Raw genomic sequence first — 122,910 nt, 5'->3', positions numbered from 1 at the left:
TCGAACCCGTGTCCCCTGCACTGGCAGGAGGATTCTTAACCACTCCGGCCACCAGGGAAGTCCCCCCACCAAGGGATTCTTATTCAGAACCGAGACCTGGGTCCTCATCAACTCACTGTGTGACTTAAGGCAAGTTCCTTACCCTCTTTAAGCCTTTGTTTTCTTACTTGTAAAGGAGCACCATTACTACCACCTCACAGGTTGTCATGAGGCTATGGGCTTTGAGAGTGCTTTTTATCCTAAAACAAAACAAAACAAAAACAAACAAAACAAACAAAAAAACCTGTACAAATGTATAGCACCCTGCACACAGTAAGAGCTCAATAAATGCTTACAGCATATAGCATGAATTGTGGGTGCCATTATGCTTGAGTCTCCTCTGCCCCTCCCAGTACCAGACTTCTTTTAACCTTCCTCCTCCCACAGTACCCCTCCAACCTTTCCTTCCTGTCCCTTCCTCCCTGAGTACCATACCCACCTAGCCTCCTCTGGGAAGGCTTTCTAGACTAAACCCTGGCAATGAACAACATCTCTCCAGCCCAACCCCTCATTGACCTCCCCCCACTGTACCATTACTTATAAGGAAACTCTTCTCTTTACCCCCCAGCATCCTCCACCCCCTCGTCCTTGGCTGCCTTCTCCCTCCTTCCTCCCAGCCTTTCCTTTCTGCCTGGCACGGGCTTTCCCACAGGATCTCCTGGCTCAGAAACCAGCTGGGACAAAGCCCCTGTCTCTGCCAGTCTGGCCTCCATCCAGCCTCTCCCTTCCTCCACCCCAGCCCCAGGCTGGGGGGTGGGCTAAGGGGTGTGTGTGAGAATAAATGAAAGGGACCATTTCCCTCCTGCCCTTGGCTATCAGAAGCTCTGAGAGCTTGAACTATTCTTCTGAAGATCTCAAAGCTCTTACACTCTCATAATGGAGGGATGGGGGTGGGACATTGAGAAATGGGCCCAGAGAGGGATTGAACCTGAGTCCCCAGTGAAACCAAGTCAGGCACCAGGCCAGTGTGCCCCCAGGAAGGAAGGCTGCAGAGCCAACGTCATCTTTAATGGTTGGCTTAGACTCAAATGAGCATGGAGAGCCAAGGCTGCCATGGAATAGGCCAATGATACAGCAAGAGAGATGAAGGTTAGACTGCAGGCAAGGCTTCCTAGACATCAGGCTTATTCCTACTGCCTTCTCATTCCCACTTCAGGCCCATTGTTCCACTTCTATCTGCCCCGACCACTCAGGCTCTGCCTTCGTACATGTCCGCCCTTTTCTGAGCCTGAGCTGATGGGAAATTTCCCTCTTCTCCCAGATCCTCTGAAGGATCCCAGATCCTCCTAAGGATGCCTCCCCACCACGGTAACATCCATTTCCCCCATTGTGGCTGGGCATCAAGGGCTCTGTGGCTCTGTGGCTCTGACCTCAAGGTCAGAGGTGGGGGAGGAATGGCAGAAGCCAGATGCCCAGGGCCTCTCTTCGACCTTTGAGAGGGAGGAGGTTCTTGATGGGGCCCAATCAGAGGGTGTGAGACCAACTCTGGGCATGGGGGCACTTGAGAGGACTGCTTTCTGGGGTTGGAGTGGGGACCATTTGGTATGAACAGCCAGTGCCTGCCGGGTGCTTGGGAGACTGTTTGCCATGCATTTGAACTGTGCCAGGTCCTAAGCCGGACTCCTTTCTGGCGCCTTCCCTCCCCTCACCCTGGGCTGGAGCTGGAGCTACTCACAGCTCTCTGATGGGCGGCCCAGAAACCCATATAGTTGGAGCCACTCTGGGACCAACACCCTAGACCCCGCCTTTCACCTCTGTTATGTAAGTGGGGGAACGAAGGGAGAAAGTCTGAGTCTGATGAGGACCTGGATGCCCTGAATCATAGAGGGTATCCCACCCTCACCTCCAAGATTTGGAGTCACTGACCAGAGGGGCCAAGAGAGTGGCCCTGATTGTGTGGTTCTCAGTCAGAGAGTTCTGCGCACCTCCCAACCCCACACCAGTCACACTAAGCTTGGGCCTTCCTGGTATAGCTAGGAGTCCTGAGAAAACTTAGGCATCCCCTCCTCTGGTACCAGACTCAGACTCAAGGATCCAAGGCTTGGTCTCCATAGCACACACCCACCCACCTCCACTACATCTTCTCGTCCTCCAGAGCAGGACACACCACCACTTCATCTCTATCCTCAAGAGCTCAGCAGTCTTCCTGTCCCTTTCCCTGATGCCACACCATCCCTCTGCTACAGCCTCTGGATTTCTCCCCTTGTCCTGAGTTTTCCCAGCTGTTCAGGAAACTTCCCTCTTGTTACATTAACATTCCTGTCTGACCATGGATGTTTATCCCCTCACAGCCTTCAAAAACCCAGTGCACAGAGAATCAAGACCAAGCTGTGTGTGTGTGTGCGTGTGTGTGCGCGCACGCATGCATGTGCGTGCACTTATGCACACATACCCAATGCCCACCATCTCTCTGCTGAATGCCCACCAGCTGGCGGTTCAAGGTCTGCCCCATGGGAACTGAGCTCCAGCACTCAGCAGGGTGAGCAGGGATGCACAAGAGGCCAGAGCTTCAGTCACAGCAGGAGGGAAGCTTTCAGCTACCCCCTTACTGGCTGTGTGAGGGGCAACAGGAACCTACACAATATCAGTGAGGCCTTAGCAGGGCCTGCAGGAGTAATTGCGGTAACCATATAAATAGTCCTATTTATTGGAAGCACAACTAACAATATGACTAGCAACATCGTCAGCTGATCTATTGTAACTCCTCCTAGTATAAAATCTGAAATGTGGATGATGCTGTTATCAACAGCAAAGTTTAGCATGACAACACAGGCACTGGTAATACTGGGAGTGGGTCTACGGGTTAGGTCGTTGTCCCTTGATCTCACTGGTATTATCTGGAATAGAAGTAATGCAGATATGAATAGTGCTAACAAAACTAATGGCAAATCTTGGTCCTGTTAGAACCAAGTGGGCAGAGCTATTCTGATAGGAAGGGGATATGGAAGTACCTGGGGGGAGAGGGGTTCCCGGCCCAACAGCAGTGCTAGGAAGGAAAGCAGGAGTGGTAACTGGAATTCCAGCTGACAGTTCCTGACCGTCTACTTGAGCCAGGCCTCTTACTAAATGCTTCCCATGTATAACCTCAACTTTGAGAAAAATACAGATTAGGCATTACATCGATGAGGAATCCGAGGTTCAGGGAGGAGAACTAACTTGCCCAAGGTCACACAGCAAGTAAGCGGCAGAGTTGGGATTCCAGCTCCAGTCGGCGCCAGCACCACCCACAACAGCGGCTCCTGTTTGCTGTCCTGCGGGCTCCGGGAAGGTACCCTAGGGTGGCCGGCCGCGGCTCTTCCCGCGGTGCTGCCTGCACCGTGGGTACAGAGTCGGGGGCTGACTCGAACCGCTGCCGCCCTGACCAGGACAAGGTCGCAAATCTCGGGCGGTGGTGCTGGGACTGGAGCCCGCAGCAGGGAAGACGCAAGGACCCAGAGGGGCGTTTCCATTAGCCCGCGGACTCAAGGGGGCTGCGGGTCAGGCTGCAAACAGCAATGGGGGTGCCAGCGGCAGAGCTGGGAGGCAGAGCTGGAGATGGCAGGACGGCAGCAGGGGCCGTAGGCGCTCCGGGCTGGCCGACAGCGGACCTCGCCGAGGTGTCAGGGGTCGGCGGGTTGGGTGTGCCGGAGCCACGCGAGGCAAGGCCTGAGGGGTCGGGGACGCGGACCACAGGGCAGCCGGGGGTCGCTCCTTTCTCTCTCCCTCCCAGGTCTGGGCGGCTGGGATGCGGTCGCACTCACCTACCGGCGGGAGGCGGAGGACAGGGGTGGGGGTGCGGCACCGCGAAGTTTGCTGCTTCCTCCGGGGGTCTCCTCCGCGTCCACGGCTCGGTCCCGCAGCTGCAGCCGAGACTGCGGCGGGGACTGCGCGGGCGCGAGCAGAGGCTGGGCCCGCAGGACGCTCGAAAGAGGGCGCCGGGCGGCCGGGCGCCGCACAAAACCCCCTTTCTTTCCCCCCCGCCCCCGCCCCGCCCTTCCTCGAGTCTGCCCCCGCCCTCGGGCTGGGAACGCGGGGGGCTCGGGAAGATCACGGGACCCGCTGCCTTCTCTGCGTCGGTTCCCGGCGGCGGCAGCCGCGAGAGCAAGGACGAGAGAAGTAGGACAGCGTCCTGGGGATAAGAAGCCGACGACTTGGAGTAGGGAGGGAGGGAGGGCAGAAGGGGCGGGCAGGGAGCGCTCGCCGAGCTAGAGGATGATGTTGCAGCCGGAGGGATGGAAGTTAGACAGTCGGAAGGACTTCCCGTTGGTCAAGAGGAGAGGAGGAGGGACTCAGACAGTAGGGAAAAGGATGAAGGGAGAATGGGAGGGAGGCTTTGCTCCTGGAGAGACATCACACGCACGTATAAATGGGGGAGGGAGTCTCTTTTTTGGAGGCAGGATCAGGTGCAAATGACCTTAGCCACCTCCCTGGAGGAAGCTCTGATTGGGTTTTGTCTTCTGTGGTGCTCCCACTCCCTGCACAGAGGAGGAGCTGACTTTGCAGCTGGAGGGATGGAGGTTAGGCAGCAGATTCATGGGTTAAGCAAAGCAAGGAACTCTCTAGACATGGAGGGGGGAATGTGGCACTGTGAACGGTCATTACTGGTCATGCAAACCAATGTGCAAAATGCAGGCGTTGCTGGGAGCCCAGAGGGCCCACTGGCCAGAGCTGTCGCTGATGAATGCACAACCTGGTGCCAGGGGGTGGGCCTTGAGCGCTGCCCAGCCGCTGGGGACTCCTCAGAGCCCAGAATACCAATGACACCCCCCTCCACAGCTCCAGGGCCTCTGCTTGCCTCTTCTTTCCCAGGCTCTCTTTCCCTCTCCCTCCTCCCTCCTGGGATTTCAGGCAAAGGCCATGGCAGACTGTGGGCAGGACAGCCAGACGCCTGGATTCTCTCCCCTGGATACCAGTGATAGCATCAAGGATAGCTTGTCAGGGGCTTTGATCTACACAATCTCTAACAGCACCTCCAAAATATCCCAAGTAAAGTGGGGTGCCTGCAATGCAAATGCAGCCTCAAGGCAGGTCCACGTCCATCCATCTAGACTTACCCAAGTCCGTCTTGTATGGAAATTCTGGACTACCCTCCAGTGGATGTCCCAACTGCCCCACTCACCACTGCCTAGGCTTCCACCGCCTGGGCTTCCACCGCCTGGGCTTCCACTCACAGTGCTGTGAACTTGGTTCCGAAGGACTGGAGAAGTTCACACACACAAAAAATACAAACCAACCCTCTCCCCCAAACAAAAACCCTCCTCCCCAAATTCTTGAGGACCTAAAGGTAGAATTCTCCACACAGACCCATCTATTGGAGAGACGGGACAAGAAGATCTGGGGGAAGTGGGTGGTAAGGTCCCTCAGTAAGAGACATGCCCCAGGCAGGGATGCAAGACTGAAGGGGACAGGACAAGATGTCTGGGGAGTTTGGGGAGAAAGAGACCTCAGTTTATTCATTTCATTAAACAAATACTAACTGAATGTCCGCTATGGATCAGGCACTATTTTAGGCCTTGGGAATGCTGTCCCACGTTCCTTAGTGGGGGTGAGGGATCTGAGAATGCCTCTGGGGACAGATCTAGGCAACGCCTGGGCAGACCTAGGACCTCCCTTTGCTCTCCTCAGACCTTGCATCCCCAAGCTGAGAGACAGTCTCAGCATCGGTGCCTGAATCCATCCTAACCCCCACTTAGGCTTGTCTCGACATGGGCTCGATGGGGCTTGAGCCCAGCCAGGCAGAGCCATGCAACTGAGCGGCTGAAATTCAGTCCCAGCGGTGGCTCACATGTAACGACAATTCTTGCCTTGGGGAAACCTGGCTGTGACCAGAAAAGACAAGAGAAAGTGACTTTCCTCGCCACCTACCCATGTGACTAGAAATGTGGGCACACATTTTGGTGCCCTGGAGGAATCCATCCTCCAGCAGCACTTGCGTCTGGTCAAGGGCTGGTACCAGACAGTCTGTTCCAAGAGGCAGACCCCCGGTGGGAAACCAGACCTGGCGACAGAACAGTGAGCTGCTGCTGTGAAGATCTTGATGAGAACAGGACTCTGGAGTCATGCGCACTGAGGTCAAACTCCCGTTCTGCCATTTGTAGTGGCAAAACCTTGGGAAGGTCTTTGTTTCTCTGGAACGGTTTCTTCTGTACAACAGGCTGAAGAGTATCTGCTGCACTGGGTAACATGTACCGCACTTGGGCTGGGTAGGGGAGGCACGTGGCCCATGGCTTAGGCTCAGTCAAATCTAATTCTTTTTTTTTTTTTTTGCGGTACGCGGGCCTCTCACTGTCGCGGCCTCCCCCGCCGCGGAGCACAGGCTCCGGACGCGCAGGCTCAGCGGCCATGGCTCACGGGCCCAGCCGCTCCGCGGCATGTGGGATCTTCCCAGACCGGGGCACGAACCCGCGTCCCCTGCATCAGCAGGCGGACTCTCAACCACTGCGCCACCAGGGAAGCCCTAATTATTTTTTATTTTCTTTTTTTTTAAAATTGAAGTAAAGTTGATTTACAATATTGTGTTAGTTTCAGGTGTACAGCAACAAAATCTAATTCTTTTCCTTTAGTAGTCGTACACACACACCCTAACCTGCGCCAGATCTCTTGGCCAGGAGGTCAGTGGGCCACTCCCCTGTGAATGGGATAGAGTGCTCATTATTTGAGAGAAGAGTCCTTTCCCAAGGATTTCCCAGGGGAGGAAATGAGCACCTCCCCAAGACTTTCCAGTATTTCCAGCTGTGAAAATTCATACTGAAGTCTAACCTGCACTTGATCTGCCAATTTCTGATCAGGGACTTTCGTTACTTGCATCTTGACCCATGGCCATGTGACAATCTCCCCCACTCCCCATTTCTATCCTCTTTTTGAGAAGAGATGAGATCTAAGGCCTTCCCCTCTAGGATTCAGAAAGAGATCCTCAGGGACTGGCTGAAAGCAAACAGGATCAATGGAAGCAGGAAGAATGAAAGTCAGATTTTAAGTAGAACTTCCTGCCCCAGTAACAGGAGGAGAATGTCTCAGGTAACCTTAGGTATCTTCTGGACGAGGAAACTGAGACCCAAGTGGTGAAGTGACCATCTAGGGTCACCTGGCATGTAACTGACATGACCAAAACCCAGGTCTCCCAACTCCCAGGCCCGGGTTCTTGCCGGGGCCCACAGCTGTCTCTCTCAGGGGAGAGAAAATGGGAGAGGTGGAAAGAAGAGAGAAGGAAGGAGGTGGGTCCAGCTCTCCTCCCCCTTCCATGTGCAACCCAGCTGGCTGTCTCCCAGCCTCCTGGGCCCTGGAGAATTTTCCAGTCTCTCCAGATGAGAACAATCTCCAACCCACTGCCCACCCCCAATATCCTCCAACCAAGACAAAGCTGAGGTCATGACCTAAGTTCAGGAAACAGGATCAACCCTCCAAGTTCTAGCATCCCAACCCACCCTCCCACTGGACTCCCAATCGCAGTGGCCACTGGGAGAGCCTGTCTTTCCAGCTTCTTGAACACCTGTCTCCACTTTCCCAGACTTGGGGGTGGGCGCCCAAGCAGCTTGATTGCTCTCTGAGGCCATGCACATCACACAGGCACCTGGATCCTATGCCACGGGGACGTGAGAGTGGGACTGAAGAGGGGGGATGGACATGGCGCTGAAGGCTGGCCCAGCTGTGTTTGGAGAATAGGGGCTTTGATAGCTTCTGAAAGGGGCCAGGAAGCTTGGGACCCCAGCCCAGGGGAGGGAGGGCCCAGGAATTGCTGGGTGTAGCTCTGAGGGCTCCTGCAGCTGACCATGGGCTGGGGGTGGGAGGGGCGTAGGGTGGTGGAGGGACAGTGGGGGGACCTACAGACTGACCAACATTGTGGGAGAGCCTCTGCTGCATGAGGAGCCAACTGTCCCCCCTGACCTGACAGACCCTCGCTTTGAGGGCTGCAAACTCATGTGTTCAGAGAAGACCACCAGCCTGTTCCACAAAGAACAGCTGAAGGGACTGCTTCTAGTCGCATCAGTACTCAACCCTGAGTACATCCAAGTCTACTTCTTGAGAAAAAGTCTGTCCCATCTGCAGACTCCCTGCAGCCCTTCTCCCGCCCCCTGATGGGGAAAGACCGCTCACTTTTCTGTGATGCTGGGGCAGGTGCTCTCTGAGTCCCAGTTTCTTCACCAGTAAAATGGTAATAACACTTTATTTTATGGTTTTGATGTTGGAATCATATAATTAAAACAAAAAATTAAACTGGAAGGAATTAATTTTAGATGAATTTAAACAGAGGAAAAGTGATGCAATCCCTAAAATTTTAAAACAAAATGAAACTCCTGCACCTAATTATATATAAAGTTGGAGGCAAAGCCACATAGAAGAATTTTCTTTCAAGTGATTATAAAACTCAGCATTTTGACTATAGAACCCTAAGAACAAAGAGAACCATGGAGATATGTTACTGCTGGCATTATTATTTTGGAAAGGGCTATTTATGGTGATAAAGCAAATAAGTAATTATAGTAATGGTGTTAGGAACTAAGATTTTCAGTGTAAGAAAACGAAAGTTAAGCAAAAGCTGCTAATCTTAAATCTGCATTGGAATTAGCAGCGTGAACTCAAGATTTGCATATTTATCTTCTGTCTCCTGAAAAGGCTTAGAAGCAATGACAAACCAATAACAGTGAATACCCCTTGTATCCAGATTGAGGTCTCTAAATAGTACTTTTCACTAAATGGAACTCTTTGGAGAGATTCCAGGTCTGGGGCAGGATAGTTTGTCATACTTGAGAATAAGGAAGTTATGAGACTTAGGTCAGGTTCATGTCAAAAGGACCCAGTAGCCAACTTGAGAAGACTCCCACTGGCCAAAGATGAGACATCAGCATTAAGATGAATAATGACTGGAAGAGATTGAAACACGTCAAATGGATAAAACGTCCATGGTTTCATAATGATACTAAAAAATAAGATCAATGGTCACCTCTGGACGTTGACAGGACATCAACTCACAATTTTGAGAATGAATGGGGTATATAGCAGATCGTGTTGGTGTCCCTGTCCCTTGATAAGGATTCATTTCTGATGTGGAGGTACACTTGGCCTAAGTGCATGGCAAGTCAGAATGCCCCTGGAAACCGCCCTCAATCAGTGGCAGAATGGGACTTGATAGCCTAAAACCCCAGCCCCTCGCCTCTCAGGAGGGAACACTGAGGCAAGCTCCGCTCAGAGCTCCCAGCAGCTTTGAGCTCCAGCTGCCCAGAGCCATCACCTGCCCAATTATTTGGATTATTTGCTTAATTACTTATTGGATTCCTTTCCTTCCCTGTTTCCCTTTCCTATCAAGATCCGGGAATTTTCAGACCTGCTAAGTCATGAGCACACGTGGGTGAGCACAGTGGCAATCCACAGTGGTATATTTGTGACTGGGTGTGAACACATACAGAGGCATGAGTAAACCACGTGAGCAGTGGGCCCAGATTCCCACATTACCTATCTCTGCTGCACCCTTGCCTCTCTCCCAGCTCACCCTGTAGCCTTGTGGGGCTTGTCTGTGATTAGGATTCGGAGGAGGACAAAGCCCACACCTGGTCCATAGATGAATCACCGCGACATGTTGATGTGAGCTAAACATGGGCTGTTACCACACTGCAGCCCCCAAAGGGGTGGCCCTGAAAGTCGGTGGTGAGGGAAGATCCTCCCAGGAGGATGTTTCAAGCAGTACACAGCTCATCTACTTTGCAGTGAGAGAGGTGACTTGAAGGAAGTATGTACGTGGACTCTTGAGCAGTGACAAGTGGCTTGGTTGGTCAGGCCAGAAAGGGCACAACTGGAAGGCTGGAGATAAGAAGTCTAGGGAAGAGCTATATGGATGGACTTATAGGAGTGGACATTGTGTCTGATGGCAGTACCGTTTGAGAGCATTCACTGCAGAGGAGACATTGAACAGCTAGGGGAACAGAAGGACTCCAGTGGATAACAGCCAGCCTTTGTCCTCCGCGATGCCAGGGCTTGCACAATGTGCCCATGAATGGAGTAGTTGTGGCAGTGAATATGGAGACTACATAAGGGCTCACCAGCATGGGCTCCCTCTCACCAAGGCTGATGGAGCTACTGCCAATGCTGGATGTTCAGCCTGTCAACAGCAGAGACAGATGCTAAAGCCTCAACATGGTACCCTCCCTCAAAGAGATCAACCAGCCACTGGGAAGCCTGTTGATTACAATGTACCTCTTTCAGTTTGGAGGGGGGAGCAGTAACTCCTTACTGGGATTAATGCATATTCTGGATATAGATTTCCCTTTCCTGCCCAAGTGCTTTGGCCATCACCAATATCTATATCCAAGGACATAACGGAAATGGTTTATCCTTATGAGATCCCATATAGTATCACCTCTAACCAAGGAGGTCAACTTTATAGTGAAGGAAATGTGACAGTGGGCACAGGACCACAGGATCCATTGGCCCTACAATGCACCATATCTCCTTGAAACTGCCAACCTGATAGTACGTTAGTATGGCCTCTTTACACCACATCTAAATACCAGCTTGGGGAAAACATCCTCTAGGATTGAGGTACTGGCCTTCAAAACACAGTATATATATATATATTTGAACCAATGGCCATTCCATGGTGCTGTATCCCACGGGTAAAAATCATGGGTACAGGAACCAGGATATGGAAGAAGCAATACCCCTCTCACCAGTGACCCACTTCGGGAATTTGTGCTTCCTGTACCTATAAATTTAGGCTCTGCAGGATTAGAAGCCATAGTTCCTGGAGTGGGAGATGCATCTACCAGGTGTCACAGTAAGGGTATCACTAAACCTAAGGCTATAGCAACTTCTGGGTCATTTGGGCACCTCATGCCAACTGACCAGTAAACAAAGAAAAGAATTATACTGGCCAAGATGTTTGATCTTGATTATCCCATGTCCAGTGGTAATCATGAACAGGCAGATACAGCAATGTTGGCCTGTTAAGGGCATGGTAATGAAAGGCTGAGGCCTTCAGGGATGAAGGTCAGCGTTTTTCCATTGTGAAAGACTCATAGACCAACAGAGTGAATTGTAGAGGAGGGAGATGTTGAATATTGATTACGGCCTTGGAACCAACTGCAGCAACTGCTTGTTCCACTAACCTTCTTGTTATAAGATGCTTTTTTTTGGCTGCACCATGGAGCTTGTGGGATCTTAGTTCCCTGACCAGGAATTGAACCCGGGCCCTAGGCAGTGAAATCACGGAGTCCTAACCACTGGACAGCCAGGGAATTCCCAAGACTTCTTTTTGTTTGTTTGTTTGTTTTTGTTTTTGTTTTTTTCAGTACACGGGCCTCTCACCGCTGTGGCCTCTCCCGTCGTCGCGGAGCACAGGCTCCGGACGTGCAGGCTCAGTGGCCATGGCTCACGGGCCTAGCCGCTCCGCGGCATGGGGGATCTTCCCGGACCGGGGCACTAACCTGTGTCCCCTGCATCGGCAGGCAGACTCTCAACCACTGCGCCACCAGGGAAGCCTCCCAAGACTTTCTTTTTAATGAATTAGAAATTGCGACCAGCCATGACCTTGAAGAATCGGCGAGGGGACAAAGTGATCTTATCATGGAGACACAAATGGATGAGCAGTGCAAAGGGTTTAGCATAGCTGCGACCCCTATCCTTTGCATTCACCTCTGCAAGGGGAAGGCCTCTGGGAGAACATCTGTGACTCTGCCTGGGGACATTTTTTTCTGGCTGTGGGAGCATATTTGTGCTCAGGACTAGCCAGGAATGATGGTAGAGGGTTAATGCTTCCAGATGCAGCCCTCAACTTTCAGACAGGAACTTGACCAATAATACTTTAGTTTCTTTGCCCCTCAGGTGGGATTTCCTGAGACAGGTTCTACATTGCCTTCTAGAATTCCCCAGCAGGATTGAGCCCCAGTTGCTCCGCCTCCTCTATCACAACGTTTCATTAGCTTCCTCCCCTTTCCTGTCTCACTTCTCCACTTCTATACCAGTGCTCCTTAGCATGACCTCCCAGATAAACTCCTTGCACTCAAAGTCTTGACTCACATCTGCTTTTAGGGAACCCTGTTGTCTTAGTCAGTTTAGGCTGCTATAACAAATTACCATAGTCAGGGTGACTTAAACAACTTTTATTTCTCACAGTACTGGAGGCCAGCAGATCTGGTGTCTGGTGAGGGCCCACTTCCTGGTTCTCAGATGTCTTCTCGTTGTATTCTCACATGGTGGAGGGCAGAGAGAGAAAGTACGCTCTCTGAAGTCTCTTCTTATAAGGGCACTAATCTCATCATGAGGGCTCCACCCTTGTGACCTCATTACCTCCCAAAGACCCCACCTCCAAATACCAGCACATTAGGGATTAAGGTTTTAACATATGAATTTCGAGGAGTGGGGGGACACAAACATTCACTCCATAGCACCTATCTAAGACAAACGGAAGAGAATCAAACATTAATCCTACCTTCCCGAATGGGTTATATGTCAGGGTAACAAAATAGTGGATAAAGAGAAATTTTTCCTCATAGACAATTCACAGCTAATAAATGAAGGAGAAATGACAAAATTAGAACATCTCCATTTTGCACTTCTAATGAAATAATGGATCTAGACAGTGATCATCAGTAGCCATTAGATTAAAAAGTTGATGCGTGTAGTGAGTTGAGAGTTGGCCACAGATATATCCACGTCCTAATCCCTAAAATCTGCAAGTGTTAACTTGCTTGGAAAAGGGTCTTTGTGGATGTCATTTATTACATGAATTCATTCCTGGAATTCAGTTAATGATTTTGAGATGAGATCATCCTGGATTAGCCAGGTGAGGCAAACCCAGTGACAAGTGTCCTTATGAGAGACGGAAGAAAAGACACAGGCACATGAAAAGGAGGAGGTGGAGATTGCAGTGATGCAGCCAAAGGAGCCCAAGAACACCACCAGACACCAGAAGTTATAAGAGGCAAGAAACAATTCTCCTCAGAGTCTCCAGAGGGAGTGTGACACTGCCGACACCTTGAGTTTGGACTTCTGGCCTCCAGAGCTGTAAGAGAATAAATTTCTGTTGTCTTAAGCCACCAAGTTTGTGGCAGTTTGTTACAGCAGCCATAGGAAACTAATACAGTGAAGAACTTTATAACGAGTGGATCAGACTTACACTACCTGAATGTACTGTTCAACCTTAGCATCACTACTTTAGCCCAATATTCAGACACCATGTGCCTTCTGATGTGATGAAGGAGGAAGTATGCAGCATCACTTACTAAATACTCCTGGGGGAAAGAGAAGTGAATGTTAATTTAATCAAACTTGTAAATATAATTACAGGGGTTGGAGGAATATATTAAATGACGCTTTGAGGATACACTCAGCCAAATCAAGACTGTGGGAAACCTGATAGGAAAAAGACCGAGTTACATAAACAAACAAGATGGCATAGATAAAATGAAGGAGGAAGTATTATGGCTTAAAAGATACTTAAAGGGGCTTCCCTGGTGGCACAGTGGTTAGGAGTCTGCCTGCCAATGCGGGGGACACGGGTTCGAGCCCTGGTCTGGGAAGATCCCACATGCTGCTGAGCAACTAAGCCCGTGCACCACAACTACTGAGCGTGGGCTCTAGAGTCCGCAAGCCACAACTACCGAGCCCACGCACTGCAACTACTGAAGCCCATGCACCTAGAGCCCGTGCTCCACAACAAGAGAAGCCACCACAATGAGACGCCATGCGCCACAATGAAGAGCAGCCCCTGCTCGCGGCAACTCGAAGAAAGCCTGTGCGCAGCAACAAAGACCCAATGCAGCCAAAAAAAAAAAAAAAAAAAAACTTAAATTAACCCAAAACAGCTAATCAAATGCAATGTGTAGACCTTAGTTGGATCCTGATTTGAGCAAATAAACTTATTATAAAATTATATTTTTAGACATTCAGGAGAAATTGATCATGAACTAAATGTTAGATAACATTAATTTTGTTGGAGGAGTGTGATAGTAAATTATGCTTGTTTGTTTAAAAAAAAATTTTTTTTTTGCCACACTGGGTGGCTTGTTACCACAAATTCCCCAACTAGGGATTGAACCTGGGCCCTTGGCAGAGAGAGCGTGGAGTCCTAACCACTGAACGGCCAGGGAATTCCCAGAATTATGGTTATTTTTAAGTCACTATATATTAGAAATACATACTGAGTATTTACAGGTGAAATGATAGGCTATTTGAGATTTGTTTTAAAATATTCCAGCAAAAAACAAACACAAATGAGAGGATTCAAGAAACAAGGATAATTTTGAAATCGTCAAGCTGGAGGATGGAGTGATTTGTTATTCTGTTCCCTCTATTTTTTGTGTACCTATTAAATTCTCTATAACGAAAAAATAATAGTAATAGCAATATGAAGAGTAGTTGTAAGAATTTGTGGTCATATGTTTCTATGGGCAAAGAAACAAAGCTTTGCAGCAAATGAAAAGCTCCTCCCATGACCGTTTCTCATATGGTCTCTTGACAAATGCAGAAGGCATTATACTGAAGACATGCCATCTTCCTACGGGCTGAGCTGCAAGGCCTTAGACCTTGGCTTCCTGGGGTTCTGACTCCATAATAGGAGTTGGGGGACACAAACATTCACTCCATAGCACCTGTCTAAGACAAATGGAAGAGAATCGAACATTAATCAAACATTAAGAGAATCAAACATTAGAAAACCCAGAAGATTGGGGGAGTGGGTGACTACCAATATGTCCAATGTGTCCCAGAATTTAGACTGCCCTCCTTGCTGTTGGTGGTCAACATTTGTGCTGGTGCTGTTCACCAAATAGTTCCAATTCTACTTCTAGGTCAAAGTAAGATTGCTCTTTGCTGCCCCCTTCTGGTTCAGTGGGGTCATGTAATTAGTTTTGGAGAATTGAGTTGTGGACAAGACAGGTGTCCCTGGGGGCTGTAGCTATTAACTGCTTGTATAAGACCCTCCAGAGCTCTTTTTATTTTTTCCTTCTGGCGTGGTGATTGATGGCATATGAGATGGTGGCTGCTCTGTCACCCGGGGTCCCTGAATAACTAAAATGAGAAGAGCCCCATTATTGACCACAATACATGTAGCTAGAGTGAGAAATAAACCTTTATGTTTTAAGCCACTGAGATTTGGGGGGTTTTTGTTATCACAGCATAATTTAGCTTATCCTGACTAATCAGTGCCATACAACAACGGATACTACAGGCTACCTAGTAAGAACCTGAATAGGAATGATTATTTTTGTTCTGTTACTATCATTATTACTCATTAATTATTATAGGTACCGCTTACTGAGTGCCTCTTATGTGTACCAGGCATGTACTATGCAGTCGATGCATTGTCTCAATTACTGTTCACAGCAAACTTGGGAGGCAGATCTTATTATCCCATGACCGAGATGAAAAAAACCAAAGCTTAAGCACTGGAACAAATATTTCATTTGCTATATGAGGATTATTGAAGATGATGTTCATTCAGTCATCCTCTGTCCCTTATATAAAGTCCCATGGGATGAATTCATTTGACAATGATTGCAAGAATCCTCTTGGAAGGCAATTTTACAACATGTATGAAGTGCTATTAGGAAGTTCATACCCTTTGCTCCAGTCATGACTATTCTCTAGCCCAGGCTTTCTGTGGTGTAGTTAGATTGCTTGAACAGTAATAAACAAACAAACATACAAATAAAATGTATAGAATATAATATATATTAAGGAAAATGAATTAATGACATTGGAGTTTGTCTCTTGAGTTACTGGTATGTTTCTTTTAGCCAGTTGTTAAGAATGCCCCTGGCCCAGTTGCCCCTTTTGCCCTGGCAGTCGTGATGGTGGTGAACGCTAAACCCAATGCACATAACCACCCTGCAGTATCAGCCCTGCGAGAACCTTATTGTGTCCGTTAACCTCCTCCTCCTTCTGAGGGCTTAATTTCCCATCAGCTGTTAACAGCGGAATGACTTTCCTTCCTTTAATAGCAATCATGTAAACCCTTCGGGGAGACTGGCAGGATACAAACACATTTTGAAATATGTTCAGGTCCACCTTGTATTTGTTCTGTGGTGCCCAGGGGCTAGGCCTCGGGGGTTGGAGCGCTCCTGGCAGATTTGAACTAGAGTAATCTTAAGTGAGTGTGTGGCGCCCCCTCGTGGTGCCTGGTACAACACCACCCTGGATTCATTTGCTCCTATCCGTGACCAGGCCGTCCACGGTGAATCCAACTCTCTTTCGGCCTTTTGGTGCCCTCTCCTCGCAATCCCTACTCTCTTGCAGGTTCACCCCTCAGGGGCAGTAGCCTCTGCTCTTACTCTGTCTTACTAGGCGCGCTGTCAGCACGCTGGGTCCAAGGCCATCCCCCTCATCCCCCCACGCCTCGCCGCCGCGCTTACAGCTTCACCCAACACAAAAAGTCCTCGAGTTATTTTATTGCTGTATATAGAAGTCAGTTAATGCCCCTGGACTCCCCTTCCGTCACCTAGCAGTGGCTGCCTCGTCTGCCGGGGCGCGCGAACCACCGCGGGTCCGAGGGTCGTAGCCGCGCACCGCCACCGGGTGCGCCACCACTTCCCCTCCCCGACGCCGGGACAGCCGGGATCCTCGGCCTGCAGCCCTCGGCCGAGAAGGCGGGTCAGGAGGGACTGCTCCTCGTCTGATGGAAGGGGAGGCTCGCGGGAAAGGGGCGGCGAGAGACCCCTGACACGACTCCCAGGCTTTGTCGCGAGCGCTGGAGGGGGCGCTGTGGGCCCCTATTCGGAGTAGCAGTAGGTCCCGTAGGCCGCCTGCTGGGGTCTGGGGAAGCCGAAGCTGCGCACTCCGGGATCCGGGAGGCCCCCGCAGCGCGGCCGAGGCGTGGTGATGGGGAAGCGCACGCTGCCATCCGCCAGCCAGCCGCCGTCGCATTGGTCCAGCCCGGAGAACTTCCAGGCTGCATAGAGGTGCCCGACCTTGGCCACCACGGCCCCGCGCCGCCGGCACGCCGCGTGGGCTTCAGACAGCGTCAGCCGCCCCGGCACGAAGAACACTTGGCCTGGGGACCGAAGCGGGTCACCGACTGATCCAGAGAAGGGCCAGCCGGGGCGCAGCGGGATTCAGACTCCCAGGGAGCAGAGTCGGGGGGTCAGGTGTGGTCGGGTGGGTCCGAGCTTGGGTAGGAGGAGTGGGAGTAACGAGACTCGGGGTGCGGGTGAGGTTGCGGGAGACAGGCTGGAGCCTGGGTGGGCGGAGTGACGGAGGGGCGAGGCCTTCAAGAGACCACGGAGCTGGCCCGGGATCTCAAGCCACTTGCCTTTTACCTTCCCGGCCCCATCCTTCAGGTCCGGGTCCTGGCCCCGCTCGCCCCGCCCCGCCTCGCCTCATTCACAGGCTGAATCCTCCTCCTTCGCAGCCGGTCAGGCCACGCCCCCTCCGGTGCTGAGGCTGGCTAGCCCCGCCCCCTTACCTGACAGCTCAGAGGTAAAGCAGAAGGCGTCATAGCGGTCGCGCTTCCGGTCGCGGGGCCCGTAGCTGCGGATCCCGGGCCGACCTGGGCCACCGCACGGAGCGCGCGCCGTGAGCACCGGGTAGCGCACGGAACCCTCGAGCAGCCAGCCCGCGTTACACCAGTCCAGACCCTCGGTCCACGCTGGGGGGAGATGGCGGGGGGTGGGGGTTGTGTAGGGCGATTAGAGGCGTCACAAGCGGGAGCAGACCCGGAGTTCGCCTCCACTGGGGTCCACGTGACAGCCCGGAGGGTGCCTGGGCGGTGCCGGGGTTCGGCCGCTCACCCTGGTACAGCTGGGCGTAGGTAGCCAGGCGTCCGTCTTGCTCCTCGCACGCCTGCTTCGCCTCGTAGTAATTGAACTGGTACCTACCCCGGCTGGGCTGGTACGGAAACACCACACCTGGGGGGTGGCAGACAGCCTGGGGAGGGCAGGCAAAAGGAGAGGGGGAAGGAAGGGCCGTGCAGCCTAGGAAAAAGGGCTAGGGGGACCCCGGGGGCAGGCGGGGGAGAGGCTGGGGAGGAGCCCTGGGAGGCCTGAGATGAGACAGCCGAGCCACCCCTGGAGAGGAGCGGGGCAGTAACCGAAGGGCCTCACCCTCCAGGCGAAGGGTCAGCGCCACACTCTCGTCCTCGATGCCATTGATGAGCTCACAGCGGTACCGGCCCTCGTCCTCCAGGCGCACGCCCGCGATGACCAGGGAGGCGTCTAGCCGATGCCCCCTTCGCATCCTGGCACGCCCCCCCAGGGGCCCGTAGCCCCGGGCGTGCAGTCCGTTGGTGATGAGAATGGGCGTTTCCTGGAGTTCCCCCGGCTCCACTTTGCTCCAGCGCACCTTGTAGCTGGGAGGCGGGGCGCCCAGGACGCAGGGCAGCGTGGTCGTGGCCCCACGACGAGAGTGAATGACCTCGTGGATGGGGGGCAGGAGGTAGTGGGGGCCAGGGTGGGGCGCTGAGCAGAGGGGGCCACAGTGGCAGGAACCCCCGACCCTCAATGCCCCAAGTGCCTACCCAGATCCCCTTACCCCAGGCTCCCCCAACCCCCTCCTCCATTGCGCACTCAGCAATGACTGTCAGCCCCAGAGTATCCCCAACAGCTGCCCTTTCCACTTTCCCCACCACTGTTCCCCAGATTCTGGGCAGAGCTAAGGTCTTACCTGAGTCCCCCAGGGCTCTGTGGAAGGTGGTGAAGGCCCAAGGGAGAAGGAAGTGGCAGAGAGTGGGGAGACTGATCCTGCCTTGCATGATGGGGAGTCAGCCCAGCACAGTCTGCAGGGCACAAAGGGTGAGCGTTCCTTAGGACTAAGGGCATGGGGTGGAGGGAACAGGGTAGATCTCCCATCAGGGATTCCTGAGAGGGGACTGTCCAGCTGGAAGCCATGAGGGCAGAAAAAGGGGCTGAAGTTGTTCGCAAAAGGAAGGTAATGGGGGAGGGGCAGTAACTAACTCCACTCCCTGCCAGGCCTCCTGAGCCCATCCCTCCTCCTCTCTCACATCCCTGCAGTCAGCAAGTCCTAATTTAGCACCTCCTCTACCTATCCATTCTCAGCACCAGTTGTACTTCCCAAGTCTCGCCTTCTGGATGGCCAGCTGTGGTCTCTGTCCTCTCCCAATACCCATTCTTCATCTGAAGCCAGAGTAAATATGGTCTTGTCACTCTCCTGCTGAAAACAGTGACTCCCCATTGCCGTGAGGATCAAATCCAATGTCCAAACCCAACTTCCAAGGCTCTCTGTGATCCAGCTTCTCCCAGCACCTCCAGCGTTGCCCCCCCACCCCCCCACCCCTCACTACCTGTGCCCTCTGTGCTGTGCTCCAGACATGTTCTGGCTCCAACACAGTCCAAGTTCACCCTCACCTTCTTCTTACAGACAATCAGTTTGGGCCTCACCTTCTTCTTACAGACAATCAGTTTGGGCCTCACCTCCTCTGGGAAACCTTTCCCCTCCCCTCCACTTCATCACGCTGTAGTGCACTGTGATCTACTCCTCTGGTTCCCCTACTGCCTTGGACTGGGGACTTTTTTTTCTTAGAAGTAGTTCTATTAACAGCTAAATTAGCAGTGTGGATCTGAAACTAATACATATGCATATGTAGACTATGTCAGTGAGCTTTCCAGTAATTATCAAGTATAAAATTATAAGGCTATTAAAAATGATTTCAGGGCTTCCCTGGTGGCACAGTGGTTGAGAGTCCGCCTGCCGATGCAGGGGACACGGGTTTGTGCCCCAGTCCGGGAAGATCCCACATGCCGCGGAGCGGCTGGGCCCGTGAGCCATGGCCGCTGAGCCTGAGCGTCCAGAGCCTGTGCTCCGCAGCGGGAGAGGCCACAACAGTGAGAGGCCCGCGTACCGCAAAAAAAAAAAAAAAAAGATTTCAAACACAATTGTCTATTTCAGTAGTTGATTTTCCCCCCTTCTTTATTCTATTCTTTATTCTTTATCACCTTGGCCATTTTTTTTAAATTAGACTAAAGACCCCTTAACCTAGTTTTATTCCATTTTGAGATCTGATTCCTCCACTTCCTAATCGCATGACTTTGAACAAGTTGCTTAACCTCTCTCTGCCTCAATGTCCTCATCAGTAAAATGTGGTGAATAGTAGCACACCTACCTCACTGAGCAGTTGTGGGGATTAGAAGAATGTATGTAAAATGCTTCAGTAGGTCCTGATATCTAATAAGGGCTATGTATATGTTAGCTGTTATCTGCAGCTCCCGGCATAGTTTCTGGCACACAGTAGGTGCTAGATAAATATGTGTGTTAATGAATGAGCTCACATTAAGGACTTCTGGGAAGGAGAGCAGAGACACGGCAAGAGGAAGGCAAGACTGAGGAGGAGTCGGAAAGCTAAGGAGCTGGACTCCATCTTCTTGCAGATGAAGGCCAGAGCTGAGCATGCAGCAGAAGAGACAGGGTTTAGGTGCAGAAAGGACTTCCCAATGGTTAAAAAGGAAAGCACCTGGGACAGGGACCTGAGCGAGAGAACACATCTCCTGTACAGGAGAACCTGGTAAGCACAGTGATAGTGGGAACTGAGACCGATTGAGGGACCCATAGTAATGACAGCCAGCACCAACATGTTTAAAGTTTAACGTGCCTGAAACTGCTCTAGGCGCTTTACACGTACACTTTTATATCTACTCCCCTTAGCAATCCTATGAGGTAGGAACAACTATGGATCCCATTTTTATATGCTCAAAGGTGCTCACATATCAGGATACTTGAGTGAGGTCACACAGCTAGTAAGAGGAGGGGTTTGCTGGGACTTGAATCCAGACTTGACATGAGGTTCAAGCTCTTAGTCACTGATCTTTCTGTTTCTCAAAGCAGGCGCACACATATCTTCTTCATACCCTTTACAGAGAATGAGAGCGCAGCTAACAGCTCCAGTGCCTCCCCCCACCTTTTTTTTTTCCACTTATAAAGTTTTATTTAAGCTAAATATTCATAATTTTTATGAGACACTTTTAGGTATAGAATAAAATTATTTCACTGATAATTATTTTATGAACATTCTGATCAACAGTACTGTGTAAGATATTTTGACACTGACCTGTTAGAAGTGGGCCTCTTCACAGAGATGGAGGGAGCAGTGACTGGAAGCTTTTTGTCCTGCTGGAGGAAGAGACTCCAGGTGAAGGAGTTGCCTGGGCCCCTGGGAGGTCCAAGCATCTAAGAGCCCCAGGACTTGGACCCCTGATCATCGCACTCTCTCCTTTCACACCTTTGAGGAAAGGCTTCTGCCCTGAGTTCAGAGAAATCAAGGTACCAAAAACTCCCCCACTCATCACTCCAACTAAGCCAGGCTAAGTGACTAGGGTCCAGCTCTGTGGCCGGGCACTGTGTCTGTGGCACTCACTGTCCTGGGCTCAGGGGAAGACACGGCTTAGGAAGAGGCATGGGAACCCATGAAGAGGGATGGAGTAAAGGAGGCAACCCAGGAATAATTACCTGGAATATTGTGGAGAATGAGATGCCTCATTTCTTCTAGATGCTCTTAGACCAGAGAAAGGATGGATTAATGGGTGGGTATAAGGATGTTGGACTGATGGGCATGGAGTGAACTACAAATGAGGCTCAAAGATCCATAGGTGTCAAGTTCCAGCTGCCTCCGCTTTTCCATACGGGCCTACTCTGCGTAGCACCACTCCACCTCCCCCAACAAAGCCCTCACCTCTGCCCTCCGGTGCCTGGGTGCGCATTGCCTATGGGAAGAGGCTCTCAAGGTGGGAATCAGACTTCCAGGACCTCCAGTTGCTTCAAAAAACCTGACCCCTTCTGTCCAGCTCCCCTGTCTGTCATCTGTCTGTCCTTTCCTTCTCTGTCTCCACCCCATCGGAAGCACAATTTCCCATTGTCTCCTTCTTTTCCCCTATTGTTGAATAACAGGGGCCCTTTCTTTATCCTGTGGGTAATGGCAACGAAATGTCAACAGCTGGGGATGTGGGATGCAGGACCGGCTGGCACATGCCACCGGAAAAAGGGCCTGGGTGGAGGCGGGCTCAGAACAGGAACTGACATCCCCAAGGAGGAGAAACTGGGGAGAGGGAGAGAGAAGTTTTGTGAGAAGGTTGAAATGAGGTCTCCCTCAATATTCAAGCTTCACGGCTCTAAAGAGATTTTGTGTAAGGCCGGGGAAATGGCTGAACTCCACGGGGAGCAGAGTGAGAAGTCAGCATTGCACGGGGAGAAATGGAAATTAGATAGCACAGAGGATTTTGCTGTCTCTGGGAAGGACATGGGAATTTCTGAGGATGGAAGGATTTTGGAAAGTTCTCCGAGAGAAGGCATCATATTTGTTCCCTAGTTCTCCATCGCCTCCTTCAGCAGATGGATAATCTTAAAGTTCTCAAGAGAAAGGAGATCCTTAACCTCCCTGAGTGAAGCTTCACTTCTCTAAAAATCCCTCTTATTAGGAAGTTCTTTTGGAAGTCTAAACTCCTACTGGAGTTTAAGCTCATTTTTTATTTATTTTTTAAAATTTTATTTATTTATAAGAGGTATGTGGGCCTCTCACTGTTGTGGCCTCTCCCGTTGCGGAGCACAGGCTCCGGACGCGCAAGCTCAGCGGCCATGGCTCACGGGCCCAGCCGCCCCGCGGCATGTGGGATCTTTCCGGACTGGGGCACGAACCCGTATCCCCTGCATCGGCAGGCGGACTCCCAACCACTGCGCCACCAGGGAAGTCCTAAGCTCATTCTTTAAACCTTTCTATTGAGGTATAATTTACATACAACAAAGCGCAGATCGTAAGGGTACAGCTCAATAAATTTTGACATGTGTACACACCCTGTAACTACCCAGCCCCAGATTAAGATATAGAAGGTTTCCAACACCCAGAATAAGTGCATTTCTTTTTTGTTTGCTGTCAATGCAAAGGGAGCACTCCCTCCATAAATAGCCATTTAGAAATGTTTTGAGCTTCAAATCGCCTCTTGCCCTTCTTTTCTCTCTGCAACCCAACATCAGTGGCTTCACGTTACTAAATCCTACACTTTCAGGATCCTTAGCTTCCTCATTTATCAGAGGGAAGGGAAAGTGACTTGTCCAAGACCACACAGAATGCAGTTGTTGAGTCAAGCCTAGAACGTTCTGCTTTTCCGGCTAATCCCTCTTCCACTCCTCTCCTCGACCCTCCGAGTCAGCCCCGGAGCTGCAGGGTCTTCACTGGGGCCATATTTGACAGCATGCAGCCCACCCCGACGGTGCTCTTTAAGGATTGGATTGATTTTTTCCTGTCTGCTCCATCCTTTCCTAAACCCTTCCCTCTTCCTCCCAGAGAGAAGGACAAATGAGAACAGACAAATAGCCGCCTGTCTCCTCTGCCAGGACACCCTGATCCCGCGCATCTGATTGGCTTCCGCCCAATACAAACAGCCTTACGCGGAGGGGGAGGTATAAAGCCTCCATGGCCTGACCGGTCGCACCCTGATTCCCAGGCTCACCCCTCGCTGCTCCTTTCTCCCCAGACCACTTCTGAGTTGCGGTTTGGAAGTCTCTGGTGTATAAATCCGTAAAAGGCTGAGTTTGGCAGGGAGGAAGGCCTAGAACTATGCGATAGATGCAAAGAGAACCCCTTGAGGATGGAATGAGAAAGGAACAGACCAAGAATAAATACAGCGTGAATAACCAAACTGTTCAGTCTGCTCAGGTCACGTTCATTCTCAGTTCTTCCCGAAGACACTACGAGACAGGAATGAGGTAAGACTGCTCAAGCTTGAGTTGGCATCTTTTCTGGCACCTTCTGAGGAGAGGCCTTTGCCACTCCTGCTGCCTACCAACCAGGGTGAGGTGGAATCATCTAAGAGGAGCATGGAGTCCTGACACCTCTTTCCCTGACACCCCAGACTCAGCCTCCACCCTCCAGGCATGTTCAGCAGACTAATTTTCTGGATCTTTGGTGACGGCAAGCATGGGCCCAGTTTACTACGGGATTGTTGCATGAAGGACTGGAAAAGTCAGCAAAATGGTACTTTAGGGCGCATAGCAGGGAAGGGACAGGTGTGCCGGGGTTGGGGGGGTGGAGGGGGCTTCCCTCTCCTTCCAGTGAAATTTGCGTTCACCCCCACCTGCCTCGGCCGGCCGCCGCAGAGTCTCCAGCAGACGCTGCAGGGCCCTCTCTCGCTCCTCCTCTGCTGGGTCTCACCTTTCTCCTCCTCCCTGGGAGCCCCCAGGTTTCCTCTTGCTTCTAACCCAGGCTCAGGCCTTTTGTGGGGCTGCATCCTGGCTGCACTGCAGGACCACGTGTGGGGTGAGCCTGGGGGAGTCAGCCTTGTGGAAAGACATGTTTTCCGCTCAGGAAGCCTCACTACCCTGAACAGCCTTTGTCCTGTAGACAGAGTCAAGGGTGGGAAGGAAGGGGAAGATGTGGCCCATGCCCTTGGGTGGGGGGTGGGCTGCCAGTCTGGAGGGGGCATGAGGCCACATGGGCTAATGGGAAGAACACTGGACCATGAATCAGGAATCCCGTTCCAGCCAGATGCTGACTTCCTATGAGACTATACCAACCTCCTGGAGCTTCAGTCTCTCTAATTATCGAATGGGCACCACACCTGCCCAATGGGACTGGCTGGTGTGAGGGTGATGGAGCAGTCTTCTACCCAGTGAAAAGCACGCTGTGAATGAGGTTCATTGTTATAATGGTTGGTTCCAATTGGAAAACTGCTAAAGAAGGGGAGAATGAGGTGGGAAAGAGCTGAGATCCGTTAGACCCCCTCATCCTTGAACATCCTTGAACTAGCCACACCCTCCAAGAACAGTGGGGGCCCTTCATGGGGCTGGGGTCTCTTTCTAAACAGTGAGGGTGTCCCTCTCTGTGTTTCCATCTCTGTGGAGAACAGGGGGATGTCACCACCCATGCCTAAGATGCCACGTGGAGCCCTGACCATGCCCCATCTCAAGCTGCCCCGCCCAGCCCAGGAGTCCTGACAGAACTCAGTTCCCTGGTCATCACTCCAGCCCCTTGATCTGGGGCTCTTGAGAAGTGGGACCCACAGTGCCCACTTCAGTACTGATCAGAACCTAGAAACTAGAAGCAAAGAAGTCCAGAGGCATCCTCTATGGGCAGCCTCTTCCTGGCTCTGAAAGGTCTTGAAAGACAACAGTGGGGATATCTGGTTGTCCTCATCTCAACCTGGCAAATGTTCAGGTTCCTCAACCACCTCTATCCTGAGGGCATGGTGGCTGAGGGGTGCGGCCAGGGTAGTGCTTTTTCTGAATTCCCCCTTTTCTGAAGGGCCTCAGGGTGTAGAGAACTGTGTGAGCAAACGCAGTAAATGAACTTAGGAAGGTCTTGACCTTATGAAGTGCTCAGGCTAGTGGGATAACACCTGTCCTATCGCAGAGGTAGATGAGGGTAAAATAAAATGTTGGAAAGTGCAGAGAACAGTAAAAGACAAATGTCTAGAAGTTGTTTTCATGGTTACTAAGATTTAACAATTATATTTTACATATTACTAATCATGCCTCTGTTTGTCACAGTCAGTTCATGGCTATATTCAAGTGGGCCATTTAAATTGCACTTTTGGGGTGCAGCTACTGTGGAAAACAGGATGGACGTTCCTCAAAAAACTAAAAATAGAGTTGCCATATGATCCAGCAATCCCACTTCTGGGCACATATCTGGAGGAAACTATAATTCGAAAAGATACCTGCACTCCTATGTTCATAACAGCACCATTCACAATAGCCAAGACAAAGAAGCAACCTAAATGTCCATTTACAGATGAATGGATAAATAACATGTGGTACATGTATACAATGGAATACTACTCAGCCATAAAAAAGAATGAAATAATGCCATTTGCAGCAACATGGATGGACCTAGAGATTATCATACTAAGTGAAGTAAGTCAGACAGAGAAAGACAAATACCATATGATATCACTTATATGTGGAATCTAAAACATGACACAAATGAACTTATCTATGAAACAGAAACAGACTCACAGACATAGAAAACAGACTTGTGATTGCCAAGGTGGAGGACGGTTGGGGAGAGAAGGATTGGGAGTTTAGGATTAGCAGATGCAAACTATTATATATAGGATGGATAAACAGCAAGGTCCTACTGTATAGCACAGGGAACTATATTCAATATCCTGTGATAAACCATATAAAAATATGAAAAAGAATGCATATATATGTATAACTGAATCACTTTGCTGTACAGCAGAAACTAACACAGCACAGCAAATCAACTATACTTCAATAAAATCAATTTTAAAAGATAAAATTGTGTTTTTGTTCATCTACCTCTGCAAATACCTTGAGATTCCCGAGTCCTCATTTTATCAGCCTTTCTCACACTCCCAGGCCTCAAGGCTTGCTCTCTCAAATCCCTGCTTCTGTTCTCGTTCAAGGCAGTCTAAGTTGGATCTGACTTTACTTCGTACAGACTCTCACTCCCAGTGTCACGTTAGTCAAACTTAAGCCCAGAAATAAGAAGATTTGCAAGTATTAATCAACCATTCTCAGGCCAGAATGTGAATAATTTTAAAAAGTGAGCCCTAACTTATAGCTCTACATTCTCTCACATGGGAAACATAAATACTCTCACAGTATTAGCATTCCCATTTTATGGACAAAGAAACTGATGTCTAGAGAAAGTTAATTGTTAGTGAGTAACCCAGGGAGCTCATCTCCGAAGCTAGATGAGTTCTTCCCTTCTGTGGAAGAATAATTCCTCCAAACTTAGAAAAGGTAAAATGAGAATTGCTTTTTTTTGTTGGTTGTTGGGCGTTTTGTTTTGGTGGGCGTTGGTTTGGTTTGGTTTGGTGTCGCTCTAGAACATTGTCTAAAAGCTTGCTTGACACTCAACTGACTCTCCTGGAGAATGTAACTTTGTTGTTATAGTATATTTGATAAATAATCTACAACCAAAAAAAGATGAAACATTTACAGTCTGTATGGTTAGTGGTTAACTTGGAGAAGTTGATAAAATGATAGGGTTTTATTGCCCAACAGAGAAGTTAACCACAAAGGTGTTTTGGTTTTATTGTCCTGGAAACTTGACCAGTCATATCTAAATTAGCAATCTTATTTCGGCATTCCTTTTTTTACTGACTATATAAATCCCTGTTTCTCAAATGCTCTTCAAAGCAGCTCCTTTGTCTTTCTCCTAGTTCTGCCATTAATGAGTTAAATAAATCTTTGACGTGAGTTAAAAAATAACTTTGAGAATTGTTTTTCCACTTCTCAACTTCCCTATATTGAAAGCAACATCCTAGTGCTTTCTGCTTCCCTGGAATAGCAGATCCACTTGTGGAACTAACATATGAGTGCCCTGAGAGACTGAACCTCCTTGAGGGGAGGATTCTTTGTATCTCCAGCCCGCAGAGGACCAGCAATGGCACTAGGAGGAAGTGGCCATTCTCAGCAAGAGTCCTCTACAGTGCCTTCTTGTAGTTAAGGCTACCAAGGCTGCTGCTCCAATGGGCCACCACTGTTACAGCAACTCAATTTCATTAGCTACATCAGAGACTTTAAATTGCATCCATTGTTCTTCCTCAAGGAAGCCTCCCAAGAAACAATTTAACAGTTTTCTCACCTGGCATATACTAGCATTCAGAAAATGTCTACTGAAAAAATAAATAAATAAATTTGACGTTTTCTTTCTTTCTTTAATTTCTGCAAGCTTAACCAAAGGGCAGGGCATAATGGCTAAGTTCCACAGGCTCTGGAATTTGAGCGTCTGGAGATAAATCTCAGGCAACCTACTAACTGGATAACATTAGCCTTCTCTTTACTTCATTGTTTTCCTCTGAAAATGAGGATAATGACATCAGTAATTAGAACTGTGCCTGACTCATAGAATGCACTCAATATATTTTAGCCCTTACTGTTGGTGAGGGGAAGAAGTGTCAAAGGGAACAGAATCAATCAAAACACAGATACTGACTGATTGATCCTAAGGGATCACGTGATTTTTAAAAACGATAAACACATACAAATCAATGTCCCACTTATTTTTATTTATCACAAAACATAACAAAATTAATACATGAACATAATGAAAAAGAATTAAACCACTAATAAAGGGATAAAATGAAAAGTAAAATCCTTCCTTTCTTTCTTCCTTCCTTCTTCTTACTTCCTCCTGGAACAATTAAACCATTGTTAAGCTTCTTCTGTATGTGCCCACAGAGGTTTTAAGAATCTACAAGAATTCACATAAATAGAAACATACATCATGCATATATTCTATTTTTTAATCTAATTAGGATCATATACAAACTGCTCCCTACTTTTTTATTTAACCTAATAATATGTTGTGAACATCAGTCCTATCAGCACATGACATAAAGTTTCTTCATTCTTTTCCATGTCTGCATAGTATTCCAGTGGGTGGCTGTAGCATAATTTATTTAACGAGATGTCTACTGTTGGAGACTGCTAGAGGTTGGACAACCAGTTAGCCATCTTGGGAAAAAAATATGATCCATAATTCATTCCTTAAACTAAATAAATTCCTGGAAGCTCAAACATTTAAATGTAAAAATGAAGCCAGAATGAGTCATAGAATAATAATTTTTAAATTGGAGGGCAACTTTTATTGCTTTCTTAAAAACTGATTCCACAATGATGCATTTAATTGTAGACAGTTTAACAAACATAAAAACATTAAAAAATGAAAATCGCAGGACTTCCCTGGTGGCTCAGTGGTTAAGGCTCCACGCTCTCAATGAAAGGAGCCCGGGTTTGATCCCTGGTCAGGGAACGAGATCCCACATGCATGCCGCAACTAAGAGTTTACCTGCCGCAACTAAGGAGCCCAAGAGCCGCAGCTAAAGACCCAGCGCAACCAAATAAATAAGCAAGTATTTTTTAAAAATGAAACTTAATCCTGCCACACAGAGAAAATAACTTTTAACATTTTGTTGTCTGTCCTTCCAAACTTTCAAGGCATTTATGTATTTATTATGTGTATGAATTTTTTCATGATTTAATATGCAATACATCTGATAGCCAGCAGGTGGCTCAAGAAGGCGGCGTTACCGGCGCTGACGGGCCCTGCAGAGTGCTGGGCTCCGCATACAGCTCGAGTCCTGGGCACTGCTGGAGGATCACCGCTTGTTTACTGAGGACGATGTTCAGAGATGGGAATGCTATAGCAGAGACCTGAAAGTTTTGGGCGCGTCCTCCAGACTCAGAGCGCCCTTCAGACTCGCTTTGACAAGGCTGAGCTAAGCTTCAGTTCAGAGGGAGAGAGTCCCAATATCTCAAAGCGTTTTCCTTCGTATTTGTGGCAGCAGTGCCAAGAGAAAGAATGAGGTGGGATACCCTGCTGCTTTTCTTTCCAGCAGGGTCCTTTTTCCCACCTCTACTTCCACTCATATTGGTGTCTTTCATACTGCCCCCGTTCAGAAATTTTTCCATGGCATTTTTACTGATGTATCTGGAAATATTTCATTAAAAAAATATTGATTGATCGATTGGCTGCACGAGGTCTTATTTGCGGCACGCGGGATCTTTGTTGTCAGCATACCGACTTCTTTTTTTTTTTTTTTAAATTAAACTTTTAAAAAATGTTTGAGGTAATTTTTGTTTGTTTGTTTTGTTTTTTTTTAAACATACCAACTTCTTAGTTGCGGCGTACATGTGGGATCTAGTTCCCTGACCAGGGTTCGAACTCAGGCCCCCTGCATTGGGAGTACAGAGTCTTAGCCATTGGACCACCAGGGAACTCCCCAAAACCCACTATTTTTAAATAGCAAAGCACTCTGCACAAGGGATTGTAATATTTTTGTTGTTATGAACTTAAATAGTTAATGAAGTAGGAAAATTACAAACTGCCCAGGCCTGAGGATTAAGAAATAATATCAGTCTAAGAAAAAACCCTAAGACACATAGGCGCACCTTTTTTTTTTTTTTCCCAACAGAAAGAAAACTAACGTTATATTAGGTAAACATTGCCAATATTTGTGATATAAGCTTTCAAAAATCCCAACATTTGGTACTTCCCTGGTGGTCCAGTGGTTAAGATTCCATGCTTCCACTGCAGGGGACATGGGATGGATCCCTGGTCAGGGAACTAAGATCCCGCATGCCACATGGTGTGGCAAAAAAAAAAAAAAAAGTTGCAGCCACAAGCTCTTTTCTCTTCCCTCATTCTCAGATTTCAGTAATAGAATAAATACATGAACAAACAACTGAGAAGAGGTGGAGGAAAATGTTACACAAGTTTATGCACCAGAGGGATTTGTTAGCGTAGTATGATTTTTATGATACTGTGTGTGGACTTAGAGTAGATAGAAAGATAACCCAGTACCTAATTTTTAGGATTTCGTTCTGCTCCAGAAATTTAGAAAGGAATTCAAGAGTTGGTCATCTCGGACTTCCCTGGTGGTGCAGTGGTTAAGAATCCGCCTGCCAATGCAGGGGACATGGGTTTGAGCCTTGGTGTGGGAAGATCCCACATGCTGCAGAGCAACTAAGCCCGTGTGCCACAAGTACAGAGCCTGAGATCTAGAGCCCACAAGCCACAACTACTGAGCCCCTATGCCACAACTACTGAAGCCAGCGCGCCTAGAGCCCGTGCTCCACAACAAGAGAAGCCACCACAATGAGAAGACCGAGCACTGCAACGAACAGTAGCCCCCACTTGCCGCAACTAGAGAAAGCCCGTGCACAGCAACAAAGACCCAACGCAGCCAAAAATAAATAACAAATAAATGTATTAAAAACAAAGTTAAAAAAAAAAAAGAGTTGGTCATCTTAGTGCCACATTCACCTCCTCCTGAAGGTCTCCCTATTGCCAATCATATTTCTCCTCATTTTTGCACCAAGTTCCTCAGCACTGAGGAACTCTGATTTGTATTCATTTGCTGTTTTAAAGTTATTTTTCCTGACAAAGTATGTTAATTGTAGAAAAAACTAAAATTCAGAGAAAATGTATAAAGAAGGGTATGCACTTACTCATAATTCCTTCATCTCGGAATGACTGCCTGTAACATGTTAGTGTTCTCTTGTTCTTTTACTGTGCCTGTGGTTTTTTGTTCTTTTGGTTTTTTTGAGATATAATTCACCTACCATAAAATTCACCCTTTTAAAGTGTACAATTCAGTGGGTATTAGTATGTTCACAAGTTTAATCAACACCACTGATTCCAGAACATGTCATCAACTCAAAAAGAAACCCTCCACCCACCCATTAGTAGCCACTCTCCATTTTCCTCTTCCCAACTGAACTATGTCAATGGATTTGCCTTCTCTGGACATTGCACGTAAATAGAATCATACAGTATGTGGCCTTTTGTGTCTGGTTTCTTTCATTTAACATATTTTCAAAGTTTATCCATGTTGTAGAATGTATCAATACCACATTTCCTCTGATGACCTAATCATATTCCATTGTGGATCTACCATGTTTTGTTTATCCATTCATTAGCTGATGGACACTTGGATTGTTTCCACTTTTTAGCTATTACTATACATAGTGCTTCTATGAAATTTTGTGTACAAGTTTTTGTATAGACATATATTTTCAATTCTCTTGGGTATATACCTAGGAGTGGAATTGTTGGTTCATATAGTAATTCTATGCTTAACTTTCTGAGGAATTTTTCATACTGTTTTCCAAGGCAGCCGCACTATTTTACCTTCCCACCAGCAATGTATGAGGGTTCTCATTTCTCCACATCCTCACCAACACTTGTTATTGCTCATTTTTTAAATCATAGTTATCCTAGAAGGTGTGAAATGATATTGTATTGTGGTTTTCACTTGCATTTCCCTGATGACTAATGACGTTGGGCATCTTTTCACGTGCTTATTAGCCATTTGTATATCTTCTTTGGAGAAATGTCAATCCAAATCTTTTACCGATTTTAAAATTGTTTTGTCTTTTTTTTTTTTTTTTTTTTTTTTTTTTGCGGTACGCGGGCCTATCACTGTTGTGGCCTCTCCCGTTGCGGAGCACAGGCTCGGGTCGCGCAGGCTCAGCGGCCATGGCCCACGGGCCCAGCCGCTCCGTGGCATGTGGGATCTTCCTGGACCGGGGCACGAACCCGTGTCCCCTGCATCGGCAGGCGGACTCCCAACCACTGCGCCACCAGGGAAGCCCTGTGTTGTCTTTTTATTATTGAGTTGTAAGTGTTCTTTTTTAAAATTTTATTTATTTATTTATATTTGGCTGCATTGGGTCTTTGTTGCTGCGCAAGGGCTTTCTCTAGCTGCGGTGAACGGGGGCTACTCTTCGTTGCGGTGCGTGGGCTTCTCATTGTGGTGGCTTTTGCTGTGGAGCACGGGCTCTAGGTGCGCAGGCTTCAGTAGTTGTGGCACGCGGGTTCAGTAGTTGTGGCTCACGGGCTCTAGAGCGCAGGTTCAGCAGGTGTGGCACATGGGCTTAGTTGCTCGGTGGATTCTTTTTTTTTTTTTTTTTGCAGTATGCGGGCCTCTCACTGTTGTGGCCTCTCCCGTTGCTCCGCAGTCATGGCTCATGGGCCCAGCCGCTGCGCGGCATGTGGGATCTTCCCGGACCGGGGCACGAACCCGTGTCCCCTGCATCGGCAGGCGGACTCTCAACCACTGCGCCACCAAGGAAGCCCTGGCAGGCGGATTCTTAACCACTGCACCACCAGGGAAGTCCCTGTAAGAGTTCTTCATGTATTTTTTGGATATTAGAACCTTACCAGAAATATGATTGCAAATATTTTCTTCCATTCTGTAATTGTCTTTTTACTTCTTTTTTTTTTTAAATAAATTTATTTATCTTTGGCTGCGTTGAGTCTTTGTTGCTGCACACAGGCTTTCTCTAGTTGCGGCGAGCGGGGGCTACTCTTCGTTGCGGTGCGCGAGCTTCTCATTGCAGTGGCTTTTCTTTGTTTCGGTGCACGGGCTCTAGGCACGCGGGCTTCAGTAGTTGTGGCGCTTGGGCTCTAGAGCGCAGGCTCAGTAGTTGTGGCGCACAGTCTTAGTTGCTCTGTGTCATGTGGGATCCTCCCAGACCAGGGCTCGAACCCATGTCTTCTGCATTGGCAGGCAGACTCCTAAGCACTGTGCCACCGGAGAAGTCCCTCTTTTTACTTCTTGATGGTGTCCTTTGGAGCACAAACGTTTTAATTTTGATGAAGCCCAATTTATGTTTTTTTCCTTTGGTTGCTTGTACATTTGGACTCATAGCTAATAAACTATTGTTTAATCCAAGGTTATGAAAGTTTACATCTATGTTTTCTTTAAAAAGCTTTAGCTCTTACATTTAGGTTTTTGATTCATCTTGAGTTAATTTTTGCATATGATGCGAGGTAGGGGTCCAACTTCATTTTTTTTTTTTTTTTTTTTTGGCATGTGGCTATCCAGTTGTCTTAGCATAATGTGTTGAAAAGACTATTCTCTCCTCACTGCATTGTCTTGGCATTCTTGTTGAAAATTAATTGCCCATAAATGTCTGGGTTTATTTCTGGACTCTCATTTCTATTCTATTGATTTTATATCTAGCCTATGCCAGAACCACAGTCTTGATTACTATAGCTTTGTGGTAAGTTTGGAAATTGAGAAGTGTTAGTCGTTCAACTTTGTTCTTTTTCGAGAAAAAGGACTCCTTGCATTACCATTTGAATTTCCAAATCAGCTTGTCAACTTATGCAAAAAAAGCCAGCTAGAATTTTGATAGAGATTGCGTTGAATCTGTAGACCAATTTGGAGATTATTGTGATCTTCTTAAGTCTTCCAACCCATGAACACATGTATCTTTCCATTTATGTAGCTCTTCTTTGGTTTCTTTCAATGACATTTTGTAATTTTCAGTGTACAACTCTTGCTCTTCTTCTGTTATATTGTGTTAAATTCCTAAGAGCTTTATTCCTTTTGAGGAATTCCATTGCCTATGAATTTTTTTTTTTTTTTTTTTTTTGCGGTATGCAGGCCTCTCACTGTTGTGGCCTCTCCCGCCGCGGAGCACAGGCCCCGGACGTGCAGGCTCAGCGGCCATGGCTCACGGGCCCAGCCGCTCCACGGCATGTGGGATCTTCCCGGACCGGGGCACGAACCCGTGTCCTCTGCATCGGCAGGTGGACTCTCAACCACTGCGCCACCAGGGAAGCCCTGCCTGTGTATTTTTAACATAGATGGGCTCTTACTATGCAGGAACCAGTTTGTACCTGCTTTTTTCATTTCAATCATATCCTAGACATTTCCCCCAAGTTATTAAGACTCCTTTTAAAGCTACATATTAGTGCATTGTACGGTTACACTATAATTTATTTAGCAATTCTCCTGTTGTGGGATATTTAGGTCCTTTACAATTTTTCCATTTTATAAATATTCCTGTAATAAATATTTCTATTGATCTTGCTATGTCTGCATTTGAGATTATTTCCTTATAAGTAGTCATGGCCCCTTCCCCCACGAGAGAACACAGCAGGAAAGTGCCGGATATGAATCAGGAAGAGGGACCTCACCAGAAGGTGATCGTCCCAGTCCCTTGATCTTGGACTTCCCAGCATGCAGAACTGAGAGCAGCCAAGATGGCGGCGTAGAAAGACCCTCAGCTCACTTTATAATAGCCATGTATTCTTGTTCTTACAATGGATTTTATTTCTCACAACTCTTGTGAGGAGTGTGAGACCCCATGAAACTTGGAACTCCTGGAGGCCCATTTCTTCTTTTGCAGTCCCACATAGCCCCCAGGGACAGGCTTACAGGCTGGGAGAGACTCCTTCAGGAAGCCCTCAGGGACCCTGGCTTCTCCTCTTACCCCTGTGGCACTGTGTCCTGACCTTGCCACAGCTCTCATCACTCACTCATATAAATGCCTGGTAACTTGTTACACTCCCACAAGATGGTGAGGTCCAACAGGACAAGGGCGGGACCCCTAGCCCTTGGCCTACAGAATACCCTTAATAAATGTTTATCAAATGAGTGAGTCAGGCAGAACAGGAGTTCAAGATCCTAGGCCAGAGGAAGAATCTTGAGTCAAGGAATTATGGCCATTAGGTTTTTGGAGTGGCTGGCAAAGTATGCCACACAGAAGTTGTAGGCTGGAAAGGGCCCTTGAGGTTGCCCTATTCAGGAGTTTTCAAACCTCTTTTATGCCCACAGTATAATATATTAGATAGATAGGTAGATAGATAGGGGAGATGGAGTGGGAAAATGGTGGAAACTGAAGACCTATCTATGGAATTTTCTCTCTCTCTCTTTTTTTTTTTTTTTTTTGGTGTTACGGGGGCCTCTCACTGCCGTGGCCTCTCCCGTTGCGGAGCACAGGCTCCGGACGCGCAGGTTCAGCGGCCATGGCTCACGGGCCCAGCCGCTCCGTGGCATGTGGGATCTTCCCAGACCGGGGCACGAACCCACGTCCTCTGCATCGGCAGGCGGACTCCCAACCACTGCGCCACCAGGGAAGCCCTCTCTCTCTTTTTTTTTTTTTTGCCACACTGCTCTGGCTTGCTGCATCTTAGTTCCCCGATCAGGGATCGAACCGGATCCCTGGCAATGAAAGCGCGGAGTCCTAACCACTGGACCGCCAGGGAATTCCCCCTTTATTTTTCCTTCCCAGGTAGCATATTGTAAAAGTAAAATTAATTTTATGTAAAAAAAGAAATCATATGGGGATGAGGGAGTATGACATACTGAGCAATTATGACAAAACTTTACTATGAAACAGCAGTTTTTCTTTTTGAAGTTCCTTGGGGGTGGGGGTGGGGGTGGGTTGGCCTCTAAGTTACCGTAAATCCTGATACAGGGACGCAAACAAGGGATTTTTTTTTTTTTTCAGGTTTTAGTTCTTGGGTGGCTCAGTGAAGCCTAGGAACAGTTTGTGGGGATGAGAGCACGTGCAACCTCTCTTGTTGATTTGTTTGCAATATGTTCTTTCCCTCCCCTGCTCAATGGACCTAATACTTAAAAGGCAAGTCCAAACTCCTCAACCTGGCATGGATTGTGGGATCCTCCCTCTCTCTCCAGTCCCACTCGAGGTCCCGATTTTCCCTGGGCTAGACTAGGTGCACCCCGAAGTCAGGGCTCTCTCTTATGCATCTTTGTATCACTAGTACCAGAAGGGGCAGGTCTTGGCACAGCGTGGTGAGTCAAAAATGTTTGATGGGCTTCCCTGGTGGCGCAGTGGTTGAGAGTCCGCCTGCCAATGCAGGGGACACGGGTTCGTGCCCCGGTCCGGGAGGATCCCACATGCCGCGGAGCGGCTGGGCCCGTGAGCCATGGCCGCTGAGCCTGCGCGTCCGGGGCCTGTTCTCCGCGGCGGGAGAGGCCACAACAGTGAGAGGCCCGCGTACCGCAAAAAAAAGAAAAAAAAGAAAAAGTGATGAACCTACTGAAACCTCTCATCTCTAGGATTTTATAAATAACTGTCCCTGCAGGCTGAGTATTCATCCCCGCAAATCACCTCAGAGGTGCTACCTCCTTCTCTGCCTCCACGAATCTCTCAGGCCACTCTCGATGGTTTCCCCTAAAGTTTTCCTTCCTCATATTTGTGCCTGGAACTAGTCAGTGTCGGACCCTTAGCTGTTCTCGGCATCCCAATAGAGCCGGATAGGACTGAAGTCCCACGGCCGTTCAGATCGGCACGGAGGAAGAAAATAGAACACTTTCCGGATCTTCTGAAACGTGCACAACACAGTTCCTCCGGGGACAACCGAGAGTTCGGTTCCGGCGTGCCTCTCTATGGTTTCGACAGCCTAGAACGACCTAAACGGCACTTCCGGGAAGATGGCGGCGCACAGATCATGTCTGGCACATGTTTCTGCGGAGAGGACCTTACACTAACGGTAAGAGCCTACAGTCCCCCGAACGGTGGCTGTCAGAGCCCGGGCTCAGGAGCAAATGTGAGAGCAGGAGAGTAGTTTTACCCAAGTGAAACTGCGGGAGGAGGGCTGGAGTTTAGACCTCAAGAGGAAGGAGGCCTAGGGAAAGGGTTGCCGGTTCTTTGGAATCGCTGTAAGAAAGGTGGCCCAGGGCCCCTTCTCCAGAAAACTCAGGTTGACTGGAAAGAAAACAGTTCCTGAAAGTGTGCTATAAGTTTACAAAGACTGCGGCGCACAGCCTGGGATCTAGTTGCTTCTGTCCAGTTATCCATTCTAGGTCGGTTAAAGCAATTACCATCTATGTCACTCAGTTCAACGAATGACGACTGAACGCATTCTCGATTCTTGGAGTTGCATTAAATACACCGGGGTTGGGTAATAAAACCAGGGCGTATAGTTTCGAATTACTGCGACAAGGGACAGGCAGTGGTAGGTTTTACAGCGTAAAGTACAAACGTCTATGAGATTGAGCAATGTAGTGATTAAGAACAGCAGTTCTGGAATGCCTGAGATCCTGGATCCGCTACTTGCCAGCTGTTTGATTTGGACAAGTAACTAAACTTTTCAGGGCCATTTGTCAATTACCAAAAAAAAAAAAAAAAACAACAAAAAACCCAACAACTCCTAATAGGGTTGTTGGGAGGATTAAATGAGATAATGTGTGTGCAGCAATTAGCAGCAGGCTGGCATTGAGTAAATGCATGTGTTGGTTGTTGTTGTTATTGAAATCTGGGGGCTAGTAGATTAGAAATAACTTGTGAGAAGAAGCAGAGGTTTGAGGTGGCCTCAAAGGCCTCAGTGTTTGAATTTTACTTCTGTTGCATTATCAAGAAGCAAGATAGGGCCATATCTTCACTCAGTGCTTTTCTGTTGGGACTCTCAAGGTGTCAGTTAGGTTTTCAAATAATCATCCTTCACAGTAGAAATGTGAACAGAAGTGTGATTCATCCTAAATTTGCTACTCTTCATACCTAACCAGACTGGTCATCATTGTTAAACCTAATATGTAATGTTTAGGAGGGGTGACTTGATGTGTCTGACTTTTTTTTTTTTATTAGCATACTCACTAGACATTCTTAAACACAACTGAAAGTTATAGCCTTTGGAGTTGTCACTTGGGGAGGCCAGAGGATCACTCCAGGAGTGCCATTAATCAGCTTTTAAAATGGTCTGCAATGCCTGTAATAAATGATCTTAGTACAAGTTAACTTTAGTGACTCAAGTCAGCAGTGATAGTCTTAGCTTTGAATGTCTTGTGTAATAAGCCATCTTAACCGTTTCAGAGGCAAATTTGGTATATACGTTGGACAGTGCCATTGTGGAGTCCAAAATGAGGAACACCTGAACAACTCTAAACAAATGCAACTACAGCTGTGACAAACAACACAGATTTGAACTGCATGGGTCCACTTCCATGTGGATTTTTTTCAATAAATATTACAGTACTACATAATCAGTGGTTAGTTGAATCCTGGGATGTGGAAGGCTAAGTATGGGACTTGAGCATCCATGGGTTTTGCTATCCACAGCAGGTCCTGGAACAAATCCCCCGCTGATACTGAGGGACGACTGTAGTTGGGAATGTGATAGAAAGTGGGCCACTGTGGAGTCAGGCAACCTGAGCTCATATTCCAGCTCCATCTCTTAACAGCTGTGTAACCCCAGGCAAGAAACCCTTTGTAAAATAAGGATAAGGTGTATCTCACAGGACTGTCAGGATTAAATGAGACAGTATAGCAATATGTGTAACCCCTCTGTTACGCTTTAAATGCTCAATAAGAGCGCCCTTCCTAAGCTGGACAGTTTCAAAAGGGGTGCTCCAACAAGACTGAAAGACAGTGGGGAAGAGGCATTGTAGCCTTCACATTGAGAGGACAGTGTAAATGCTGGGGCACAGGTATAGGATATGGGCTCTGTTAAGTACTGTTGTCTTATAACTCAGGTTAACAAGCACCTCCTTGCTTTGTTTTTACGTGGTAATAAATCGTGGGAGATGTTATCAGGTAGTGGTAAAGAGTGGAGACTCTGCAGACAAGCTGCCTGGGTTTGAGTTCAACATGTATCAGCTGTGTGACCTTGAGCAAGTCACCTAACCTCTTTAGGCTTTAGTTTCCTCATTTGTAAAACAGGGATATAATACTTTCCTGAATGTAAAGTTCAGGAAATCTTCCCGGGCTGGGAAGAGTACGCAAAATGATCCGTGTAAAATCTTAGCACAGCCTGGCATGTAGGGAGTTCTCCATACATTTATTATTAATACCAGGTTTCCTTGGCCTTCAACATGTTGACATTGACCTCTCAGTGGTCGGACAGGGAGCTCCCCAAGCACCAGGCCTCTTTCCTCTGTCTCTGCTCCAGCTTCAGGAAAGAATTCTTACAAGAGCAGTCAGGATGGATTTGATGGATGATTTGGGCACTTCCTTTTTTTTCCTCTTAAAGGGAAGATAGTGACCCCTTCTCTTCTCTGGTGAGGGCCTGAGGACAGTGACTCTTCTCACCATGAGCATCACCCCAGAGGTCAAGAGTCGTGGGATGAAGTTTGCTGAGGAGCAGCTGCTAAAGCATGGATGGACTCGAGGTGATTCCCATGGGGCCCTTTTCACATCCCCCCAACTCCCTCACTACCCTCTGCCCAGGGAAGAGGCATCATCCTGGATTAACCTCTATGTAGTCCATTCAACTGAAGGAGGAAAGTTAGTTTAAAGGGAAATTTGCAGAAGAAAATTGCTGACATTTCCAGAAAAGGGAAGAAATATGATGGTGGATAGTGAGAAAGAAGTGGTTCGGAGGACTGGGAGGGGGAGGAAGAGACACGACTTCTGTCCTGAGAGAATTATGAAGGAAAGATAGTTTGGGCTCAAAGATGGGAGGACTGCATGGAGAGGTGCTAGAAAGAGTGCAACTGGGAGGGCTTCCAAGATGGACGGAGCATGCCCAAAGTTAGGTATGTGGAATGGCAAGGAGTGGCATGTGCTGGGTGTGCCTTGTGAGGGCTTGGGGCAGGAGTGGAATAAGCCAAATCATTCACTGTGTTTGCAGGCAAAGGCCTGGGCCGGAAGGAGAATGGCATCACCCAGGCCCTCAGGGTAACGCTGAAGCAGGACACTCATGGGGTAAGACTGGGCAGGCTGAGGGAGGTCAGTGTGGATGGGAAAGGGGGGCCTTGAGGATAGGGGGAGGAAGGGGAATGATGGGTCCCGAGTTCACACTTCTTCCTCTGGCAGGTGGGACACGACCCTGCCAAAGAGTTCACAAACTACTGGTGGAATGATCTCTTCAACAAGACTGCGGCCAGCTTGGTAGTGAAAACTGGGCAGGTATAAGCTCTAATAGTAGGCACATGAACCATGAGGGCCTGGGACATGTGGGGGTGAGGGAGACATGGCATGTCACCCACTCACGGATACTCCCCCACAGGATGGCGTACAGATAAGGTGCCTGTCTAAGGAGACCACCCGTCATGATCCTCCCAAGCCCAACTTGCTGTATCAGAAGTTTGTGAAGGTATTAGAGGCTGGGGGTGAGAGGGCCCATCCTTTTTTCCTTCCCTGGTCTCCCCTGGGGCCTGAACGATTGCCTTGTATGCCCTACCTATTCTCAGGACTGTCCTAACAGTGGGATCCTGTGACCAACCTTGCTGTTGCTTACCTAGACTGCCCAGACCCTCAGCAAGAATTGAAATCTTCAGGTTGAATGGATTCCTGCCATCTGCTGAGGGGGCAGCAAGGGGGAGTGGGGGGTGGGACACAGTCAGGAGCTGTCAGAGCAGGGCAGGGATGGGGATGTCTAATTCAGAGGACTTAAAAGTCAGAGGAGACCTGCGGGATCATCTGACCCATTATCCTTATTTTGCAGATGTGGCCAAAAGGGGGGAAAGTGGCTCGCTGAAGAGCCCACAGTTGGCTAGTAACGGCAGACAGGACTAGAACCCAGGTGTTCAGACTCCCCTTTTCTAGCCCGCCAATAGAAGGGAGCTAACATTTAACGATCCTCTATTATGTCCTTAAGGGCTCTATGTATTATCTAACAAATCCTTCCCATTCATCTCTGTGGCCATCTTCTGCCCCAGTTCAGACCGTCATCCTCTCCTGCCTCATTTCTTTCACAGCCTCATAACTAGACTCCTCACTCTAGTCTCAATCCCCACCACGATTAGTTCATCCTCCACAAAGGATCCAGTGTTCTCTGAAAAACACAGATTTCATTCTGTTACTGGCTCCTCCTTGACCTCGGATGACACAGTCCAGATGTGTCAGACTGGCTCACATGGCCCTTCATGCCTTGTCCCTGCCTTCTTTCTTAGCCTGTCTCTCGCCACCTCTCAGGACCTCTACACTTTAGCCAGATGGAATCTGAATCTTTTCAAGGTACCATGTTTTTTCACTTTCAAGTTTGTGCACATGCTATTCCCTCTGCCTGGGACATTCTGCTTCCTTTGCCCCTTTACCTGCAGACCTTTTTCTTGTCTTCCAGGGCTCAGCTCCTTGTAGAAACTATTCCCCAAACCCTGAAGCCTGAGTAGGGTACCCTTCCTCTAGCACAGACAACACTTTCATCATCATTTTCTATGTTCTGCCATACTCCTTTACCCCTCAACCATGTAGATTCCATCTGGGCTGGAACCATCTCGTCCTTATTCCACTCTATCCCCAACCTCTTAGCCCAAAGTAGGTTCTTAACCTGGTTAAAGTACTGTGCATAGGTATAGGGGGAGGGGGCATGAAAAGTAGCATCTTTATTGTACATTACTGGCACCATGGGATGACCGCCAGGGAGCACTTGTCCCACTGTGAAGACCTGATGACCCAGAGCACTTCTTCCTCCCTTCCTGTTCTGCCCACTAGTTGGCTGTGAGCCAGGGAGGCCAGGACTGCCCCCACCCCACCCGCCCCCAACTGCAGCCCACCTCCTGCCCAAGTTGATGTATGCAGTTTGGCACATCTCGTGTGGGGCTGCAAGGAGCGATGTTGGGGGCTGACAGATTTGTGCCAGTGGCTGTTCAGGGTGGCAGTGGCACCACTGCTCTTCCCTTTCCAGGAGGGAAGAGCAATGGTGGTGGTGCTGAGTGGGCCTTATCCACCCCCATGATTCCTCCTTCTAGATGGCCACACTGACTTCAAGTGGGGAGAAGCCAGACAAGGACTTGGAAAGCTGCAGTGATGACAACAGCCAGGGGTCCAAGCCTCCAAAGATGTGAGACTTCTTTTTAGTGCCAGGGGCATGTGGGAGGAGATGCCTTCGAATCTCAGAAGAAAGGACCAAGTGTAATGCTTGACTGTGGGCTTCATCAGGGTGGAAATGTGTTGTACTCATCTTTGTATCCCCTACACCTAGAAAAGTGCCAGGTCCTGAATAGGAACTCAGTGCTGAAGGAATGTTTTAGAGGGGAGGAGAGGTCAAGCCTTTCCACCAGATCTGTTTGTAACTCCTGATTCCTGCCCTTCCCCAACAGTCTGACTGATGAGATGATGCTCCAAGCCTGTGAGGGGCGAACAGCACACAAGTAAGTAGCGGTTAGCTTCTTGGGCTCCCTTCTTTTCTCCCCATCACAAGCCCACCCCTGTGCCACTCTTTTCACCCCAGAGAAAGTGATTCCTATTCTCTGCCCATTTCTGAAGCTGCCTGAAGACAAGCAGCTCCTCCCTTATGAACTTTCCCTGCAGTCTCAGAGATTAGGCCTATTTTCCCCAATACCCTCCCTCTGACTTGGGCCCCATCTATTTCAGGGCTGCCCGTCTTGGGATCACGATGAAGGCTAAGCTTGCTCGGTTAGAGGCCCAGGAGCAGGCCTTCCTGGCTTGTCTCAAAGGCCAGGACCCTGGGGTCCCTCAACTGCAGTCTGAGAGCAAGCCCCCACAAAAAAAGAAAAAGAAAAGGAAGCGGAAAGAGGAGGAAGAGGCCACGGCAACTGAAAGGAATGCAGAAGAGTACCCAGAACACACTGACCAGAGTGTCAGGAAAAGCAAGAAGAAGAAAAGGCGGCATCAAGAAGAAAGTGTCACAGATGAGAGAGAGGGAACAGCTGTAAGGCATGAGGAAGAAGCGACCACAGGAACAAGTGGGCTTGGGGAATTGAAAAACAGAGAACAAACTGATCAGTCCCTCAGGAAAAGGAAGAAGAAGAGGAGGCAGCGTGAGGAAGAAGACTTGAACATGGAGGAGGCTGTTGTAGATGGTGGGACCAGAGAAGCAGAAAGCAGATCATGCAGTGATCGGAAAAGTAGGAGAAGCAAGAAGAAAAGACAGCGGCATCAGGAGGAGGAGGACGTCTTGCATGTAGGGGATGAAGGAGAGGAGGAAGGTGGCAGGGCTAGGATAGCAGAGAGCAAGGCATACACGGGCTCAAGTGGCAAAGGTAAGAAGAGGCAGAAGCAACCAGAGGAGGAAAGACCTGGAGTCCACACTGACCAGAGAGCAAAAAAGAAGAAACAGAAGAAGAGAAACTGAAGGCCAGGTCAAGATGCAGCCCGATCGATTCCTCTTCAGGAGTTGAAGCCTCAGGGACCTGAGTTGGTGCAGGTCTTGTGTACCCTCTCAGTGAGGAGTCCCTCCCAAGGAGGAAACAGCTCTGGAACAGTAGTCCGCTGAGAGGAGAGCGGTAGTGCCGTGTCTGACTTGAGGGAGCAGGCACATTCCCCCTTACAGCATCTAACCCAGAGATGCTGAACCTGCACCTGCAAGGCCCGGGCAGCTAAGGGACAAGGATGCTGGGGGCTGTGGGAACGGGAATGCAGACAGCCTCTGAAGGGCCATCTTGGCTAAAAGAAGTTGAAAGTGTAGACTTATGGGAAATGTACTGGTTTTTTAATTTTGTGAAGGCGAAGAAAGACATGCAAATTCAGCCCATAGGTTGCCAGTTTCTAACTATACCAAATTGAATAAACATCAGCTTGGTCTCCAAGCCTATATATAAGTCCTGACCATCATCTCCATTCTCAGCCTGAGAAGGTCCTGAATACAAGTTAGTTTCCTTGGAGGCCTCTGAAGAAATTCCTTCTGTTAACTTCCTGTAGTCTTGCCGTGCTGTTAAGTGGAAGGAGAAAGTTCAGAGAACCTCACCCAGCTCCCTGTCTGCATCCCCGATAAGAATTGTGTGTGTGTAAAGGACAGCACACCTCACTTGGGAGCCTTTTTTAGCATCTGAAAGTGAATTGTCATTGCCCCCAAATGTCATAGCAACCCCTCTTGCATACTGTTCCCCCAGAGAGAGGGCACCACATCTCCAGTGTTGCTCTCTGGCTCCTGCCATCTCTTAACCTTTATTGCCAGAAGAGCTCCCAGGACTCCACAGTTCTGGGAGAGAGGAACTAAATCTATTGGGAAGAATGCCCGCCCGCCTTCCCTCACTGCAGACGATAGACACACTCGGTGTCAGGGTAGGGTGGCAGGTTCAGCTGGTACTTCTTTTCCAGAGCAGGAGGCACGAAACGACCCCCCAGGTAGTGGTAGCGACCAGTAAACTGGCTTGCAGACTTTTTGGGTGCCGTCAGGGAGATAAGCAAGTCTGGCTGGATCCCTCCAGAGTTTCCCTTCTCCACATCCCATCCTGAAAAGAAGGTGGTATTCAGAAAGAGCGGAAAAGACCAGATGTCCAGTCCCCTTCCACACCTTGCTCTACTCTAGTCCTAAAAGAGTGGGAAGCCCCCTGGGTCCCCACCTGAGGAAATCGTGTCCATGTACTCCTGGGCTGTGGTCTCTGACAGTCACTGTAAAGGGCATTCCTGAACTTTGCTCCCCAGCCCTACTCTGGCTGTGGTATGCGCCTCTACACTTGGTCTGAACCTTGAGTCAAGAACCAGGACTCCTAGTACCTACCTCAAGGCAGGGCAGGGCCCCAATCCCCCCCAACCTCCTTGGACCCAGCACCTGAGGGAATGTCGATGCTGGCAATGGGCACAGTGAGTCCATTCAGGACACTCAGGATGCTGCGGAATGGCTCCCGAACATCACCCTTGAAGCTGAAGCCAAAGATGGCATCCACCACCAGCTCGTATAGTTCATCAATCAGTGTGGGCTGTGGTAGAGCAGAAAAAGGAAAGGATGTCAGAGCCGGCAGCTGCACAAAGAACCCTTAACAGGAGAGGGCTGTCCTTTGTACCCACAGACCATTCACATAGGCACAAATATAATTTTATCTCGTTCAGATGGCATTCTGAAGCCTAGAGTTAAGTGCAAGTGGGTCACTGATTGAGGCCAAGCTGAGTCCAGTCACATTTTCTGTTCTGAGTGCCTGCCAACCATTGGGGAGGCTACAGTGTAGGACAGCCTGAGACTTGGAGTATGGAGGGACAGGTTCTGGTCTTGGCTCTGCCATGATCTGGTTCTGTGACTTTGCACAAATCACTTCCCTTCTCTTGCATCTCGGTCTCTTCATCTGTAAAATGTGTTAAGGAATTTTAAAAAGTTCTCAAGTCTTCCACTCCTAAATCCAAGATCTGAAGCGTCTGAAGAAAGGGTTTAGGATGAGGCAGTCACCTCAGCTCCCAAGAGACGCAGATGATGTGTTTACTGCAAGCTAGGCGAAGAGGAACTGGCTGCAGAGTTACAGGAGTGGGGCTTCCCTGGTGGCGCAGTGGTTAAGAATCCGCTTGCCAATGCAGGGGACACGGGTTCGAGCCCTGGTCCGGGAAGATCCCACATGCCGTGGAGCATCTAAGCCCGTGCCCCACAACTACTGAGCCTGCGCTCTAGAGTCCACGAGCCACAACTACTGAAGCCCGCGCGCCTAGAACCCGTGCTCTGCAACGAGAAGCCCGCGCACTGCAACACAGAGTAGCCCCCGCTCGCCGCAACTAGAGAAAGCCTGCGCACAGCAACGAAGACCCAACGCAGCCAAAAATAAATGAATGAATTAATTAATTTAAAAAAAAGGTGATAAGGGGAAATGAAGCTGAAGAGAAGGTAGTGTTGGGAACTCATGGAGCACGCCTTATGGAGAAGGCTCTTACACCACTTCCATTCAGATAGCATGCTTTAGGCGTCTTCTGTGTCAGGCACTATCCCTGCCCTCTAAGAGTTAATCCTCTAGAGAGGAAGATAAGCAAATGAGCTCAGTCTGGAAAGGTGAGGGAAGAGCAGAACACAGGCAGCAGTACTGAGGAGGGCAGTGAACCGGAACCACCTACCTCTGGGGGCATTTCACCAAGGAAAGGGATGTCCATTTTCTGGCACTGGGTCACCAGTGCAGTGAAGAGTGGCTTGTTAGGCCTTTTAGGATAATAGATGGTTGGCTGGTAGCCCTATGAGGAAAGGAAAGGGGTGATTCAAGCCCAGGTCCTGGAAACCTCATACTCTCCCCGACAGCCCTTCCCCACATACTCACAAAGAGTTTGAGGTGTCGAGCACAGACCAGGCCATCTCCTCCATTATTCCCGGGGCCACAGATGACCAGGACAGTAGGGGGGCTCCTGGACAAGGACGTGGGAGGATATGCCTGAAGGCAGAGTCAAAGGGGATTCAGAAGGGCTTCGGGCAGTGACAGCCCAGTCTCGGCCTGTCCGTCCCTCCCACTTCATCGTGCCTAGGCCAGGTGGCTTGCGCAGTGACTGCCCCTTAGGTGGAGAGTTGTGCCACTGACCTTGGCAATGGCTGTGGCACAGCTCAGCCCGGCCAGCTCCATAAGTTGGTCCACGCTGAACTGGTACTCGTTAAACAGCTCCTGGTCCACGGCCTGGGCCTCCTCCTGGCTGAGGAAACCCACAGCCTGAGTCCCCTTCCCTCAGGTGTTCCGTCGCGCAGGCGGCGCGGCCCAGGTCCCGCCCCTGGGTGGGGGGGGTGGGCTTCCACCCAAGTCCCGCTCCCAGCGTGCCCGCCCAGAGAGCACGTGCCCGTCCAACCTCAGGTACTTCACTGCTGAGCTCGCCATGACCTCTGAGTCCCCGCGGCCACCCGAGATCAGCCGCTGCGGCCCCCACCAGGTGGCTCCCGCGCGACAGGCGCCTGCCTGGACTCTGAGGAGCGATAGGCGCGGGCCCGCAACCAGCAGCCCGAGCCCCAGGAGCGCCCGCAGCCCGGACATTCAGCTCTCAGAGCGCGCGGCCCCGCTCCGCCGCGCCTGGCGCATGCGCGGCCCCTCGTCCCGCCCCCGAGAGGCCGGGGCCGCGCGCGCCCCTGAAGGAGGTGGTCCTGGGGCTGGCGGGACCGGTAGTGGGACTCCACCGCTCCTCCGTGTGTTGGTATGCGCGACAGCGCCCTCCCGCCCCGGCCCCACCTCGTCCGGGCGCCTTGTCTAGATGCCAGCCCTTCGCGGGAGCATTTTCATATTGCCTCACAGATGACCCGAAGTGCTTTGCTTCCAACCGCCCTTTGATAATAATTCTTGTTTTTCGTAGCTCTTTCAGGAAGCTGTATAGCATAGCAGTTAGCCCGGGTTCCTCCCCGACCACTTAGTGGCTGAGTGAACTTGGCTCTCCAGGTTTCAGTCTCCTATCTATAAAATGGGGATACGAGTACATACTTCATCTGGTGGTAATCCAGGCAAAGTCGTCGACAGCGCCTGGTACATAGGGCTGAATAAATTAATGTTCTTATTCACACTGCTAAGCATTTCATATAACTTAGTACCCCTCTCCCCACCAAATTAGCTTCCCCTATCTCTGTTTACCAGGAGAGCACGCTGTACTTCCCTGATCATACATAATACTTATTCCTCTTCATCGGGTAATAGCTGTGGAAATAGAAAATTATAAACCTTAAATAGGTTGAGTATGCCAAGATTAAAAATGTAGTTGAAACCCTAGACTCCAGGTCACGGTAATATTTCAAGAAAAACCTGGAGAGGAAGACTAAACTTGTAACCCAAGAGCTTTTAAGAATGCAGGCACACTCCTGCCGGGTTAAGAGAGAAGTATGGGAAATAACAGACCAGTTACATTAAGGCATTAAGATAAAGATAATTATCCAGGTGGAATGAAGGTCTTGGGTTTTTGTGTTTGTTTGTTTTTTCCGTTTTCCTTTATGGTTTATTACAGGATTGAAGGTCTTGTTTTTATGCTAGTATATTCTTTTTCTGTATCGTGAATTCCATTCCCGGCTAGTTCACTGAGAAAACAAGAACCCCTCCTGCTTTTAACTACTCCTCTGATAGTCTCCTTTTTAATTATAAGAGGTTTAACATCTCCTATGGGTTGTACCCTTGGCCTTCATCTATGTTTGTTTTACATGTTTGTTGTGGGAAATTGAATGTATCAGACTGTGATTGCGGTGGAAAATTGTTTTTGTCAGACTTTGTTTGTGGTTTACTCATAGAGTTTACTCATCTAAATTGAAATGTAGGGTTTACATTACAATTGGATAATCTTATTCAAGACCTCATTAACTTTGTTTTATAACTTCACTGGTATATAAGTAGTTTCACTTTTATATACTAGTCAAGACTCCCTACAGGCCTACTTGAGAAAATTAATTTGGTAATTCTGAAGATTCGTTTCTAAAACACAATGTGAAGCATGCTTCTTTGACATAGATAACATTTTGAGTTTATGTGCCCAGTGCTGACATGAATCATCTCATTTCATCCTCACAACTCTGTTATTATCCCGATTTTACAGATGAGAAAACTGAGGCTCAAAGATGTTGAATGACATGTCCAATGATACAGTGATAGCTGTCAGTGGAGCTAGGATCCAAGCAGCTTGACCTAGAGTATGTAGTCTTTTTTTTTTAAAGGGCTGCTGTGTATGCAGTGCTTTTCAGTGTTTTTATTTTTATTTATTTTTTAAGTTAATGAACTTATTTATTTTTGTCTGTGTTGGGTCTTCGTTGCTGTGCATGGGCTTTCTCTAGTTGCGGCGCGCGGGGACTACTCTTCGTTGCGGTGCACGGGCTTCTCATTGCATTGGCTTCTCTTGTTGCAGAGCATGGGCTCTAGGTGCACAGGCTTCAGTAGTTGTGGCGCCTGGGCTCAGTAGTTGTGGCTCGTGGGCTCTAGAGCACAGGCTCAGTAGTTGTGACGTACAGGCTTAGTTGTTCCGCGGCAGGCATGTGGGATCTTCCCGGACCAGGGCTCGAACCCGTGTCCCCTGCATTGGCAGGCGGATTCTTAACCACTGCACCACCAGGGAAGCCCCTAGGGTATGTAGTCTTAAGCATTATTCTATGCTGAAATGCCTCTCCAAATGCAGAACTATGTAACTAAAGGGTTGTCAATTGCTGACTTCATTCTGATGAGACATAACTATAAAATTATGACACACACACTCACAATTTATGAAACAGCCAAATGAGAGCTATCCTCAGGAAGGCAGTGCCCAAGTTCCCTAGTCCACCTTGCTGCCTTTCAGATTCTGGAGTTTGCTTTGGGAAATACCTTCAAAACCAGTTCAAGAAGGGCATGTGGATTGAGCACCTACTGAGTTCCAGATGCTTTACACATATTATCTAATTTAATCCTGTCCATCCTATGATGTATTTTTATCCTCATGTTAGAGATGAGAAATTGAGTAGCAGAGAGGAGTCAAGTAATTTTCCTAAGATAATATAGCTATGAAATGGTAGAACCAATGATGGTTGATATTGGGTTGGCCTGACCCAGTAGCAATACTCTCGTGTGACAGATGCTGCTACTTGTCCCTCAAAATCCATTCTTCTCTATTTAAAGGCAATGTTATATTGGTTTTTGTTACAGTCAGTGAATCTGCATCCCAGTCAAGACATCTTGAATGCCTGACAAGATAATAAGCTCCATTTAGATAAGGAAGATTAACAGCTGTGTCCCCTGCACCTAGTTCTGTGCCTGGAACATAGTAGGTCCTCTACAAATATTTTAATGCATCCTCAAAATTTCATTGTGAAGTAATTCACAGTACAGTACATGCTCTTATCTGACATGACTGGGAGTAGATGATCTTATTTCAACTTAAAACAAAAAATACAGGGAATTCACCAGCGGTCCAGTGGTTAGGACTCCACGCTTTCCCTGCCGAAGGCCAGGGTTCAATCCCTGGTGGGGGAACTAAGATCCCACAAGCCGCATGGCACGGCCAAAAAAACCCATTCATTTGCCATCTGTCAAAGTGTGACCAGGGTCTTGTCTCTGAGGATAGGGCCAAAGATTGTAGTTCTCCATCTTCTTTATCTCATAAACTTCACCACTTACATATCACCTGCAATTTGCAGTCTGTGTCCTTAAGGTGGAAAAAAATTTATTGTATATTTGAAGCAAACTGAGTGCAAAATTCATCTAGATTTTTATGATTTTTATGATTTTCCCCCAATTTGTAATAGTCTCTCTGCTTATATCTAATTCAACAGCAGTTTTTTTTTTTTTTTTAAACATCTTTATTGGGGTATAATTGCTTTACAATGGTGTGTTAGTTTCTGCTTTATAACAAAGTGAATCAGCTATACATACACACATGTTCCCATATGTCTTCCCTCTTGCGTCTCCCTCCCTCCCACTCTCCCCATCCCACCCTTCCAGGCTGTCACAAAGCACCGAGCTAATATCCCTGTGCCTTGCGGCTGCTTCCCCCCAGCTATCTACCTTACTACGTTTGTTAGTGTGTATATGTCCATGACTCTCTCTCGCCCTGTCAAAACTCACCCCTCCCCCTCCCCATACCCTCAAGTCCGTTCTCCAGTAGGTCTGTGTCTTTATTCCTATCTTACCCCTAGGTTCTTCATGACATTTTTTTCCCTTAAATTCCATATATATGTGTTAGCATACGGTATTTGTCTTTTTCTTTCTGACTTACTTCACTCTGTATGACAGACTCTAGGTCTATCCATCTCATTACAAATAGCTCAATTTCATTTCTTTTTAAGGCTGAGTAATATTCCATTGTGTATATGTGCCACATCTTCTTTATCCATTCATCCGATGATGGGCGCTTAGGTTGTTTCCATGTCCTGGCTATTGTAAATAGAGCTGCAATGAACATTTTGGTACATGACTCTTTTTGAATTTTGGTTTTCTCAGGGTATATGCCAAGTAGTGGGATTGCTGGGTCATATGGTAATTCTATTTGTAGTTTTTTAAGGAACCTCCATACTGTTCTCCACAGTGGCTGAACCAATTCACATTCCCACCAGCAGTGCAAGAGTGTCCCCTTTTCTCCACACCCTCTCCAGCATTTATTGTTTCTAGATTTTTTGATGATGGCCATTCTGACTGGTGTGAGATGATATCTCATTGTAGTTTTGATTTGCATTTCTCTAATGATTAATGATTCAACAGCAGTTTTTAAGGTGAGTCACCTGAATCACGTCTTCTAAGGATTCAATTTAGTTTTCATAGAAACTGCTTGTTTTCACACTCTTAGTTTATCAATTTAATTAAATTACATATTACAATAACACAACTGGAATAAACACATTTGGTATCAAACACAACCAACTCGGTAAGCAATGGCTTAACTGGGGGAGTAGAACTGACTGCACAGCATTCTAGAAGCTTCTCACTGCCTAGGTTTGAATCGCAGCTTCACTTACTAGTTGTGTGACCTGGGTGGCAAACCAGTTAACTTTTGTGCCTTGTTTTCCTCATCTGTGACAGGGGATTCATCTGCTGTGAGGATTAAAGGAGAAGACACCTGTGAAGCACTTAGAACAGTGTGTGGCATGTGCTAAGTGATCAGTGTTACATAATACTGTTGTTGCAGCTGCTGGTAGCAGTTTTGCTACAGGCCTGAGGGGCCTGTATCCAGGATCTGCTATGTTTCTTGGAGGAAGAGGAATGCATCCATTGGTTGGTTAAGGCGTATCTTCTGTAGCATTAGATCGCCATTTCTCATGTGAGAAAATGGAGTCAGTGACTCCAAGGCCTCTTAACCAAGATGTCATGGTTTTAAGAACTGGCAGGGGCCTTAGCAGTTGTGAGGTTTGAATCCAGAAGGAAAGGGGGGAAATTCACCAACCGTTTTCCATTTTTCTTTTGCTTATTGAGTCCAAAACTCCCAACGAGGAGCACACAGACTGCCTCAGTGCTGAGACTGCAAAGCCTTTGTCCAGCCTGCTCCGGATCCCACTTTCTGACATTGTATTCTGTGTCCATACAGTGCTCACTGGGAATGACTGGGAAGGGGCTCAGCCCCAGAAGCCCCTGAAGTGTGTATGTTGAGGAGGTACTGCAGGGGCCATGCTGTGGCCAGCAGGGGAGGGTCACATGATCATGCAGAAGCCAGACTCAGTGGATCTCCTCTGAGGGTTCCTGCTGGGGGGTTCCCTGGGCTGTTTGGATGACCTGAAGGAGGCAGAGAGGGGCTTGCCAATGGGAGTGACTAGGGAGCAAACAGAAGGCAGCTTGCCCTGGCTCCCGTTTCTGTTACGCTCTCTGACCCTTACCTCTGCTCGCAGGCTCCAGGGCAGGAGGGAGTAGGCTTAAGCCGCCTGTCCCCCAGTTCAGCAGAACTCTCCCTTTCGCTGAGGGCTACACTCAGGCTGTGCAGGAGGCAGGGGACACCCTGGGCCTCCAGAGCCGGGTGAGGGTTCTTCAGATTGCTAAAGGGCAAAGACAAAGAGGCTCAAAGCACCATATCCCTAAGCACCAGACCACATCTTCCCCCAACTTCATGTTCCATTAAAGTCATCCAAAGCCACACCCTCTCCTACTTCTTTTATCCATTCTCCAGGCCTCTTCCCTTCCCGCAGGGACCCACCTCTTGCTGTGGGGGCCGTTGGTGACCGGAAGGCCAGGATTCTCCATTCTGAGGGGGCCTTGGCCTCCAAGTGAGAGATTGGCCCTGGGTCTTGGACCTGAATGGAGAGGACCAAACACATTCATCACAGGCCTCTCTGTACCAAGAACCATCATGGTGGGAACGAGACATCTTTGGGAGAAGAACAAGGAGGGTGGGTATCAGGGGATGTACTGGTCACTGTACACAGAGGAGACACCTGTACAGGGCAGGTGCTTGGCAAACCTGGGCCGACTAAAGTTGGGGATGATTCACCAGTGTCACTGATGCCTGGAAGAAAACACGCTGAAAAGAAGACATCAGTGAATTCAAGTCACCAAGTAGCAAGGAACTCTGTCCTCAGAGTGCCAAGCCCTTGGGGAAGAGATTAGTAAACAGCAAGTTAAGGTAAGAAAAGCATCCAGTGCCTGACATGTAGTAGGTGTGAAAGCCTTGGTGCCCTAAGATACAAAGTTCTAGATGTTAGGAAAGCCTCGGAAGCAGGGAGGAAGAGGCGATTCAGGAGAGGGTTTAGGGGAAATGGGCCAGTGCCTTGAGAGACAAGCAGAAAGTGGGGAGGGCTGGTCCTGGGGTTGGGAATATAATGTGTGTGGGGTGCAGCCTCAGTATCAGACCTGAGGCAGGGAAGTGACAGAGTGGGGCATGGGGATAAAGGAAATGAGAGTCTCCCATTTGGGGGAAGGCGATGCACAGCTGGAAACAGCCTACTTAGACTCACGCTCCAGTCTTGGTGTCCAAGACGTCGTGAGAACATTCGCCGACTCTTCCTCTTTCCCCTCGTGGCCCTCCTCTAACTCATCTTCCCACCTATCGGAAGATCTGTAGGGGCAGGGAACAGGGGGCAGAGTGGCACTCCGGCCAGATCCCCCCCTCCCCAGATCCCACCGGCCACTGCCAGGCTATGACACCTCCCAACACCCTCCAGAGGCCATACCCACACCTGAAGCTCTGTTCCTGCCTGCCCTACTCACTCACCTGTACCGCACTCCTGCTGTACCTTTTCCCACCCTGGCTGGGGTCCCCACCACGGGGCAGGCCCCACCTGGAGCCTGGGGCCCCCCTGGAGCTGAGGTCTGGGAATGAAGGGGAGTAAAGGGAATCAGTTTGAGAAAAATGGCCACCCCAGCAGTGGTTGTGGTGTGCATGTATGTTCTCTCCACACACAATGGCCCCAGAGGGACAGAGAAGTGCTAGAGACAGCTGGGCTGTGCCTTGTGTCTGAGGATGAAATTACAGAGCAAGGCCCTTTGTTGTGTTAAGGTCCCTGCTAGTAACTCTCAAGTTAGAACTCGGGGCTCATGGACTGTCAGAACTGGCCAGAGCTTAATGACCACCTCATCCTGCCTGGGGCCTCCGGGACAAAGTCACACAAAGTCGGTGGCCAACTTCAGATGGAACCCAGGTCTTCTGACCCCCAATCCAGTCCTCTGCTTATACCAGGCTCATTTAATTTTACTTGCAAATTATAAATATGGTGTCCTAGTCTTTCAAATAAGACAGAACATAAAACCTAGTAAATAAATATTACAAATAGTAAAGTATAATTTCAATTCCTGGCGTAGGAGGTTGCCTGAGAAATCTCAGAGTGTGAGGGAGGAGGCAGCTGGAGAGACGCTGACCTGTTGAGAGAGGCTGGGAGGTAGTGAGAGGGGGAGGAGGGGTCAGAGAAGGAGGGGCACGGCTAGAAACCCACAGAGAAATGCCCCCCAGCGAAGGAGGGAGGGGAGAGAGGAACGTCCTTGGAGCACTACTGCCATCCTGTGGCCCTTTGGGGAACTGCAGCCAAGGACAAACCTTTCCACCTGCTCACAGATTTTTTGCTCAGTATCTTTGAAGACACCCCTTGGCTTTCACCCGCTGAGCTACTTACCACTCAGCCAAGGCCCTGGCACAGCGCTAGTGTTGGAGACGTGCCACAATCCCCCACCCACCTCCCCATCCCCAGGTGGCCTCTGGAAAGTGATATATGTCCCATATGCAGGCCCCAGGGCCGATGAACACAGGTGAGCAGTCAAGGGCAGCAGCAGCCCTGAGGACATCAGCTCTGCTCACCACCACCCCTTTCTCTGGGTAACCTCTCCCCACCCCCCGCTCCTTGTTTCAGGTGTCATCTCACCAGGGTGTGGGTTGGGAGCAGCCCACCCCGGGCCAAGTGGGTCCTTATGGCGTCTGTCAGCTTGGCCACCAGCCGCTCTCGCACAGAATCTGGCTCCTTCTGGGGAGAGAGTGGATAATGGAGTAATGGAGGAAGCCTGGGCTTTGTGGTCCTCTGGGGATTGGGGAAGAAAGAAACAGGGAAGGGGGAGGAAAGGGGGAGGGAAGGGGACTTTGTCTCCCCTCTTTTCTAGCCCATCCCCATGCCTTTGCCAGGGTCCTGCCACCACCTGCCCAGAATTGTGGACAGAGATGGACTCTTCCTCTCAAGAGTGTCCCAGGACCTAGCACACAATGTGCTCAATGCACGTTGGACGAGGGAATGAATATCAGCCAGAGAAAGGATAGCAGGAGAGCAGCTGGAGGGATACTGGGGAAGAGTTAGATTCTGGGATGGAGGGTCTCACCTGACACCGGGCCAGCGCTTCCTTATAGTACTTCAAAGCCTGGTCATGCTGCCCCAGTCTGGCTGCAGCAGCCCCCAGACCCTCACAGGCCTGCCATTGCCCCTTCACGTCCCCTGGGGAAGACAGCCTGAGAGGTCCTCCCACAGCTCCCTACCCCTCCAGAGGTACTCCCCACCCCCAGTCCCCCTATCTGCCTCCCCACCAGCCCCAAGGATTCTCAGCCTTTGTCCCACCCCAAGCCACCTGCAAACCCCCCTCACCCTCACCAGTGTCCCGGGCAGCCTGCAGAGCATGTAGATAGTTGTCTCTGGCAGCCTTGTGGTCTCCCAGCTGGCTCAGTGCAAATGCCAGGCTTCCAAAGCTCCGGCCCTGCTCCCACCGCTGCCCCACAGAGCCTGGTGATAGAGCCCGCCCCATATTAAGAGAGGACTTTGGCTGCTGGGGCATCAGGACCCTACCCCCAAAGACAAAGGGAGGGTTGCCAGGAGTCCTTGTTCTCAACCCTGGCACACCTCCAGATGCACCACAAAGGCCTGAACGCTTGAAACCCAGCCTCTCCTCAGTCCTGAGCTTTGGCCTGAATGCCTCCCCTATGCTAGTTTGAGCCACGTATAAATCCAGGGCGTCAGGCAAGGCACGTATTAATAGCTCCATTTTTATACATGTAGAAGCTGAAGCTCAGAAAGCAAAAATGACTCGCTAAATGTCACACAATCATTTAGAGCAAGCACTGGCTCCACTTCAGGCCTCCTCTACCAGCCAGGGCTCTTCCCTCTGCCCATTGTTGCCTTCCCAACCCCAGGCCTCAGCCTCTGGGCCCATAACCCTCTGTCCTGTCTGGCTATCCCATCTCCTGCATCCCCTGCACCCCCTCACTCCCCTGTCCTGGACTTCCCAGTCCCATAATTAGTTCTAAACGTCCATCTACTCTTCAGCCTCTGGGCCCCAGCTGGAACCCCTTCTTAGTCCCTTGGCCCCAATCCCATTCCCCAGCCCCTGGTACCCACCGTGTGTGTCGGCAGCCTTCTGGTGAAACTCCCGGGCTTCCTGATAGTTGCCGAGGGCATTGTGGGCCATCCCAAGGTTTCTTAGCACCGTGGCCTCCTCTCCTGGCCCCCGGCACAGGGGCAGGGCTTGCTGGAAGGCCTCTGCTGCTAGCGGGAACAGCTGGAGCTGGGAATAGCCCACGCCTAGGTCGTTATAGAGTTGCCCTAGAGGGCATGGCCAAGGTCAGTGGTAGCCAGGTCAGATGCAGCTGAAGCTGTACTGCTGCAGCCTCTGCCCCACTCTCCCAGGGTTCCCCCAGTCCTCAGAATTGCCTCTGCTTCCACCCCACTTCTCAGAGTATCACCAAGCCTTAATCTCCCCAGATCCCGCACCTTCTCTGCCCAAAGGCCTCACCCAGCAGTCCTCGCTCAGTGCTCCTCTCAGCAAGCCTCCGGCTCTCCTCCAGCACCTGCACCACATCACCCACCCCATGCTGCCCACTCTTCAGCATACAGCCCGCTGCAGCCCCCAGGGTCAGGGCTGCAGCCCTGGGTTGCCCTGCTTGGGCGTAGGCCCGGCTCGCTTCCTGCAGGCAGTGGGCTGCTAGCTCAGGCTGTCCCAGAGCCTGGTAGCAGGCTCCCATTTTTGCCTGGGCTTGCCCCTGGTCACCTAGTGGCTGGTAGTGGCCCAGGGCCTTGTGATACCAGGCCAAAGCCTGAGGCAGGTCGCCCAGGGCGTGGTAAGCCAAAGCCACGTTGAAACACTGGTCGCCATGACACCCGCCCTGGGCTGTCTCTTGAGGTTGAGCTCGTAGGAGCAGCTCAAGCCCTCTGGCTGGGTCCCCAGTCTCCACGTAGGCAGCCCCCAGATTGAAGGCACAGGCCCGGAGAACAGGGGTGTCCCTGGTTTGTGGTGACTTGGAAGCCAGGAGGAAGGCCCTCTGGAAGCTGGTCAAGGCCTCATAATTCTGACCAGCCAATAGGGCCCTGTGGCCAGCCCCGGTGAGGGCTTGGATTCTGGCCTCTTGCCGTGGCCACTTTCTTTTCTTCTTTTTCTTCTTGGAGCTTGAAGGCGAGGGCGAGGACTCTTGCACGGTATCCTCAGTGTTGAGGGAAGACATAGTGCTGACGATAGGGAGCAGAGGGGTCAGTATGTCATCCTTGGCTTCCTCTGAAACACTATCCCTCTAGGCAATTCAGCTCTGCCTCTGCCCTGGTGTGACCCTCAGGGTGTCAAGGATTTCTCTCTGACATCTCACTTTGCTTCATCTAACCCGTTGAACACCATATTAACTCTCACTCTAATGTCCAGACTAGTTTTTCGTCCTCCAAGACTCACTTCAAGCTTCCTTCAGAAAGCCCCTCCCCTCAACCAACTGGGTCCCTCTTCTGTACCCCCATAGCACCTTATGTCCTTTACGGCATTTATCACACCGGGTTTAGGGTTATTGACTTTCTTGTCTATCTCCCCTACTAGATTTGGAGCAACTTGAAGGGTCTGGCACATAGATTCTCAATATATGCTTATTGAATGAGATGAAAAAGTTTTATAGATCATTACATTATTATTACATATATAGATTTTACCACAATAAAAATGGTTTATTGAATGAATAAATGAATGGATGAACAAACAGAGCACATACATGGCCTCTTCTCCACCATCTCCTTCACCCTGTGCCTCCAAAGACACCCACTCATATCTAGGTTCTCCTGCTGTCTAATCTCAAGGTATAGTTCAAGTCCGCTCACCAAACAGTGAGCTCCTGCTGCGTGCTGGGAGGGAGCCACACAAGGCACTGGTGGCACAAAGCTGCATAGGCCATGGAATTGGCAAGGAGCCAACTTCCAGGGGCAGGGCTACTGTCTCTCCATTTACTGCTTACTCCCTATCTCCAGGGGAACCTCTTTCTCCCCTACCTCCTTGGCTTTCTGTCTGCTTGCTAGTTTCAGTCCCCCAACATCCTGCTCTGGTCTCCAGGGCACTCTTAAACCCAAATACATTTCTCTCATCAGCATGTGTTTCCCATTAGTATCTCTCCCCCAGAAAGGCAAAGCCTTTTCATGAACTCTCCTCCCAAGAGACAGGAAAAGGAGTGGAAAAGATCCAGTAGCTGAGCTCTCAGCCCCTCCCATTTGCTTCTTCTTCTCCCCTTTTTTTTTCTTTAGGAGAAGCAGGCAGAGGTGATACATTTTCCTTTTAAAGAAACTCCCCCTGCTCCTAAGAACAGCCAGGAATCCTGTCTCTTTGAGACCCGCATTCCCGAGGCATTCCCGGCTGCCCCCACAAGGTCTTGGGGCCCCAGACACAAAACGCCTTACCTCCCTCGATCTCCTCTGTAGCTGGCTTTCTGGAATGGTCCCTCAGGCTAGGGTTACCTCCCTTATCTCTTAGCTCAGAGCCCCTGGGGTTCCTAGACAACCAGGTACCTCCCTCCACTCCTAGGGAATTCTTTGATTGACAGCTCAAATGCCCTATCTTAGTGCTGAACCCTGCTGGTGCTTGGGCACAGATACCTGGATTCCATTGCCCTTCCTGCCCCACCTCTCCCCACCCTTGCAGACACACGCATCAATCCTTCACTTCAGGCAAGAATCAAAGCATCAAGGGCTTGTTACTAGTCACAGCTTCAAAGATCGTCTATCCCATTCCCTCATTTCACAGAGGAAGGGACCTCAGAAGAGCAGATGTAACTTGCCTGAGGTCACAGAGCACTCATGTAGCTAGGATTAGAGCCCAGATTTTCTGATTCTGGGCTAATTAGCCTAAGGTCCCTTCCACTAACCGTAATTGCGAGCTTTAATGAGGCTTGGGTTGTCCCAGAAGTGAACCCTTTCACACATACACACACGAACACACACACTTATACACTGTGCTTCTGTGTGGTAGTTTCACATTTGGAAACAGGGTGAAAGGTTGATGGTCAGGAAGGGCCTGGAGATCAGAAGAGCCTCTCTGGCCCCGGAACTCCTTTTTCCAGCTCCACTGATCTGCAACCTCCAGGTTCTGCTTAATGAGAGGACAGCAGGCCCCAGGACAACAGGCACCTACTGCCCTAACTCACCAAGGGTGGCCTGCATCAGAAAGCAAATGTCCTCATTTATCTGGGAGAAAGGCCTCTTTTAAGTAGAGGCCATGGCCAGAAACAAAATTATAAGGAAGTACTTGGGCTCACCTGCATTTGCCAGGTAGCCTCTGCTGAGTGCCTGCTGCGTGCAGGCCTGGTGCTGTGTGCCACAGATGGTGCCCATGCCCGAGGCTGGCTCTCCTAGCAGCCTGCGGCTTCTGCCCATGGGCTGGGCCTTCAGGATGCTACCACAGCATAGCCAGAGCCAAATATGCAGCTCAGTCTGTTGTTCACTGAGTAGCCTCTCTTAAGGGGAGAGGAGGATTTGGGGAGGGAGCAGGGACTGAAACCGTTCTCACCAAGGTTCCAATGACCTCTCAATGATCTAGTGATCATTTCTGAATCATTTTTCTTGTTTGATTCCCTGCTGTATCTGATATATCCTTGCAACTCTCTCCTCACTTGGTTCCACGACCCACTGTGTCCTGGCTGTCCTCCTGTGCTGACAACTCCTTCTCCATCTCCTTTGCTTGCCCTCTGTCCACCTCTTAAATGCTAGTGTTCCCCAACACTCTGCCCCTTTGCTCATTTCTTATTTTACATGCTCTTCCTCAAAAATTTCATCCAGTCTTTTGAATTTTTTTTAATTGAGTATCGTTGATTTACAATATTGTGTTAGTTTCAGGTGTACAGCATAGTGATGCAGTGCTTTTGCAGATTATATCCTATTACAGGTTATTACAAGATATTGGATATAATTCCCTGTGCTATACAGTAAATCCTCATTGCTTCTCTATTTTATGTAGTTTGTTCATCTCATACCCCTAATTTGTCCCTCTCTGCCTCCCTCTCCCCTTTGGTAACCACAAGTTTGTTTTCTATGTCTGTGAGTCTTTTTCTGTTTTGTATATACATTCAGTTGTATTATTTTTTAGATTCCATGTATAAGTGATACCATGTAGTATTTGCCTTTCTCTGTCTGGTTTCACTAAACATAATATTCTCTAGGTCCATCCACATTGCTACAAATGGCAATATTTTATTCCTTTTTATGGCTAATATTCCATTTTATATATATATATATATATATATATATATATATATATATATATATATATATATATATATATATATATATATAGTAGGCCCTCAAGTTAAAGGGACCAAAGAACACTATAGGAAGTGTGTGTGGGGGGGTTAATGGGAATACCAGGGAAAAATGATAGAGGCAGGGGTGGGCGCAGGGGCTACTTCAAATAAGACGGTTTAACAGCGAAGGAGCCCTGGAGAAACAGCGACCCAAAATACCACAGGAACGGGAGCTCCCCTCCGGGAGCGCCCCTCCGCGTCTTGGACGGTACCCTTCGTCCCATCTGGCGGCGCACCTCCCAAGCCTGGAACTACAAATCCCAGAGGCCCCTGCGGCACAGACAGGAAGTGTCCTGTCTGCCTGTGGCTACGATGAGGGGCGGTGGCCGGGCGGCGGGAGATTCAAACCTGGAAGAAGGAGAAACATGGAGGGGAGAGGAACGGGCCCGTCCCGGGCGACCTGTGAGTGTCAGAAGGGGCCGAGAAGGGTCCGGCAGTGATGCCACTGGTCGGGGACTCGGCGGTCCTGGGAGAGGTTGGGGCTGGGGTTGGGCGCAGGGCCAACCAAGCAAGGGGCGGCCGAACTGTGCTCAGTGGGGAGGGAGCACTCAGTCCGGACTCCTGCGGGCGGGAGTAAACCTGTGAGCTGCGAAACGCTCCGACTTCTGTGTCGCGCTTCAAAGCTTACAAACAGTTTTCTCACTTATTCCCAAATTCTGGGCTGGGAGAATGTAGGTGGTCTGGATGGCCCCTTAAAAATTCGGCAGTTACTCTTGGCTACCATACTTGCCAAGCGCTACCAGGGGACGGGACGCCTAAAAAGGCCTGCGGGGGCTTCCTTGACTTTTTGATGCTTCTTTGAGACAATGCCTCTCAAACTTTACGGTGTCGGAATTACCCGGGGAGCTAATTTAAAATGCAGATTCCTGAATCCTATCCCAGAGCTTTAGCAACTATAGGTCTCGACTTGGGCCCATAATCTGCATTTACAACAAGCACCGCTGTGCTTCTTCCGTCACCCCACATAATTGTGATGCGGGTAGTCCAAGTACCACACTTTCAAAAACACTGCTTTACAAAGAGAGACTGGGGTCCGAAAAATGGGACCGCGGAAAGGTTTCCATCTGACCTTCTGAAAGAAAAGCAAAATCTACTCCTTTCCCTTGCTCTCCATTAGGATTCAAAAAGCGAAGTCCACGTCCACCTATCTGTTGAAGGAAAGCTAGTTCCAGATCTGAAAAGGACAGGAAAACTGATTTTTTTTTTTTAAGACTCTGTGTGTATGTACAAAGTCCCGCCCATCTCTCACAGTCCTCAATTCATAACTCTGAAGTGATGTCACTCACTTACTGGTTTATTTTCCATGCTTAGCAACCAAAACTTGTTTCTTGTACACCCCCCTCAGAAGAACTGATGGATTTCCTGCGATTGGCCAGTGCTTTCCAATTTGAACATGGAGGGGTGTGTGTGTGTTTGTGTGTGTGTTTTAACTTGCTTAACTGACAATTCAAAGAAGCCCTGCCCCTGCCCCAATCATATTGCAGGATATGCAACATAATGAAAAGAGAGAAGGAGTTGGAACAACATTAAGTGCTGAGTCAAAGACATTTGCTAAGCTCTGTCTCTGTTTTCAAGCTCTCTGACTTTATTTTCTTGGTGTATGTGTGTAGCTTTCTCTCATTTTGTCAGCTTTTGTATTGTCTTCCCTAAGGAGACTAGAGAGATAGGGGAGAAGAGGGGGGAAAAGGATTAAAGGAGGCTGTGGCTAAGGCAGAATATGAATGCTGTCTCATTTCAGGGATTTCCTGTTCTTGAGTTTGGGAGTCAGAGATTGTCTGCATTTTATTTAGCTTGGAGACTGTTTTACTCCTCAGGTGACCTATACCAAAAGGGAGAGTAAATACACCTTTGTGATCTTTTAAAATTCTCTGTCCTTCCACTTAAACCCAAGTGAGTGGCTTTTTTTCACATGGTTCCCTCTGTTGAACTGCCTTTTCTCCCTTTCTGCCTGTTCATTCTTTAAGATTCTACTCACAGGTAGAATCCTTTGCTTCCTCTGCTGCTTCCATAGACTATTTTTATTTATTTATTGGAGTATAATTGCTTTACAGTGTTGTGTTAGTTTCTGCTGTACGATGAAATGAATCAGCTATATGTATACCTATATCCCCTCCCTCTTGGACCTCCCCCCACCCCCCGCCCCCCCCACCCCCCGCCGACATCCCACCCATCTAGGTCATCACAGAGCACCGAGCTGAGCTTCCTGTGCTTTATACCTTGTCCCCACTAGCTATCTATTTTACACATGGTAGTGTATATATGTCCATCGTACTCTCCCAGTTTGTCCCACCTTCCCCTTCCCGCCCTGTGTCCACATGTCCGTTCTCTTTATCTATGTCCATAGACTATTCATGAACTATGATCGCACTTCTCACATCAGGTTGAAGTTTTTTACTTACATGTTTTTCTCTTCTAATAGTAATCTTTGTACTTCTTGAGAGTAGGGGTCCACTAGTCCAGTGCCTGACATATAGGAGGTATTGAATGAATGAATGGCTGCTGAATGATGAGTTCTAGTTAGTCCTGTTAACCTAGCCTCTGGGAGAGTATCTGAGGAGGATGACACAAGTACAGTTCTTGGAGAACTCAGAATCTAATTAGGGATAAAATGAGGAGCTAAGTTCCCAGCCAAGGAGGGATCTGGACATTCCTACTAGGAGGTACTGAGGGAAGCGCAGTGAAGTAGGTTTTGGAAGGGGGAGGTCAGGAAGATGGCTAGAGGGGAAAGGGAAGGAATGCCTCCAATACAGGAAGGATCCCCTCTTAAAGGGTGGGGAGGCCTCCCTTTAACAGGATGCTGACTAGGAAAGCTTTACTGGATGGGAGAGAAGATTGGAGCCAGTGTCCTGGGACTAGGGGGACAGACATGTGGGAGATGCCTCCGGTTTCCGAGCAGAGTTGCCTTGGAAAGTCTGTTAAGAAGAAGCTTGCTACAGCCCTCTGTCTAATGCTCCCCTCCTTGGTTCCTCAGATGAACGCCTCACAGCTGAGGAAATGGATGAGCAGAGGCGGCAGAACGTCGCCTATGAGTACCTGTGCCGGCTGGAGGAAGCCAAGCGGTGAGCAGAGCGACCGCCTCTTTCTGGTCTCCCTTTCCCACCCTTCCCACCCCAGCCACCTGCCCCCAAAGCAAATACAAAAAGACAAGAGTCCATTCTATGGGAAAGGGAAAGTTGAAATAGCATCTTTTTTTTTTTTTTCTTTCAGACTATTTTTTAAGAGCAGTTTTAGATTCGCAGCAAAATTAAGAGAAAGATACAGGGATTTTCCGCATGCTTCCTCCCCACAAGCATACATAGCCTCCCCCATTATTAACAGCCCCCACAAGAGTGGTATGTTTGTTACAATTGGTGAACCTACTTGGACACATAATCCTCCAAAATCCATAGTTTGCCTTAGAGTTCACGCTCCACGTTGTACACTGTAGTCTATGAGTCTGGACAAATGTATAATGACATAGCCATCCATCATTATAGTATCATAGAGTAGTTTCACTACCCTAAAAAGTCTCTGTTTCATTTATTCATTCCCTCTGCCGCACCCCCACCCCCACCCCCAACTCCTGGCAACCACTCATCTTTTTACTGTCTCCATAGTTTTGCCTTTTCCAGAATTTCACATACCTGGAATAATACAATATGTAGGCTTTTCAGATGGGCTTCTTTTACTTAGTAATATGCATTTAAATTTTCTCCATGTCTTTTCATTGCTTCCTAGCTCATTTTTTACTAGTGCTGAATAATATTCCATTGTCTATATGTACCACAGTTTATTAATCCATTCACCTATTGAGGATCATCTTGGTTGCTTCCAAGTTTGGGCAGTTATGAATAGAGCTGCTATAAACATCCTTGTGCAGGTTTTTATGTAGATGTACGTTTTCGACTCCTTTGGCTAAATACCAAAGAGCACAACTGCTGGATCATATGGTAAGAGTATGTTCAGTTTTGTAAGAAACCACCAAACGGCTTTCCAAAGTGGCTGTACAATTTTGTATTCCCACCAGCAACGAATGAGAATTCCTGTTGCTCCACATCCTCAGCAGCATTTGGTGTTATCGGTGTTCCAGATTTTGACAATTCTAATAGGTGTATATTGGTATCTCACCATTGTTTTAATTCACATTTCCCTGATGACATATGATGTGAAACATCTCTTCAGATGCTTATTTGCCATCTGTATATCTTCTTTGTATATCTTTCTTTGGTGAGGTGTCTGTTAAGGTCTTTGTCCCATTTTTTAATCAGACTCTTTGTTTTCTTACTGTTGAGTTTTAAGAGTTCTTTGGATATCTTGGGTAACAATCTTTTATCAGATGTGTCTATTTTTTTTTTGCGGTACGCGGGCCTCTCACTCTTGTGGCCTCTCCCGTTGTGGAGCACAGGCTCTGGACGCGCAGGCTCAGCGGCCATGGCTCACGGGCCCAGCCGCTCCGCGGCATGTGGGATCTTCCCGGACCAGGGCACGAACCCGTGTCCCCTGCGTCGGCAGGCGGACTCTCGACCACTGCGCCACCAGGGAAGCCCAGATGTGTCTTTTTTTAAATAATTATTTTATTTTATTTTATTTATTTATTTTTGGCCATGCCATGTGGCTTGCGGGATCTTAGTTCTCTGACCAGGGATTGAACCTGGTCCCTGGCAGTGAAAGTGCCGAGTCCTAACCACTGGACCACCAGGGAATTCCCTCAGATGTGTCTTTTGCAAATATTTTCGCCCAGTCTGTGGCTTGTCTTATTATTTTCTTGACATTGCCTTTTGTAGAACAGAAGATTTAATTTTAGTGAAATCTAGCTTATTAATTATTTCTTTCAAGGAATGTGCCTTTGGTGTTGTATCTAAAAAGTCATTGCCATACCCAAGGTCATCTTGGTTTCCCCGTTGCCTTCTAGGAGTTTTACAGTTTTGCATTTTACTTGGAAGTTGATGCTCCATTTTGAGTTGATTTTTATGAAGGGTGTAAGGTCTAGGTCTAGGTTCATTTTTTGCATGTGGATGTCTAGTTATCCCAGCACCGTTTGTTGAGGAGACTATCTTTGCTCCATTGTACTGCCTTTGCTCCTTTGTCAAAGATCAATTGACTATATTTATATGGGTCTCTGTTCTGTTCCACTGATCTATTTGCCTATTCTTTCACCAGTACCACACTGTCTTGATTACTGTGGCTAAGTCAGGTAGTGTTAGTGTACCAGCTTTGCTCTTCTCCTTCAATATCATGTTGGCTATTCTGGGTATTTTGTCTCTCCATGTAAATTTTAAGAGTCTCATGCTCCACCGACTGAGTTAGCTGGGTGTGCCTCCATGTAAACTTTATTTTTATTATTATTTTTTTAAATTTATTTTTGGCTGAGTTGGGTTTTCGTTGCTCTGCGCAGGCTGTCATTAGTTGCCGCGAGCGGGAGCCACTCTTCACCGTGGTGCGCGGGCTTCTCATTGCGGTGGCCTCCCCTGTTGCAGAGCACAGGCTCCAGGTGCAAGGTCTTCAGTAGTTGTGGATCGCGGACTCCAGAGCGCAGGCTCAGCAGCTGTGGCGCACAGGCCTAGCTGCTCCGCGGCATGTGGGATCCTCCCGGACCAGAGCCCGAATCTGTGTCTTCTGCATTGGCAGGCAGATTCCCAACCACTGCGCCACCAGGGAAGCCCCCATGTAAACTTTAGAATCAGTGTGTGGAGATCCACAAAACAACTTGCTGGGGTTTTTTTTTTTTTTTTTTTTTTTTTGCGGTATGCGGGCCTCTCACTGTTGTGGCCTCTCCCGTTGCGGGGCACAGGCTCCGGACGCGCAGGCCCAGCGGCCATGGCTCACGGGCCCAGCCGCTCCGCGGCATGTGGGATCCTCCCGGTCCGGGGCACGAACCCGCGTCCCCTGCATCAGCAGGCGGACTCTCAACCACTGCGCCACCAGGGAAGCCCCTTGCTGGGGTTTTGATTAGGACTGCATTGAATCTATAGCTCAGGTTGGGAAGAACTAACATCTTGACAATATTGAGTCTTCCTATCCATGAGTATGGACTATCTCTCCATTTATTTAGTTCTTTGATTTCATTCATCAGAGTTTTGTAGCTTTCCTCATGTAGATCTTGTACATATTTTGTTAGATTTATACCTAAGTATTTCATTTTGGGGAGTGCTAATGTAAATGGTATTGTGTTTTTAATTCAAATTCCACTTGTTTGTTGCTGGTGAATTGGAAAGCAGCTGACTTTTATTTTATTTGTTTATTTATTTATTAAACATCTTTATTGGAGTATAATTGCTTTACAATGGTATGTTAGTTTCTGCTATATAATATTTTATTTTATTATTTTTATATTTATTTTATTTATTTATTTGGTGGCACCAGGTCTTAGTTGCAGCAGGTGGGCTCCTTAGTTGCAGCTTGCAGGCTTCCTAGCTGCAGCTTGCCATCTTCTTAGTTGTAGCACATGTGCTCCTTAGTCGTGGCTGGCGGGCTCCTTAGTTGTAGCTGGTGGGCTTCGTAGTTGTGGCTCGTGGGCTTCTTAGTTGTGGCATGCATGTGGGATCTAGTTCCCTGACCAGGGATCAAACCCAGGCCCCCTGCATTGGGAGCACAGAGTCTTAACCACTGCACCACCAGGGAAGTCCCACAATTGACTTTTATATATTAACCTTGTCTTTTGCAACCTTGCTATAATCACTTATTAACGCCACAAGTTTTCTGGTATCATGCTTTCAGATTTTCTACAAAGACAGTCATGCCATCTGTGAACAAAGACAACATCACGTCCTTTTATCCCCTTACATACTTTTTTTTTTTTTTTAATTTATTTATTTATGGCTGCGTTGGGTTTTCGTTGCTGCGCGTGGGCTTTCTTTAGTTGTGGCCTTACGGGCTTAGTTGCTCCGTGGCATGTGGGATCTTCCCCGACCAGGGCTCAAACCCGTGTCCCCTGCATTGGCAGGCAGATTCTCAACCGCCGTGCCACCAGGGAAGCCCCCCCTTACATACTTTAATACATATCTCTATATATGGACACTTGGTTACATAACCACAATACCATTATAATACCCACCTAAGTTATTCATTAATCCTTGGATCAACACCCAGGCCATCTTCAAATTTTCCTGATTGTCTGAAAAAATCATCTATTTTTACAGTTGGCTTATTCAGTTAAGGATCTGAAAGAGTTCACATTTGACATTTGGTTGTTATGTACTACTAAGTCTTCTTTCATCTGGAACTGACATAAACAGTTCTTTATGTCATTGACTTGTCGAGGAAACCGGGTCATTTGTCCTGTAGAACATCCTACATTCTGGCTTTGTCTATTCACTTCCTGTGTCCCTCAACTTGTTCTTCTGTACCCCATATTTCCTGTGAATGGATGTTGGCTCTAAAGACAGGATAAATGCTTAATTCTTTCCTTTTAATCAATAGCATATTTTTAATGTTCTCCAAAGAAAGTAGGTAGGATGGGGTAGGGAAGGCATGAAGGGAGGTGTGACTGGCTCTCTCTTTGAAAACAGATCTTTCCTATAGGCCCCAATATGCGGAGAAGCCCTTATTCTCTCCCTCGTACAATCATCAGCCATAATAATACTTTACATTTATATTCAAAGTGTTTTCACATTCATTAAGTCATTTAATCCTGGCAGCTGCCCACTGAAGCAGGAGGTACAGGTGGTATCTTCATTTTGCAGATTATACAGCTGAGGCCCAGAGAGGTGAAGTGAGGGAAATGGCGTGGAAAGCAGGTCTTCTGATTCGAAGGGCTGTGACCTTTCTGTCCCTTTGTGCTGCTCTCCTCACTTCAACCCTGGGGCCTCCCTGCTCCCCTCATCATCATCAAAGCTGGGTTATGTGCTGTGTAGACATGACTTTTGTATACCTGGGTTCTCAGAACTTGCAGAATAAGAGAAGTGAGCAGGTACAATTTGGTTCAACAGTCAAATGCATAACCAGACTGAGTGAGAGGTTATATCATGTAACAGGTAAGAGCCTGTTTAAGCCTCACTGAAGATGGGCAGCTTCAGTATCTGTCAGGGAAGATGTATAGGGTGGGTGGGAGCTGAGGATAGGCCACTCCAGGTGTTTGCGGTAGCTTGGGAGAAGGTGGGAACAGCCAGGCAATGGGCAGAGAGGGGAGTTGGGAGTAGGGCAGGAACAGGAGGCAGGAGAGAGTGAGAGGCTGCCTAGGGGGAGAGAGGGAGGGAGGGAAGGTCTTGTGGTTGGAATGAAGTGCTGTGGCTTGCCAGAGGGGGTGAGAAGCTTCTCTCATGCTCTCAGCTGGATGGAGGCCTGCCTGAAGGAGGAGCTTCCTTCCCCGGTGGAGCTGGAGGAGAGCCTCCGGAACGGAGTGCTGCTGGCCAAGCTGGGCCACTGTTTTGCACCCTCTGTGGTTCCCTTGAAGAAGATCTATGACGTGGAGCAGCTACGGTACCAGGTGGGGAGCAGAGGTCTCTACTTTCTACCTTCTTCCTCTCAAACTATCTGTTCTCAAAGTTGTGAGAGTGGGGTGACCATATAATTTATTGTCCAAACCTGGGTACTATTGAGGATAAAATGGGTGCTAGTAATCATTGCACTGGAACAACGGGTTTCAATTGGTGTCTTGCAGCTAGGCGGTGTGTACTATGCTTAGCAGCAAGGGGCATTTGCTAGGTGGGCTTTGAGATGCCTCTGATATGAGAACTTCCAAGCAGATTTTTCTACCCACAGTCTACACTCAGAGGCTTGTGAGCTTTGCCACCTTGAAGTTACTTCCAGGACATGCTGCCCCTTCCCTGTGCTCTAGTCAACCCAACCCGCCTCTCCTTCCCATCCCAGCTCCGGACTCCCCTTTTCCAGGAAGCCTTACTAGCTTGCTAATCCCATCCCTGTGCCATCCTTCCCAAATGACCCACTGGGTCATCCATCCCTGGTGGTTTCTCTCTGTTTTTGTGTCTCTGTCCTGGGGGGATGGGAAATCCATAGCACAGGGTCCTCTGCCCCCACCCCTTGAATCTTCAAGCTGTGGTCTGGGCTCTACCCAGAGGGAACCCTGAGAACTGTGGAAATAGATTCTCTTCTCTTTCCTTCCCTTTTAGGCAACTGGCTTGCATTTCCGTCACACAGACAACATCAACTTTTGGCTGTCTGCAGTAGCCCACATCGGTCTGCCTTCGGTAACACTGGGTCTCAGGATTGGGGTTCATCTTTGCTCTTCACCAGTACTCGCACCTCCACCACACACATGCTTTATCTCCCTGGCACTCTTTAGTGCTCATCTCCATGTGTCTTCTAAATGAATTTAATCTAAGAGTTTAAGTTCCCTGAGGCTGTATGTCTTTGAACCATGTTACTTGGTCTCTGTCTTCACTTCCTTGTGGGTAAGGGAAGTGAAGGGAGGTGAAGGCAACCTGGCCCAGGATGCATTGTTGCCATTGTTCCCATTAGTCAGTGAGGCCCCTATATAACGCAGGAGGTGGGCCTCATGTTGGCCAGCCATCTTTCCACCAGAATTTCATAGTGTGAAGCAAGGACAAACCACATCCCAAGGCGTTAGACTTGGAAGCCTAGGCCAGGACCCCAACTGGACACATGCTGCATGTCCTCTCACTCTTTGACTCTCAGTTTGTTTCTCATCTGTAAAGTGGGGATAGTAATCCCTCCCCTGTCTTCCTTATAAGGTTGTCAGGAAGATCACATGATCTGTGTGAATTCCTTTTGCGAATTACAAAGAACTATACAAATTAAGGCATAAGATTCTGTAGCGTTTTTCTTCACTGTAGAAGGCAATTATAAGACAAGGAAATAACAGTTAAGACAGATGCTTTGGTGAGAGGCAGATCAATAGAGGCCATGTGTTCTCAGTGAGGCTAGAACACTTTTAAGTCTCTAGATTTGGTCTTTTCTTATGTATCTAAGGTAACCAAGAGGTACTGAAGTTAAACCTCATTACAGTCACCAGGTGGCATGAGAAATCATGCCTGGGGTTACTCAGTTCTTAGAGGGGCCCCCACTGATCAGAGACCTTTGGCTTGAAGACAGGGGTGGCATGCCCTGACCCTTTGCAGTCCTTGGCAGCGTGTGTTTCATTAGGCCCCTTGTGGAGTCATGGCCAGCTCCCAGCATGCCACCTTTCTGGCAAGAGTCCAAGGTGAGGGGCACAGGCTGGCTGTGTCTGTAGGATGAAAAGGGGGCCTGTTTCTCCTGGAGCATGTGGCCTGCGTCCTATAGCCTTGATAGCCTTGTCTGGTGTTTGGTTAATCTGGGGCTGTGTGTCCGTGGCCGGGTCTTGGCTTAGTATGGGTCCCCAATGCCTTTCTTTTACACTGAGTGTGTGGATGCAGTGCTGACTGTAAAGAGTTGGGGAGATTGACCCAGAAGCCCCAGGTCAGAGAAGAAACCCATTCCTCAGCCCCTCTCTCCATATCTGGTGCTGCTTCAAAGTCTTCAATGGCAGTAATTGGCTGGTTTCCCCTCTAGACCTTCTTGCCAGAGACCACGGACATTTATGACAAGAAGAACATGCCCCGGGTGGTCTACTGCATCCATGCACTCAGGTGAGAGACTGAGACTTTTGTCATCCAGGTTCCTCTAGGTGGATGCAACCAACAGTCAACAGCAACAAACATTGCAGCAGGGAGGATGGAAGATAGACCACAGGGAACACTTCTCAGAGGGACATTTTTGATCTACATAGTTTTGTTTAGACTTATGTGCATGCTGGAGGGCACATTTATGTGTGATCTGTGTGGATGAAGGGAAAGAGCAGGCGGGGAAGAGTGTTCAGCTTGTGCCCGGGGTGCAAGGAAGTCAGATTAGGATGCATCTGGAGTGTCACATGCCATCAGCGTGAATGGAGAAGGCTATTTAGTCCTACTCGCAGCCAGCCATCAGCAACCAGTTGGCTAAAGCATAGAAAGTAATTGACCAGTTCCTATGTCCATCATGTCATCTCTTCCTGAATTCATTTCCCACATCCTTTGAGGACTCTGTGCCTTAGCTTAGCGGGTTTCTGCTTGCTATGCCCTTTCCATCCTCCATCTCCATCCAGTGACCTGCCACTGAAATGTGTCCTTCTCTGTGAAGCCTTCGCAATCCCCCCAGAGCTCCTACAGCATCTTATTTTTCTGCTATGGCATTGCCTTGTGCTGACTTACAATAACATCTCTCCCTGTGAATGGGGGATGACTTGTGGGCAGGTGCTGTATGGTCTTCATCTCCAAGTCCCCATAGTATCTCCTGCAAACCTATTACAGTCAGCATGTGAAAATGAATAGGCCCCAATGCCTTCTATTCTTTCCTAGTCTCTTCCTCTTCCGGCTGGGATTGGCCCCTCAGATACATGATCTATATGGGAAAGTGAAATTCACAGGTAAGCCCAGCTCCTTCCCCAACCACCACAGTCTGGGCAGGTCTTGGGGGTTCTGGACCTGATGAAGGGCATCTGTGCTATCATTGCAGCTGAGGAACTCAGCAACATGGCCTCTGAACTAGCTAAATATGGCCTCCAGCTGCCTGCCTTCAGCAAGATCGGGGGCATCCTGGCCAATGAACTCTCGGTGGATGAGGCTGCAGGTAGAGACCAGGCTCCCCTGCTGGGGTAGCTCAGTGAGTATGGGAGGACTCTGAACCTTATAGCCCCTGCATAAATCCTGGATACTTCTCATCATAGGCAGGGCCAACAGCCTACCTGGCTTGCCTGGCCCCTGTGGATGGAAAAAGGGGATGGATGATGTCAGAGTGGGGTCTGCAGCTGGTTACGCTGTAGCTGGACTGGGGTTTGCTCTGGCATCCTGACCTTGTCTTTATGTCCCCTCCTAGTCCATGCAGCTGTTCTTGCCATCAATGAGGCAGTGGAGCGAGGAGTGGTCAAGGACACCCTGGCTGCCTTGCAGAATCCCAGTGCTCTGCTGGGGAATCTTCGAGAGCCTCTGGCAGCCATCTACCAGGAGCTGCTGGCCCAGGCCAAGATGGAGAAGGCTGCCAATGCCAGGAACCGCGTAAGGAGCCTTGGATGGCAGGGGCCGAAAAGCTGGGTGGCCTGGAAAATCTCGAGTGAAACCAGGACTCCTATTTGTCCTGTCTCCGGAATCCAAAGTTGCCTAGAGAAACTAACTTGTCGGTTATTTTTGAGAAACAGGAGAGGAACTCAGGAGAATAATGGGAATTCAAAAGAGAAGATAGGGGAAAATGTTCTGGGGCAGGGCTGAGAGACTGGAATGTAGAACTGGATGAGATTAGACTGGAGATTCCAAAGGGTAGTTCAACTTAACTGTGTCAGTGCCAGGGGGTTAGATCCCACGATTTCCCCAGATTCCTTCCAACCAAACTGACCTTTGGCCTTGGGAAGACCCCCAGAAGAAGAAATAGTTATAGACAGGGAGGGAGGGGTAAGAAAGATTGAATTGGTTTTCCCAGGTTCCCCTCTCAATGTAGTTTTTGCAGAATGATGGAGAAAGCCAGGACATCTATGACTGCTACCTAACTCAGGCTGAAATCCAGGGCAACATCAACCATGTCAATGGTAAGAGAGAAAGGCCAGGAGGGGTTTGAAGGGTAAGCCCCCGCCTAGGGAGTTATGGGGTTGGCTTCTCTCAGGCCAGAAGACCCATGACCTCACTTGGGCCAACACTTATTTCAAGGGAAGATCAAAGTCAAGGCTGTGTGTGCTCTGTTTTATGTCTGTTAACGTCTGGAGAAGTGGTCGCTGTCAAGGGGGCTTCTGTTTGAATGGACATCCATAGAGTGGACAGAGGCAAAGGGACAGGCTTTTCAGCTCTTGGTTCTGGGGGCGGTTGGTCTGGGGTCCTTCAAGAAGAGAGTTTGGAGAATGGATGGGGGTAGGAGATCAGGGCAGGAGAGGCGGCTTGAAAGCCCAGGATGGAGCGTGCCTCTACCTTTTTAGGTCAGGATATCCTCAGGGTATGGGGTAGTGAGATGGGTAGGCTGTGAAGATCAAGCTGAAGAATTTGGGCTGGGCCCTAGGAGCCCAGGGGGCAGGGGTGAGGGTAACCCTGGGCAGGCAGGAAGGGGGCTGAACTGGGGATGTTAAGGGGTGGGCTTTCTCACACCATCCATTATGGAGTCTTGGTCTTTTCAGTCCATGGGGCTCTAGAAGTTGTTGATGATGCCCTGGAAAGACAGAGCCCTGAGGCCTTGCTTGAGGCCCTTCAAGACCCTGTCCTGGCCCTGCAAGGAGTGAGGAGAGACCTTGCAGACTGGTACCTGGAACAGCTGAGCTCAGACAGAGAGCAGAAAGCACAGGTCAGGCTCTGTCTATGACCTGCTACCTCCTCTATCTGACTATAGGATGGGGGAGGGCCTCACCACTGTCAATTCTTTGTATTCAGTAAGTACTGACTACATGTTTAAATGGTTAAATTACCCCAAAGCCTAATGGACCACGCTGATCAGCTTCTGCCTTCTGAGAATCTCTCATACTGACCGGGGAGGGGGGCACCCAGGGGCAGTCCAGTAGGCAGTGATATGCTCCCCCATTGCTGAATTGAGGCCTCAGGTTAGCAATCTTATTTTCAATGCTGTTGACTTTCTCCCTGACACTATATTTGTGTTGCCCGTGTTGTTATTTCAGGTGCTTGCTGGGTAAGAAAGAGCCAGAGGTTAGAGATGAGTTCTGAGGGATGGGTGGGCCAGGCTAGTCTGCCTAAAGGGGAGAGGTGGGGTTGAGGGTGGGTGACTGGGTGGACCTGGGGCTCATGCTGGCAGCTCCTGAAGTATGTTCATGGTCCCAGGAGGACTCTCTTCTACTGCATCTCTTCCCTCTTCCAGGAGCTGGGCCTGGTGGAGCTTCTGGAAAAGGAGGAGGTCCAAGCTGGTGTGGCTGCAGCCAACATAAAGTGTGATCAGGAACAAGCCAGTAAGTCATCTCCAGACTGAGACCTGGTCTGGGTGTATCACTGGCTCTTGGGAGAGCATGTAACTCCTTTGCCAGCTTCTGTGTAGAGCAAGGTAGACTGCTGCCCGATTTTCCAGCTCCCCACCTAGTGTGCCCTATTCCTGGCCGCCTGGGGAGATGCTACAGGTAAGTTCATCAAGGCCCTGGAGATAATAACAGTCAGTACTGCACCAGGCTGGACTTCTAGGACAGGCAGTTTCCTTCTAGGCACCTCCCCTGTATTTTGACCGTTTCAACTTGGTTGAGTTCCTTTGGCTTCTGAAATATAGTGATGGCCCAGATGAGAGAGAAACTCATGATCCAGCTCAGTTTCCCTTAAAAACATGATATACAAATATAATTCTTTATTAAAAGAATGTGGGTTAGCAATTGTCCCCCTCCAAGGGGATCAATCTGGATAGCAGGCGTGAAGAGAGATAGAGTGCCGAGGCGCCACGCAGCAGCCTGTGGACAACCACACCTGGCACGAATGCTTGCCTCCGGCTGGACTTGCTCAGTCACCCTTCACCTTTGTCTGGCAGGGCTCTCTGTGGCTACCTCATGGAGCCCCCAGGCCGCTCCTGGCTAACTGCCTGCTTATCGCTCAGTTCCTTGCTGTTGCCAGAATAATCGCTCAAGCACAGATCTGATCTTAGCTTCTTTGTTGAACATCTTCAGACCGTCGTGGCTTCTTCCATATTTCTCCTAGACTTTAGTCCCATCTCCTCAGCATGGTAGGTGAGACCTTCCAAATGTCTCCCCCAACCCTTCTCTTCACATCCCACCAGCCCAGTTGAGTCAGATGACCTGTTCTTCCTTGACTGCCCACAGCTTTGCCCACTGCCAGGCCTCTGGTCCTCTGGATTACAGTTCTCCCACGTTTTCACCAGTGGAAAGCAGATGAAAATATCCTGCAGAGCTGCCTCAAATGCCTCCTCCTCTGTGAAATCTTCCTACTCTCTCCCCCTAGAATCCCTCCTCCCCCACGCTGCCAGTGGATTTGCAGGGAGGGGAAGTACCTCTCACATAGCGGTGGCAGCAATGCAATGTAGGTAATTTTGTATCCTTATTTTTCCCCAGTGGATTTTGTGCTCCTTGATGTCAATGCCCATATCTGCTTGGCATTTTATAAGCACCAGCATTTGAAAACTAAAACTACGTAGATACACCAGGGCCCCTTTTTAGCTTACTCTTGCCCTTTGCAGCCCAAATGGCTCCACCTTGGAGCTAGTTCCCTATTCTTCTGCGCTGTCATCAAGATTTGGTCCCTGGAGCCCCTTGACTAACTTCATCTTAGTTGTGCTACATAGCCTCCTGTCAATCTTATGCTCACCACCCTAGGAATTCACCTCTGCTATGACAGCCACCTGCTGAGCTACTCAACTTCTAGGCCTGACAAATTGCTTCTTCCGGAGCCTCTTCTTAAAGCGACCCAACCCCTTTCCCTCCTGAACATTTAGAAACGCATTTTGAACCTAGCAGAGGTTCAAAGCCATTTCCCCTCAGAGATCGCCCGCAGAACCTAGTTAGCCAGGAGAGTGGAAATGGCACTGGATGCCCAGCCTGTACAGCCTCTCCTTCCTCCCCTGCAGTGCTCCAGGCCGTGCAGAGGATCAACAAAGCCATCCGGAGGGGAGTGGCAGCTGACACCGTGAAGGAGCTGATGTGCCCAGAAGCCCAGCTGCCTCCAGTGTACCCCTTTGCATCAGCTGTGTACCAGCAGGAGCTGGCAGTGCTCCAGCGGCAGCAGCGGGGGGTAAGCCCTAGAAATGAGGATCCAGCTCTTGGGTTCCCAAGGAGCTGGAGGGATCAGAGCAGTCAGTCCAGAGCACCCATGAGGGCACCCTTAGATTCTGGCAAGAGATTAGGGGTGGGAGGTGGGCTACCATCCTTGCCCTCCTGAGTGTATTATAATAGCAAATACCTTTGAGAAAACACTGCTTTAAACACTCATTTAATCCTAAAAGAACCCTATGAGATAAGTATTATTATTTCCATTTTAGAGATGAGGAAACAGATACAGAAGTTAAGTAACTTGCCCAAAACAGCTGTGGCTGGCAGTGCTGGGAGTGCATGCAAAGCTGAATATACTTGAAGCCTATGTTTTTAACCACTCTGCTGTCCCACCTCCCCCTGTCCATACAGCTTCTCTGACGGTGAGGTGATAGGGCCCTCCTGTAGGGACTTCCCAGCCTGTTGGAGGAGTTAGAACACACCCGAGGGCCCAGGCAGGGACACAGGGAGGAGTAGATGATGTAAGTGGGAGATGGCTTCACACTAGGGAAATGGAAGGGGCAGAGCTCAGGCTAAGTCTGGGAAGCCTTCTTGGAAGAGAGGAAACTCAATAAAGAATCCTAACCATAGCAGGCATTTATAGAGCATCGACTCCAGGCATGACACTCAGGAAGCTCATGGTCTCAGTGTATGAGACTATAGTACAAGGAAGCATAAAATAAGTCCTAAGAGGTAAAGCATAGCGACTAATGTGGACTTTAGAGCCAGAATCCTTGAGTTAAATTTCAGCTCTACTGCTTCCTAGCTACGTGACCTTGGGCAAACTATTTGCCTCCTCTGCCCCTCAATTCATATATAAAATGGGAACAATAATATATTTATTTCATAGGATTGTTGTAAGGATTAAATGAGTTAACATATGTGCTTAGAAGTGAGCCTGGCGTGAAATTTTTAGCCGCCATCATCATCATTATTATTATTATTTGCAGCATTCTATTAGTAGAGGACAGGAAGGGTGCTCCAGACAGGGAACAGCACAAGCAGATATTTGAGAAGGATGAGAAGACTGGGCAGGGAAGGGGCCCTTGGGTGTGTAGCACAGCACTGAGGAGCCCACTTTATCTTGTTCTCAGTGTGCCCAGGGCCTAGTGCAGTTCTTGGTGTGTGGTAGGGACCAGAAAGGAGCAGGTAGAACTCACTGGTTGAATGTGGGCTCTGGTATCCGGCAGTTAGCTTTAACTTATATTACTTGACTATGGGTTCATCTGTGAAATAGGGATACTTACCTATTACCTCTTTGGCTTGTTATGAAAATTAACTGATAATGTGCACAAAGTACTTATACATTGAGCACATAGTAAGCACTCTCAAGTATTAAGTATGATTAATTATTAGTGAATGGATTAGGCCATAGGTGTTTTGAGACAGAGACTCTGGGATGTGGGAGAGTCTTGGGGGCAGGATGGCAGGCAGACCCCCGAGGCCCTTCACCAGCCCACTAGGGAATCAGCCCTCCCTCTGTTGTAGGAGCTTGGCCAGGAGGAGCTCTTCGTGGCCGTGGAGATGCTCTCAGCCGTGGTCCTGATCAACCGAGCTCTGGAGGCCAGGGATGCCAGCAGCTTCTGGAGCAGTCTGGTGAACCCCGCCACAGGGCTGGCCGAGGTGGAAGGAGAGAATGCTCAACGGTGAGAAAGGTTAAGGTTTAGCTGCATGTTGAGAGAGGGGATGGGTGGGTGATGGAGGGAATGTAGTCAAGAGTCCAAGTTCTTGTGCTCGGAGACTAGCCTTCTGCATGATGCCCTGTTCTCCGGCACAGGCCAACCCTCTGGGTCTGTTTGCAGTTCCCTGGCCTGTGTTTCTCCTGGGAGTTGGTGGGTTCACAGTCATTCCCCTTTCCTCCATTTATTTAATCTTTTATCACAAAGGTTTGAGTACCCACTCATGTGCCAGATACTTTTTTTTTTTTCAATTATTTATTTAGTTGCACCGGGTCTTAGTTGTGGTTCGCAGGCTCCTTAGTTGCAGCACATATGCTCCTTAGTTGCGGCCAGCAGGCTCCTTAGTTGTGGCATGCAAACTCTTAGTTGCAGCATGCATATGGGATCTAGTTCCCTGACCAGGGATTGAACCCAGTCCCCCTGCATTGGGAGCCTGGAGTCTTAACCACTGCTCCACCAGGTAAGTCCTGCCAGGTACTATTCTAGGTGCTGGGAAACAACAGTGAACAAAACACAGTTCCCTGCTCTCTAACTTATGTGCTAGTACAGGGAGACAGACAAAAAACAAACATGTCAAATGATTAGAAGAGCTACGGTGATTAAAAATACAGGGCAAAGCAGATAAAGGGTGGGGACATGGTAAGGGCAGTTTGTCTCTGCTACATAGAATGGTTATGGAAGCCTTCTTTGGTAGGGGGGTCATTTGGAGTGAGACCTAAAAGGCATAAGTGATGGCCATGAGCTATCTGGGGCACAGACCCTGAAAAAGAAGTGTCTTTGATGTGTTCAAAGAACACCAGGAAGCCATGAGGCGGAGTGGAGGGAGGGAGGGAAAATAATGGGAGAAGAAGTTGCAGAGGCTGGACCATGTAGGCCTCTGGCTTTTACTCTGAGTGAGGAAGGAAGCCACAGTGGGGGGGTTTAAGTGAGGAGGGAGATGATCTGACCTACTTTTAACAGGATCACTCTGGCTGCTGTGCCGAGAATCGACTACCGGGTTAGAAGGGAAGAAGCAGGGAAACCTGTTAGATGTCTGTTGGAGTAACCTGGGCGAGAGTTGATGGAGGCTTGGCCTAGGGTGGTAGCAGTGGAGGTGGTGAAAAGGAGCCAGATTTTGGGTATATTCTGATAGCTGAACTGACAGGATTTGGTTATGTGGTGGATATGGGGTGTGAGAGAGACTGGAGACGGGTATGACTCCCAAGATTTTTGGCCTGAGAAGTTGGAGTAAACAATTACCAAGATGGGAAAGACTGTGGGAAACGCAGGTTGAAAAGGGGGGGGGGATCGGGAGTTTAGATGTTTGCTGCTGGGCTTGCGGTGAATTTTGGCGTTCACGTGGAGATGCCGAGCAGGCAGCTGGCATTTGTGAATGGGCTGTTGGTGTACTTTTTGGAGTCATTAGAATGTGGTGTTTCAAGCCATGAGATTAGGTGAGATCACTTAGGGTGTGAGCACGGAGAGAGAAGAGGCCTGAAGACTGAGTCTTGGGATGCTCCGACATTTAGAAGTGAGGGAGGAACCACCAGAGGAGATTTAGAAGGACAAGCTGTAAGGCGAGACGAGAACCAGGAGAATGTGACGTCCTGGAGGTCAAGTGAGGAAAGTAGTCCAGAAGTTTCTCCTGACCTCTGGCTAATGGTGCGCATACTACCCCCCTCATTCTCACTCACCTGGCTACCAGGTACTTTGATACTCTGGTAAAGCTGCAACAGGTGCATGGAATGGATGGGGCCTTCCTGAGCTGGAATGATCTCCAGGCCACTGTGAGTCAGGTCAACGCCCAGGTCCAGGAAGAGACCAATCGTGAGTGGAGTCCAGGACTGGGGGAAGATGGCCCAATGCGGACAGCCCCATCCCTTAGCCATAAGTCTGGGCCCTCTGCCCACCTATATCTCTCTTTCCCAGAGGTCCTTGCGGTCAGCCTCATCAATGAGGCTCTGGAACAGAACAACCCTGAAAAGACCCTCTCCTCCCTTCTGCTTCCTGCGGCTGGCCTGGACGATGTCAGCCTTCCTGTCGCCCCACGGTACCATCTCCTCCTCGTGGCGGCCAAAAAGCAGAAGGCCCAGGTGAGGCTTGGGCTGGCTGGGTTGGTCACCAGAGCAGGAAGAATATCCCCTATGGGTAGAGCTGTGCCCAGTATGCACCCTGGGAAAGCCAGTCTGATGGACACTGTCCCTTCTGGGAATGCGAGGCAGCGGGGGTTCTGATCTGGCCATGGGGATGAAGGGCAGAGTTCTAGTCGCCAGCACAGAGCAAATGGTGGGGGCCTTGTGTGTGGGAAGAGCACAGGTCTGGGAGCCAGAAAACCCAGACTGGATTCCCTGCTCTGACACTCAGTGACCATGTGACTTATAGCAATTCCCTAACATCCCTGAGCTCTCCTTATACATCTGTAAAATACCACATGCCCTGGTCCCTACTGGAATGCGGGTAAAAACCAAGTGAGTTGAAGAATGTGGCAGGGTGTAAAACCTGTAACATCCAGAGCAGGCGGCAGCGTAGAGAGTGGCTGAGGACAAGGACTCCTGCATCCTTGTCCGGGTTGCATCCAACTCCAGGTTGCAACCTGGCACCTGACCCTGCACGTGTTACTTACCCTCTCTGGGCCTCAGTTCCCTCACCTACAAGCTTGTGATAATAGTGAACTTGCCTCAGAGTTATAGGGTTTAAGTGAGGTAATATGACAGGAGTACTACCTAAGGTCGATGGAGTTCTAACTCTGTTCCCGAGCATTGTCTTATGTGCTTTGCAAGTTTCAGTTCATAAGAAAGTGCTTTAGAACACTGCCTGGAACACAGTGCTCAATAAAATGTTAGTTTAGAACATTCACTCTATTAATGAGGAGAGCTGGGAGGGAGTAGAGTCTGGGATTGGGGTTGGCTAAAGCAAGGGATGGAACAAGCCTTACAGCGTGGCAGGCACAGGCTCACTTGACCCGTAGTCACATGCAATCTTCCCACTGCCTTGTGCGGCAGAGGACCGTGGAGAGGCATGGGAAGGAGAGGGTGGAGGTCAGGGTCAGATGGGCCCAAGAAGTTGTGAGTTGAGGCGTAGGGGAATGGGGAGGAGGGGCAGGTAAGTGGGGCCTCCGGCGTGGGCTCTCCCTGGACATGGCTGAGGCACAAGGGCAGGGAAGTGAGCTGTTGAGAGGATGGCGGATGCTGAGGGTTTAAGAGGGTTCTGGGGGTGCTGTGGCCAAGCTGAGCTGATGCTTGGCCTGAAAGCAGGGTAGGAAAGAACCTTGTGAACCTGGCAGCAGTCCAAGGGAGCCATAAGGCCATGCCCACGCAGGGTAGGCAGAGGGGAGTGGAGATTGCTACCCTGTGGCTCCCAATGTGGGCCTGCAGTTTGGCTCCCCTGGGCAGCTGGGCTTGGGGAGACCAGCCTGGGCTCTCATCTTGTCCCATCTCTCTCAATTTACCAGGTGACAGGGGATCCTGGAGCTGCACTATGGCTGGAAGAGATCCGCCAGGAAGTGGTTAGAGCCAACCAGGACACAAACACAGCTCAGAGGAGTAAATGGGCGGGAGTGGGGGCAGGAGTAGAGGGGAGAGGGGTTGGGGGAGGCGAGGAGATGTGGGCTCAGCGGGAGCCTCCCCAGTCACCTCCTTCTCCATTTCAACCTCTTTGGGGAGGCAGGCCAGAATGAGAACAGGGCTGCTGCTTCGACCGTAGGATGGATTTCCTAGCAGTCAGCTGGGCAGGAAATCCTCAGGAGTCGAGAGCCCATAGTCCACCCACTGCCTCCTTCTGTGCCTTCCTATGTACACTTTCCTCCTACAATGTGAGCATGTGAAACCACATGGGGGTCAAAAACCCATCCCGTTTTCTACTGGTAGCTTGAGTCTGGGTTCCAACAATCATCTCTGGTTAGAGAACGTTTAGTCTTGAAGTTGGCGAAGAGGGGTTGGCTTTGAGGAAAACTAGGCAAGGTCAGTACAAATAGACACTGGTGTTATTTCTGGTGTGGGGTGCTGATGGTGTTAGTTTTCAGTGTCTGGAGTCCATCTGTCCATCTGTCTGTCTATGAGTGACTGGAAGGCAGGGGCTGCATCAACTCCCCCTACTTCTTGGACTTTATTCTTCTCCTAAAAGACTGTCTTGAGGCTCTCTGACCATATCCTGCCCTGGATCTTCTGTACAAGCTGACTTTCCTTTTACCAAGCCCCAGCCCAGCCCTACACAGCCTTCCTCCAGGAAGCCTTCCTTGATTGCTAGCTTTTCCTCCAAGCACAGCTGCATGCTGCTTCTTTTCATCTGTGTCCATCCTGGGGTGTCCTTGTCCCTTCCATCAGGCAGAGTGGTTTTGTGTCCTTCTTCTCTGGATCCCTTCCCAACAGACAGGACAGGGTCTCTGGGAGGGGCTCGGAAAGATTGACCACTTCCTCCCGATGCCCCTATTAGTGGCTCTTGGTGTGGCCGCCATCAATCAGGCCATCAAGGAGGGCAAGGCAGCCCAGACAGAACGGGTGTTAAGAAACCCCTCCGTGGGCCTCCGAGGGGTGGTTCCTGACTGTGCTGACGGCTACCAGCAAGTCCTGGAAGATGCCATGGCAAAGAAGCGGCGCCCAGGTAGTGGCCTTACCATGCCCCTCCCTTCTCTGCATGCCTCAGCCACCTCTAGCCTCCTCTGAGCCTTCTCTGCTTACTTGGTTTCTGCTTAGGGGATACAGCGCTCTGGGTTCAACATGACATGAAGGATGGTACCGCCTACTACTTCCATCTGCAGACCTTCCAGGGGACCTGGGAGCGACCCTCCGGCTGCCGCCTCAACACCTCCCACCTGACTCGGGAGGAGATCCAGGTTGGCGGGCCCCTGCAATGAAGGGGGCTCATGGATGGGAAGTTTCCTGCGGGAGAGGCTCCCACCCACCAGGACACCAAAGGCTCTCTCTCCTACTTCCGCAGTTGGCCGTCACCAAGATCACCGCTGCCCACGACCGCCAACAGCTCTGGAAGGCCAATGTGGGCTTCATTATCCGGCTCCAGGCCTGCCTCCGCGGCTTCCTTGTTCGGCAGAAGTTTGCTGAACGTTCCCACTTTCTGAGGACCTGGCTCCCAGCAGTCATCAAAATCCAGGTAGCAGGCTCTGGCCATCTGAGGCTTCAGGGCCTGGACAGACCTGAGCTTCAGGGTTTTCTCCCTACTTACTTCTTGCTGAGTGGAGTTGGGATGATCTTTTGGCCTCTGAACCGGAGTGATTAAGAGCGTGGATTCTGGAGCCCAGACTGCTTGGGTTTGAATCCCCGTTCCACCAGGTTAGCTGCATGACCTCAACAAGTTATTTACTCTCTCCCAGTTTCCCCATCTGAAAACGAGGAATCTGGAAATTGTAGCACCCACCTTATAGGGTTGTTCTGAGGTAATATCTAAAGTACATCTAAACAGTACCTGGCAGATAGGCAAGAACATGGTATAAATGCTAGTTACTGTCATCATCATCACCCTCCAGAGGGTATGAGAGCTGCTTTTTAGCTTCTCCAGGGGGAGAGTAGAAGATCTAGTGAGACATCAGGGTATAGACACCAGGAGGACTTCCTGCCTAGAAAAGGAGTAGTGAAGAGGTGGTGGTGGTTAAACAGAAAAGGAGTGGAATCCCTTATGGAAAGAACTCTACCTTTTCTCTCCAGCCAGCCTTTCCATTTTTATTCTCCCAACCTGTGGATGGTCCAGTGTGGCCTCTGAGACCAACCCCCAAGTAACTGGGGCACGAGGCCAACTGGGAAGATGGGCCTCGGGCCCAGGCACTTTACAAGCCAGGAACAGTGGGAGCTGAGCAAACAGAGACCTCCTCAGGCAGATGTGACCTGGAGGGCCTCGTGGCAATGTTGGCAGTGTAAAAGAGATTTTATTTAATGAACACCTCCAAATGCCCAGTATCTGAGAGGGATGCCACTGGCACTGGGCAAGGGTGAGAGATGGGTGTGAGAGACACAGGTGAGTGATCACATCTCTCCCATCGCAGGAACTGGAATACAGTGGATGTGAGATATTGTGATAGTAGGGACGCAGAGATAATACCAGAGAACCCCAAGGGAGACAGAAGCACAGACTGAGACTGGCCAATGGCCCTTGATTATGATCTGGGACATGTGGTGGTCATTGAGAACTCAGGCTTTGGAGTCAGAGACTACAGTTTGCCTCTTGGTCCTACTACTTCTGGGCACCTTACTTAAGCCTCTCCAGCATTCAGTTTCCTCATCCATAATGGTGGTACTCGCCTCATGTTGGTTGTGAGGGTAAAGTAGGAAAATTACATGTAGCACTTAGTGCAGTACGTACTCTATTGGTGGGAGCCATTACGAGATGTAAATTTCGGGGCATTGGTCCCAGAATTCAAAACAGAACCTTAATAATCAGCATTTAGTGGTCTAAATCATAGGAATTCCTCCCTCCTGAGCACAGCCTGGCATCTCACAGCAACTCTAAGGAGCAGAAGACCCACACCAGCAGTGGGAGAGGGCACAACGTCCGAAGGCGAGTTTGCTACTGAGCCTGGATGTGTGCCAGCTCTGGCCTGGGTCCTGGGAGACAGAGAAAGGGAGAGGGGGCCCAGAGCCCCAGGCTACCTGCTCTCCAGCTAGTGGGTGTGAGACTCATAAACGAAGCATCTTAGGTGTGCTGAGGCTTTAATCTCTCCTGAGAGGTCTGACCCTGGCCAGGACCCCAGTCAGGGTCCTGAATTCTGACCAATCCAGATTTGGAGGCCTTCTCTTTAAGGAGCAGCCACGTGGGGGTGGGTAGGTGGTAAGAGCAGAGAGGAGACCCCCTCAGCCTTTCCCCACAGCAACTGACAATATGTCAGGCAGTACCTGGAGTAGGAGGGAAAAGAGTGCTGAGGAAACGCACAGACTTGGGGCTTCCTGGCCTCTAGGCTCCAAGATGGACAGCTGGTATCATGGGGCCAAGCTGTCTCTTTTATATCCTTTCCCAACAGAAGGACAGTGTAAGTCTTAGGGGAAAGCCTGGCCAAGAGAGCTGGCTTTAGAAGGGGCTGGGAGGGCCAGTTGTCTGAAAGAGGATGCCCTTAATGCACCAAGCCATGGCAATGTCAGCGGCAGAGTTCTCCAGGGCCTGAGCTCTCAGGAGATGTTTAACGTGTTCCCTAAAAGACAGGATTTCAGTGGGTAGAGACAGGGCTGGGGTGAGGGTGGGCATAGACAAAGGTTCAGGGGCAGAAGATCATAAGGCATGTTTAGGAGAAAGTGAAATGTCTGAGGTGGTTAAAATCCTTAAGGAAGTAGGGATCGGTAGACAGATAGGAGTGTGGGGTCAGATGGTTGAGAACTTCTGGAAACTATGGGGCTGGAAGAAACATGGTCTAAGTGGTACTTTAGGAAAATTAATCTCACACAAGCTTGGGGTGAAAGGGAAGAGGCTCCTAGGAAGGAGACCAAAACAGAAGGGAGCCATGAGATTTGTGTCTTAGGGACCGAAGGGGATGTGATTTACGGAGGAGATGGTCATTTAGACCCTTTGCAGCAGACTAGCAGTGGGGAGGGGCATCAGCCTGACAGCTGAATTACTGGGGGCCTTAGAGGGAAGATTTGCTGAGAGCTGGGATTCAGAGCTGAATAGTAGAGTTGTAAAGAGAAGAGTGAGTTATGAGAGCATGAATGACCTGCTGCCCAGATGGCCATTGGCAGAGATGGTGGGCACACAGCTCTGTGCCTGCATACACTTTCCACCTGTGCCACCATGTGCCTCTCCAGACCATGGAGTGTGTGACAGAGTGTGGTAGTCTTTATGTGGGTGGATGAGTATGTTGGGGGGGGTTATGGTACATGCTGTGGTGAAGCTGGTGAGTAGAGGTGTGCTTTATTAAGATCTTTTACGCTTGTATCTTAACAGTTGCTTCTATGAGGAGGTGTTGCTTAGCATGAGTGTGTATGTTTGATTGCATGGTGCAAGCGTGAGTGTGGGGGGGGGGGACCAGGGAGTGTGGCAGAGGGTATGATTGGCTACATGCAGACATTTGGTCTTCCCCATGAAGTTGGAAGTTCTTTGAGAACAGGGCCAGTTTCCCCTTCCTTCCCCCTCTACTTTCCTGCCTCCCCCAACCCCCTGCCCCTTCCCTGGAGATCCCAGGACGAGGCTTTTCCCACAGGCTTCTCAGGCCAACAGGGACCAGCTGTGGTTACCGCTTTTTCCCTTCTCATCTCAGGCTCATTGGCGGGGTTACAGACAGCGGAAGATTTACCTGGAACGGTTGCAGTATTTAAAAGCAAAAACGAATGCTATAATCAAGGTAGCTATCATGATTTGGGTGGGTTCCTGTCTTTCTTGAAGGACTCTCTGAGAACAGTTTTTAGTCCCCTCACCTATGACCTCTAGAGATGGCTGGATTGGCCTGGAGAGCGGGCCCTGACCCTGGAGCTCTGAGGCAGTGTGTCTCTGCCCCCAGATCCAGGCTTGGGCCCGGATGTGGGCAGCTCGGAGGCGATACCGGAGGCGTCTGGGCTACTTCCAGAAGAATGTGAGTGTCATCCCACTCCCCCTGTCCCCATATCCAACCTTTATCCATGAGACCAGAGCACAGGCAGCCGGCAACCCTTTTCCCATCTGTGTTCCTGGCAGGTTAACTCCATCGTGAAGATCCAGGCATTTTTCCGAGCCAGGAAAGCCCGGGATGACTACAGGATGTTAGGTAAACTGCCTGGGTTCCCTCCTCTGTCTGTGCAAGTGTCTGTCTTTGCGAGTTTCCTGGCTTTCAGCAGTTAGCAAGGTAGAAAGTCACACGACCCCACAGCTCACAAACTGGGACCTTAGAAAAGTTGTCTGGCCTTCTTAAGCCTTTTTCTCTCACCAACAGCTGATGTTCCCAACCTTGAGCATGCCTCAGGACCCAGGGTGGGTGGAGGAATGAGGAGATGTGCTCCTGCCTTTGCAGATACCCCGGTTTGATGGGAGGGATAGGAAGGGAGGTCCAGATATCCCTCCTGGGGTCACATAGCGGGTAAGGGGAAGGTACAAGTTGTCTGTGCAGGAATGTGGAACAGAGGTGGTAACAAAAGCCCCCTGCCCCACCCCAGTAAGAGATAGCCTCATCACAGGAAAAGCCCCTCTAACAAGGTTCTGTCTGTACCTCTGTACCAGTCTTAGATTATCTTCCTGTTGCTACCACACAAGCAAAAAAAAAAAAGAAAGAAAGAAAGAAAGAAAAGGACCTTTCTCCTCTCCCTAGAGTTCCAGCCTTCCCCAACTTTGCCCTCTTCCCTGACCCATGATTCCTCCACTTCCCGCCCTCTGTGGCCCAACACACAGGAAGCCAGGCGAGGTACCTGGGGTCCTCTCTGCAGTGCTAGGAAACTTGAGGAGGAGCTCTTGAGGGAGCTCCATCTTCGTGCCCCATGGTTCCCAGTAGTTGGGCATACATCTAAAGCCTTAAAGAGGTCCTTCTAGGCTGCTCTTGGCTCCTGTTCTTAAAGCCCAGAAACCCAGCCTTGGAGGTCCCCCTCCTTTCGGTGAAGTGGACTAGCGGTCTATCTCCAGGTTTGCCTCCAGCCCGTGGGTTTCCGAAGAGGTAGGCCCCTTTTCTTCCTGGGCCTGAGGCCACACCTGTGGGCTTCAAGGTTGAGTACACTGTTCAGGAATCATCTCCTTTACCTTCTTAGTCCATCTTCCCACCCTGTCCTGCCGGCAGGGGTACCATCTGCCCCTATCTAGCCACAGACACTCGGTCCATCTGCTTCCGGGCAGCTAGCTGCTTTTCCCTCCTTACCTCTCCCCAGCCTGGCCCTTTCTGTTTTTTCTCTTGCTGTTGCATTAATACCACTACCCTGACCATCCTTGATCTCTTTTTCTTCTCTTTAGTTTATAGTTTTTCTGGAAGAACTTGTTTTTCCCAGGTCTGTCTCCCAATTTCATTAGCCCCAGCTCCACTCAGGGCACTGCCACTTACTAGCCGTGTGGCCCTAGGCAAGTTACTAAACTTCTTTATTGCCTCCATTTTCTCATTTATAAAATGGAGATAATGATCAGGTATGGTTGTTGTGAGGATTAAATGAGTTAAGGTGCTATATCGTTGAATCCAAGATGCCATCAGCTGTCTTCCATTGGTTTATCCATTCTTCACTCCTCAAAGATCTGTCTTCCACACAGTAGCCAGCGTGATCCATTAAACCTCGTGATCTTGTCACTCTCCTTGAAACCTGTCAGGGACACCCCATTGCCCTGGGGATAAAGTCCAGTCTCCTAAGCACAGCTTCCCAAGCTCTCTGATCCAACCTCTCCCTGCACCTCTGACCTCACTGACCTCCAGCCCCGTCCCTCAGCACCTCCACCCTCCACACTGTGTTACAGGCATGATGGACTTCTAGCACTTCCTAAAACAGCCAAGTGCACTCCCTCTCACCTCCTTTTCACAGACATCAGGTTGGGTCTCACCTCCTCCCGGAAGCCTTTCTTCACTCCGCAGGTAGCCTTTGGTGGCCGGCTTTCACTTTCCCAGAGGTCCCCATGCTTGCCCCTCTCAGAGCACTAACCACACTGTAGTGAATTGTGGTTTATTTGTCTGCTTCCCTTATTGGACTGCCTTTAAGGACCAGGCCTGGTTTTGTTTATCCTCCAAATCTGACTCCTTCATTTCTTACTAGCTGTGTAACCTAGGGCAGGTTACTTACCCTTTCTGTGCCGGAGTGATTTCCTCAGTAAGTTACAGTGTGCTGACCTCACAGGGTTGTTTTAAGTATGTTAAAGCACTTAGAACAGTTTCTGTTCCATAGTGAACATTATATGTCTTAGTTGATATTTTGTTGTTATTCCCTGTAGCTTAGCTCACAGGCTTCTCTTTGCTCAAATATCATTCCAAAAGAGATTCAAGGAGAATCCATCTAACTCTGACCTCCCTATATTATAAAACCCATTGAACGTTCCTTCTATCTGTGCTCCCCCGACGCAGACACTCCTGACAGAGGAGGGTTGTGTTAGGGTCAGGCAGGGCTGAGTGGAGGCTGATAGGTGGAAGTGAACTTGGAATGAAGGATGAGTAGGTTGGCCCAGCAGGAGTGGGGAGTAAATCAGAATAGGGGAGCCTAAACGGATCATCAGAGGATGCTAGGGCTCTGACTTTGGTGTTGGAGGTCACCGAGATAGGCCCAGGTTGGGGGTGAATCCAGGCAGGGGAAGGACAGCTCTTGTGTCATCCCTAGTTATAAGATAAGGAGCTCAGGGACAGGACTGGCTGGGAGGCTGCCCACTGCCCTCCAACTGCAGACAGAACTAATTAGAAAAGGGCTGGGGTTGGGGACCTGCTAGCCTCAAGCAGAATGGACACTGAGGGAGGGATTACTGGGGAAGGGGGCTGGAGAGGAAGCCTCTAGTGAAGGCATGTCTAATCCTGGTGCCTCTTCCCTTCCTGCCAGTCCACGTGCCCCATCCCCCTCTGAGCGTGGTACGCAGATTTGCCCACCTCTTGAATCAAAGCCACCAGGACTTCTTGGCTGAGGCAGAGCTGCTGAAGCTCCAGGAAGAGGTGGTCAGGAAGATCCGGTCCAATCAGCAGCTGGAGCAGGACCTCAATCTCATGGACATCAAGATTGGCCTGCTGGTGAAGAATCGGATCACCCTGCAGGTGAGGGACCCACTGGCCCACCCTTCTCCCAAATCTAGCTGCCTCTGGAGAGGTGATGCTGGCCATTCTCTGGTTGCTAATCAAATATTTTTTAAATGTCTGGATTTTGTCACATGGCTCAGGTCCTTGTGCAGTGGTCCTCTGCCCTTCTAGTAATTTGTTGGGGCACATGATATAGCAGGAAGAACACCGGACATAAAATTGGAATGGCTGGCTCTGCTGATTCCTAGCGATGGGACTGCGGGCTGGTCTTTTAACCTCTAGGTCTGTTTCCTCATTAGTAAAGTGGGAATAATGAGAGTGCCTACCTCACCAGGCCAAATGTAAAAATAGATATGAAAGCTCCTTAAACTGTAAATTACCATACAAATGTACAGTGACGGGGTGGAAGTGATATAGTGATATCTCCACCTCAAATCTGTACAACAGTCTAATAAGAAATAATAGCAGAAACGAATAGACATGGTGCCTCAGTCTGGTAACCCACTTCTCTCTGGGGACTCACCCTGTGACAGCAGAGGTGCCAGATGGAGTCTTGGGGCAGTAGGAGGCCCTTTCTCACCCTAGAACTGTTTATCTCCCTTGGCTCATTCCCTGAATACCTTGAACAGCAGAAAGCCCTGGCTCTTCAAGGCACTGATTCTAGACCATATGTTCTGTGCTCTGTGCTGGCCTGGGTCGGTTGTATCACCCGCTCCCCCGCCCCTGCAGGAAGTGGTCTCCCACTGCAAGAAGCTGACCAAGAAGAATAAGGAACAGCTGTCAGATATGATGGTTCTGGACAAGCAGAAGGGATTAAAGTCGCTGAGCAAAGAGAAACGGCAGAAACTAGAAGCTTACCAACACCTCTTCTACCTGCTCCAGGTGAGCAGAGGACTTTGGAAGGAGATATCTCCACTATCTCCTGAGGGTCTGGGGCCTTGAGGCCTTCATGTCTGTGCCTTTACCTGCAAGTAAGGTGTTCTTTCCCACAGTCCTAATGCCTTGTACCCAGGGAAGGAAACTACCTCTGTTCATTTGTCTGGAATGTTCCCAGCACCCCCCAGAAAGTGTGACAGTGTTCTCTATTCCAAGTTCCAATCAGCAAAACCTTTCTTTATCTGATCACTAGTCCTCAAGCTGCGTTATCAGCTATTCTTATCTCCCCCATTGCTACAGACTCAACCCATCTACCTGGCCAAGCTGATCTTTCAGATGCCGCAGAACAAAACCACCAAGTTCATGGAATCAGTGATTTTCAGTCTATACAACTATGCCTCCAACCGCCGAGAGGCCTATCTCCTGCTCCAGCTGTTCAAGACAGCACTCCAGGAGGAAATCAAGTAGGTTTTCCAGATGCAAAGGAATGGGAAGAGAATGGGTGAAGAGATGCCACTATTGGCTCCTTCACAAGGTGACAATTTATTGAGGTCTGAAGGTAGAAATGGAATCAGAAGACCTCTTTTCTCTGCCCTCTATGGAGACAAGCCATCTCCTGGGAGAGGGCATGCGCTGACATGTTAGCACAAAGGCCGAGACAGAACGTTAGCACAAAGGCCGAGACAGAGATAACAAGACATTCCTTAACAGGAGGGATACCAGAGCAGGCTTTAAAGAGCCAAAAATCTCAAAAGGAAAAGCAGCTATTTTACACAGAGGCAGGAGACCAGCTTCAATTGCCTCTTGACCCATAGGTCGAAGGTGGAGCAGCCCCAGGACATGGTGACAGGCAACCCAACGGTGGTGAGGCTGGTGGTGAGATTCTATCGTAACGGGCGGGGGCAAAGTGCCCTGCGGGAGATCCTGGGCAAGGTGATCCAGGATGTGCTGGAGGACAAGATGCTCAGCATCCACACAGACCCTGTCCACCTCTACAAGAGCTGGATCAACCAGACCGAGGCCCAGACAGGGCAGCGCAGGTGAGCCGACGGGCAGAAGGAGAGCTCTCTTTGATCAGCTCAGTCTTGGGCCTCACTGGGGAAGCTTGAGCGTGCTTTGAAGGTGGCATATAAATGAGCATGCTGATTTATGCAAATATGACACCAGCCCTATAGGATGAAATACGGTAGCCTTTAGACCCCCTCTGGTAATTAACATGGAACTGCTGTAAATGACACCAGACCTGGTGTGCTTAACATAGAATGAGCACAGATGAATATGCACATGTGTTTAATTGCCATGTCAGTGCTTGCAAATGATATGTCAGATTTACTGGGAGTTGGGATATGGACTCCTTATTGATAGGGGTATAGCTGAATATTCAAATTTATAGATGAATAGGCAAATGAGATAGGGGGAGAAATAAGTTGGCCTTATAGATTGGAGGCATTAACTCAGGTGCATAGGTACTAGGGAAATGGAGCCGCTGAGGAGAGTAGGCAGTGCTGGTGGCTTCTCTGGGTGGCACGCGGGCGTATAGTTTGGGGGTGGCCCAGCCTTCCCCACCACCACAACTACCAAAGATATGCAGGGTGGCCCTGGTCTCCTCTGGTTCCCCTTAGGATCTTTCCACAGACTCCAGGTCCTCCATTTCCTCCTACACTCTTCCACCTCCCCCTGGGTGCTCCATCTCTTTCTTCTTCCACCCACATCAGTCTAGTTCTCTCCGAGTCCTTTCTCTTATTCTGGCCTAATCCCCTTAAGCATATGCTGGGCTGCCCTCAGCGTGTATGTATGAGATCTTGTTGTTAGATGAATTTAGGGGGTAGAGCCTTAGGGAGGGGAGGCCATGGGAGGGGCTTCTGGCTGATAACTTGTCTCTCTCTGCCCATAGCCACCTCCCCTATGACATCACCCCAGAGCAGGCCTTGAGCCACCCCGAGGTCCAGAGACGACTGGACATCTCCCTCCGCAACCTCCTTGCCATGACCGATAAATTCCTTGCAGCCATCATCTCATCTGCGGACCAAATTCCGTATGTGCAACAGCCGCACACCAGCCTAGGCACAGGATCTCAAGAGGGCCAGGCCACGATGGGGAGAGCAGAGCAATACTGAAGGATGGAAGCAGGAAGGGAAACTGGTCTCGAGGTGCTCAAGGGCTTCAGGAGATGGGTGGAGAATGCCCAAAGCCCCGGCTAGAGACTTGTGCTGGAATACAGCACGCAGGTCTGTGTGGGCAGTCAGGACATTACTGGGCCGGAGAAGGGAACCTCAAGTGATTATGGGGACATATTATTGTCTGAGTGTAAGTGATGGACAATATAAAACTCTTCAGTTGGGGCTTCCCTGGTGGTGCAGTGGTTGAGAGTCCGCCTGCCGATGCAGGGGACACGGGTTCGTGCCCCGGTCTGGGAAGATCCCACATTCCGCGGAGCAGCTGGGCCCGTGAGCCATGGCCACTAGGCCTGCGTGTCCGGAGCCTGTGCTCCGCAACGGGAGAGGCCACAACAGTGAGAGGCCCGCGTACAGAAAAAAAAAAAAAAAAAAAACTCTTCAGTCCACAAAGTCAAAAATAAGAAAACTTAAAACCAGTAAACACTTGATAAAAGTCCTTTCCTTTCTTAAAATTTAGTCAATAATTATTTTTTGGAAAACAGATGATTGAAAACGGTGAGAAGGTGGGCCTCATCTAGATCATCACTCAGCCAACCAGCCTTTCTGGTGCTCAGTAGTGCACGGGGCAAGGTGGGGATGCTGCAGAGGGGAGCCCACAGAGTTCAGTACCCTGCTCTCCAAACCTGGAGGACTGGATTAAGGATTTAAAATTAGGATTCAGAAAAGGTTGTCCTAGGACTAATAAAGGAAAGTACACAGTGAGCTGTAAACTTCTGTCCCTGACACCCTAGGAGGTGGAAATAGCTTTTAAAGGTATTTAATTAAATTTGTAGGTGGCACACCCATAATAGGAATAATAATTAAGTCTAGCATGTTCGAATAGCACTACCGTTACTTTCACAGATGTAATTTCACTTGATCCTCATAAAAACCCTATGAGATAGAGAGGGCAAGAATGAACATTCCCATTTTCCAGATGAGGGAACAAACTTATAAGTGGAGCAAAACAGCCTAAGCTGACATCTCTGGTTAGTGGTGGAATCAGGACTGGATGCTTCTACTCCAGTTCATTGTGCTCCTCGGCCCCTGCCTCTAGCCCAGACCAGGCCCTTCACAGATGCTCTGTGATAACAGCCTCAGAGCCTCCCAGGCTCTCCTGGGATGGGATTCTGGCTGTGGGTGTCAGACACCTAAGGTACAGGCTGAAGGTGCCTCTGTGGGGAGTGCGGGATGAATACTGGGATCTGGGGTGTTTCCCAGGGGAGACTAAAGGGGACCAAAGAAGAGGCTCTCAGGCCAGGTTGGAGGCTACGTGAGAGCTTAGTGGCTGACTGGGCCCTGGTCCTCGGTGCTGACATAAGGGCAGGAGGGAGGGACAAGGCCCAGAGATGTTTGGAGGAAGGCAGCAGGGAGCTGGCTGTGGATAGGGGAGGGCCAGTGCTTGAGCTCAGCTCTCGGGTGGCTGAGCCCGGGGAAGGAGAAGCAGGCACTCAGGCCCACACTCTGGGGTGGGTGGGTAGGGCCATAGCACACCTATTGCTTTGCCCCCAGGTATGGGATGCGATACGTGGCCAAGGTCCTGAAGACAACTCTGGCAGAGAAGTTCCCCGACGCCACAGAGAATGAGGTCTATAAGGCAAGTGTTGTCTCCCATCCCCCACCTCTTGCGCTCTCCTTTGCCCCGATGGTGCCTGTGAACCCCCAGACTGATGCAAAAGGACAGAAAACCCTATGCTGTAAAAATCCAAGAAGGAAAATATTCTCCACCCTGTCAATCGAGCCTGGCTCACCAGCAGGGCTCAGGTAGCAGAAGGAAAGACACCCAGGACGTGAGTTAACAGTGGCCAACCCTGGACTTGTCAGATCTGGGTTCCAGTCCCAGCTATTGCTCAAGTTTGCTGTGTGACCTTGAGCAAGTTCCCGGCCTGCTCTGGGTCTGTTTACTCTTCTGTACCATAATGGGGTTGACGCAGGTGGTCCTTCCAGCCAGGTGAGCTGGGAGAGCGGGGCTGGGGCTGTGGAGGCGGACCCCAGGTGCTTCTACGATCCTGTGCCCGCAGGTCGTAGGGAACCTCCTGTACTACCGCTTCCTGAACCCGGCTGTAGTGGCCCCCGACGCCTTCGACATTGTGGCCATGGCAGCAGGCGGCGCCCTGGCCACCCCCCAGCGCCACGCCCTGGGGGCTGTGGCTCAAGTCCTGCAGCATGCTGCAGCCGGCAAGGCCTTCTCCAGGGAGAGCCAGCACCTGCGGGTCTTGAACGACTATCTGGAGGAGACACACCTCAAGTTCAGGTCTTGGGCCCTGGCATCCTATTCCTCCTGTCCCCTCCTCCTTTTCCCACCTTCTTTCACGCACCACTTCCCCTCTCAACTCCATGAGGAGGAGAGGCATAGAGGGGAAGAGTATAGTTAGTGGGTTGGAGGATAGATTGTTGGAGGGACTCCCCAGTGGAGAGAAAAGAGGACTGTTGAAGGAAGTTGGCTTGCGGGGACCACCGGGAGAGAAGGTAGAGCAGCACAGAAGGGCCGGAGTCGAGACTGGAGAGTCACAGTTGGCTTGAGCGGTCACTGGAGAGGGCCGGCGGAAGGCTGATGGGAACAGAAATGTGGCGGGTGCCAGCCCGCCCCACCCTCTCACATGATCTTCCTCTGGAGGTAGGAGGTTCATCTGCCGAGCCTGCCACGTGCCAGAGCCAGAAGAGCGCTTTGCGATGGATGAGTACTCAGACATGGTGGCTGTGGCCAAACCTGTGGTGTACATCACCGTGGGGGAGCTGGTCAACACGCACAGGGTGAGAGGCGGCAACCTGGGGGCGCTGGGTAGGTGGGCTGGCCCTGGAAGGCCTGGTTCAAACTCTGCATCTCTTTTTCTCCCTCCATCCTATAGCTGTTGCTAGAACACCAGGACTGGATCGCCCCTGATCACCGCGACCCCCTGCATGAGCTCCTGGAGGACCTTGGGGAGCTGCCCACCGTCCCTGACCTCATCGGTACGTGCCATCCTTGACAGCTGGGGCGGGCGGCGGGGGTGGGCAGTCAGGTGAGCAGGGCGTGGGAACGTGCCCCCTCGAGTTTTTGTTCAGTCGGGGACGTATGCCAGGAAGCTGGTTACACGCTCTCCCTCTCTCCCTCTGGTCCTGGGATGGACAGACTGATATGGAGAAGGTGGACAGACAGTAGGGGACCCCGTACCGTCATGTAAATGGCCAGTTCAATCATGCGAGAGAGCCGTGGAGGGATAGGGCCTGTCTTGGGTCTTAAAACGTGTCTCTGATGAGGGGGGATTTCAGGAGCTGTGGAATGAAAGGAAGCTGGCTTACAGGCGTGGAAGGGCAGGGTGGAGGTGGTGACAGATGGGAGACAGCCAGGAGCTCCAGGCTTGGGGAGGCACAGCCCCAGTAATGCAAGGGTGAGCTCTGTGGGTAACAGCCCTTCCGCTGGTGCTCAGGGCTGAGGGTACATGGTGGTGCCGCAGGGCAGTGTGGGAAAGCTTCCTGGAAGAGGGGCTCATGGAGCAGTGTATTTATTTACCATGGCCCCATCTGTGCGTAAGTGTGCTAGTCTGTCTCCTTCCTCACCTGCCTCAGGGGAGAACGTAGCTGCGGATGGGAACGTGGATCTGAGCAAGCTAGAAGTGTCCCTGACACTGACCAACAAGTTTGAAGGGCTGGAGACAGATGCTGACGACAACAACGCCCAGAGCCTGCTTCTGAGGTGGGCGAGCAGCCTCGGCCCCCTGAGCCTCCCCAGGCCAGTAAGATGGCTACTGTGGAGTGGCCATCCCAGCTTCTTCCTGGGCTCTCTCATCCTTCACAGAGTTCTCCCTGAAGCCGATTGGCCTTCCCCTTGCTGCGGTCTCAGCTGTTTCCCTTCTGGCGGCCTCAGCTTTTTGCGCTGTCTTGTGGCTGAAGGCAAAGGATAGTTAGGACACTGGCAGCACGCTTGTTTGCCTAGTGTTGTGCTGTTTACCAACGCTTTCTTCCACGTCATTTAGCCTAAGGGACAAATGGTGAGGTAGACCATGGTTTCCCCGCCTTCCAGTGGAGGAAAGAGACTTGGGTTAAGTGACTTGCCTAAAGTCCAACAGCCGGTCGGTGGGGGGACTCGTGTTCTAATTCCCTGTCCTTACGAGTGATGGTCAGGAGATGGGCATGGAGCTTGTCAACCCCAGTTCTGCAAAAGCGAGGGAGGACCCCCAGTAGGGCTGGGCTGGTCATCCAGGCAGAAGAGGAGCCAGGTCGCCACTTTGATCCCCCTGCCAGCAAGGCAGTCCCTCTGCTCACCCATTCACCTGGTAAACCAGTGAGCAGGGTGTTCAGCTCTGTCCTGCCATCAAAGCCCTTACAGTGGTGCGAGGCTAGGGGTGAGTACACATCAGAGAGCCGCCAAGAGGGAGGTGGGTGTCAGGTGCGTGAGAGCTCAGAGGGACACCTAGGTAGAAAAGGTCTCACAGAGGAGGAAGTGTGTCCTTCAGCCAAAGGACTCAAAGGAAGACCATTTGTGGGAGGCATTGTAGGCAGAGGACACAGAGGTGTAAGAGAGCACAGTGTGTTCGGAACCATGGTAGTTCTGTATCACAGACCCATCACCCCACCTCCTAGGTCTTCGTCCTGGTTATGTTCTCCTCACAACACCTACCCCCATCGCACCCTCTCTCCTTACCACCCAAGCATCCCTGGCAGCCATGATGCGGGGCAAGGTCCACTTACTCTCAGCTCCCTAGCCAGCCCCATGTCCAGACCCTCCCCCTGTCCCTCACCTCTCCCCCCTCGCTCCCCTCCTGCAGCACCAAGCAGATGCTGGCTGACATCATGCAGTTCCACTCTGGGGATTCCCTCAAGGAGATCCTGTCCCTCTCGGCCTCCAGAGAGCAGGTGAGCGGCAGGCTGGCCCACAGGTACTGTCTCGTTCGCCCCCCACCAGCATGGCTGATGCCTTTCCCGGGCAGACAGCTGTGCTCACCAGTAATGTGAGCTCTGGGGGGCTGAGGCCTCTGCCCTTGACCCCCAGAGACCCTCAGGCTGCAGAGTGCCAAGACTCCACCTCCCTCCCTACTCCCCATTGAAATAAGAGTGAGCCCTGCAGGGACCCCAGCCCCTGCTGTCAGTGCTAGGAGTTGCTGGGGGTGCAGAGAGGCAGTCTGGGCAGGCTCCCTTGAAGAGCACCGAAGGGCTGGTGCTCAGCGTGGGGAGTGGGCTGCTTGAGGGCCTGGAAGCAGGAGAAGGTGCTGAGTGGTGGGTGGCCAGGGGCAAGTTGGGCCAGCTGGAGTACAGACTCAGTCAGGGGCTTCCCAGAGAACAGGTGGGGACAACCAGTAGAGGCCTGTCCCAAAACACAGGACAGAAGGAGGGAGAGAACCCCAGATACCCTGGAGCCATCACAAAGCTCCGTCGTTGGGAAGTCGCAGCCAGTGTCTACCGGAATCCTTTATGCTGTACTCCTAGTGGGTCCCCCTTGGCCACTCTTCCTCTCAGGTGACCCACGAGGCCCTTCAGCATCTGCGAGGTTGTACACTTTGATGTTCTTCACAAGCCACCTCACCCCGCCCCTCCCCCTCTGGACCATGGCCTGGGGGCAGAATGGTAGGGCCTGCTAGACCCCTCAGCATCTCTGCCCCGCAGGAAGCAGCCCACAAGCGGCTGATGTGCCGACGCCAGGCCTGTGAAGCCCAGACCCCAGTGTCGCTGCGACGACACCGCTCGCTGACAGCTCACTCCCTCCTGCCGCTGGCAGAGAAGCAACAGCGTGTCCTGCGGAACCTGCGCCGACTCGAGGGCCTGGCTTTGGTCAGCGCCAGCGACGGCTACCAGGGGCTGGTAGACGAACTGGCCAAGGTAACGGAACTGGCCAAGGTAACGGCCTGGGCCTGGAGGGAGCGGAAGGGCGAGAAAGAGAGAGAGAGAGAGGGAGTGAGAGTGTGTGTGTGTGTGTGTGTGTGTGTGTGTGTGTGTGTGTGTGCGCGCACGCATGTCCATAGTGCTGGCACCTCAAGGGCAGGCCTCTCCCTGGTCAGTGCCTGCCCAAAATTGTCACCAGCCAGGGGAAGGCCAAGCGATCTCCGAGGGTCCTTTTTGAAGGAAAGGTCTCAAAATTCGTCAGGGAAGGGAGTATTCTTGAAACTCTCTTTCACTAAAAAACAAGGAGCCGTGGAACAGTTACTCTTCAATGCGGGAGAGGCCCTGGAAACGTCCTTCAAGGGTTTGGGATAGGGTCCTTGAGATTGCCCTCCTCCTAGGGAAAACAACCTTGAAATCTTCCTCTTCCTGCTCTTCCTAAAGATCCTTACAGTGAGTTGTTCTCGGGCCTGAATCAGACCCTGAGCTCTCCTGCCAGGAAGGGTCAACTCACCCCTCCCCTGGTGCCCCCAACCCCAGGACATCCGCAACCAGCGCAGGCACCGGCAGCGGCGGAAGGCAGAGCTGGTGAAGCTCCAGGCCACGTTCCAGGCCCTGAGCACTAAGGCCACCTTTTATGAGGAGCAGGGCGACTACTACAGCCAGTACATCCGGGCCTGCCTGGACCACCTGGCCCCCAGCTCCAAGTAGGTGCTCCCTTCCTACACTTTGAAGCTTACCTGTGACCACTCCTCCTGCCCATGTCGACCTTTGCCCCACTCTTCCCCAGCTTTGATAGGGACATCTCACCCCAGAACAGCATGGTCCCTTCCTGACTCTGGTCTTTGAGTTTCACTCACAAAGTCTTGGGTTCAAGTGCAGCCCCCTCCTCTGTCTTCCACCAGTGAGAAGTCTTCCTCGGGGTCTAATTTCCTTCCTACCGGCCACAGAGAGAACTAGTGTCTTTGGTGTTGAAGGGTTTGTTAGATGAATTCTCTGGGGCCTTTTCTTCCTCAGGAGTTCTGGGAAAGGGAAGAAGCAGCCATCTCTCCATTACACTGCTGCCCAGCTCCTGGAGAAGGGTGTCTTGGTGGAAATTGAAGATCTTCCCACCTCTCAGTATGTGTCTTTGGAGGGCAGAATGTCAGACCTCCCCCATGTCCTAACCTGGGGTGGGGCTCTGGGCTGGGCACCAGGTGGGAGGGAAGGAGATGCATGGTCCCTGCCCTGAAGGAGCTGCTAGAACAATGGGAAGACATGACATTTCCAGACAGAGTTAAGGGCAGTGGGTGTGGTCTGGCACAGTTCTAGACACCCCAAGGCAGAAGATGCTGGGAAAGTGTCCTGGAGGAGAGAACAGTTGATTAGGGCTGGGCAGAGAGAAGAGCTGAGGTGTAAGCAGAGGTAAAAGTGGGAGGAGAAAGAGTGATAGAGGGGAAGCCTGGCTCTGGGTGACTCACAGCACTGCCTGGGATGAGCAGCAGTGGGTGGAAGAGTGCGGCTGTGGCCCTGGAAAGAGGCAGTGGGTCCCTGTTTTGAATGCTGTTCTTGATAGCTTCAGAAATGTGATCTTTGACATCACCCCTGGAGATGAGGCAGGAAAGTTCGAAGTAAATGCCAAGTTCCTGGGTGTGGACATGGAGCGATTTCAGCTTCACTATCAGGTATGGGGACACTCCCATGAGCCCTCAAGACACCCGATGGTCTTTCGGTGCTAGCCTAAAGATGGCAGCCTCGCCTGGCTTCCCTGGGCCGCGGATGACATCAGCTCTGTTCCCCACCCAATCCATATCGTCTATTCCTGAAGAGAAGGGTGATGGTCTGTGTAGCCCAAGCCTCTCTGTCCCCGTGCCCTGACACAGACCCCACTGCCAAGCATCAGGAGAGTGGAGTGGGCTGGTGATGTCAGAGCAGGATTAATATTTGAAGCCCTATCACATGTCAGGGACTTTACACATTACCTCATTTAATCCTCTCCGAAACTCTCAAGCATTATCCCTATTTTATAGGCTCTGAGACTAAAAGGTTAAGAAGCCGGCCTAAGTCATAAGCCAGTGTTCAGGGAAGCAGTGATTTTAAATCCAAATCTTTTTGCTCTGCTGTTTTGTCTTTTAAATGATTTCAAGCCCTGGCTCTGCTTGAATTGACATTTGGTCAAGTCACTGTACTTGTCTCTTGGCCTCGGTTTCCTCATCCGTGAAGGGGTTTTCAATGCCCACTTCAGCGGCCAGTGCCACTGGATGACTGTGTAAGACTCCAAGATGTTAGTGTTTTATAGACTAGCTGTATGGTCCACCGTGAGAAACCCTCAAACTTGCTTCCCTGCCCCTTCCCTCCCTCCTAGGACCTCCTGCAGCTCCAATACGAGGGTGTGGCTGTCATGAAACTCTTCAGCAAGGCCAAGGTCAACGTCAACCTTCTCATCTTCCTCCTCAACAAGAAATTCTTGCGGAAGTGACAGAGGCAGTGGGTGCTACCCAAGCCTGTCTTACCTCGCTGGATGCTTTTCTTAACACTAATGCACTATTCCACTTCCCTGCAGACACCCAGAGCTCAGGACTGGGCAGGGCTCGAGGAGTCTCACCCTTTGCCCAGCTGGGAGGAGTTTGTCTACCTGGGCACAGGCAGGGACTCTAATTGGCTCAAGCGAACCCTGTCTCTGAGTCTGGCTGTGTGGCTTTGAAGTCCCAGAACCCGACGGTTTTCCAGCCGGACGGTAGGGAATGAACCTAGGGCCTGCCCTTTGACCTGAGAAAGCTATTGCTCTTGGTCTGCTGCTGCCCTCCCAATACCGTGAGCACTGCCCCAGCGGCCTGATTTCCTGCTGCCTCCCTTCCCTTTGCAGACCCCAAAGCCAGGGGGTCCCTGTCCCCACTCCCACTTCATCAGCAGTGTGTGTTCCTGCCCTGCTGAAGCCCAGGCCACTCTGTGACGCCTCACACCCTCCAGCCCGTCACCCTCACACCGGGTGGACAGCGCTCGTGAATGCCCATGTGGCATTGTGACACGGTTGCCGTCCGAGGCGGCCTAGGCAAGATGACCCTCCGTTAACCTCAAATCTCATTCCCTTGTTTACAGTCTGTTTTACATGCGGGTCACTAGGGTATTTATTCTCTCCTACCCCTATACTCTGTGCAGCCTTAATCATGGCTTTCTTTCTTTTTGAGCTCAGAGAAAGGGTTCCCATTTCCCTGTTCAAACTAATATTCATGCCAATCTTTTATACCTTGTATATAAAGTCACCTTGGATCACTCGTGCTTAAGATCTCATTACTTCAGCTTCATACGGTACAAAGAGCAGTCTTCCCCTTTTCTCTCTCACCCTCAGGATTCTTGCACCTTAGAGCTGACTCTTCCAGGCAGTTTCCATAGATCTGCCGTCTTGTCTCAGCCACTGTCTCTCTCTTGTCCCCACATCTACCCAGCTTCCTGTCCCTGTGGCCCTTCTGATTTCATTTTAATAAAAGCAGCTGTTACCCCCACATCTGTTGTTAACCCCTTATTTCACTTCCTGCGCAGGCCTCCAAGTTCTGGGACAGATGTCCCCTGGTGAGCTGGGGAGTCCTTCCCGCAGCTTCCCCCAGCCTCCTGCCTGCCTCGGCTGTGGGCCCACTCTGCCTGCCTGAGCTCATCAATGCTTAATGAGATGTGGCGTTTATTCCTCTCTTCCCTCCCCCAGGGGACAGAGAGGAGTAAGAAATGCTTAGGTTTTGATTCTGCTTTTATCAGCCACTCTGAAGACTAAAGCCAAGAGGAGGAAAAACCAGTCCAGCTTCTACTTCATCCGTTTTGCACACATTTGCTGCAAAGTCTTTTCCTGAGCCTTGGGTGATGACACCAAAGGTGCCTGAGCCACAGCTCCTTAGTATCGTGGGTTCTACACTATGATCAAAATCCCATGTCCATGAGGAAAGCCGCCCTCCTTTCCTCCCAGGTTTCAGGAAGCACGGAGGGGAGTCTGGAGGAGGGGACGGTCTATACAGACACCCGTCCTGACATCAGAACTCCCAAGCAGCTCCTACTGGGCGGGTGCACACAAGTTTGCCCAGTGCAGCCCATCTCCCTGCACTGCGTTCCATTCTGTCACTCAGGATCTGTCTTGCTGTCACATTCAATCTCAGTCACGTCCTCTCCCCCCCTTAACATGTCACAGCAAAACCTTCAAGTACCGCCTCGCTCTGGGTGACAGTGACACGTACCAGTGGATCCAAGTTTCTACACATGATCAGTCCTCATTAAAAGTCTCACACTCACCAAATGGCTCCAACACTATCCCCCTGTGATGCCCCCCCACAATCACACGATCTCAGCCGCAGGCACCACATGTAGCAAAGTCACAACAGCTGCCGTTATTGCTGGGATATTTACATACACTTGTTCCTCGCAACTCTACAAAGGTAAGCAGTCACCATTTTTGTTTAACAGATGATGAAACTGTGATTCAGAGGATTAGATAACTACCCAATGCTACACAGCTGGTAAGGGGCAAAAAGTCTTTAAACTCGGGCCCATCTGCTCAGATTATATTCCCTTGCATTTTTCTCTTCTCTGAAGCATTTCCACTTCCTTCACCCCACACTCTCATGCCACTCTCTTCTTCCAGGCTCACCCGACTCGACCCTAGTGATGGTCCCTGATGAGCTTCAGTTCATCAAGTCTTCTCCTAACTGTTGATGCCCAATCTGAGATACAGACGCTTAGCTCCAATGGTTGGGGCTATACACCAGTGCAACCTCCTCGGAGGACAATTTGGCAACATCAGAAATATAAGTGCAGGGTGCCAGGACAATGCAATGGGGGGAAGAGTAGTCTTTTCAACAAATGGTGCTGGGACAACTGGATATCCACATACAAAAGAATGAGGTTGGACCCCTACCTCACACCATAAACAAAAATGAAAACATCATAAACCTAGACATAAGAGCTAAAACTATAAAACTCTTAGAAGAAACACATATAAATTTTCATGACTTTGGATTAAGCAATGGTTTCTTTAGACACTGAAAGCACAAGCCACAAAAGAAAAAGTATTGATCGATAAATTGAACTTCATCAAAATTCAAAACTTGTGCTTCAAAGGACACTTTCAAGAAAATAAAAAGACAACCCACAAAAATGGGAGAAGATATTTTCAAACCATATATCTGACAAGGGATTTATATCTACAATGTATAAAGAACTCTTATGGGGCTTCCCTGGTGGCACAGTGGTTAAGAATCCTCCTGCCAGTGCAGGGGACGCGAGTTCGAGCCCTGGTCCGGGAAGATCCCACATGCCGCGGAGCAACTAAGCCCGCGAGCCACAACTACTGAAGCCCGCACGCCTAGAGCCCACGTTCCGCAATGAGAGAAGCCACCACAATGAGAAGCCTGCGCACCGCAACAAAGAGTAGCCCGCTGCTCGCTGCAACTAGAGAAAGCCCATGCACGGCAACAAAAACCCAACACAGAAAGGGAGAGAAAGAGGGAGGGAGGAAGAAATTAAAAAAAAAAAAAAAAAAAACGAAACTCTTACAACTCAAAAATAAAAAGCCCAACTAGGGCTTCCCTGGTGGCGCAGTGGTTGAGAGTCCGCCTGCCAATGCAGGGGACACGGGTTCGTGCCCCGGTCCGGGAAGATCCCACATGCCGCGGAGCGGCTGGGCCCGTGAGCCATGGCCGCTGAGCCTGCGTGTTCGGAAAAAAAAAAAAAAAAAAAAAAAGCCCAACTAAATGGGCAAAGAATTTGAAAAGCCATTTCTCCAAAGAAGATATACAGATGGCTAATAAGCACATGAAATGATGCTCAACATCATTAGTCATTAACAAAATGCAAGTCAAAATCATGAGATACCACTTCACCCCCACTAGGATGGCTAAAGTAAAGTAGGTAATAACAAGTGGTGAGGATGTGGAGAAATTACAAGTCATATATTGCTAGGGAGCTTGTAAAGTAGTGGAGCCACTTTGGAAAACAATTTGGCAGTTCCTCAGAATTTTAAACATAGAGTTACCATATGAGCCAGCAATTTCACTCCTAGGTATATACCCAAGAAAAATGAAAGCATACGTCCACACAAAAATCTGTACATAAATGTTCATAGCATCATGATTCATAGTAGCCAAAAAGTGGAAATAATCCAAATGTTCATCAACTGATGAATAGATAAACAAAAGGTGATATATCCATACAATGGAATATTATTCAGCCATCAAAAGGAAGTACTGATATATGCTACAACATGGAAGAACCTTGAAAATATTATGCTAAGTGAAAGCCAAATACAAAAGGTCATATACTGTATGATTTCATTTATATGAAATGTCCGGAACAGAAAGTAGATTAGTGGTTGCCAGGGCCTGGGGAAAGGGGAGAATGGAAAGTGGCTTCTCGTGGATATGGGGTTTCTTTGGGGGATGTTGAAAATATTAATTAAATAGTGGTGATGGCTGCACAGCTCTGTGAATATAGTAAAAAAACCACCTGATTGTACACCTTAAAAGGGTGAATTTTATGGTATGTGAATTATATGTATTTTTTTTAATGTAAGCATACATACCCAGTAAGGAATTTTTCCTGTGGAGACACCTGGATAAGGGAGCAAAGAGCTCCGGAGTGTTTGTTGCAGTATTATTTGTAATGGTGATGATCTTAGAAAGGCAGCCACACAATGCAGCCAATAGAAACAATGAGCTAGATCTGAGTGCAATGATGTGAAAAGCTGTCAATGGTACATGTTGTTTGGAAAGATACACAAGAAACGTGGCAGTGGTCACCTTTGGGGAGGAGGAAGTATCTTTCTGTGCTGTTCTTACAGTGAGCTTATACTAGTCTTATGAAAAGGAAAGCCAACGCACGCTATGGCTCTAGAACTGAGGTGTGAACATCACGGAGGAGTGGCGTGTCCCTTGTTCTACAGCAGTGCTGCTGGGATTAGGCACCACGAGCTGTTCCTGGTCCGCTACTGGGACACATGCCGAAATTGAGAACAAGCATTTAGAAACTCACAGCCAGCAGTTTTACCCCTGAATCTAATAAAAGATTGAGTTTATATTTTATGTCTTTTCATTTCATTTTTCTAATAACTAGTTTTTATTGTATTTCACGAAAATATCAGTCCATAACAGATGGGAAATTTTAAGATGTCACCCTTCATTACAGACAGCTTGAGAAGAACTGTTCTACAGGGAATACTTTTAGTCATGTGACATAAGAATGCATCAGCAGGGACTTCCCTGGTGGCACAGTGGTTAAGAATCTGCCTGCCAATGCAGGGGACACGGGTTCGAGCCCTGGTCCGGGAAGAGCCCACATGCTGCGGAGCAACTAAGCCTGTGCGCCATAACTACTGAGCCTGCGCTCTAGAGCCCATGAGCCACAACTACTGAGCCCACGCACCACAACTACTGAAGCCCGCACGCCTAGAGGCTGTGCTCCACAACAAGAGAAGCCACCACAATGAGAAGACCACACACCGCAACAGAGTAGCTCTCGCTTGCCGCAACTAGAGAAAGCCCGCACACAGTAAGGGAGACCCAACGCAGCCAAAAATAAATAAATGAATTTATTTTTTTAAAAAAAAAAGAATGCATTAGCACTGGGGTTTCTGGGGTTTTTTTTTTTTTTTTAATATTTATTTATTTATTTATTTGGTTGCTCCTGGTCTTAGCTGTGGCAGTCAGCCTCCTCAGTTGCGGCTTGTGGGCTCCTTAGTTGTGGCATGCGAACTCTTAGTTGCAGCATGCATGTGGGATCTAATACCCTGAGCAGGGATCAAACCCAGTCCCCCTGCATTGGGAGCCCAAAGTCTTAACCACTGAGTCACCAGGGAAGTCCCACGTTGGTACTGTTGAATTAAACCAGAGGGACTGAATGGAGTAGCTGAGATCACACTATATATGCAATTTTAGAGTCCGCTTTATTCATTTAGCTGTGAAAAACATTCTCTATGTCTTAAAATTTTCTTCAGGGCTTTCCTGGTGGTGCAGTGGTTAAGAATCCGCCTGCCAAAGCAGGGGACACAGTTTCGAGCCCTGGGCTGGGAAGATCCCACATGCCGCGGAGCAACTAAGCCCGTGCGCCACAACTACTGAGCCTGTGCTCTAGAGCCCACGAGCCACAACTACTGAGCCTGCGTACCACAACTACTGAAGCCTGAGCGCCTAGAGCCCATGCTCCGCAACAGGAGAGGCCACCGCAATGAGAGGCCCACACACCGCAACAAAGAGTAGCCCCCGCTCACTGCAACTAGAGAAAGCCCGCGCACAGCAACGAAGACCCAACACAGCCAAAAATAAAATTAATTAATTAATTAAAAACAAAAAAAAATTCTTCAAAAACGTTATTAATGTCTATAACATAACCCATATAGTTCATATATTTAACATTCCCATAATATTGGACAGTTTTCCATTTTCATTAATTTATATAATTCTGCAATGGATATCCTTGGGTATACGATCTTTATTTACATTTCTAATTATCTCCTTAGAATGCTAGGACAGAAATTACTAGATCAAAGAGCATGAAATTTTTAAAAATTAGGTTTTTCCAGATTATAACACATATTCATTGTAGAAAATTTAGAAAATATTTAAAAAGCAAAAAAAGGTTAAGATAATTCATGATACCATCACCAAATCATAGCTACTTGTAATATTTTGATGTATTTTCTTCTAATCATATTTGTAATTAGAATCACACTATGCGTCTTATTTTGTAACCTGCTTTTTCCATTTAACACTGTAAAAAATTCACCATATTAAATGGGATATACCATAATTTACTTAATCCATCCACTATAAAATGACCATATATACTTAATCCATCCACTATAAAATAACCGTCTAGAGGGTTAAGTTTTGATATATAGAAGAATGTTTTGTTGCAAATCCCTTGTAGGGGGCTCTGTTGGCATTGTTCTCTCTGGGTCTTTTTTTTTTTTTTTTTGGCCATGCCATGCGGCACACGGGATCTTAGTTCCCTGACCAGGGAGCGAACCTGTGCCCCCTGCAGAGGAAGCCAGAGTCTTAACCACTGGACTGCCAGGGAAGTCCTGAGTCTTTTCCTTTAGGGTACTGATTCTCTCTTCCTCCAAATGACTGGTGGGATTAATGGTTAGCAGAATCTGCCTCCCCCTGACCAGGACACTGGGCTCAAGGCTATAGAATAGACACAGACTCCCTTCCCTTCTGCAATCAGAATTTGAATTCTGAGGGCGGCATCCAGGAAGGAAAGCCAGTTGAAGCTGAGTAACCAGCTGGCAGCACCCTGGAGAGACAGCCAGCAGTTTCTGACACTGAGATCCCTAGAGGGGTCAGCGTGTCATCTTTCCCAGGTCAAGTCATCTCACTCCTTACAACACTGAGTGCGATCAGCGTCTCCTGACAGATCCCTGCTTGCTGAAATTCCTCAGCGCCATGTTTTATTATTTACAAAGATTCCTTCCTGATTCATCTTTCTACCTAAATCTTTGTGCCTGGGTTTATTTCCTTGGATTATACTCCTAGAAGGGAAGTTGCTGTGTCAAAGGGTAGGTACCTTTTAAAGGCACTTTTTGCATGTGACCTAATGTCCTCCAGAAAATCTGTCTCAATTAACAAAGAAAGAGGGCACAGAAGGTGAGAGAGAACCGGTACACCCTATGGGGCCAGTACTCCTTGATCCAGAATGAAGCCCAGCCTGACTCTTGCAAATCAACACAAATCTGCCCTCGTGGAGCTTGCGAAACCTCTCAGTTGCCTTCCTACCATTCCCAGTGTAGCATAAGAAGGCCCCTTCCTCGGCAAGGAACACACATTTTAAAAATACAGATTGCCAAATGCTATGTGGTACCCTGGACTGAATCTTGGGACAGAAAAAAGGACACCAATGGGAAAACTGGTGAAAATGAATAAAGTCTAGAGTTTAGTTAATGATAATATGCTAATATTGGTTTCTTAGTTTTGTACCAATATTAGCATATTATTAGCAAATGTACCACAACAATGTAAGATGTTAACCTTAGGGATATACAGGAACTCTCTGTACTGTTTTTGCAACTTTTCTGTAAATTTAAAACTATTCCAAAATTAAAAGTTTATTTAAAACTCTATTACACCAATTTATAGTCCCACTAAGAGGGCATAGAAGTGTTAGTCTTACCACGACCTTGCCGACAGCAAGTATTTTTAAAAATTCAGTCCTTCAGCAAATATTTATTAAGTGCCGTTTCTGTGCCAGGCACTATCCTAGGTACTTGGGATCCATCGTTAAACAAAGCAGACATAGATTGATGCCTTCATGGTGTTGACATTGCAAAGAAAGACAGATACTTTAGTACGTTAGAAGTAACAAGCACTTTGAACAACAAGGATTTACTGTATAGCACAAGGAACTATATTCAATAGCTTTTAATAAACTATAATGGAGGGGGCTTCCCTGGTGGCGCAGTGGTTGAGAGTCCGCCTGCCGATTCAGGGGACACGGGTTCGTGCCCTGGTCTGGGAAGATCCCACATGCCGCGGAGCGGCTAGGCCCGTGAGCCATGGCCGCTGAGCCTGCGTGTCCAGAGCCTGTGCTCCGCAACGGGAGAGACCACAACAGTGAGAGGCCTGCGTAACGCAAAAAAAAAAAAAAAAAAAAAAAAAAACTATAATGGAAAAGAATTGAAAAAAGGATATAGATCTATATATATATAACCGAGTCACTTTGCTGTACACCTGAAACTAACACAATATTGTAAATCAACTATACTTCAATTGAAAAGAAAAGAAGTAGGAACTTCCATGGTGGCGCAGTGGTTAAGAATTCACCTGCCAATGCAGGGGACACAGGTTCGAGCCCTGGTCTGGGAAGATCTCACACGTCACAGAGCAACTAAGTCTGTGCGCCACAAATACTGAGCCCGTGTGCCACAACTGCTGAACCCCGCACACCTAGAGCCCGTGCTCTGCAACAAGAGAAGCCACCGCAATGAGAAGCCCACACACTGCAACTAAAAGTAGCCCCTGCTCGCCACAACTAGAGAAAGCCTGTGAGCAGCAAGGAAGACCCAACGCAGCCAAAAATAAAGAAATTTTAAGAAAAAAAAAAAGAAGTAATAAGTACTTTGGAAAAATCAGAATAAGGGACAGCATGGGTGAAGGAGAGGAATAAAGCGTGGGTTACGATTTTCAGTAGGGTGATCAGGAGAGGCTTCATTGAGGAAGAGGCATCTCAGCAATGACTTGAAGGAGGTGAAGAGGTAAGCCATGTGGATATCTGGAGAAAAGGTTTGAGAGATAAGGTGGAAGGACAGATCGTGTATGGCCTTGTTGGGGTCACACAAGATGTGGCAGAGACCACTAAATGCTCACCCCAAACCCCAATTACTCTGCTACATTCCCCAGCCCCTTGCAGCTAGACAGGTCTATATGAACAGTTTGGACCAATGAAATGTGAGAGGAGGTGTAGTGTGTCACTTCCAGGCTCACAGGCGACAAAAATCCCACATGTGATTTTCTGGTCTTTCTTTCCCTCATCGGTATCTGTGGTCCAGAGAGTGCAGCTACAAGATGGTAGAGCCTCCATCAGCCTGGGTCACTACTGAGTGGCTACATGGAGCAGAACTTCCCCCTACTATCCTATGTGTGACAAGTGTCATGAGCTGAGTCACCAGCTGGTGGCACCCTGGAAAGACAGCCAGGCACTGTCTGGCACTGAGACTTACTATCTTCAGCTACTGAGATTTGGGGGGTGGTCATCACCGCAGCACAACTTAGCCCATCTGGCCTGATACAGAAGGACTTGGCTTTGACTCTGTGTTAACCGAATCCATTGTTCGTTTGAAAACTACAAGCGTCGTTGTTTAGGTTTCATTTTTTGATAATTACTGAAATAGCAGATTATATTTTCTAAGATGGCCATAACAAACTCTCCAAGCCCCCATGCTCTCCTTATCATGGCATCGGCACTCCTCCCATTGAGAGTTGGCATCTATGTTCCCTTCCCTTGAATCTGGGCAGGCCTAGAACTACACTGAAAGTGAGGCTCTGGGACCTCTAAAGGTAGTCACAAATGATATGGCTTCTGCCCAGTCCTGTTGGAACATTTGTTCTTGGTAGCCTACTGCCATGCTGTGAGGAAGCTAAGGTGACACAGAGGAGTCAAGTGTAGGTTCCAGTTGACGTTCCCAGCTGAGGTCCTAGCTGACAACTAAACATGTGAGGAAGCCTTTGGGAAGACTCCAGCCATTGTCTGTCTGCAACCCCATGAGTGACCCTAAGACAGAACTGCTTGGCTGAGCTCAGGCAAGCCCAGAACCATAATGATAATGATGATGGTGATGAAGGTGATGATTGTGATGATGGTGATGATGGTGATGACGATGATGTTTTAAGCCACTACGTTTTTTGTTGTTTTTTTATAAATTTATTTATTTTTGGCTGCGTTGGGTCTTTTTTGTCTGGACTTTCTCTAGTTGCAGCGAGCGGGGGCTACTCTTCATTGCGGTGCGCTGGCTTCTCATTGCAGTGGCTTCTCTTGTTGCGGAGCATGGGCTCTAGGCACATGGGCTTCAGCAGTTGTGGCATGCAGGCTCACTAGTTGTGGCTCACGGGCTCTAGAGCACAGGCTCAGTAGTTGTGGCGCACGGGCTTAGTTGCTCTGTGGCATGTGGGATCTTCCCGGACCAGGGCGCAAACCCATGTCCCCTGCATTGGCAGGCGGATTCTTAACCACTGCACCACCAGGAAGTCCCCTAAGCCACTAAGTTGTAGGGTGGTTTGTTACATAGCAATAGATAACTGGAAGAGTGAGGCTGAATATTTTCACTATTCTTACCTAATATGTTGAAATCTTTTTACACCAACATGCCACTCCTTACCAAGCCTGGCTTTTCTCTTTCCAGATAAATATGTGAAAAAGGGTGAGACAATGGATGGAACTACCAGAGATGTCCCTCAAAATGGACTCAGAACAAAAATGTTCTGGGAATAGCTGTTCAGTTAACACACGTAGGTATTCAATAAATAGTTGTTAAGTGAATGAATGATCCTATCCATGGGGGGTGGGGAGATGGGAGATGTTGGTCAAAGGGTACAGACCTCTAGTTATAAGAGGAATAAATTCTGGGATCTAATGTACAGCGTAGTGACTACAGTTAACAATACTGTATTCTGTACTTGAAAGTTGCTAGGAGAGTAGATCTTAAATGTTCTCACCACACACACACACACACACACACACACACACACACACACACACGAGATAATTATGTGAGGTTTATGGAGGTGTTAACTAACCCTGTTGTGGTAATCATTTTGCAATACATACATGTATCAAATCATCACATTGTACACCTTAAATTTATACAATGTTATATGTCAATTATATCTTAATAAAGACAGAAAAATAATAATAATGCTGTCCAAACTAACACATTGTAAAACTATACCCCAATAAAAATAAATAAATAAAATAAAATATTAATGCTGTCCACATTTCTGCATCTTGTTTAAATATATTATAATCAACCTAATTAAATGCTTTCATGAAATTCAGATGCATTATACAACATTCCCCAGAAATACCAATCTATTAAATAATTTTATTATAAAAGGCTTACAGCAAAGTTTTACTTTTTTCTTCTCTTCAGTTTCCTTTTCATTAAACAAATAAAATAATGTATATTGTATCTCAATGTAAAAGACTCAAGTAATGAGATATGAAGGTAAGCTAAAACATATCTGCTACCTATTTTCCCCAGAGGAAAGGTTTATTGATAGTTTGGTATGGATCCCTCCAGACCTTCTTTATATATATTATTTACATTTATGTATATGAACTTTTTGTGGCAGAATGTATTTTCCAAAAATGGCCATGACACCATTTCCCATCCCACATGCTCTTCCAAAACGTTACCACACTCCCTCAGGTGGGGGCTCTGTCCTCTACCCCACAGCCTGGGCAGGCCTCTGGGCCTGTCTCACTAAGGTGTGACAAAAGTGGTGCTAGGTGACACCCAAGTCTTGTCATAAGAAGCAATATTGATTCCCCTTGGCTGTCTGTGTTAGGACACATACTTCTAGAGCCGTAAGCCACATTGTAAGAAGTCTGGCTACTCTGAAGCCCCCATGCTGGAGAGACCACAAAGACAGACTACAGAGGGAATAGATCATAGCTTTTCCGGACCCCTGCTTGAGTGTTCCCACCCTGCTTGAGTGTTCCCACCCCATGTGCCAGACACGTGAGGAAGCTTTCACCTTAACCCCTATCAGAGTGTGACAGTGTGAGACCCTGAATGAAAAAGCCACTAACCATTAGATAATTGATTAATATACATATACCTATGTATATTATGCTTACTTGCATAAATGACCTACTATTATATAGATTGCTCTGAGACTTGCTTTTTTCACTGAGCAATTTCTGAGACTGATGTGTGTCAGTGGGCTCAGATCCACTCCATGTTTTGTAAGGCTGTGCAGCATTCCATAGCATAGATATTCCGTAACAGGGCACAGAAGATTTTCAAACATCTTTTAGCTGGGGCCTGCCTCTTCAAAAGAAAAGTATTCTTGGAAGCCTACTGTTTAAAACAAGTGAAACAAGCCGCTGGGGCCCAGACAGAGCCTCTCCTCACTACACTCCATGGAGGGGGGGACCCGTCCTTGAAAGAACTCCTAGCTTTTGATGACACATTTAAAAATCACTCACCTTGGGACTTCCCTGGCAGTCCAGGGGTTAAGACTCCACCCTCCACTGCAGGGGGCACTGGTTCGATCCCTGGTGGGGGAATTAAGATCCCACAAGCTGCCCTTGCATGGCCAAAAAAAAAAAAATTCACTCACCTCATAGAGGGTCCAACAGTAGGTCACAGCAGTGCTTCTTGTCTGTTTTTTATTCTCTTTCTCTTTTTTTAAGGTATAATTGGCATATAACATTATATTAGGTTCAGTTGTACAACATAATGATGATTCTATATTTGTATATATTGTGAAATGAGTAGCACAATCCATCACCACATATAGTTCCAATTTTTTTTTTTCTTGTGATAAGCACGTCTCAGTCTTGAATGTACATTCGAATCACCTCTGAATCTTGTTAAATGCAAGTTGTGGGACTTCCCTGGTGGTCCGGTGGTTAAGACCCCATGCTCCCAATGGAGGGGGCATGGGTTCGATCCCTGGTTGGATAACTAAGACCCCGCATGCCGCACAGCGGGGCCAAAAAAAAAAGAGGTAAAAAAAAAAAAAAGCAAGTCGTGATGAGTAGGTCTGGAGTGGGTCGAGATTCTCAGCAGTTCTTACCGTCTCCCAGGTGATGCCTGTGCCCACTTGAGTGGTCAGGGATTAGCAAACCTCAGCTAGCTCCTGATGACCCCTGCTTTCCTCTCTCACCTACCAAAATGGTGGTGGGGGTTATCTTTCCCTCCTCCTTATTATTATTAATTTATTTATTTATTTTGGCTGTGAGGCATGCGGGGTCTTAGTTCCCCGACCAGGGATCGAACCTGCGCCCCCTGCAGTGGGAGCGCGGAGTCTTAACCACTGGACCACCAAGGAAGTCCTTCCCTAAAGATTAGAAGCTCCGGGCTTCCCTGGTGGCGCAGTGGTTGGGAGTCCGCCTGCCGATGCAGGGGACATGGGTTCGTGTCCCGGTCCGGGAAGATCCCACATGCCGCGGCAGCGGCTGGGCCCGTGAGCCATGGCCGCTGAGCCTGCGCGTCCGGAGCCTGTGCTCCACAACGGGAGAGGCCACAGCAGTGAGAGGCCCGCGTATCGCAAAAAAAAAAAAAAAAAAAAAAAAAAAAAGATTAGAAGCTCCTATTTTCACCTCCAGTCTTTGGCTCCCCTTCTATTCTCCAAACTCCAGAATTCCTCACAGATCGGGGGCCATGCCACCACAACCATCTGTGCAAATTCCCTCTGCGCTGCTGAACTTCACGGGGTGGAAACAGGAAGTTGCTGAACGAATGGGCTGTAGACTTGATTCTCACCTTTCCAGAACTTCAGTTCTCTCATTTCCACTTTAAATATCTGTTTTAGGAGAGAAACGGGTAGAAAACTGGAGTTGGGAATTGTGTTCCCTCTGTCATCTGTCACCATTCCTCAGCCTGCTCCAGCAGAGGACCCTTGTTTGGCCCTTTCTCAACACTTTTGCTCCAGACATGACCTTCCCCCACCCCCTGCCATGAGAGAAAGAGAGAAACCTCTAAGATGGTCCACAAACCTCCACCAGGCTTTGAGCATCCTGGTACTATACCAACAGATTTGCACCACTCTGGAATCTGGCCTTGGCTACATGTGACCCTCTCCTTCTGTAGGGGATGGAAGGAGAAGGCCTTGTAGCAAGGCACCATACATATGTTATTTACATTAACTACTGTAATCTCTGCAGTACTTTATGAGTATCACCCTCACGTTATCACTGAGGAAACTGAGGCTCAGAAAGGGTCAGTGACTCACCTAAGGTCACACCACTAGAAATGACTGAGCTGGGATTGGATCTCAGACCTGCCTGACTCAGCATTCTCCCCAGGCTTTCTCTAAACCTGAGCAATTCTGAGGTCCCTGTGTGACCATGCTGGGTCTCTGAGTGCCCTTTTCTCCCTCATTGGCACTTTCAGTCCTGAATTCATGAGGATACAGTCCCAACTACGCCCTGGGGTCTCCCCTCCGTGTGGAGTCCTGGGCCCCTCCAGCGTTCCTGTAACCACGTAGTCGGGGTTTTCTTATTTGGCAACAGTGAAACCATTTTGTCCCTGACCTGACTGGGCACACACAGGCCTGGGATGGAATCCCACAGCCACCTGTTGTATGAATACAAACACGTTCCTCAACCTCTCTGAGCTTCAGTTTCGTCATGTGTAACATGAGGATGATAACTCTATGTCAGATGGGCTATTGGAGGATGAGATAGTGCCTCTAATGCCTTTCAGAGCGCTTGGCATCAAGCAGGAATGAAAACAAAACAAGCTTGTACCTTTTTTATCCTCAATTTTTAAACTTTCTCATGGATCAGGACTAAGGTGGCCTCTCATTGGCCCCTGCGTCTTCACAGCAACACAGCCCTCCAGGGGCAAGTCAGGAGTGTGTGAGATGGAGCAATTTCCTAGCTCTTACTGAGAGCAGGAGGGGGCTGAAGCACACCCCGTTCCCTGTGGAATTTGGGGACCATGCCAGGACAGACCGCAAGCAGTTATTAACCAGTATGTGCAACATGTGTGAGTGGAGAGCGATGGGAGAACCAGAATTTGGCGAGACACCAGCTGGCAGGCTGGCACTCCACACGGGGAGCTGGGTATGGACCACCACAGTGCCCACCCCTCGTCACTTCCCCAGCTCCCTATCACAGGTGCTCAGTAAAACTTGTTGAACGAAGATGCTCTTTGGGGATAGGGGCTGAGCCAATGGGGGAAGCGACAGAAGAATGGTGATGGCCCTGTGTCGACACTGCATGAAGGCCTGGCCTGAGCTGCTTCCTGATAGACCTGTTAGAGGTGTGGTTGGGTGGGTGACAGGGCTCAAAGGAGAAACAATAGAGTCGTTCCTTTTGATGGTTACCACTGTCAAACTCCAGCCAACTTGAAAATAAATTTAAAGTAATAGAATAAAAATAATGAAATACTGTGGGGAACTTCAGCTTTGAGAACACTGAGACTTCCAGGATGAGAGAGGGATCCTGCTGCCAGGCTGCCTCTCCTCTGCAGAGCCTCTGTCTGACTGGGAGGCCAGTGCAGGTTCCAGCCAGCCTCTCCTCCCATTCCAACTCCTGCCAAGCTTCTACCCTCCGGCCTTTGCAGTTCTGCAGAAGCTCCTAGCTTTTAGTGGATGGGGCAAATCCTTGACCCCTTCTATCACCCGATGAAAAATGCTTGACCTGGTCTTTTGTCCCCTACCTCCCGTCCCCACCCCCAACAGTCCTCAACAGATAGTCTGGAGCTTCCCTGGTGGCGCAGTGGTTAAGAATCCACCTACCAATGCAGGGGACACGGGTTCGAGCCCTGGTCCGGGAAGATCCTACATGCCGTGGAGCAACTAAGCCCGCACGCCACAACTACTGAGCCTGCGCTCTAGAGCCTGGGAGCCACAACTACTGAAGCCCGCGCACCTAGAGCCTGTGCTCTGCGACAGGAGAAGCCCCTGCAATGAGAAGCCCGCGCAACGCAACGAAGAGTAGCCTCCGCTCGTCGCAGCTAGAGAAAGCCCGTGTGCAGCAACGAAGACCCAACACAGCCAAAAATAAATAAATTAATTAATTTAAAAAAGGAGATAGTCTGATGAGTACTTCACAGGCAAGCCCACACACACAATCATAGCATCCTGGAGAAGGACCATACACACACTCATTAACACGTGGAGTGACAAGTACACCTCTCCTCTGTAACCATCATGAGGAGGATGGGAGAGGGAGCCTTGAGCTTTGTTCACTCTGTTCCTTTACTGTCTCCTTGCCTCCCCTGCCCCCTACAAACGGTGCCAGGGCCCCCTCCTATGCCACCACACAGGTACAGCCTCTGGTTGCTTAGCAGCGGCGTGCCTCTTCCCCCTACCTCAGCAACCTCCCCTTGTAGCTCTAGTAGCAGCCACAGCAGGGAGAGCCAGGCTGGACCTGCCAGGAGTTGCTGCTGCTGCTGAAAGGGAATGTGTGGGAACAAGCCCCCAAATAGGCCCAGGTGTGAAACCCAAGGTTCTTTTTTAACACACAGGTCCCACACTGACTCTCGGAAAGTCCTGCCACCCTCCCCTGTCCCTAGCTTCTGCCAGGCTGCTGGTTCCCCCTCCCACACTGGACATCTCACCCCACTGCTGTGCTTTCTCTGCCCTGGGTCTCTGGATCTTCCCCATGTGGTCTGTTCCCCTCTTGAGGCTCAAGGCCCCTTGTCCTTTGTCATCCTATAACTCCACATCCACATGTGTTTGTCTCTGGGATCTCAGTGGCTGTCTTAGGCTCTCTTTCAGCCCCTCCTGCTCAGACTAACTAACTGCCTGTCTCCCCTTCACTAACACCAATCCCCTCACTCCCCACCTCCAAAGACTGGTCACTGGGATGACCCCTTGTTGCCCCAGCAACCATGACCACATCCCTTGTTACCACCTTTCCAGGAAAGGTCTGTGGTGGGAGGGGCTTCACCGAAATGGCCCCCAGGGGAATCCTGCTTTCTGCTCTCAGCCTGCTCTGGGCTTCAGTTTCAATGGAAACTGACACTGGACTTCTGGCCAACTAGAAGATCAGGTCCAGAAAAGAAAGAAAGTCCTCCCTGCTGCCTTCCCTCCATCCGATCAGCTACAATGTCAGAGTCCCCAAGAGAAGCTCCTGAAGAGACTCAGCGCCTGCAGTGGGCAGGAACCTGCCCCACCCAGAACAGTGCTGCCCAGCCCCCAGCTGATAGAGTGCCCTCCCAGGGCATGGTGTCCATCCCCCTGTCTGTTTCCACCTGACCTGACCTCTTTACCTACACTCCCTGCCACCCCACCTCCCTCAATCCCTTAGGCTTGGGTTTGACAATATTACCTGTGGGTTAAGAACCAGGACTAGGGAGCAGTCAGCAAAGAGATGGCTGAGAGGAAATACTTTGAGTAAAGGGAGACCGGGTGGAGCCCAGGCACAGCAGGGTTGGAGGGATGCTGAAATGAGAGCATGAGGGAGATTTAGGGAGGGAGACCTGGATTCTCCTCTTCTAGCAGAGGAAGCCAGCAAACAGCAGATGGAACTTTCAGGCAGGAGGCTGGACTGAGTGACCTCACCCAAACCCTGTGGTCTGCTGCTTTTGCAACCTGGCGAGTCTCCCAGCTCTCCTGGGTCCCCAAGTAGGAGAGCTTTTTATAGTTCACTCCCCAACTTGGGTTTGAATAATTAAACAAGATGGACAGAAATAGTAGCCGGACAGCTAAGGCGGGTTATTTTGGGGTTTTCTGGAACACAGAGTGTTCCTGGGCGGCACCCTACCCCCGCAGGGGGTGGAGCCAGCATGAAGGCCGATGGGAGATTCCTGTGGGGGAAACCCACCCGCACCCCCCAGGGTTCCTTGGGTTGACAGGTTTGCTCTCAGCCAGAGGAGGGTCTCACCACATCTTCCTGGTCTTCAAGGAAGGAGAGGGCTCTCACTGCCTTCTGCTCATAGCTCCTCCCCTGGCAGGAAGTCCCTTCTGTTGTCTGTCAGCCCTTCTACTTCAGAGATGGTGACAGATATTGAAAATCAGATCGATAAGCAGCTTCAAGACAGGCTGAACCAGGACGAGGTGGCTACTGCTCCTCTGGCCAAGGAGCTGGAATCAGGTGATAGGAGGTCTTGTGTCCCCCTCGCCCTCCACTATAACTGTTGGAAAGCTGTGGAGGGAATGAGGGTTGGAATGGGGGATGGGAGGCAGAGCTGGGGAGACGAATTGATGGGGGGACAGACTAGGCTACAGGGAAGAAAAGGCCAAAGATGGATTAGTGTTGGGGCTGAGAAACTCTGAAAGGGGCAAGAAGCTCTCTTCTAGCTCCCTAGTGTCCTGTGTTCCTGGCAGATGCCCAGCCTGGGTTTGCTGGGACAGGGTTCTAGCAGCTGGGGATGGGGAGAGGTGGGGAGGGCCCCTTCAGGTCTCCATTGCAGACCAATCATTTGAGGCTTGTTTGCATAATACTTTTGGTTCAACCACAGAGATTAGGGCCTCACCCCAACTCTACCTTGAGGCTCTACCACAGAGCTTAAAACCTGGGGCCAGAGGGGGCACTTGTAATGTTTTCTCTCTTTGGTAACAACTTCAGGGGTGGGTTTGGAGGTCAGATTTCAGGAAACACTGAAATATTCATTCATGTTTATTCATTCAACAAACATTTTAAAAGCACCAACTATAAGCCTTGCATTGTGTTGGTGCTGGGAATAAATTAGTATGGCAAGCTCCTTGCTCTCAAGAGACTTGAAGTTTAGTGGGGGAGATGGCCATCTTAAAACCTGCTCTCCACCATTATTGAGTGCTTACTATGCATTAGATACCATATAGGAACTTCACAAAAATTGTCCCCTTTAATCCTCATAACAAATCTGTGGTCTAAGTAGCATTAGCCCCATTTGACAGTTATTAGAACCAAGATGAAGAGATTTGTCCAAAGTCACTCAGCTTGTAAACTATATAAATGGAACTGGAACCTACGTTTATGTGATTCCAAGTTCGTGCTCTTAACCACTGCCCTTGTGGTCGCTAATGCCTGGAAGGAAGATGGAAATTCATTAAACGCAGTGGGTGTTCAAAAGAGAGTGAGATTGCCTTTAGCTTCGGGTATGTGCTACGCGTGGCTGGGTGGGGCAATCAGGGAAAGCCTCCTAAAAGAGGTGGCTTTGCATCGTACTCAATTCATTCTACAAATACTTAAATTGAGTATCTACTACGCCCTTGTTGTTGGTGCTGAGGATCCCGAAGTGACCGAAGTCCTTGCGCTGTGGACATGCTGGGCAGGGATAGAGGAAAGGCCGAAATTATAATTGCGCGAGTCGTAAATGCCAAGTTTCCTTTACCCTCAGAGCTGTTCTGCTCCTCCTGGGTTTCTCTCCCAGGAGCAAATACCCAAACTTCTGGGGAATCTAAAGGAAAGGCCTGTCCGTCCTACTCTGGGAAGTCCTTCCTAACGTCTATCCTGCATTTCTTTCTGTTCCAACAGAGTTCCCCACCTCCCATTTCATTCCTCTTTTTCAAGGCCAAATCTCACAGCACTAACCCGGCAGTCCGAGAGCGTCTGGCCCTTTAAGGCCACCTTCTTCCCCCCACGTGCCGTCTGGTTGGGCTGGCTACGCTGACGCACGCGTGACGTCAATGGCAGCTGGCGGAGTCTGGGCACGAGGAGCGAAGATGGGGTGGGGGTGGGGGGGGGCCAAAGCGAGAGGGCGGTTCATTTGCATTTAAAGGGTCCACTCCAGGGTTTGCAATCAAGGCTTTAAAGAAATGTGTATTTGGAAAACTTTCCGTCTTGCGCTATGGGGCAAGAAAAAGGCGTGGTATAGCTAAAGTCGGTGGTGACTCAAGTTTGCAATGTCAATTATGTCCTTCCGCGGGAAGGGGGAAATAGTCCGTCGGTGCCCGGGCTGGAACCACGTGACATGGAGGGGGCGGTGGGGGGTGGGGAGAGGGAAGAAGGGAGGAGCTGGGGAGACGACTGTCAGGCTTCGTTTCAGCTGCCCCCACCCCCACATCCTGCCCACCCTCCTGCAGCTGCCACCACATCCTGCCCAGCCGGGGGCAGGGAACTTGTGGGGGGGGGGGGCACTCACCCAGGACTCAGGTTAGGCGCCCCTTCCCTACCTCCTTCAGTTCCAGGGTGGGGCGTCTGCCCTTTGCCCTGGGCCTGGCCCCAGGCACCCTGGCACTGAGCTTGGGGCACAGCTCTGCCAACACAGTCTTGGACACCTCTCTGCCCAACTCCGCCCCGCACCCTGCCCCCGCCCAAAGCGGGACTTGTTCGGTCCCAGATCAGAGCCCCATCCCTGGACTAGCACAGTTATCAATAGACAATTAGAAGTGTTCAATAACGTTTTTATAGTCTTAACTCAGATACACAGCTACAAACACATATACAGATTGATGAAACAGACTTTTGCTGAGCACATTCCATGCCAGGCCCTGAAAAGCCCTGAAGACTCAAAGTTGAGTTAAACTGCTGCCCTCAAGGAGTTCAAAATCTAGTGAAATTAGAAACCAAAAATGTCAGTACAATGCAGTGTGTACTGATGAGGTAGATACACAGAGTGGAGAACACTATACAGCATCAGAGGTACAGGAAGACACACAAGTCGAAGGATCACCAGTATATTACCCATGCTGATGGCCCTTCCCCTCACAAGTGAGGTGGAAGATGGGAAAGATTGGGGGCCTTTGCTGGGATTACTGGAAAACTGGGAGGAAGAATGATCAGCCCAATGGAAACTATGACATGGATGGAGGTGAGGATGGAGATTGTCCAAATGACTGTGGAGAAGGCAAGAGGGTTAACCAAGCAGCCAGTGAGAGGCTGAAACAGTGGTAATGGCTTCCCTTATTTATGAAACAACAGTCAGGAGAGAAGCAGCCCTTGTGGATGAGGAAGACCTTTCCAAATTAAGTTGGATAGGGATGCTTGGGGAGGTGTGACTAATGGGAGCTATTGATGTCCCTTTGCCATATAAATTGATGAAGATGATACTGTACTGAGTTGTTTACACACAGTTTTTAGGACTTTGGTGGGCATCTGTCCGACTCACAGGGGATTTTATAGCAACGTTAGTTGACTTTTCTCTAAGAAAGATTGAGTTGGTAGTCAGAGGGAGAGATGGAAAAATGAGACTCAGCCATCTGAGCCTGCCTAGGCATTTTCCACCTAGCACATCCTGGGATGGGTAGTCCAGGGGCTAGAAGAAAAAGATGTAGTGAGTCATTTTCAGGAAGTCTTTATTATAATCTAACTTCCAGCAACACTCCCTAGATCCTTTCTTAGTTCTCCATGGAAATCAAGACCTCATGTTTGTTACTTTTCCTTTCCTATGAAGTTCTCTCTATAAATACATGTATATGTAAATTCTATTCTACTTGTAATGTCAGCCTCTCCTGCTCTTTCCTACTCTGTTTTCTAGTGGATTATCATTTCAGCATCTCAGGGTCCAGGACACTCCATCTCCCCCACTGAGCTTTTCCCTGCCCTCCTTTCTCCCCCCTGCTCTTCCTGGCCCTTTAACACCCTCCTAGGTGACTCACCTACCTTCCTTCCTCATTCCTTTATTTAGGACCCAACATTCCAAGGCAGGGAGGACCAGGTGGCCAATCACAGCCCTGGCAAACCTACCTCGGGCTTGAGATTGGCTGGAGCTGTGGTTGGCGGGAGGCTCACCACTCAGATCTGTAGGATGTTGGGGAGGGGGTTTCTGGGAATCAGCCCTGGGAAATAATTTGTTCTGGGGCTGCTAATGGTTTTGAAGAGAATCCTTCCAATAGAGCTGGGGCCAGAGGGTCTCTAGCTTGAGAGCCTCAAAACTGGAGGCAGGCTGAGAACCCAGCTTTCTCAGTGTCCTGGGGGCTTGGCTGCCCCCCTGCCCACTTTTTTTTCTTGTGATCTGGGACCCAGTGGTCTGAAGGCTGAGTTCCCAGGCCTGTTCCTAAGAAGTCTTTTCCAGCAGCCCTGGATCTCTCCAGTCTCAACATTCTGCTTTCCCGACGTCGGAAACAGCCGGAAAATAAACACCCTGATGACTAAACGGTTTCTCCAGCTAGAGCCTGGGGAAGCACTAAAAATAGAGGCCACAAGTGAGGGGAGGTTCCCCACTTGAGGGAGGGGGGGGCACTTTCCCATCCTGCTATTGCCACAGCCCCAGGCCTGGCACAAGGCTCTGTTCTTCTCAGAGTCCTTGGGGACAGGGCAGATGGGCTCCCCCTGCCTACACTGAGGTCCTTCAGGCAAGCCAGCCCTGCCTGGTAGGGAAGACTGACATCTTCTGGTGCTGGGGCCCCATCTCTCAAATCTAATGGGGAACTAAGAAGCTATGTTTGGGGACAAAGTGGAACACTTTAAATCAGGTTTCCTGAAGGAAGGGCCAAGTGGAAGAGTTGGAAACTGAGGCCAAGGAAATAGGAGCTTGCTGGCTTCCTGTCTTAAAGCATACAAGATAAGCCTCCAACCTATTTGCAAAGCAATTGCACTGAACTTGCCTCCGCTAATGCTTGTATGAGATAATGGGCCTAAACGGGGTCTTGACAGTCCAGCCCTTGAATTATTATACTGCAGCATGAGGTACTGTTCAAAGCAATCTACTTGTATGAACTAATTTAATCTTCACACCAGTTTATGAGTTAGGTACTATTATCAAAATCTCTATTTTACCCATGAGGATCATGAGGTCCAGGGAGGTTAAGTAACGTGCCTCTGTTCCCAGTTAATAAATGGTGGAATAAGGATTTGAACCAAGGTAGCTTGACTACTCCAAAGTTGATGCCTCTTATCACCATAACATGCTGCCTCTTTCGGGATATATTCGTCTCTTCAGCCCTTAACCTAGAATTGAGTCTTTGTCCAGTAAATCAGACCCAGCCAGATAGAAATCAGGGTGTGTGAAGAACTGAGTGCCCTTCTGTTCTCCAATGTTCTTTGAGATCTAAGCCAGATTCCATCATTTCCTCAAGCTCAAGGTAGGAAGCAGACGTTGGAGTGACAGGGATGCTGGGAGAGGAAGTCTGA

General features: G+C 49.4%; 5 protein-coding genes across 11 annotated transcripts; 2 read left to right on the top strand and 3 right to left on the bottom strand.

Moving 5' to 3' along the window:
• Positions 1-16,377: 16,377 nt before the first annotated feature.
• HAPLN2 (hyaluronan and proteoglycan link protein 2) lies at positions 16,378-21,773 on the bottom strand. 3 transcript variants are annotated; one of them, XM_032648005.1, is made up of 8 exons: positions 21,626-21,773; positions 21,403-21,447; positions 21,005-21,063; positions 18,607-18,718; positions 18,048-18,401; positions 17,736-17,852; positions 17,411-17,593; positions 16,382-16,999 (listed from the first exon to the last, which is right to left on the bottom strand). In XM_032648005.1, exons 4-8 carry the CDS (start codon positions 18,692-18,694, stop codon positions 16,719-16,721), a joined length of 1,023 nt encoding a protein of 340 aa, XP_032503896.1. In that variant the 5' UTR covers positions 18,695-18,718; positions 21,005-21,063; positions 21,403-21,447; positions 21,626-21,773; the 3' UTR covers positions 16,382-16,718. The 3 variants fall into 3 exon arrangements, with proteins under 3 accessions (XP_032503903.1, XP_032503912.1, XP_032503896.1); XM_032648012.1 differs by lacking the exon at positions 21,403-21,447 and having other exon boundaries at positions 16,378-16,999; positions 21,005-21,066; positions 21,626-21,719; XM_032648021.1 differs by lacking the exon at positions 21,403-21,447 and having other exon boundaries at positions 16,379-16,999; positions 21,005-21,147; positions 21,626-21,751.
• A 14,811-nt stretch (positions 21,774-36,584) lies between these two features.
• Positions 36,585-43,617, top strand: GPATCH4 (G-patch domain containing 4). The gene is made up of 8 exons (XM_032607602.1): positions 36,585-36,670; positions 39,146-39,284; positions 39,746-39,819; positions 39,931-40,023; positions 40,124-40,210; positions 41,808-41,899; positions 42,159-42,209; positions 42,433-43,617. Exons 2-8 carry the CDS (start codon positions 39,206-39,208, stop codon positions 43,151-43,153), a joined length of 1,197 nt encoding a protein of 398 aa, XP_032463493.1. The 5' UTR covers positions 36,585-36,670; positions 39,146-39,205; the 3' UTR covers positions 43,154-43,617.
• A 101-nt stretch (positions 43,618-43,718) lies between these two features.
• Positions 43,719-46,776, bottom strand: NAXE (NAD(P)HX epimerase). Its single transcript, XM_032607610.1, has 6 exons — positions 46,543-46,776; positions 46,284-46,392; positions 46,029-46,139; positions 45,832-45,945; positions 44,573-44,720; positions 43,719-44,252 (listed from the first exon to the last, which is right to left on the bottom strand). The coding sequence occupies exons 1-6, from the start codon at positions 46,722-46,724 to the stop codon at positions 44,050-44,052; spliced, it is 867 nt and encodes a 288-aa protein (XP_032463501.1). The 5' UTR covers positions 46,725-46,776; the 3' UTR covers positions 43,719-44,049.
• Positions 46,777-51,805: 5,029 nt separating this feature from the next.
• On the bottom strand, positions 51,806-58,271 carry TTC24 (tetratricopeptide repeat domain 24). Its single transcript, XM_032651736.1, has 11 exons — positions 58,211-58,271; positions 56,304-57,013; positions 55,910-56,113; positions 55,169-55,297; positions 54,903-55,015; positions 54,458-54,556; positions 53,317-53,414; positions 53,060-53,160; positions 52,303-52,399; positions 51,989-52,144; positions 51,806-51,887 (listed from the first exon to the last, which is right to left on the bottom strand). The coding sequence occupies exons 2-11, from the start codon at positions 57,007-57,009 to the stop codon at positions 51,806-51,808; spliced, it is 1,785 nt and encodes a 594-aa protein (XP_032507627.1). The 5' UTR covers positions 57,010-57,013; positions 58,211-58,271.
• Positions 58,272-60,437: 2,166 nt separating this feature from the next.
• On the top strand, positions 60,438-101,270 carry IQGAP3 (IQ motif containing GTPase activating protein 3). Of its 5 annotated transcripts, none has more exons than XM_032606495.1 (38): positions 60,438-60,507; positions 63,077-63,164; positions 68,353-68,509; positions 69,153-69,230; positions 70,534-70,610; positions 71,358-71,425; positions 71,515-71,628; positions 71,875-72,053; positions 72,499-72,577; positions 73,154-73,317; positions 73,843-73,930; positions 75,541-75,704; positions 77,210-77,367; positions 79,085-79,206; positions 79,309-79,472; positions 80,831-80,921; positions 81,811-81,978; positions 82,071-82,210; positions 82,315-82,485; positions 85,571-85,654; positions 85,811-85,882; positions 85,984-86,053; positions 88,770-88,978; positions 89,690-89,842; positions 90,137-90,300; positions 90,652-90,876; positions 91,731-91,871; positions 93,505-93,589; positions 94,014-94,246; positions 94,614-94,746; positions 94,842-94,944; positions 95,542-95,668; positions 96,741-96,828; positions 97,576-97,788; positions 98,329-98,495; positions 98,806-98,907; positions 99,344-99,452; positions 100,133-101,270. In XM_032606495.1, the coding sequence occupies exons 1-38, from the start codon at positions 60,471-60,473 to the stop codon at positions 100,244-100,246; spliced, it is 4,899 nt and encodes a 1,632-aa protein (XP_032462386.1). In that variant the 5' UTR covers positions 60,438-60,470; the 3' UTR covers positions 100,247-101,270. The 5 variants fall into 5 exon arrangements, with proteins under 5 accessions (XP_032462386.1, XP_032462375.1, XP_032462368.1 ...); XM_032606484.1 differs by having other exon boundaries at positions 72,490-72,577; XM_032606477.1 differs by having other exon boundaries at positions 79,085-79,472.
• The last annotated feature ends 21,640 nt before the right edge of the window (positions 101,271-122,910 follow it).

The sequence above is a fragment of the Phocoena sinus genome, chromosome 1, assembly GCF_008692025.1.
Source record: "Phocoena sinus isolate mPhoSin1 chromosome 1, mPhoSin1.pri, whole genome shotgun sequence".
In the NCBI taxonomy this organism is placed as follows: Eukaryota; Metazoa; Chordata; class Mammalia; order Artiodactyla; family Phocoenidae; genus Phocoena; species Phocoena sinus.
The sequence above is the reverse complement of the archived record's forward strand: the minus strand, read 5'-3'. Positions and strand labels throughout refer to the sequence as shown.

Bases quoted from the DNA above. Each gene is read 5' to 3' on its own strand.
- GPATCH4 (XM_032607602.1), top strand. From the start codon at position 39,206: ATGAGCATCACCCCAGAGGTCAAGAGTCGTGGGATGAAGTTTGCTGAG. The intron at 39,285-39,745 runs GTGATTCCCATG...CTGTGTTTGCAG, and splicing joins AAAGCATGGATGGACTCGAG to GCAAAGGCCTGGGCCGGAAG. The intron at 40,211-41,807 runs GTATTAGAGGCT...TCCTCCTTCTAG, and splicing joins TGTATCAGAAGTTTGTGAAG to ATGGCCACACTGACTTCAAG.
- IQGAP3 (XM_032606469.1), top strand. From the start codon at position 60,471: ATGGAGGGGAGAGGAACGGGCCCGTCCCGGGCGACCT. The intron at 71,629-71,874 runs GTAGAGACCAGG...GTCCCCTCCTAG, and splicing joins CTCGGTGGATGAGGCTGCAG to TCCATGCAGCTGTTCTTGCC. The intron at 98,496-98,805 runs GTAGGTGCTCCC...TTTCTTCCTCAG, and splicing joins CACCTGGCCCCCAGCTCCAA to GAGTTCTGGGAAAGGGAAGA.
- NAXE (XM_032607610.1), bottom strand. From the start codon at position 46,724: ATGTCCGGGCTGCGGGCGCTCCTGGGGCTCGGGCTGCTGGTTGCGGGC. The intron at 46,393-46,542 runs GTTGGACGGGCA...GGGTTTCCTCAG, and splicing joins TCAGCAGTGAAGTACCTGAG to CCAGGAGGAGGCCCAGGCCG. The intron at 46,140-46,283 runs GTCAGTGGCACA...CTCTGCCTTCAG, and splicing joins GTGCCACAGCCATTGCCAAG to GCATATCCTCCCACGTCCTT.
- HAPLN2 (XM_032648005.1), bottom strand. From the start codon at position 18,694: ATGCAAGGCAGGATCAGTCTCCCCACTCTCTGCCACTTCCTTCTCCCT. The intron at 18,402-18,606 runs GTAAGACCTTAG...CCCTCTGCTCAG, and splicing joins CAGAGCCCTGGGGGACTCAG to CGCCCCACCCTGGCCCCCAC. The intron at 17,000-17,410 runs GTAAGGGGGCGG...TTCGGTCCCCAG, and splicing joins CTTTACCTCTGAGCTGTCAG to GCCAAGTGTTCTTCGTGCCG.
- TTC24 (XM_032651736.1), bottom strand. From the start codon at position 57,009: ATGTCTTCCCTCAACACTGAGGATACCGTGCAAGAGTCCTCGCCCTCG. The intron at 55,016-55,168 runs GTGAGGGTGAGG...TGTCTTCCCCAG, and splicing joins GCAGGCTGCCCGGGACACTG to GGGACGTGAAGGGGCAATGG. The intron at 53,161-53,316 runs GTGAGTGAGTAG...CTGCCCCTACAG, and splicing joins ACAGCAGGAGTGCGGTACAG to ATCTTCCGATAGGTGGGAAG.